This window comes from Thamnophis sirtalis, unplaced genomic scaffold, assembly GCF_051295495.1.
Source record: "Thamnophis sirtalis isolate CommonGarterSnake01/CBP01778 unplaced genomic scaffold, rThaSir2_p1.2 scaffold_1, whole genome shotgun sequence".
Taxonomy (NCBI): Eukaryota; Metazoa; Chordata; class Lepidosauria; order Squamata; family Natricidae; genus Thamnophis; species Thamnophis sirtalis.
The window spans coordinates 69,266,210-69,384,013 of record NW_028261381.1 but is presented as its reverse complement, the minus strand read 5'-3'; the positions used below and the strand labels follow the sequence as shown (position 1 = coordinate 69,384,013).

Below are 117,804 nucleotides of genomic sequence, written 5' to 3'. Positions count from 1 at the left end.
ATCCTTCAGTTTCCATTTCAGTTTCTATTTCAGAATCTTTCAATTCATTGAAATCTACCCACTTTGAAAGTATTTTTTTTAAAAAGAAACCACCATTCTGGGAAAGCTTCATGCAAGGGGAAAGTAAAGTTGAGAATGAGAGAGAAGTAGGAAACTTTGGTGGAATAACAACCTCAGTAGCTTAAAAAAAGAAAACAGTTGTACAAATTCAGTTCACTTTTTCATAGGTAAATTTGACAGTGATATAATTCAACGTTACTATTTACTTCTCACGTCTCAAAATACTGCAAACTTTCATGAAAAAGCAAGATTTCTCAGATTTGGAGCTGCTCAAAAGAAAAACTAAATGCTTCTATTTCTCCCTGAAATCAGTGGAAGTTTAAAACATTGCATCTAACTTTGTTAGTGTACATTCTCATTGTACATGTTTTGCAGAGCAAGGAATAGACTATAATTTTTTTTGCAAAAACAATCAAAATTAGTAAAAAGTCAACAAATCAGCATATTGATTTTTTTTCATTTTTAATAGAAGTCAAGCATGTATATTTCTGATAAACTCGTGTTCTTTCTCCAATATTTTGCAATAAATTGCATTCTATTGCTTTTTATTTTCTTTAAAAAGTTATACGAGTAAATAAACTTAAATGAGTTATAAGTTATCTATTATTTGAACATAATTAAGACACAATAGATTTAATCTGGATTACTACTGTTGCAATTGCTAATTGCCTCATTCCATGGCTGTGCTAAATGCCTACATTTGACTAGGTGGAAGACTATACTGACATGAAACTTATTGCTCCCATAGGTGATCCTTCTTTGACCCCATTGCCTCTTTTGCTTCATGTTCCAAACATGTTTCAGTACTATTAGGCAGATCAGAACTAATGCTACAATAGACTATTTTTATTGGAACATAATAACAGACTCTTACAAGTTAGATTGTGCTTCTCCCTCTCTCTTTATTGTCATGTGAATCAGGGAGAGGCTTGTCCGAGAGATTTTTTAAAGTTTGCTGCTTGTTCAAGCCTCACCTCTCTGACCTTGGCAGCAGCTCTTCCTCCTGCCCTTCAAGGCCATTTCCTGTCCCCTTTCCATCACAGCAGCCACAAAGCCTCCTTCCAATGTACTGCTGACAAAGCCTGCGATTTAAAAAAATATATTTTGATGCTGCCCTCAGTTGTGTTGAAACAAAGGGGAAAACACTACTTTAACTCTGGTATGTGACTTGTAGCTGCTTCATCCTTGGGCTGCCGAACAAGCAGACGTAGCAGAAGGAAGATGATGCCAGAGCAAGTTTTTGCTGTAGCTAAGTGCAAATCAGGAAAAGTCCTGAGACAACACAAAATGGGAGATCCTATTATAGATTTCTATCTGCTTGCTGAGATGACCGAGAAAAATATTTGGCCTACAGAAATGTATTAAGAGACAAATCTTCCCTCATAAGGAATGTTAGTCACTTTCCTGGGAAACAATAAGCATATTTTCTTGATTGGGTAGAGATTTTAAAGAAGATAACCAAACAGAAATTAAATCCTAACATAATTATCAAAGGAGAGATAAGAAAACCCATGTGGAATTAATGGAACGATGGTGCCTCTAACCAGAAAAATGGAAATGTTTTCACTTCAGAGGGGATATGGCTCACAGGAGACATCCAGAGAAACCATACGACTTCCCTGTGGAAATAAGTAATTGTGAGAAATAAAACAATAATAATTAGAAAACATACTTTGAGAAAACTCACTTTTTGATATTTTTAAATAGGTGTCTGGGACAAACTTGGTTATTTTATTAAGGGTTTTCAATAAGGGCTGATTTTTAACCTATTAGAAAAGCTTTCCTGACAAGCCTCACTTGTTTCCAGACTTCCCTCTTTTCTGTTCTCCTTTCCTTTATAAACATCCCATTTGTTACCTTCCAGTGAAAGACAGGTAGGAAAATGGGAGTAAGATACTCAGTAACCATTGCCTGTAAATGTCTCTTATTCAGGGAGGTATTTATTTAATTATACTTCAAACGTTTAAGGTCTCCCAATGCAGAGAGAATGACTATTCCCAGGGATAGTGTGGAAGTCCTGAAGTCAGATTTTCATTCTCAAGACAGAGCAGTGAATTCTCTCAATTCTTTACCAGTACCAAACTATTGTTGGGTTATTGTCTATGAATCACCCATCTGCTGGTGCCACAAAGCAGATTTATAGAAAAGGAAGCTTTGAGAAGATTCATTGTGCATTGAGATTTAGAAACATTAATGATTGATTATATGCCATCAAATTGCTTTTGATTTCTAGGGAACATATAGATTTTCTCCATGATCCCTAAAAAAGACTTTCAGGTCTTCTAGGGATGCATTTATTGCCAATGAAATTGAGTCCATCCAACTTGATGTTGGTTATCCTCTTCTCTTTCCTTCCTTTTCCAGAGAGCTAGATCTTTGCATAATGTGTCCAAAATAGGACAATTTGAACCTGATCATTTGTGTCTCTAGTGAGAACTCAAGGTTGGTTGGGTTGATGAGCCATTGGTTTTGATTTAACAGAGAAGCGTCGTTGAAACTTTATCGGCCAATCGAAGGCGAGGAGGGAGGAAACTTCCTTGCTCGGACTCGCCCAGTCCGCCCTCCCGAAGGTGCTGAAAAGGACAGTGCCAAATTCCCCGAAGCCTCAGTCGCGGGTGGAGATGGCTTCCCAGCAAGGAGAAACCGGGATCAGGCGGAGGAGGGAGGTTGATCCCGCGGCCGATCAGTCCGGTCCTTCGCGGTGGTTTACCTGGGAAGAGATCGGGCTGCGCACTGGCCAGGAAGGTCCGTCACGGGAGCGCTGGCTGGTGATTGACAGGAAAGTCTATGACATCAGCCGGTTCTACAAGAGGCACCCGGGGGGCTCTCGGAGTATCAGCTCCTACGCAGGGCAGGATGCCACGGTAAGGCGCGGGGCAGCTGACGAGGCGAGGACTCGGGTGGCCAGTTTCTTTCGTTTCCGTAAGGTGTCACAGGGATTACCATAGTTTACCCGATTTTAATATATGTAGCTATGGGCACGACATTTAAATGTCTTCTCCAAGGCTTCTGTGGTAGCTTTACTAAGTCCTAGTCAGATTTATTGATTGCTTGTTCCTTTACCGTTCAGGGTTGATTCTATTTGTCATTTTCAGTCTCTTCACTGCCAATGTCATTGTAGGTGATTATAATTAGTTTAGTCTTCTTTATATATTTAATTTGAATCCCATTTTTCCACTCTGCTCCTTGACTTTTATCATTAAACTTGCAGATTTTCTGTATCTTCAAATTCAGGGTAGGGCTATCAGCATAATACAGGCTATTGATGTTTCTTCCCCCAATGTTACAACCAGTTGCCCTTAATATATATTCAGCATATACATTGAATATAAGGGTCAAGTACACAGACTTGTACCCTTTTGCTAACCTGGAGTCAGTCTGTTTTGCTATGTTCTGCCTGTATTGTGGCTTCCTGACTTGTATGTAAGTTTCTCATGAGGACAACGAGATTCTGGGCTTCCCATTTTTCTGAACACTTTTCAAAAGTCTTTCTATACTATATGAAGCACATACTGACTTTCTTTTTGCTAGTATTTGGCTAGTCTTATTTACAAAGCATTCCATTTATTCTGCTCTTTGCTCCGTTTGTGGAGCTACACTTTAAGAAAGGTCCAAAACAGTTGGAACAGGAGCCACAAAGAGAGAGTGAGGTGGTTGTTGAAGGAATTGTTAAACTGAACTGTTGAGCTTAGAGAAGAAAACTCTTAAGTGGGACTGAATAACCAGGGTTAATGTGGAGGAAACAAGTGTTGTGTGAGAATGGAACCACTGATTGAGGGAAAGATGTGGGCTTCCTTTCTGGATGTCTTCAGGCAGAGATGAGGCAGCCTTCCATTAAGGAGGAATCACACATAAGAAGAGAGGTTTGACATGATGGCCTACATGGTCCCTTTTAAAATCCATTATGTTATGAGTCTTTCCCAACTCTGAAGGACTGAGCCAAATGTTACAAATCCCACTGTTAATTTAAATAGAAGTGGGAGAAATAAAACAGGAATCCTACTCACAAAATGGTGCAGTGAAATCAGCACAGAGGTTCTTTCTTTCTCTTTTACATTCACAAGGACATATTATTCCTGATATATGCTATGCCAGTGAGACCTAACATTTTTGTCATCATGTGCCAAAAGCACTCATGTACATGTGCGACAGCATGCCCACACCCATAATACAATGCATGCATGACCCCCCTGCATGTGCCCGACTCCTGTGTATGCATGCGTGACCCCTCATGCTCCCATGCCCCCCCTGTGTATCTGCCCCACACTTCCTGCACCCTGTTTTGGCTCCCATTACATTTTAGGGCCTCATGCAATGCCCTCATGCCCTGTTCCGGCTTCCAGATTGGTGTGAGGCTCCGAAATGCAATGCGAGCACTCCCCCACGCATACACCCCACCCCCTGTGCATGCACACATGTGTCCCCTGCATGCATGGCAGAGACCCGAAGATCAGCTGGCCAGCAGGAGGTGCACTCGCATACACGGTGGAGCTGGGCTGAGGTGACGGCTGGTGTTCTGGCAGAGAGGGCTCTGTGTGCCACCGGTGGTGTGTGTGCCATAGGTTCGCCATCAGGGCACTATGACTTTAGAACAAAAAAAAGAAAGAAAAAGAAACAATTTAAACCAATGATCTATAGGTTAGCTTTTCTTAGAATTGTTGATAAAACATTGCAAAGTTTTGGTTTTACAGTTTTATCAAAAACAAAAGTGAAGCTCTGAACAAGAAAACCCTTCCAACTATATTTAAGTGTAATTTTTAATTCATAACCCACTATTGTGCACTTAAGTAATCAAATTGTAACTTTTTAATTAATCCTACACAACTTTAACAAGGAGAGAGTAGTTCAGCCATACAATACTATCCTCTCTATCTTCCCTTTTGCAAAGAGAGAAACTGGGTCTATATCACATGATTATTTGAAGATACACATACTTATACACCTTTTTGGTCAGTTGGGAAAACCAGTATCTGGCCTCTGTTAATACGGACTGCAAGTAGGAGCTCACAAAACAGAACACCACCACCCCTCTCTCAAACACACAGACACAACAACAACAACCTGGGTGTAGAAAATAAAAAGATAAGATATAAGTTATGTGTCCATGGGGTTGCAATGGGTTGGACATGACTTTGCAACTAATCATAAAAATTGTCATGGAGCCAGTTCGGTGTAGTGATTAAGGCATCAGGATAGATATTGGCAGATTGTGAATTCAAGTGCTGCCTTGCGCATGAACAGAAGTAAAAAATAATAATTTTATCATTATTTAAAAAATAAGACTCCCCTCAGTCACTTTCAAAGCACATTAGCCTATTTTTTCCTGTTACCTTTTACTTACTTTTTAATTTTTAAAATATTTTTTGATAAATATTTCAGAACACTAGTAAAATCAAATGCAAATTAAACTCAGAAAAATAAAAAAGAGAAAGAATTAAAAAAATGGAAGTGAAGGTTGAATCATGGCAACTGGACCAAACTTTGTTAATCTGAGATATTCAGTTGCTCATCCAAGCAACTTCATCAATCAGAGTAAAAATTACCGGTAGTTAGGCAGAGTCAGAGAGTGGTTGGAATGTATCAACTATTGCCGCACGAATTTCAGGTGTTTCTCCCTGAAATGAGTTGCAATATATATGTCAATAAAGGTTTAATTATCCAGGCCAAAAGTGGCTAAAGGTTGAATTATGGAACTGGAACAAACTTTGTTGATCTGCCATGTTAATCTGAGAATTAGATAGTCAAGATTCAAATGAAATGGGTGTGGCAACAGTTGGTATATTCCAATGATTCTCTGCGTAACTCATTTTTACTCTGATGAAAATGCTTGGTTTAGCAATGAAACATCTCAGATTAACAAAGTTTGTTGCAATTCCATGTTCCAGCTCCACCTTTTTAAACACCTTTAGCCTGGATGATTGAGTCTTCATTGACATACATTAAAAATGGAAAGAAAAAATAGAAAAACAAAAGGGAAAGAAGTAGAAGAAATAAAAAGAACTATATTTAAAGAAGTGACTTCCAATCTTCAGTATGCCAAGTAAAAAGAAATTTGATAACTTATTACCTGCTATAAAATTAGAAACAAATGTCTATCTTTTCCAAAACCCATCCTTCTATATGCACAATAGATGATCAACTTTTCAGTCCTGGTGTCAGCAAAAGGCCCATAAAGAGTTACCAGTGATTTATAAAAAGCATATTTTATTTTAATCTTGATCAAACAGAACAACTTTTTATTCCTTTCTTTTACTTTGAACACTCTTGGTGTTTAGAATTAATCATAACCCTTCACAGCTAATTTCTGAAATAGTGCAAGTGTTTCAATATCTTTGGTGAAGCACCTCCTGGGAATTATGTCTTTCATGCTTTGAATGGGAGAGAAGAAAGATAAGAATCAAATATAACCACTCAGCCTAATCATGTTTCTTCCAGGTTGACTTTAAATTGGTTCTTTATTATAATATTTTTTCCTTTTTTATTTTTTTCTTTGTTATGGCTTTAGGATCCTTTTACAGCCTTTCACCTTGACAAGACCCTAGTAAGGAAGCACATGGCATCACTTTTGATTGGGGAATTGGCACCTGATCAGCCCAGCTTTGAACCCACTAAAAATGTAAGTTTGGAGACAGAAAATTGAGGTAGTGACTTATGGTGTTCAACTGCAAACCCTTAATTATCATTGGGTTGATTCAAAGATCACTTTTGTCATTAAAACTGATGTGCTACTAAGGTCAACAGAAGAGATTGTATAAGGTGCTCCTCAATCTTTCTGCATTGTCCTTGTACTTCACCCCAATCTCTTGGCATTTATAAAAACAGTAAAAGTCCATTTCCTTCAGCAGACTTTAAATTATGAAGTGAACTTAATATCTGCCATTTCATTCCCTTCCACTTTCCACCTCATTGCCTTGAAGCCGCACTTGATTCTTCCCAAATATATCTGGAGGATGTCTTCGCTATCACTCACACTTGGCTTCCTCTCATCTCCCTGCTTGCTTCCACTAAGCAAGCAAGACTCTAATCCACAGTGAGAATAACACGGAGATAGCCTTGTTTGCTTCTTTAGCTTCCACAGATTCAAATGGAGTCCAAATAACCCCTCCCCCCATGATGACGCTTCTGTCGTCTCAACAAGACATATCCAGCTAGTGTCCAAGGTAGAGTGAATGTATTCAGTTTTACCCTTTTAATCCTCCATATGTAGAGCAACCTCATTTTATGTCCCATCAGATGATTTTTCATCTGATTCTGCCAAACAGGATCCAAGGTATTTTTAAAAGTGTAGTTGGCTATCAGATTGGGCAAGTAAACTCAGTTCTTTCAGGCTGCCTTCCTCAGCCTCCGCCTAATTAATCCCAGCCTGTCTTCTTAAGATTAACAAGCAGGTGATTGCAATGCAGCCTCAGGGAGTCCGGAGAAAATGGTTTATCTGGATCATTTTCAGTCAGGTTTCAGACGTGGGCAGAGTCCTGAAAGAGCATTGATCATGCTTGGGAATGTCCTGTGACGGGACTTCTGGCCAATAGGCTTCTAATGATGTAACCTGCTGAAAGTTATTGAGTGGGTAGCTGTATAAAGTGATTAAAGTAGGTAAATAGAACCCCATTGAGCTCCATAGATATTTAATCAGAAATAATGATTAATATTAATTCATAATATTAATTACATATTTTATAATGGTAATAAAATACTACATTTAAGTAAATATTAATAAAATTGAAATATAGTACAAATATATTCTATAGATGAATGTAATGTGCCAATAGCTTACAATAAATATGCAAATAAAAATAGTACTGAATAACACAACAGTCAGTGGTTTTTTTTTAAAACTAGTAATTATCCAACCATAGATTAGTATGTGCACTGGAGGAATATATAAATTGCTGCCTTGTGGACACTCAATAAAGCTATACATTACCAAACTATAACAAGCTATACCATAAAATCATATATCTCTCTCCCTCTCTTGCTCCCTATCTCTCCCTCCCTCCCACTTCTTTCTGTTTCCCCATTAGTGCTTTTTGCCAAGATTATTAAATACACATTGACATTGATTTCTAGTGTCCCAAACATGAGCTCTACGTTGTCTAGCAGTCACTAAGTAGAAAAATAGTTTATTTATGCAACCATTTTTCATTTGTTTTCCTCCACATTTAATGTTTTGAAAGAATATTAAAAGTTTGGAAGGAAAAGGATATTTGGAGGGCCATTCCACCAAGAGTTCTTGATGTTAACTGTTGATGCCACTGGCTAGCTATGCTGTATCCATAAAGTCAATACTCCAGCAACATTTCTGAAATTTTTCCCATAGAAATTGTTAATAGAAGATTTTCGGGAACTGCTGTCCACTATTGAAAAGATGGGACTCTTCAAGCCAAACCAATTCTACTTTTTCCTGATGCTTCTGCATATTTTACTAATGGATGCTGCTGGCTGGTTTGTTTTGTGGTATTTTGGGATATCTAAAACATCTTTTCTTATTGCCACAGTGTTGCTGACCTTTGCTCAGGTAATATTCTTGCCTTTATTTTTTAGGTAAAATGGCATTTCCCGCTAGTTTGGCTTCCTACAGCAGACTATCTTTCAACTAAATTAAAATAATTTCTTTATAAAGAAAATAACACATATTCAATTGTCATGTGCCTTCAGAAGATTGCGTTCAATAGTTTGGAGGAATAAAGGTTGAAGGAGACTAAGCAATTCAGCTAGATAAAAAGCCACTTCTGTTTTGCCCAACAGATGATTATGTAGAAAAGAAGAGGCAGCCATTTATCTTAGAAGACCTGCAAGGTCCTTTTAAATTCTATGTTCTATGATGCCATGTCATCTCATATCTCAACCCTCCCATTCTGAAGGACAGTAAGTAATGACACAAGAATAGAGCATTAAAAAGCAACCATGCCTCCTCACTGCCTATCACAAAATATCAGATACGTTTGGGGAAGATATTTGTGGCTATATTGTAGAATTGGTTTCTTGTGCCTATCCTGTTTTGAATGCTTCCCTGGGTCGCTGCCCCTTTTATTGCATAAAAAAATCCTAGAATAAATGAATCTTTATTTTATCTATCCCAGCAGTTCTTGCATAGCTATTGCCATTGGATATAAGTTGTAGGAGTGACACAAAAGATAGTCCTTCTTTGGCTAATCATCCTTTTCTTTTAGTCTCAAGCAGGTTGGCTAGGACATGATTTGGGACATCTTTCAGTCTTCAGTAATCCAAAATGGAACCACCTTTGGCATGAATTTGTAATGTGCCATTTAATGGTAAGTAAGGTACATTATTCTTAGAATGTTCCACGGAATTGAAGGGAAAGAATATGGATTATTGCAAATATACATGAAAAGGTTTCATGAGTAAATATCAAATGTGTTGTGTTATTTATAACAGAGGTGTCACATGGGATTCTCATTTTCGCATTCCTACTCAACGAACACAGACAGTTCTCTTATATTTAATCATACGATATTTGTTCAAAATGGCTGGATCCAGGGAAGGTTTTTTTGAGGAGGGGTCTCACACCACATCCTTTAAGGGGTGCGGGAAGGATCCCTCCCGAAGAGAGGTGTTAATAATCCCCTGGAGCCAACCATATGTCACCTCCCTGCTGGCCAAGTCCAGCCAGGAGGGACACGGATCCAGCAAACAGGTGGAGGCACTCACCGCTCCCATGGCCTTGTCCACTTCCTCAGGAGCGACAGGACCTTCCCCCGGCACCTTGGCTGGTACTGTCCAAGTGGAGTCCAGGTCTGTCAGAATCCAAGCGATTTTATCTGACAGAAACTGGGAAAATTCCTCAGCTCTACCCTGTAGAGGTTCATCCGCATCCCTCCCTTTCAAGAGGGAGCGGGCTATCCTAAACAGGGCGGCTGGGCGCGATTCTGTGGATGGGATAAGAGCGGAAAAATGCTCACATTTTGCCGCCCATATCGTCACTAGATAAGTCCTAACAAAGGCTCTTAATTGTGTTCGGTCAGATTCAGAGTTACTAGCCCTCCATCGTTGCTCTAGGCGTCTCTTTTGGCACTTCATCTCCTGGAGTTCCTCGGTGAACCAAGGAGCCCTCCTGGATCCACTACCGCGGAGAGGCTGTAAAGGCGCAATCCGGTTTAGAGCCTCCGCTGCCGCTATATTCCAAGCAGCGACCAAGGACTCCGCCGGACTGCGGGCCAGAGATTCAGGTATCTCCCCAAGTGCCGTCTGAAATCCCATAGAGTCCATCAGGCGCCTGGGACGGAACCACCTAATTGGTTCCACCTCCCTACAGTGGGGGATTGGTTTCCGGAAGTCAAGCCTCACCAGGAAGTGATCTGACCATGACAGGGGCAAGATCTTAATGCCCCTCAACACAAGATCACATCTCCACTGCCCCGAAAGAAACATGAGGTCGAGCATGTGACCCGCTGTATGAGTCGGACCTTGAATTACTTGGGTCAAGTCCATGGCTGTCATGGAAGCCATGAACTCCCATGCTCCGTCAGAGCGTTCGCCGAGCGACGGCAGGTTGAAATCCCCCAGAACTATAAGCCTGGGGATCTCAACCGCCAGCTCGATCCTGCGAGGAGCTAGAGACTCCCAGATGATGACAGCCACTCCCCCACCCCTTCTCTGATGTCGCGACTGATGGAGCACCCGAAAACCTTCTGGGCACATTTCAGTGAGGGGGACTCCTCCCTCATGGCCCAGCCAGGTTTCAGTAATACATGCCAGGTCTTCCCCCTTGTCTAATATTAGGTCCCGGATGAGGGGAGCTTTACTAATCACAGACCTGGCATTTATCAACAGCAGCCTGAGATCAGGGCCTTGAGAACTCTCGCCATCTGGTCCTGGAGTGGAGCTGGTAGGGCCAGAAGGGAGAATCACTGTAACGTAGCAAACCCTCCTTCCCTGGTAATGGCTAGCCCTATAGCTCCAGTCGAACCTGCCTCTCCCAACAATGACCGGGATGCACCGTCCCGTCCCCGCATCCGTTGGCCCCACTTCCCCCTCATAGCCTCCATTCTCCCCGGCAGGCCATTTAAACCAGACATTCTGGGATGAGAGGCGAATCTTGGCCCCCATCCACTTCTGCTTGTGCACTTAGTGGTGGGGGCTCCAGGCCGCACTCTCAGTCCCGTAATCCATACCGGCCAAGCACTCTACGCATGCATACCCCACTAATTAAAATACAGCAATACAATAAAATGGCTAAGCAAAAATTCATTAAATTAAAACTGTGGGATTATTCAATCAAACACACACATACCACATGCACTCACCATACCAAAAGGAAAATTGCGCAGTTGTTAAAAACAGTGCGAATTCAAATAGAGTTTGTGGGTAGGTTCGCCAAGAGTCCAGTCAGGAGGGTTTCGCGAAGATATAAGGGGAAGTAATTTTCTTCCTTGCGCGGGAGATGATATAAGTGATATTGCAAAAGAGAGGTCCAGAAAGTTCCAGGAGGGCTATGATGGAATGCCTTAAATCCAATGTCCAATGTCCAGTGTCAAACAGGCATGAGTAGAAAGCCAGTTAAAAGAGCCCCGTAGAGTAGGAGCAAACTGAGGACCAGAGAAAAAGTGAAAGGCCGCAGTATAGAGAAGGCCTAGAGGGTATCCTAAGGGGCCAGGTCAATGGCCACAAGGCCAACTGCCAGGTCTTATGTCACCCCATGGCAAACCACAGGACCCTCTATGAGCCAGCCAGCAGAGTCAGTTGTCAAAGGAGATAGGGGTGTAGATGACAAACACGCCAGGAGCAACCAGCAATGCCCTCCGCTGAGATAGAGTAGAGGAGGTGGGGCGCCTAAGGAGACTACGGCAGCTGAGGCATAAGCCAGCTGCCTCATCTCATCCAGGGCAGATTCAAATTACCCACCTCCTTCAGCCACAATAGTTCTCCAATAGTCCTTTAATAGTCTTTTAATAGTCCTTTAATAGTCTCTCTCCAAAGCAGGCAGGCAACCAGGGCTCCTTCCGATCAGCGAGTGAAGTCGAGCTAGCGTTAAGTGAGTGATTAAAGCACCGAAGTGTTAAAAAACGCTGAAAACGCCGAAGGGAAGTCTTCAGCGCAGTGCCGCCATTCCTCTCCCGCCTCGTCGAGCGTTTCAGGTTACCGCGGGGGCAGGGGACGTCTGGGAGTGGCGTCCTTCCAAAAATCATCCAGGGAACTGGCTATTCAGGTCCCCTGAGTCTTATTCGGTTGCAGGGACCACTTTTTCAAATCTCCGAGCCAAAACCGCCGGTTTAATTCGATGTTTTTCTGCTCCGCCAAACGGAGTAGGGAAACCAGCGGCTATCCCCACCTCACACAAAAGAATGTGGGCATTTGTATTCAACTGAGTTTTTTTTAAAAAAAATCTGTCAAAATACTTTATTGTGATTCAGATATTTTGTAGGGCTCCAAGTAAATACACATTAAAAATATTTACAAAATGAATGTATACAGAAATAGCCATTTATAAACAGTGTAAACATAATTTTTGCTAGAAACAATACATTTCAACTCCAAACTCATACTGCAAGCTCAACATTGCACTTTTTAGATACCAGCAGATCTTTAGCATAATCAGTAGTCCCAATTTAAAAAACCTAAAACTTTAAAAGCCATCTAGCCCACTGCTGGATTGCTTATCTGCTCTTTCAAGTCAGCTTAAGAAAAATATTTCAGTGGTTAAAAATGAGAAAAGCATAATTACTCATCCACCACCAGAAATATAATAGTATATCATGATCTTTTGATCAAAGCCCCTTTTACTCAGTTGTAGAGTGAGAATTATATGGTGGTTTTGTGCCAAGAGAAACCTCAACTAAAAGCCATTCTCATTTATCGATGGGGAAAAATGGTTTCATGTATACCAGAGCTGTCTATTTTTGTTCCGGCTGTCATGTTGTGTTTCTGATACAACTGATAAGTTGCTGAATTGGAGAGGGACTGCAGAAAGATTTTATTACTCCAGCCTGAAAATCGTCAGGATTTAGTTTTCCCATCATAACTGTTTTTGTGGTAGTTTGCGCAATTGTAAAAACTGCCATTAATCTTCAGAAACCATCTGTTGACACAGTGTTTATTGCACTGGTTTTTTTTTTTGTAAACAAGTTATTCAAAATTAACTGCCACAATGCAAAGTCAGCTATAGGAATTCCAGTATAAAAATTTTGGAAATGAACTTTTAAAAATGTGTTTGTTTTACAAGGATAGTCATTCTACTGCACTTTGTTAATGAGTTTCATTATCAAAATGAATAGTCACAATAACTGGATACTACATAGTATATTCTCTACATATTGAACAGCAGTTTACTTCTCTAGTTGCGGGGTACTGAAGGCTTCATATACATTAGCAGCAAAGTCTTTCACTTGTTCCATCTTTAATAAGTCCTGAACAAAATGGCTAGGTGTTTCACTGCAGACTGAATGGATCTGTCCATTTATTATGGAGATTATTTTGGCTAGAGGAAGACTGGCACTGGAGAAACTGATCACAGAACCAGTATGGCATATGTCCAGTTCAGTAGGTCTGAAGAATTCCGCCATGTTATCCAGTAATCGACTAAACCCTCTATTTAAGCAACTGCTCAAAACTCTATTAAAATCTGGGCTTTCTAACATATTTCTTGTTTCATTAAGTAACTTAATGGTAGCAACATCTTTTTCTGTAAGCTCATTAGCCTGGAAAGCTAAAGGATTCTCTTCATCCGGCATCATATAATGATACAGCTTAGATTGTGATTCAGTTTCTTCAGATGCAGAATCTTCAGGCTGTTCAATTACATTTCTAATTTCTCTTAGCTTCTGTTCAAGTTCCAAGAGGGAAAGGGCATGCTTGAGAGAAACACTCTCAAACACATTCTGCACAGTCTTCTTAATCACGCTTATTAGCTCAGTCAAGCCATCTCCTAGGAGGTGTTGAATACTTGACAAATATTGTTGTTGAACTTCAGGGGGAGCTAAAAGTGTAGTGCCATTTTTGCAAACTGCTGCATTGTCTAAGTAAATGTATCCACCAATAATATTTAATTGGACTCGGAGAAGAACTACGAGCATGCATGTGCTGTATACTGCTACAATACTCCGTGTAAAACTTATAATCTTCAATTCTTCCCATATTTCTAACTTATTGGCTGGCTTGTTTTTTAGCAGGGAAGTGAGGCTCTCAGAATTCAGCTGATACATCAAAGTGTCTGTTAATGTTGGAAGCATTGATAGTACTGTCATGTTGCAAGTCCTCTGATTACTTTCAAAATGATACTGCCTTCTTGTTTGTGCTATATATTCTGCTGCTTCTCTTTCTTGAATTTCTTTCATTTTTTTTCTGACCATATTTTCCAAGTACATAAACCCCGCCTATGAAAGCGCCCAAGAAGAAGCATTTCTTTTTGTCTGTATTCAACTGAGTTATGTAGTACTCCATAGCTATTTCTCTGTTGTCTAATAACACAAATCAAAAATGATTAAATTTCAATAATTACACTGATTATTAAATATTCATTGAAGTATTAATTAATGCAGACATTAAAAAGCAAGGGTGAAACTGGACATCCATATCTAGTTTCTCTAAATTATAGAAAAGTGGGAGAAAATGTCATTACATTTTACTTTAGTGTTAGGTATAATATTTTTAATCCATTTAATGAATTCCAAGGGATTTTCAAATCTATTTAATACTAGCTGATAACCCGGCATCCTTGGGTATTTATTTACAACCAATATCCCTTACCAGAGGGAGCCCACTTATGCAGTACTGTGAAGCTGTTACCATGGCAACTGCACTGTGCTGTACAGTAGATGCCATTTTAAGGCACAACAGGCTATAACTTAACAGAACTTGAATCCAAAATGCACACTACCACTGTCAAAAATACTGTGATTTGACAATATAGATATAATTCATTCCTTTTCATTTCAGCTGCCCAGGTATTCCAGAGTGATGCTGAAATACACACAAACACACAAGCACACAGAGACACAGACACAGACACAGACACAGACACAGACACACACACACACACACACACACACACACACACACACACACACTGAGGGGGTGTTGGGGTGTCTTACCCTCACAGACTTTCCATAGAGAAAATCATCTGTGTAATAAGTTTGGTTGAAATTGCTAAAGGCATTCCAGAGTTATGCTGGAACATACACAAACAGGCATAAAGATAGATAGATAGATAGATAGATAGATAGATAGATAGATAGATAGATAGATAGATAGATAGATAGATAGACAGACAGACAGACAGACAGACAGACAGACAGACAGACAGAAAGACAGAAAGACAGAAAGACAGAAAGACAGATAATGAATATGAATTGTTTGTGTATTTTATCAAAAGGTTTTCAGCATCTAATAATGAGATTACAAATTGATTTTTTAAAAGTCTATTATAGCTACAGTAAATCCTATATCATCTGTTTTTTTACCCTGCTTGAACATTCTTAATAACAAATTATTTTGCTATAATTTATTTACTAACACTGCTATTAAAATATTTTTTATCAACTATCAGTGAAATTAGATGAGCATGTCAGGTGTTATTTTCACTTGTTTTTGTCTGATTAATGCTAATTTATTGTTTGATAAATGCTAGTGATAAAGTCCAATTAGTGATAAGTCTGATTAAATGCTTCCAGTGATAAAATTCCCTGATCAATAAGCCTGATTAAATGCCAGTGACAAAGGAAGGAAAATAATGGACCCAAAGCTAATAGGGACTGTACTACAGGTGAGTCAAAGAAAAATAAGAATAAAATGGTATGGAAGCAAGAAAAAGCAAGACTCATTAAAAGAGAGACACTGCAGAATAGATGTAGGTCTCTATTTTGCTTTCTGTTTCTCCACACAGGTGAATCTCTCTAAATGCACAAATAGCAGAGTAGCACGTCTTCCAGTGCTTTGACAGGCAGGATTTTGAAAGGTGATAAAACTCATTTGCCACCTACTCAAGTTAATATTAGGGAACTCATTACAGTACTCAAAATCCCCCCCCCCCAAGTTTTGTCCACATATGCAATGAATGCTTGAGATTGTTCAAAGCTAGCAAGTGCACTTAATCTTCAAACTGTTTTGAATCTCTCCAAGATAATTCAGTCTCAGTATATTCAACATCTCAAACTTATTTGAAAATCTGATTCAAAGGTTCAATGGAAGCTCCTCTGTATTACCTCTTCAAAGCAGAGCACTAAATAGTCAAGCAATCTTTTAAAAGAGCCTGAATGCTTTCTTTCATTTTTCCTCTACAGGGGCTTTCAGCTAATTGGTGGTCTTTGCATCATTCCCAGCATCATGCTAAACCCAACTGTTTCGAGAAGGACCCAGATGTTTCATTTCATCCCTTTATATTGTCATTAGGGGAAACTCTCTCTTTGGAAGTAAGAAGCAATTGCTTAGATGACAACAGATTTTACTGAACCCTGGCCATTCTCCTTTCAGATCAGCATTCAGAACACCAACTGTTAAGCCATTTCATTGTCAATTTGTTAGAGTTGAGCACAGTCTAATTCTTCTGGGTTTATTATTTATATTTATCAGCAGTATTTGATCATTGAGATAGTAGATTAGTAGGGTTGGACAAAATGTTCACCCAAGGTGGCCATAACAAAAGTGTATTTTTCTATTTGGACCAAAGGTGGTAGTCAGCCAGTTCTGACAGGTTCTGGAGAACCAACAGTGGAAATTTTGAGAGTGGGGAGGGAATGAGGATTTTGCAGTATCCTTCTCCTGCCATGCCCACAAAGCCATGCCCACAGAACCAGTAGTAAAAAAGTTTGCATCCCACCACTGATAAAGGACCCCTGCTTTCTAAGACTGGGTGGCATTGTCCAAGGAGAAACTAGAACTCACAATCTTGCAGTTTCCATCCTGATGCCTCAAAATTGGTTCTCCTGTGGTGGCCCATAGCTATAGATGAATATTATGAACTGGATTATTGAGGGAATTATCTCACTGGATTGACTGAGCAATCATGTACAAAAGGATTCTGAGGAAAGCAGCAAGTTTTTATGGCCATGTGAGCGCAATCCTAAGAAGGTGTGTTAGGGAGGCAAAGTAACAGATTGTCTTCCTGTCCAAAAATCCTGGCAGCTCAGATAGGAATAGGATAGATTAAAAGATGGAGGGTGGAATGGAGTTTAAGCATCTATTTGTTTGTCCCCTTTTGCTCTTTCTCTGGTTCATGTTATGGATTGGACTGACTATTGTGTGGATTATCTCAGTGGATTGTTTCAGATTTGAAAAGCATTTTTTGCCTTGGCATAAGTGTAGAATTACTTATGCCTCACAAGCAGAAATACTGGTAGAAAATGTTCTATCTCTGATGGTTGTGAGGTTCTGAGGATGTGGCAGTCAGTAAAAATATCAAAATGAAGAAGCTGCCTATTTAGCTGAGATTCTGGATTCCCTTTTTATTGTTAATTCACCCCTACCGAAACCAGTTGGGACATTAATTTTGGCGGCTATAGGATGGTGTGGCTGAAGAGCTGATATTGGGACAATGGAACACTTTGAACCCATCTGATCCATGTCCATCAGGGCTTAATTTTAAAAGCGATCTCGCTCTGTACATCTCACTTTTTTTTCTTTTTTCCTACCCGAGAATTTATTTCACACAGCAGATGAAAAGGATGTTATAGAAATGGAGTTATTGAACTATTGAAAGTTATTTGCTTTTTTCATGCCTTTCTTTTACAGTTGGGTTTGCAGAAAAAGAAATACATGCCTTATAACTATCAGCACAAGTATTTTTCCTTCAGTGAGTATCTTCTCTCCTCCTACCTCCTGTTAAACTCCAAATGAACAGTTTTACATGATGTCTTTTATGAATGAATATATAAACACTTGAAAGCTGGTCTCACTGGATTTACCAGGGCTTTCCTCTAAATAAATCTGAATAGATTAAGATAGTATTGTCCACTTATCACACAGAATAACAGAGCTTCCTTTAGCTCATTCAGGTGTATTTTAGTCAAGTGGTTCTAATAGAGCCAGCACAAATAGTATGAGTGGCACAATTCAGGCAGTGTCTGCCACATACAAGTTTTGGAGTTGATCTATTTTTGATGATGAGATTCTCAAGAACAATTATAATTGTTAAATAAAATGGTAAATACAGATCACTTCTGGAGTGCGGTTGATGCTTCTTTTATGTTCAGAAAGGATACTTAATGGCTATATGCATCTTGTTTCCTTCTACAGCATTGCCACTGGTTGTAATGCCTACTTTTCAAGTTTACTCATTGTTCTTTATATTCCAACGCAAGCTCTGGAGGGTGAGTACACAAATAATCCATACCAAATATTAAATAATACAATACTGAGACACCCCTCCCTCCATGGTATGTTTCTAGGTTTAGAATTTTATTTCCTGAAGAGGATTTGAAAAGACTAAACCATTTTAAGCGCTTATAAAAATTTGCATGGGGATATTATTAATGGGAAAGTCAATGCCACCCAATTCCAAAGTGCTTCCAGATGAACTATTGCTGGCTATCAAACGGCCTTTTATGAAGAAGGCATTCAATTTTTGCCTGGAAAAACAAATGTAGAAGGCAGGATGGGGAAACCTTGGAGACAACTGGACAATAACATTGATTGAACTAAGAATGGAAAAGAATTACAATCCAGTTTTGTCAAGTAGAGATTATGAAGGATTTGATCAAAACATGATTTATGGTGGCTTGAATACAACTATAAAGTTATGGTTCATCTTTCTTTTTAAAAAAGATCTGGAGCCGTGATGGCGAACCTATGGCACATGTGTCAGAGGTGGCATGCAGCACCCTCTCTGATGGCATCCGATCTGTTGCCCCAGTTCAGCTTTGACGCACATGCACCTCCTGTCAGCCTGCTAGTCTTCGGGTCTCTGACGCAGAAGGGGGTTCAGGGTGTGGTGGGGGCCTGTGTACATGCACCAGTAGTGCCCATGCATGTATTGCATTTTGGGGGTATGGGCGCTCACATGGGCATTTGCACTCACATGTGTGCATTTTTGGCTCTCAGTCCAGAAAGGTTAGCCATCACTGATCTAGAAGGATTGGAAATGGGTTTGGACTTATTTTTTTCTGATATAGAAGATGACAGACAAGACTCTTCCAGCCTTGTTTAAAGTGGGAATTTGACATGCACTATTGTCAAGTGCTCTAATTAAAAATGGCTGAAATTTTGTGGGATAATCAAAACTAATACAATCTCTACATCCTCATCTGATATCACATAACATGTCAGTTATTGAAAATAATGCTTTTTATGAGCTCAAACAGATCCACATGCACAGCAACACTGGTGCTTACAACACACCTGGTCTCTTGTATTGATAATCACTATATAAAATGATTGTCTTATCTGATTAATTAAAAAAAACACCTAATAACAACAGGCAAAGAAACTTCTCTCCATCTCTTTCACTTTCTGGAATGATGTGAGCTCAAAATATTGTACTTTAAAAAAAACCACAAGCATAATCAGTCTTTCTAGTGAATTTTTTCTATAGCTCTTTTCAATCAGTTAATCTGTCAATCCCTTAAAAAAGGACCCAGGATAGAACTGGTTCTGTCAAAATGGGCCATAAATAGAGCAGAGTTTCCAGAAGATATACAAGTGGATCTCAGTAAGATTCTATATAGGGTGTCTACTTGGAGCAAGGAAAGATGCTATTCTAATCTCCATTCCTTCTCTTCTCTTCTACAGGAAATGGCATGGACTCTGGCACATTTTATCCGATTCTTTATTGCCTTCAACCCCATATTAGGATTCAAGGGTGTTTTGGGATACTTCCTTCTTTTGAAGTACTGTTCATCATATGTGCTATTTTCTTTGTGTTTCACTATCCCTTCCCAGACCCTGACTATTCTCTAGATTATCCTTTCCCTAACTTCCATATGTGTGGGCTTCAACTCTATCATTGCCATTATAATAGCTATCTGGGATATAGCCAAGCCACTTTGTAGTCTCCATTTGGGATCAGTTTCTGTGGTATCTGGTCAAATTTCCAAATTTGTCCACTACCGCAGAAAGATTGGGGGGGTCCTGATCTTTGGTTTGAATCTGACTCATTGTCACTGAAGGAGTGTTAGAAATGTATTGGTTTCCATAGAAAGGCATCATTAAGTCTAGTAAATGACTTGCATTCTAAGCCTAACAAACAAACGAATAAATTTGTCACACTATTCTACTTCAAAGATTGTTTGTGTAGATATTCACTTTGCCTAATTTGCCTGACTTTGCCTCATTTCTGTCTCTCAGTGTTTTTGAGAGTATTATATTTACATGGATATCACAGTCGAATCATCTTCCTATGCACATCGATCATGATAAAAACATGGATTGGTTCTCTACACAGGTAAGAGAGAACTAAGAGATAAAATTGATGGCTGTATATGATTAAACTTTAGCTTGTCTGCATAATTTTATTATATGAAAATAATTCACAGATCCATAATAATCCAAATACCACAGGATCAATTATAATTTGCACATGTGAAAACTGAATTCCTTTTTGGATGTTATTTTTACCTATTATTATTTCTTTTACCTTGCTTTTCCAATGATAGAAAAGTTTGAAGTGTGTTTAGAAATGCTCTGCCTTTTCTTATAGATTATGATTGCCCTTGCTTTGGTTTGGATTTTATAAAAATGGAAATGAGATTCAATTCCTTTGGCCTCATTTTAAGATAATAGCACTAACTGAAAGAGAAACTGGCCAGTGCAGGAATCAGTTCTCTCTTGTCCATTCCCAGCATCTGGTTTTCATCCAGATCAGGATATTCTTTTTAGAAAAGGAGGCCTGTGAGTTCAAATCATACCAGACAACTTGGTTCTGTCTGGAATAAGTAAGGGGAAGATTAGAAAGTAACTGTAGAAAAGAAATGTTTCACAAAATGAAAAATAAATATATTACTAGAATTATATTTTAATTCTCCATATTTTCAAAACTGTACTCTGGTGACTATCAGATTTGATAACAAATGAGTATTTAAACTCTACTATTAGGATAATATAATTTAAGATTTCCAAAATTCAATATATTTGTCTAAAAATACTAGTTATATACCAATACATACAAACCAACCAACATGAATATAAATATAAATCATGGACAAATATAAATATATATTGTGGACATTTGCTTGATCTTCCTTCATTCACAGTATGTCTGGACTAAAACCTGTCTTTCTCTCTTCTCCCAGCTTCAGTCAACGTGCAATGTGAATCAATCTTTTTTCAATGACTGGGTAACGGGGCACCTGAATTTTCAAATTGAGCACCAGTGAGTACTGATTTAGGGCAATGAGATTTTAAGCTATCAGTAAGAAACTGCTTCATAATTTGAATAAGGCAAAAAGATAGTTAAGTATCACAAGTTCTTTGTCTTCCTTTCTCCCTATAGTCTTTTCCCTACGATGCCTCGGCACAACTTTTGGAAGGTGGCTCCTTTGGTGAAATCCATGTGTGCTAAACATGGTATTGAATATCAGTCAAAACCTCTCTTGACTGGCTTTGCTGACATTGTGTAGTAAGTATCAGACTATCAGGCCAGAAGAGGAGTTGGAGATCTAGGAAACATTCAAGATACAAAGGTTAACCAAACAGATCAATTGAATCAAATCAAATGAAGGATCTGCATGGCTTTGCTCTCAAGAGTTGGGGAAAGGAGAACATGCAATTATATAGACATACTTATATACATGTGAATATGTCAACTGAACAAAAGAGATCTGGTGTGCAAAGTATTAAACTGTTAATGAGAAGAAAGATTTTGGATGTAGATCCTTTAAGAATAAAAATAAGCCTAATAGTAGAAAGAGAGAGATGCTAGTCATTAAGCATGTTGTACTATCACATGCATCTTTTATAAAATTAGTTAGTATTAAATAATTAGTTATCAGTTAACATCAAAGAGCCTTTCATAGGTGGCAGCACCCAGCTGTACTTGGGTGATCTTGAAAAAAGATAAGCAGAATCTAAGTTGGTAATATTTTGATAGAATCCATCAACAAAAGGATGTAAACTAGACTGTTAAGCTGCAAAAATAAACAGGCAATGGCAAACTATTTCCATGTTGCTTGCATGAAAATTACATACCCAGGTGGCCTCCTAAAGATAGGCTGACTATGCAAGCTAGAGATACTGTCAAGACATGTCAAATACCTAAAAGGATAAGTATCACTCCCTGGCAGATTTTTGTGCTACTTTCTCTGTCCTCAATTTACTGCACTTGAATTCACTTCTCTGCTTGAATCAGAGGCAGGCTTTTTCTAAATAGGACTTAACTTCATGGCAATGAAGAGTTACTTTCTGTTATTTTCAGTTCCTTGAAGGTTGCGGGGGAAATCTGGTTCAAAGCATATCATCTTGAACAGAAAACACAAAATCCTAAAATCTTCCTTCAACAAGAGAAGAAGGATGAAGAGACAAGATAGATCTGAGATGGATCTTGAGAGGCTCCAGGCATAGAAGACCTAGAGTAATTTGTGAATGAAACAGAATGCGGGAGAGTCTTTTGGCCTCAGCTCAACTTTTGGCATGTTTCCTAATGAATATAAGCATTGCAAGCAATACCTCCCCCACCCCCTTTCCTGCTTCTGGGTCTTGGATGTATTATAAATAAAGTTTCTTAATACTTTTCATTGAATTGCTTTGTTTCTGCTTTTTACATTTGACCTCTGTTTGGCAATGGTTGTGAAAATAAAGTTAATTGCTATTGCAGTGGATTCTGGATTATGATATGAGATTAAATTGCATCAGCAGATACAAAAAGCAGCTAAGAAATCAATCCATATTTCTTCTATTTTGTTTTCAACATTTGGAGATTCCATATTATTTACTTCCTGTTTCTCTCACCCAGGGCTTCCAATACTGGGATAAATCTACTAATTCTTCCACATTCATTAATAATAAGAGAAATGAAAAGGTATCTTGCACCACCAAACAAATAACATCACTAAGATGACCATGCATGTTTATATTTCTGTCCTTTTCTTCATTCTAGGGGCTTCTTCTTGGACTGTGAGGGTGACAGAGGTGGTATTCAGCAGGTACTGACCAGTTCTGGAGAACTGGTAGCAGAAATTTTGAGTAGTTTGGAGAACTGGTAAATACCACCTCTGACTGGCCCCGACCCCATCTATTCTCTGCCTGCCAAGTTCCAGCTTCCCCACTTCAGGGGAAGGTTACTGCAAAATCCCCATTTCCTCCCCATCAGCCGGGACTCAGGAGGCAGATAATAGATGGGGGTGGGGCCAGTCAGAGGTATTTACCAGTTCTCCAAAGTACTCAAAATTTCTGCTACCGGTTCTCCAGAACTGCTCAGAACCTGCTGAATACCACCTCTGATTAAGGGCCACCTGGAGCTTTATCTGTCTCATCAGGGACACCTGAGTGGTACAAATGGGTATGGAGTCTTATTGGAACTGTTGAAAGGACTGTGTTGTAGATTGGAGATAGATGATGTCATATCCCTCCCCCTCTGTTGAGAGAAGGATGTTCAGTTTTGACATACATGGCCTCTTTGACCCCCTCTTTCAAACCAGTGGTCATCTCTGTTCAAAATGTGGACTTTGCTGTCTTCAAAAGAGTTCCTTTGTCTTTCAAATCCATATGGATTGCTGAATCTAGTTATGATGAGTTTTTTCCCCTACGTTGTGCCCTAACTACTGTTTCACTCAATGATCAAGATTCAGTCCCAATTTTCTTTGTAAGGTGAGGACTGACTAAAATAAAATAAATTTTCAAGGAATATATCTTCAAGTGTGCAAATGACACACTTGCCACACTTGAGAGGTCAGAATTATAGTCACTTGGAACTATTTCAAAATCCTTCAGTTTCCATTTCCGTTTCTATTTCAGAATCTTTCAATTCATTGAAATCTCCCCACTTTGAAAGTATCCTTTTTAAAAAAAATCACCATTCTGGGAAAAGCTTCATGCAAGGGGAAAGTAAAGTTGAGAATGAGAGAGAAGTAGGAAACTTTGGTGGAATAACAACCTCAGTAGCTTATAAAAAGAAAACAGTTGTACAACTTCAGTTCAGTTTTTGATAGGTATGTTTGACAGTGATATAATTCAACGTTACTATTTACTTCTCACGTCTCAAATTACTGCAAACTTTTAACCCTAACCCTAACCCATGTGGAATTAATGGAAAGATGGTGCCTCTAAGCAGAAAAATGGAAATGTTTTCACTTCAGTGGGGATATGGCTCACAGGAGACATCCAGAGAGACCATATGACTTCCATGTGGAAATAAGTAATTATGAGAAAAACAAACTTGGTTATTTCATTAAGGGTTTTCTATAAGAGCTGATTTTTAACCTATTAGAAAAGCTTTACTGACAAACCTCACTTGTTTCCACTTGGCTTATTGCCTATGAATCACCCATCTGCTGGTGCCAAAAAGCAGATTTATAGAGAAGGATGCTTTGAGAAAATCCATTGTACATCGAGACTTAGAAACATTGATGATTGATTATATGCCATCAAATTGCTTTTGATTTCTAGGGAACATATAGATTTTCTCCATGATCCCTAAAAAAGACTTTCAGGTCTTCCAGGGATGCATTTATTGCTAATGAAATTGTGTCCATCCAACTTGATGTTGGTTATCCTCTTCTCTTTCCATCCTTTTCCAGAGAGCTAGGTCTTTGCATAATGTGTCCAAAATAGGATAATTTGAGCCTGATCATTTGTGTCTCTAGTGAGAACTCAAGGTCGGTTGGTTTGATGAGCCATTGGTTAAATATGTAAAATTCTGTCACCAGGCTGTTTTAATTGTATTTGGACTACAGCAAATTTTCCTGGATCCTTCAGCATTTTCTCTTAACGTTTAGAAAAACATTTCTTTCAAGTCCCATTAGCTGAGATCCAGCTGTGATCCACAATTTTCAATCAGTTGTTCTGAAAAGTTTTTTTCTAGGTTTCCAAAGTAAATCTTGGAGCCTGTTGCAATGCGATCACTCCATTAGAATAAATACAGAAGAACTTGCAAGGCCCTAAAGTATTCATAATCCCTGAAATAAATATTTCCCAAGACCGAAACAAATGTGATCTGAGTTTCGGTATTGAGCAACTGCAAGATAAGAATGTAGTGCATTAGTGATAAGCCTTTGCCAGCCTCTCTTCCCCCGCAAGCTGCCAGTAAGATGTGTGTTTTAACCACTATAATGTCTAAGCAACTGAAAGCTGTTTCAGATTATGCCAATCTCCTTTCTGTATAGCCAGTAGAAATCCTCAACCTATGATATTCCAAGGATGGAGAGAAGGCAGAGATGAATCAATAGTGACTCCTTGAATCCCAGCTCAGTTTGTTCTCCAAAATAAACAATTACTGGCACAGCTGGTCTCCGTCCTATCACTATCAGCTGGGGAGGACAACTTTTCAAAACACAATGACTCACACCGGTCGGCATCCTGCTTCTCCTTCGTACTCGAAAAGCCGAACATCTTAGGCTCGCCCGAGTTGCTTTTTCGGGAGTTTCTCAGTTTGCCTTTGTCCCACGAGAGCAGAGTCGTTGAAACTTTATCGGCCAATCGAAGGCGAGGAGGGAGGAAACTCCCTTGCTCGGACTCGCCCTGTCCGCCCTCCCGATGGTGCTGAAAAGGACAGTGCCAAATTCCCCGAAGCCTCAGTCGCGGGGGGATATGGCTTCCCAGGAAGGAGAAACCGGGATCAGGCGGAGGAGGGAGGTTGATCCCGCGGCCGATCAGTCCGGTCCTTCGCGGTGGTTTACCTGGGAAGAGATCGGGCTGCGCACTGGCCAGGAAGGTCCGTCACGGGAGCGCTGGCTGGTGATTGACAGGAAAGTCTATGACATCAGCCGGTTCTACAAGAGGCACCCGGGGGGCTCTCGGACTATCAGCTCGTACGCAGGGCAGGATGCCACGGTAAGGTGCGGGGCAGCTGACGAGGCGAGGACTCAGGTGGCCAGTTTCTTTCGCTTCCTTAAAGTGTCACAGGGAATACCATAGTTTACGCAATTTTAATATTTGTAGCTATGGGCACGGCATTTAAATATCTTTTCCAAGGATTCTGTGATAGGGAAAGATATGGGCTTCCTTTCTGGATGTCTTCAGGCAGAGATGAGGCAGCCTTCCATTAAGGAGAAATCACACATAAGAAGAGAAGTTTGACATGATGGCCTACATGGTCCCTTTTAAAATCCATTATGTTATGAGTCTATGATTTTCCCAACTCTGAAGGACTGAGCGAAATCTTACAAATCCCACTGTTAATTTAAATAGAAGTGGGAGAAATAAAACAGGAATCCTACTCACAAAATGGTGCAGTGAAATCAGCACAGAGGTTCTTTCTTTCTCTTTTACATTCACAAAGACATATTATTCCTGATATACGCTATGCCAGTGATGCCTAACCTTTTTGTCATTGTGTGCCAAAGCAATCAAGTGCATGTGCAACAGCATGCCCACACCCATAATTCAATGCATACACGACCCCCTTGCATGTGCCCGACTCCTGTGTATGTATGTGTGACTCCCCCATGTTCCCATGCCCCCCCCATGTATCTGCCCCACTCTTCCTGCACCCTTTTTTTGCTCCCATTACATTTTGGGGCCTCACGCAATGCCCTCATGCCCTGTTCCGGCTTCCAGATTGATGTAAGGCTCCGAAATTCAATGCGAGCACCCCCCACGGATACACCCCACCCCCTGTGCATGCACACATGTGTCCCCTGCATGCATGGCAGAGACCCGAAGACCAGCTGGCCAGCAGGAGGTGTACCTGCATGCACGGTGGAGCTGGGCGGGATGATGGCTGGTGTTCCGGAAGAGAGGCCTCCGCATGCCACCAGTGGTGTGTGTGCCATAGGTTCGCCATCAGGGCACTATGATTTTAGAACAAAAAGAAAGAAAAAGAAACAATTTAAACCAATGATTTATAGGTTAGCTTTTCTTAGAATTGTTGATAAAACATTGAAATGTTTTCTTTTTACAGTTTTATCAAAAACCAAAGTGAAGCTCTGAACAAGAAAATCCTTCCAACTATATTTAAGTGTAATTATTAATTCATAACCCACTATTGTGGCAATTAAATAATCAAAGTGTAAGTTTTTAATTATTCATACACAACTTTAACAAGGAGCCAGTAGTTCCTCATGCAGTACTATCCTCTCTCTCTTCCTTTTTGCAAAGAGAGAAACTGGATCTATATCACATGATTATTTGAAGATACACATACTTATACACCTTTTTGGTCAGTTGGGAAAACCAGTATCTGGCCTCTGTTAATACAGACTGCAGACTCCCTCTCTCCCTCTCCCTCTCCCTCTCCCTCTCCCTCTCCCTCCCTCCCTCCCTCCCTCCCTCCCTCCCTCCCTCCCTCTCTCTCTAACACACATGCACAACAACAACCTGGGTGTAGAAAATAAAAAGATAAGATATAAGTTATGTTTCCATGGGGTTGCAATGTGTCGGACATTACTTTGTAACTAATCACAAAAATTGTCATGGAGCCAGTTTTGTGTAGTGATTAAGGCATAAGGCTAGATATTGGCAGATTGTGAATTCAAGTGCTGCCTTGCGCATGAACAGAAGTAAAAAATAATAATTTTATCATCATTTAAAAAATAAGACTGCCCTCAGTCGCTATAATCCACTTTCAAAGCACATTAGCCTATTTTTTCCTGTTACCTTTAACTTACTTTTTAATTTTTAAAATATTTTTTGATAAATATTTCAGAACACTAGTAAAATCAAATGCAAATTAAACTCAGAAAAATAAAAACGAGAAAGAATTTTTTAAAAATGGAAGTGTTTAAAGGTTGATTCATGGCAACTGGACCAAACTTTGTTAATCTGAGATATTCAGTTGCTCATCCAAGTAACTTCATCAATCAGAGTAAAAATTACCGGTAGTTAAGCAGAGTCAGAGAGTGGTTGGAATGTATCAACTATTGCCACACCAATTTCAGGTGTTTCTCCCTGAAATGAGTTGCAACATATATCTCAATAAAGGTTTAATTATCCATGCCAAAAGTGACTATAGGTTGAATTATGGAACTGGAACAAACTTTGTTTATCTGCCATGTTAATCTGAGAATTAGATAGTCAAGATTCAAATGAAATGGGTGTGGCAACAGTTGGTATATTCCAATGATTCTCTGCGTAACTCATTTTTACTCTGATGAAAATGCTTGGTTTAGCAATGAAACATCTCAGTTTAACAAAGTTTGTTGCAATTCCATGTTCCAGCTCCACCTTTTTAAACGCCTTTAGCCTGGATGATTGAGTCTTCATTGACATACATTAAAAAATGGAAAGAAAAAATAGAAAAACAAAAGGGAAGGAAGTAGAAGAAATAAAAAGAACTATATTTAAAGAAGTGACTTCCAATCTTCAGTATGCCAAGTAAAAAGAAATTTGATAACTTATTACCTGCTATAAAATTACAAACAAATGTCTATCTTTTCCAAAACCCATCCTTCTATATGCACAACAATAGATGATCAACTTTTCAGTCCTGGTGTCAGCAAAAGGCCCATAAAGAGTTATCAGCAATTTATAAAAAGTATATTTTATTTTAATCTTGATCAAATGGAATAACTTTTTATTCCTTTCTTTTACTTTGAACACACTGGCTTTTTAATTCATTTAGATCTTATCTTTCTTGTTGTATCACAGAGGCTAGTCTTTAGCAGACCTCTTTTTTTAGATCCACTGGAAAGTCATTATCCAAATCATTATTTTGATTTGTTTTTTGTATTTCCCCTTTATTTTTCAAAGCCTTAAGCAGATTCTTCCATTTGTTTACTTCATCTACATATTGTATTTTTGAAAATTTTACATTCTTTAGGTTTATACTTACTATTAATATCTTTAAAAAGAAGTATATATTTTTCTCAACTTTAAAATTAAATAAAAGTTAATGCAGAACTAAACAAATTGTGCATGTTCCATCTATAAATAAATTAAAATGAGAGCAGAAAAGCAGGAATTCTCTTTGCAAAATAAAGCAGTAAAACTAGAAAGAAAGTATTAAACAATTAAATTATGTGGTTTATACATTTTTCTGTCTTTGATATTTTTCTGCAAAACACTGCAGTTTCTTTGTCATCTGTTGCTCCAGACTTTACGTGAAGCCAAAATCATTTTCTCAATAATTATAGTTTAGAATTTATCATAACACTTCAGAGCTAATTTCTGAAATAGTGCAAATGTTTCAATATCTTCGGTAAAGCACCTCCTGGGAATTATGTTTGTCATGCTTTGAATGGGAGAGAATAAAGATAAGAATCAAATATAACCACTCAGCCTAAACATGTTTCTTCCAGGTTGACTTAAAATTGGTTCTTAATTATAATATTTTTTTCCTTTTTTTCCCTTTATGTTTTGGCTTTAGGATCCTTTTACAGCCTTTCACCTTGACAAGACCCTAGTAAGGAAGCACATGGCATCACTTTTGATTGGGGAATTGGCACCTGATCAGCCCAGCTTTGAACCCAGTAAAAATGTAAGTTTGGAGACAGAAAATTGAGGTAGTGACTTATGGTGTTAAACTGCAAACCCTTAATTATCATTTGGTGTATTCAAAGATCGCTTTTGTCATTAAAACTGATCTGCTAGAAAGGTCAACAGAAGAGATTTTATAAGATGCTGCTCAATCTTTCTGCATTGTCCTTGTACTTCACCCCAATCTCTTGGCATTTATAAAAGCAGTAAAAGTCCATTTTTTTTCAGCAGGCTTTAAATTATGAAGTGAACTTAATATCTGCCATGTCATTCCCTTCCACTTTCCACCTCATTGCCTTGAAGCCACACTTGATCCTTTCCAAATATATCTGGAGGTTGTCTTCACTATCACTCACACTTGGCCTCCTCTCATCTCCTTGTCTGCTTCCACTAAGCAAGCAAAACTCTAATCCACAGTGAGAGTAGCATGGAGATAGCCTTGTTTGCTTCTTTAGCTTCCACAGATTCAAATGGAGTCCAAATAACCCCTCCCCCCATGATGACGCTTCTGTCGTCTCAACAAGACATATCCAGCTAGTGTTCCATGTACAGTGAATGTATTCAGTTTTACCCTTTTCATCCTCCAGATGTAGAGCAACCTCATTTTATGTCCCATCAGATAACTTTTCATCTCATTCTGCGAAACAAGATCAAAGGTATTTTTAAAAGTTTAGTTGCCTATCAGATTGGGCAAGTAAACTCAGTTCTTTCAGGCTGCCTTCCTCAGCCTCCGCCCTAATTAATCCCAGCCTGTCTTCTTAAGATTCAAAAGCAGGTGATTGCATTGCAGCCTCAGAGAGTCCGGAGAAAATGGTTTATCTGGATCATTTTCAGTCAGGTTTCAGACGTGGGCAGAGCCCTGAAACACCATTGATCATGCTTGGGAATGTCCTGTGGTGGGACTTCTGGCCAATAGGCTTCTAATGATGTAACCTGCTGAAAGTTATTGAGTGGGCAGCTTTATAAAGTGATTAAAATAGGGAAATAGAGCCCCATCGAGTTCCATAAATATTTAATCAGAAATAATGATTAATATTAATTCATAATATTAATTACATATTTTATAATGGTAATAAAATACTACATTTAAGTAAATATTAATAAAATTGAAATATAGTACAAATATATTCTATAAATGAATGTAATGTGCCAATAGCTTACAATAAATATAAAAAATAAAAATAGTACTCAATAACACAACAGTCAGTGGTTTTTTTTAAACTAGTAATTATCCAACCATAGATTAGTATGTGCACTGGAGGAATATATAAATTGCTGCCTTGTGGACACTCAATAAAGCTATACATTACCAAACTATACCAAGCCATAACATGAAATCATATATATCTCTCCCTCTCTTGCTCCCTCCCTCTCCCTCCCACCCCCTTCTTTCTGTTTCCCCATTATTGCTTTTTGCCAAGATAATTAAATACAGATAAACATTGATTTCTAGTGTCCCAAACATGAGCTCTAAGTTGTCTAGCAGTCACTAAGTAGAAAAATAGTTTATTTATGCAACCATTTTTCATTTGTTTTCCTCCGCATTTAATGTTTTTGAAAGAATATTAAAAGTTTGGAAGGAAAAGGATATTTGGAGGACAATTCCACCAAGAGTTCCTGATGTTAACTGTTTATGCCACTGTCTAGCTATGCTGTATCCATAAAGTCAAAACTCCAGCAAAATATCTGAAATTTTTCCCATAGAAATTATTAATAGAAGATTTTCGGGAACTGCTGTCCACTGTTGAAAAGATGGGACTCTTCAAGCCAAACCAATTCTACTTTTTCCTGATGCTTCTGCATATTTTACTAATGGATTTTGCTGGCTGGTTTGTTTTGTGGTATTTTGGGATATCTAAAACATCTTTTCTTATTGCCACTGTGTTGCTGACCTTTGCTCAGGTAATATTCTTGCCTTTATTTTTTAGGTAAAATGGCATTTTCCGCTAGTTTGGCTTCCTACAGCAGACTGTCTTTCAACCAAATTAAAATAATTTATTTATAAAAAAATAACACATATTCAATTGTCATGTGCCTTCATAAGATTGCATTCAATTATTTGGAGAAATAAAGATTTAAGGAAACTAAGCAATTCAGTTAGATAAAAAGCCACTTCTGTTTTGCCCAACAGATGATTATGTAGAAAAGAAGAGGCAGCCATTTATCTTAGAAGACCTGCAAGGTCCTTTTAAATTCTATGTTCTATGATGCCATGTCATCTCATATCTCAACCCTCCCATTATGAAGGACAGTAAGTAATGACACAAGAATAGAGCATTAAAAAGCAACCATGCCTCCTCACTGCCTATCACAAAATATCAGATACGTTTGGGGAAGATATTTGTGGTTATATTGTCGAATTGGTTTCTTGTGCCTATCCTGTTTGGAATGCTTCTCTGGGTGGCTGCCCCATTTGATTTAATAAAAAAATCCTAGAATGAATGAATATTTTATCTATCCCAGCAGTTCTTGCATAGCTATTACCATTGGATATAAGTTGTAGGAGTGATACAAAAGATAGTCCTTCTGTGGCTAATCACCTTTTTCTTTTAGTCTCAAGCAGGCTTTCTACAACATGATTTGGGACATCTTTCAGTCTTCAGTAATCCAAAATGGAACCACCTTTGGCATGAATTTGTAATGTGCCATTTAAAGGTAAGTAAGGTCAATTATTCTTAGAATGTTCCACGGAATTGAAGGAAAAGAATATGGATTATTGCCAATATACATGAAAAGGTTTCATGAGTAAATATCAAATGTGTTGTGTTATTTATAACAGAGGTGTCACATGGGATTCTCATTTTTACATTCCCACTCAAAGAAGACAGAGAGTTCTCTTATGTTAAATCATACCATTTGTTTGTCTGTCATTATTAACTGCAGACCAAGAGTGGAATTTCATTTATAATAAACAAGATGAATGCGCAAATTAACCAAAAGCCAATCCCAATTTAAGATCCAAAGGTGGCAAAACTTGATTCACATAGGAGATCTGAGATCAAGATCATGTTAGATAAATTCAAGAAAGTTGTGTTTTTGACTCGAATGGGAAAGCATCAAAATGCCTATAACTGTTTCAATCGGGGTACAGAATAAAATGAAAATAACATAGCAGATACCTTTGAGGGTATCAACACCAGCCATGAAATCCTCTTATCTCTGCTACTGGTTTAGAACTGGGAGTGTGCGCTTGCGCACGGCACGTCTGCATATGTGCAGAACCTTCTGTTCATGTGCAGAGCTTCTGTGATGACGTCTAGGCAGGTGGGCGGAACCTCCTTCGCCCAAACTGGGGCGAACTGGCAGAATGCCACCTCTGATCAATACTGCAAAGTTTGGATGAATACGTGGACTGAAAGAGTTCTATAAAATTCTGATATAAATTTTGAAACATTCCTCTTCTATTGTTTTAAGGCAGCAATAATAAGAATGAAAAAAGAGTAGCACAGTCTCTTAGTTGTCCAACCAAGAGCCTATAGAGCAGTCATACTGAAGTAAAACAGAAAACATTCAAATCAAATGTAACTAGAAAAAGCAGGTTCTGTGCTATTGTGACTACTTTTTTTAAAGACTGAAGAATGTTTCTATATGAGAAAGAGAGGCAGAGTTGGGGGAGGCAGAGTCAAGAGGGGAATCATTGTGAAGTTATGTTCCCATAAGCAGCCCAACTCCAACTGTCCTTGAAGTCCATTAAGTCTTGTCCAGTGCCAATTTAGTGTGGACCATGGAGTCAATATGGCATGGAAAAAACAGTGTTTTAAAAATAGACATTCCTTTCCGTAAGTTTATAACTAATGTAACTGTTTTCAGAGGTACCAGAGTTTTGTATATTTAGATCCTAATACTGTCCATCCAACCAAAAGTGCTATATATGTATATTCCTAGGTTGCCTAAATTGGAACATTTGCTCTAATTATTAGCTTTCAGTATTTAATACTTGACTATAGTTAAGCATGATAGTTCCAGATTCTAAAAACCGAATCCTGCCTCATTAATTAGAAATTGGATTTCCTGTAAAGATATTCTCAGAATCAAAGAACTCCATAGAAATGTTGTAAAGAATGAATTTATTTTCTGAAAATATTTTCCCAATGTTTAAACTGGAATTTTTCTCAGAATATAAATTTATCTGGTAATAATATAAATTTTGAGAGCATTCACCTATTCCCCGAAGTTTTAATGATCTCCATCTATTGATATCTGAAGAAACACCCCCAACAATTTTATTTATATTACATGTTGTATCCTTTGGTGTATATACATACATACCTACATACATATGTGTATGTCAAATATTTAATGGATTCAGTGCAAATATGGAATTGATATTTAATGATGAGTAACCCAATTTTTACCTATTAGTGTCAATTCCTATTTGGACAACAGAATATTCTGTTATTTTGCATCAATACTAAAGCAACAGTATGAGATTTAGAAATAAATAGAAGAATGTGGGCATTTGTATTCAACTGAGTTATGTAGTACTCCATAGCTATTTCTCTGTTGTCTAATAACACAAATCAAAAATGATTAAATTTCAATAATTATACTGATTATTAAATATTGATTGAAGTATTAATTAATGCAGACATTAAAAAGCAAGGATGAAACTGGACATCCATGTCTAGTTTCTCTAAGTTATGGAAAAGTGGGAGAAAATGTCATTAAATTTTATTTTAGTAGTAGATATAACATTCTTAATCCATTTAATAAATTCCAAGGGATTTTCAAATGTATTTAATACTAGGTGATAACCCGGCATTCCCTGGGTATTTATTTACAACCAATACCCCTTACCAGAGGGAGCCCCCTTATGCAGTACTGTGAAGCTGTTACCATGGCAACTGCACCGTGCTGTACAGTAGATGCCATTTTAATGCACAACAGGCTATATCTTAACAGAACCTGAATCCAAAATGCACACTACCACTGTCAAAAGTATTTGACACTATAGATACAATTCATTCCTTTTAATTTCAGCAGCCCAGGATTTCCAGAGTGATGCTGAAATATACACACAGACACAAACACACACACACACACACACACACACACACACACACACACACACTGAGGGGGTGTTGGGTTGTCTTACCCCCACAGACTTTCCAGACATAAAGTCATCTGTGGATAGATAGATAGATAGATAGATAGATAGATAGATAGATAGATAGATAGACAGACAGACAGACAGACAGACAGACAATGAATATGAATTGTTTGTGTATTTTATCAAAAGTTTTTCAGCATCTAATAATGAGATTACAAGTTGATCTTTATTTTAAGTCTATTATATCTACAGTAAATCCTATATCATCTGTTTTTTTTTTACCCTGCCTGAACATTCTTAATAACAAATGGTATTACCGTATATACTCGAGTATAGGCCGACCCGAATATAAGCCGAGGCACCTAATTTTACCACAAAAAACTGGAAAAGTTATTGACTCGAGTATAAGCCTAGGGTGGGAAATGCAGCAGCTACCGGTAAATTTCAAAAATAAAAATAGATACCAATAATGTTTTTGAATATTTATTTCAAAGAAAAACAGTAAACTAGCGGTGTATTCAATGAAATACTTCACTCACCTCATGATGCTGATGTCCCGCTGTGATGATGATGTCCCGTGCAGCCGCGGGAGCAATGTCCCGCCTCCTATGACACACGGCACAGTGATTCCTATCATTGGATCACTGTACCAGAGGAGGTGGGACATCGCTATGTGGCTGCTTGCCATAACAAGGAGGAGGTGGGACATCGTTGCAGAGCGGCAGGAGGGGGAGGAAGGGGAATCGTAAGACAGCCCTGCATTACATTAGAATGTGAGGAGGGGGGATGGTGCGGTGCGCGCTGCGCGGCAAACTGACACAGAGGGAGGGGAAACTCACAGGGGCACTGGGCCATTCACGAGTGTCACCCAGCGGCATGGCCCCGCCCCTTTTTCTCCTCCATTTCGGGCAAATTTTTCACTGACTCGAGTATAAGCCGAGGCGGCTTTTTTCAGCCCAAAAAGTGGGCTGAAAAACTAGGCTTATACTCGAGTATATACAGTATTTTGCTATTATTTTTGTCCGAATAAATGCTAGTGATAAAGTCCAATTAGTGATAAGTCTGATTAAATGCCAGTGATAAAATTCCCTGATCAATAAGCCTGATTAAATGCCAGTGACAAAGGAAGGAAAATAATGGACCCAAAGCTAATAGGGACTGTACTACAGGTGAGTCAAAGAAAAGTAAGAATAAAATGATATGGAAGCAAGAAAAAGCAAGACTCATTAAAAGAGAGACAGTGCAGAATAGATGTAGGTCTCTATTTTGTTTTCTGTTTCCCCACACAGGTGAATCTCTCTAAATACACAAATAGCAAAGCGGCACCTATTCCAGTCCTTTGACAGGCAGGATTTTGAAAGGTGATAAAACTCATTTGCAACCTACTCAAATTAATATTAGGGAACTCATTACAGTATTCAAATCCCCCCCCCCAGTTTTGTCCACATATGCAATGAATGCTTGAAATTGTTCAAAGCTAGAAAGTGCACTTAATCTTCAAACTGTTTTGAATCTCTCCAAGATAATTCAGAGTCAGTTTATTCAACATCTCAAACTTATTTGAAAATCTGATTCGAAGGTTCAATGGAAGCTCCTCTGTATTACCTCTTCAAAGCAGAGCACTAAATAGTCAAGCAATCTTTTAAAAGAGCCTGAATGCTTTCTTTCACTCTTCCCCTACAGGGGGCTTCAGCTAATTGGTGGTCTTTGCACCATTCCCAGCATCATGCTAAACCCAACTGTTTCGAGAAGGACCCAGATGTTTCATTTCATCCCTATATTTTGTCATTAGGGGAAACTCTTTCTTTGGAGGTAAGAAGCAACTGCTTAGAAGACAACAGATTTTACGGAACCCTGGCCATTCTCCTTTCAGATCAGCATTCAGAACAGCAACTGTTAAGCCATTTCATTGTCAATTTGTTAGAGTTGAGCACAGTCTAAATCTTCTGGGTTTATTATTTATATTTATTAGCAGCATTTGATAAAACAGATCTCATTGAGATAGTAGATTAGTAGGGTTGGACAAAATGTTCACCCAAGGTGGCCATAACAAAAGTGTATTTCTCTATATGGACCAAAGGTGGTATTCAGCCAGTTCTGACAGGTTCTGGAGAACCGGCAGTGGAAATTTCGAGAGTGGGGAGGGAATGGGGATTTTGCAGTATCCTTTCCCTGCCATGCTCACAAAGCCAAGTCCATAGAACCGGTAGTAAAAAAGTTTGAATCCCACCACTGATAAAGGACCTCTGCTTTCTAAGGCTAGGTGGCATTGTCCAAGGAGAGACTAGAACTCACATTTTGCAGTTTCCAGCCTGATGCCTTAAAACTGGTTCTCCTGTGGTAGCCCATAGCTATAGATGAATATTATGAACTGGATTATTGAGGGAGTTATCTCACTGGATTGACTGAACAATCATGTACAAAAGGATTCTGAGGAAAGCAGCAACATTTATGGCCATGTGAGCGTAATCCTAAGAAGGTGTGTTAGGGAGGCAAAGTAACAGATTGTCCAAAAATCCTGGCAGCTCAGATAGGAATAGGATACATTAAAAGATGGAGGGTGGAAGGAGTTTAAGCATCCTTTCCTGACTAAGTAATCTAAATTTAAGACTGTTCTTTCTGTATTTCTATTGCAGGGCTTAATTTTAAAAGATATCTCGCTCTGTCATGTGTTTCTGCACCTAGAAATTTTGAAAATAAAGACTGCAATCTATTCTAACTACCACAATTACAATTATTGTGACAGCTCACAATACATCTCACTTTTTTTTTTGCTTTTTTTCTGCCCGAGATTTATTTCACACAGCAAGTGAAAAGGATGTTATAGAAATGGAGCCTTAAGTTATAACTACCTATTGAAAGTTATTTGCTTTTTTCATGCCTTTCTTTTACAGTTGGGTTTGCAGAAAAAGAAATACATGCCTTATAACTATCAGCACAAGTATTTTTTCTTCAGTGAGTATCTTTTCTCCCCCTACCTCCTGTTAAACTCCAAATGAATTTTTTCTTCTGTTAAAATCAACAACATCCTCTTTGGCTCTTTGGACTCTTATCTTTTCCACCATGAGCTCATGGGCAGATTATATATATATATATATATATATATATATATATATATATATATATATATATATATATATATATATATATATATATATATATATATATATATATATATATATATATATATATATATATATATATCCGTTCTACTTAATCCCCAGCACAGTTTAGATTAATAACAATTCTTATTAAGATAAATGATCATGATAAGATAAAGAGGAGGAGGGAAGAAGAAGAGCAATAGTAGCAACTACAGAACATTGCAGAGAATGAGGAGGAATTCTTTCCTTTTTCAGACCACACAGATTCCCATGAGTTTAATATACATATTTAAGCTGGAGGGAGACATCCCAATTCTAAGTCCATACCTTCAAAAACAGGCTATGCCTAAACAATGCAAAGAGAGAAATGGCAAGCTGGAGAGGGTACTGCACTTTCTCATGCAGTTGCTCAATTATTTGATGCTCTATAGACACAACTGAGGAGCATCCATAAATCAAGAAAATTGCCATGGAAGAGAGACAGGAACATAATGGAGAATATAGTCCAACCTCTCCACCAGCAGTTGTTTTTGTTTTTGAAACTGCTTTATTCATAAGATCATAAATGGTGCCTGCTGGATCTCACTCCTGGCTCATCAAGTTCAGCAGTCCATTCTTACAATAACCAACCAAGGAAATCTACTGGTCTTCCTTCAGGTGGCCTTCAGAAGCTACCACGCTGCCATCCAAGCTAATAGCCATTGAATCTTATGAATTCCATGAGCTCCATCCGTTCTTGAAGCCAGTCAAGCTGGTGGGCACCACTACTAACTGCTTACAGCAGATCAGAGGGAACCTCTATCATAAGTATTATTTAAACTGTCTTCAATTAGATTGAGTGTTGAGTATGAGTCTCAAGAACCACAAAAGAATTGTTTTTTCTAAAAAAAAACATATCTTCCTATAAGGGTTACAGAGATATTTTATTTTGAAAGAAACCCAAGATATAGCAATAGCAATAGTAGTTAGACTTATATACCGCTTCATAGGGCTTTCAGCCTTCTCTAAGCGGTTTACAGAGTCAGCATATTGCCCCCACAGTCTGGGTCCTCATTTTACCCACTTCGGAAGGATGGAAGGCTGAGTCAACCCTGAGCCAGTGAGATTTGAACTGCCGAACTGCAGCTAACAGTCAGCTGAAGTGGCTGCAGTACTGCACTCTAACCACTGCGCCACCTCGGCTCTATAAAAGCAAAACGTGTAACTTACAGGTGTAAGCGTGTTTTCTATTGCCTCTACTTCATATTTTATTCTATTGCTAGTTCTATATTGTTACATTAATTACAATTATTATAATGATTACAATTATTATAGTCTATTACAATATTGTATTCTGTGGTACTATTATATAATAATATTTTCTTCTTATAAACACTGTTCTCCCTTAATTCCTGTCTCTGGAATATCTTCTCCTTTTCTTCTCTGCTGTTGGTCAGCAAGCAAAGTATTTGCAACTTTCCCTGTTGTGCCTCTGTGCTTCTTTTCCTCTGGACTATTAACCCCTCCCCTCTTTTGAAGGAAAAATGCCTTTTATTCAGGTGATTCCAATAGAAGAGAATATTTGTAGTTGGAGTGGAACTGTGGGGTCCGTAGTGCTCCTTGAGGCCAGTAGTTTTCTTGCAGACGTTTCATTACCCAATTAGGTAACATCATCGGTGCTAGAAGGTAGTGGGGTTTGCTCTCTTTATACATACTAGTATCTTGCCCTGTCTCTAGTTTGAGGTTTTATATTGTTGTAAGTCACCCAGAGTTGTATTTTACAAGATGGGCAGTTTTACATGATGTCTCTTATGAATGAATATATAACACTTGAAAGCTGGTCTCACTGGATTTACCAGGACTTTCCTCTAAATAAATCTGAATAGATTAAGATAGTATTGTCTACTTATCACAAGGAATAACAGAGCTTCCTTTAGCTCATTCAAGTATATTTTAGTCAATTGGTTCTAATAGAGCCAGCACAAATAGTATGAGTGGCACAATTCAGGCAGTCTCTGCCACATACGATTTTTGGTGTTGATTTATTTTTGATGATGAGATTCTCAAGAACAATTATAATTGTTAAATAAAATGGTAAATACAGATCATTTCTGGAGTGCGGTTGATGCTTCTTTTATGTTTAGAAAGGATACTTAATGGCTATATGCATCTTGTTTCCTTCTACAGCATTGCCACTGGTTGTAATACCTACTTTTCAAGTTTACTCATTGTTCTTTATATTCCAACGCAAGCTCTGGAGGGTGAGTACACAAATAATCCATGCCAAATATTAAATAATACAATACTGAGACACCCCTCCCTCCATGGTATATTTCTAGGTTTAGAATTTTATTTCCTGAAGAGGATTTGAAAAGACTAAACCATTTTAAGCGCTTATAAAAATTTGCATGGGGATATTATTAATGGGAAAGTCAATGCCACCCAATTCCAAAGTGCTTCCAGATGAACTATTGCTGGCTATCAAACGGCCTTTTATGAAGAAGGCATTCAATTTTTGCCTGGGAAAACAAATGTAGAAGGCAGGATGGTGAAACCTTGGAGGCAACTGGACAATAACATTGATTGAACTAAGAATGGAAAAGAATTACAATCCAGTTTTGTCAAGTAGAGATTATGAAGGATTTGATCAAAACATGACTTATGGTGGCTTGAATACAACTATAAAGTTATGGTTCATCTTTCTTTTTTAAAAAGATCTGGAGCCGTGATGGCGAACCTATGGCACATGTGTCAGAGGTGGCATGCAGCACCCTCTCTGATGGCATCCGATCTGTTGCCCCAGTTCAGCTTTGACGCACATGCACCTCCTGTCAGCCTGCTAGTCTTCGGGTCTCTGACGCAGAAGGGGGTTCAGGGTGTGGTGGGGGCCTGTGTACATGCACCAGTAGTGCATGTACAGGGCCCATGCATGTATTGCATTTTGGGGGTACGGGCGCTCACATGTGCATTTGCACTCACATGTGTGCATTTTTGGCTCTCAGTCCAGAAAAGGTTAGCCATCACTGATCTAGAAGGATTGGAAATGGGTTTGGACTTATTTTTTTCTGATATAGAAGATGACAGACAAGACTCTTCCAGCCTTGTTTAAAGTGGGAATTTGCCATGCACTATTGTCAAGTGCTCTAATTAAAAATGGCTGAAATTTTGTGGGATAATCAAAACTAATACAATCTCTACATCCTCATCTGATATCACATAACATGTCAGTTATTGAAAATAATGCTTTTTATGAGCTCAAACAGATCCACATGCACAGCAACACTGGTGCTTACAACACACCTGATCTCTTGTATTGATAATCACTATATAAAATGATTGTCTTCTCTGATTAATTAAAAAAAACACCTAATAACAACAGGCAAAGACACTTCTCTCCATCTCTTTCACTTCCTGGAATGATGTGAGCTCAAAATATTGTACTTTAAAAAAAAACACAAGCATAATCAGTCTTTCTAGTGAATTTTTTCTATAGCTCTTTTCAATCAGTTAATCTGTCAATCCCTTAAAAAAGGACCCAGGATAGAACTGGTTCTGTCAAAATGGGCCATAAACAGAGCAGAGTTTCCAGAAGATATACATCTGGATCTCAGTAAGATTCCATGTAGGGTGTCTACTTGGAGCAAGGAAAGATGCTATTCTAATCTCCATTCCTTCTCTTCTCTTCTACAGGAAATGGCATGGACTCTGGCATATTTTATCCGATTCTTTATTGCCTTCAACCCCATATTAGGATTCAAGGGTGTTTTGGGATACTTCCTTCTTTTGAAGTACTGTTCATCATATGTGCTATTTTCTTTGTGTTTCACTATCCCTTCCCAGACCCTGACTATTCTCTAGATTATCCTTTCCCTAACTTCCATATGTGTGGGCTTCAACTCTATCATTGCCATTATAATAGCTATCTGGGATATAGCCAAGCCACTTTGTAGTCTCCATTTGGGATCAGTTTCTGTGTATCTGGTCAAATTTCCAAATTTGTCCACTACCGCAGAAAGATTGGGGGGGTCCTGATCTTTGGTTTGAATCTGACTTATTGTCACTGAAGGAGTGTTAGAAATGTATTGGTTTCCATAGAAAGGCATCATTAAGTCTAGTAAATGACTTGCATTCTAAGCCTAACAAACAAACGAATAAATTTGTCAAACTATTCTACTTCAAAGATTGTTTGTGTAGATATTCACTTTGCCTAATTTGCCTGACTTTGCCTCATTTCTGTCTCTCAGTGTTTTTGAGAGTATTATATTTACATGGATAACACAGTCGAATCATCTTCCTATGCGCATCGATCATGATAAAAACATGGATTGGTTCTCTACACAGGTAAGAGAGAACTAAGAGATAAAATTGATGGCTGTATATGATTAAACTTTAGCTTGTCTGCATAATTTTATTATATGACAATAATTCACAGATCCATAATAATCCAAATACCACAGGATCAATTATAATTTGCACATGTGAAAACTGAATTCCTTTTTGGATGTTATTTTTACCTATTATTATTTCTTTTACCTTGCTTTTCCAATGATAGAAAAGTTTGAAGTGTGTTTAGAAATGCTATGCCTTTTCTTATAGATTATGATTGCCCTTGATTTTATTTGGACTTTATAAAAATGGAAATGAGATTCCATTCCTTTGGCCTCATTTTAAGATAATAGCACTAACTGAAAGAGAAACTGGCCAGTGCAGGAATCAGTTCTCTCTTGTCCATTCCCAGCATCTGGTTTTCATCCAGATCAGGATATTCTTTTTAGAAAAGGAGGCCTGTGAGTTCAAATCATACCAGACAACTTGGTTCAGTCTGGAATAAGTAAGGGGAAGATTTGAAAATAACTGTTGAAAAGAAATGTTTCACAAAATGAAAAATAAGTATATTACTAAAATTATATTTTAATTCTCCATATTTTCAAAACTGTACTCTGGTGACTATCAGATGTGATAACAAATGAGTATTTAAACTCTACTATTAGGGTAATATAATTTAAGATTTCCAAAATTCAATATATTTGTCTAGAAATACTAGTTATATACCAATACATACAAACCAACCAACATGAATATAAATATAAATCATGGGCAAATATAAATATATATTGTGGACATTTGCTTGACCTTCCTTCATTCACGGTATGTCTGGACTAAAACCTGTCTTTCTCTCTTCTCCCAGCTTCAGTCAACGTGCAATGTGAATCAATCTTTTTTCAATGACTGGGTAACGGGGCACCTGAATTTTCAAATTGAGCACCAGTGAGTACTGATTTAGGGCAATGAGATTTTAAGCTATCAGTAAGAAACTGCTTCATAGTTTGAATAAGGCAAAAAGATAGTTAAGTATCACAAGTTCTTTGTCTTCCTTTCTCCCTATAGTCTTTTCCCTACGATGCCTCGTCACAACTTTTGGAAGGTGGCTCCTTTGGTGAAATCCATGTGTGCTAAACATGGTATTGAATATCAGTCAAAACCTCTCTTCACTGGCTTTGCTGACATTGTGTAGTAAGTACCGAACAGATCAAATGAATGAAATCAAATGAAGAATCTGCATGGCCTAGCTCTCAAGAGTCGAGGAAAGGAGAACATGCAATTATATAGACATACTTATATACATGTGAATATGTCAACTGAACAAAAGAGATCTGGTGTGCAAAGTATTAAACTGTTAATGAGAAGAAAGATTTTGGATGTAGATCCTTTAAGAATAAAAATAAGCCTAATAGTAGAAAGAGAGAGATGCTAGTCATTAAGCATGTTGTACTATCACATGCATCTTTTATAAAATTAGTTAGTATTAAATAATTAGTTATCAGTTAACATCAAAGAGCCTTTCATAGGTGGCAGCACCCAGCTGTACTTGGGTAATCTTGAAAAAAGATCAGCAGAATCTAAGTTGGTAATATTTTGATAGAATCCATCAACAAAAGGATGTAAGCTAGACTGTTAAGCTGCAAAAATAAACAGGCAACGGCAAACTATTTCCATGTTGCTTGCATGAAAATTACATACCCAGGTGGCCTCCTAAAGATAGGCAGACTATGCAAGCTAGAGATACTGTCAAGACATGTCAAATTCCTAAAAGGATAAGTATCACTCCCTGACAGATTTTTGTGCTACTTTCTCTGTCCTCAATTTACTGCACTTGAATTCACTTCTTTGCTTGAATCAGAGGCAGGATTTTTCTAACTAGGACTTAACTCTCATGGCAATGAAGAGAAACTTACTTTATGTTATTTTCAGTTCCTTGAAGGTTGCGGGTGAAATCTGGTTCAAAGCATATCATCTTGAACAGAAAACACAAAATCCTAAAATCTGCCTTCAACAAGGGAAGAAGAGTGAAGAGACAAGATAGATCTGAGATGGATCTTGGGAGGCTCCAGGCATAGAAAACCTAGAGTAATTTGTGAATGAAACAGAATGCGGGAGAGTCTTTTGGCCTCAGCTCAACTTTTGGCATGTTTCCTAATGAATATAAGCATTGCAAGCAATACCTCCCCCACCCCCTTTCCTGCTTCTGGGTCTTGGATGTATTATAAATAAAGTTTCTTAATACTTTTCATTGAATTGCTTTGTTTCTGCTTTTTACATTTGACCTCTGTTTGGCAATGGTTGTGAAAATAAACTTAATTGCTATTGCAGTGGATTCTGGATTATGATATGAGATTAAATTTCATCAGCAGATACAAAAAAGCAGCTAAGAAATCAATCCATATTTCTTCTATTTTGTTTTCAACATTTGGAGATTCCATATTATTTACTTCCTGTTTCTCTCACCCAGGGTTTCCAATATTGGGATAAATCTACTAATTCTTCCACATTCATTAATAGTAAGAGAAATGAAAAGGAGAACTGGTAAATACCTCTGACTGGCCCTGACCCCATCTATTCTCTGCCTGCCAAGTCCCAGCTTCCCCACTCCAGGGGAAGGTTACTGCAAAATCCCCATTTCCTCCCCATCAGCTGGGACTCGGGAGGAGGATAATAGATGGGGGCAGGGCCAGTCAGAGGTATTTACCAGTTCTCCAAAGTACTCAAAATTTCTGCTATCGGTTCTCCAGAACTGCTCAGAACCTGCTGGATACCACCTCTGATTAAGGGCCACCTGGAGGTTTATCTGTCTCATTAGGGCCACCTGAGTGGTACAAATGGGTATAGAGCCTTATTGGAACTGTTGAAAGGACTGTGTTATAGATTGGAGATAGATGATGTCATATCCCCCCCCCTCTGTTGAGAGAAGGATGTTCAATTTTGACATACAGGGCCTCTTTCACCCCCTCTTTCAAACCAGCGGTCATCTCTGTTCAAAATGTGGACTTTGCTGTCTTCAAAAGAGTTAATTTCTCTTTCAAATCCATATAGACTGCTGAATCTAGTTATGATGAGTTTTTTTCCCTATGTTGTGCCCTAACTACTGTTTCACTCAATGATCAAGATTCAGTCCCAATTTTGTTTGTAAGGTGAGGACTGCCTAAAATAAAATAATTTTTCAAGGAATATATCTTCAAGTGTGCAAATGCCATACTTGCCACACTTGAGAGGTCAGAATTATAGTCACTTGGAACTATTTCAAAATCCTCCAGTTTCCATTTCAGTTTCTATTTCAGAATCTTTCAATTCATTGAAATCTCCCCACTTTGAAAGTATCCTTTTTTAAAAAAATCACCATTCTGGGAAAGCTTCATGCAAGGGAAAAGTAAAGTTGAGAATGAGGCAGAAATAGGAAACTTTGGTGGAATAACAACCTCAGTAGCTTAAAAAGAGAAAACAGTTGTACAAATTCAGTTCATTTTTTCATAGGTAAATTTGACAGTGATATAATTCAACATTACTATTTACTTCTCACGTCTCAAATTACTGCAAACTTTCATGAAAAAGCAAGATTTCTCAGATTTGGAGCTGCTCAAAAGAAAAACTAAGTGCTTCTATTTCTCCCTGAAATCAGTGGAAGTTTAAAACATTGCATCTCACTTTGTTAATGTACATTCTCATTGTACATGTTTTGCAGAGCAGGGAATAGACTATCACTTTTTTTTGCAAAAACAATCAAAATTAGTAAAAAGTCAACAATTCAGCATATTGATTTTTTCCCCATTTGTAATAGAAGTCAAGCATGTATATTTCTGATAAACTCATGTGTCTACACATATAGTTCTTTCTCCAATAATTTGCAATAAATTGCATTATATTGCTTTTTTTTTCTTTAAAAAGTTATACCAGTAAATAAACTTAAATAAGTTATAAGTTACCTATTATTTGAACATAATTAAGTATATATGTGGCCCAAGATCAATAGGTTTAATGTGGATTATTACTGTTGCAATTGCTAATTGCCTCTTTTCATGATTGTGCTAATTGCCTACATTTGAATAGGTGGAAGACTATACTGACATGAAACTCCCATAGGTGATCCTTCTTTAACCCTATTGCCTCTTTTGCTTCATGTTCCAGACATGTTTCAGTGCTATTAGGCAGATCAGAACTAATGCTACAATAGACTATTTTTATTGGAACATAATCACAGACTCTTACAAGTTAGAATGTGCTTCTCCCTCTCTCTTTATTGTCATGTGAATGAGGGAGAGGCTTGTCCGAGAGATTTTTTTAAAGTTTGCTGCTTGTTCAAGCCTCACCTCTCTGACCTTGGCAGCAGCTCTTCCTCCTGCCCTTCAAGGCCATTTCCTGTCCCCTTTCCATCACAGCAGCCACAAAGCCTCCTTCCAATGTACTGCTGACAAAGCCTGGGATTTTAAAAAATATATTTTGATGCTGCCCTCAGTTGTGTTGAAACATAGGGGAAAACACTACTTTAACTCTGGTATGTGACTTGTAGCTGCTTCATCCTTGGGCTGCAGAACAAGCAGACGTAGCAGAAGGAAGATGATGCCAGAGCAAATTTGTGCTGTAGCTAAGTGCAAATCAGGAAAAGTCCTGAGACAACACAAAATGGGAGATCCTATTATAGGTTTCTATCTGCTTGCTGAGATGACCGAGAAAAATATTTGGCCTACAGAAATTTATTAAGAGACAAATCTTCCCTCAGAAGGAACGTTAGTCACTTTCCTGGGAAACAATATGAGCATATTTTCTTGATTGGGTAGGGATTTTAAAGAAGATAACCAAACAGAAATTAAATCCTAACATAATTATCAAAGGAGAGATAAGAAAACCCATGTGGAATTAATGGAACGATGGTGCCTCTAAGTAGAAAAATGGAAATGTTTTCACTTCAGCAGGGATATGGCTCACAGGAGACATCCAGAGAAACCATACGACTTCCATGTGGAAATAAGTAATTATAAGAAATAAAACAATAATAATTAGAAAACACACTTTGAGAAAACTCACTTTTTGATATTTTTTAAATATGTGTCTGGGAGAAACTTGGTTATTTCATTAAGGGTTTTCTATAAGAGTTGATTTTTAACCTATTAGAAAAGCTTTCCTGACAAGCCTCACTTGTTTCCAGACTTCCCTCTTTTCTGCTCTCTTTTCCTTTATAAACATCCCATTTGTTACCTTCCAGAGAAAGACAGGTAGGAAAATGGGAGTAAGATACTCAGTAACCATTGCCTGTAAATGTCTCTTATTCAGGGAGGTATTTATTTAATTATACTTCAAACGTTTAAGGTCTCCCAATGCAGACAGAATGACTTATTCCCAGGGATAGTGGTACTGTGGAAGTCCTGATGTCAGATTTTCATTCTCAAGACAGAGCAGTGAATTCTCTCAATTCTTTACCAGTACCAAACTTTTTTTTTCTGTGTTCAAAAGTTTTATTTCTTTTAAGACAAACATTTCATCATTCCTCAATCAGTAAGACATCGAAGTACAATTTTTTGTATGTCAAAATAATTCTAGTTTACCACTAAATTCTTGTCTAGCCTAATATATACCCCTCCCTTTTGAGTTGTTCTCAAAAGTTTTTTTCTAGGTTTCCAAAGTAAATCTTGGAGCCTGTTGCAATTCGATCACTCCATTAGAATAAATACAGAAGAGCTGCAAGGCCCTAAAGAATTCATAATCCCTGAAATAAACATTTCCCAAGACCGAAACAAATGTGATCTGAGTTTCGGTATTGAGCAACTGCAAGATAAGAATGTAGTGCATTAGTGATAAGCCTTTGCCAGCCTCTCTTCCCCCGCAAGCTGCCAGAAAGATGTGTGTTTTAACCACTATAATGTCTAAGCAACTGAAAGCTGTTTCAGATTATGCCAATCTCCTTTCTGTATAGCCAGTAGAAATCCTCATCCTGTGATATTCCAAGGATGGAGAGAAGGCAGAGATGAATCAATAGTGACTCGTTGAATCCCAGCTCAGTTTGTTCTCCAAAATAAACAATTACTGGCACAGCTGGTCTCCGTCCTATCACTATCAGCTGGGGAGGACAACTTTTCAAAACACAATGACTCATACCGATCGGGAGCCTGCTTCTCCTTCGTACTCGAAAAGCCGAACATCTTAGGCTCGCCCGAGTTGCTTTTTCGGGAGTTTCTCAGTCTGCGTTTGTCCCAGGAGAGCAGCGTCGTCGAAACTTTGTCGGCCAATCGAACGCGAGGGGGTGGTGGAAACTCCCTTGCTCGGACTCGCCCTGTCCGCCCACCCGATGGTGCTGAAAAGGAGAGCGCCAAGTTCCCCGAAGCCTCAGTCGGGGTGGTGAGATGGCTTCCGAGCAAGGAGAAAACGGGATCAGGCGGAGGAGGGAGGCTGATCCCGCGGCCGATCAGTCCGGCCCTTCGCGGTGGTTTACCTGGGAAGAGATCGGGCTGCGCACTGGCCAGGAAGACCCATAACGGGAGCGCTGGCTGGTGATTGACAGGAAAGTCTATGACATCAGCCGGTTCTACAAGAGGCACCCGGGGGGCTCTCGGACTGTCAGCTCGTACGCAGGGCAGGATGCCACGGTAAGGCGCGGGGCAGCTGACGAGGCGAGGATTCGGGTGGCCAGTTTCTTTCGTTTCCGTAAAGTGTCACAGGGAATACCATAGTTTACGCAATTCTAATATTTGTAGCTATGGGCACGGCATTTAAATATCTTCTCCAAGGCTTCTGTGGTAGCTCTACTAAGTGCTAGTCAGATTTATTGATTGCTTGTTCCTTTACCGTTCAGGGTTGATTCTATTTGTCATTTTCAGTCTCTTCACTCCCATTGTGCGTGATTATAATTAGTTTGGTCTTCTTTATATATTTAATTTTAATTCAATTTTTCCACTCTGCTCCTTGACTATTATCATTAAAACTTGCAGATTTTCTGTATATTCAGCTTCAAGGAAGGGCTATTAGCATAATACAGGCTATTGATGTTTCTTCCCCCAATGTTACAACCAGTTGCCCTTAATATATATTCAGCATATAAATTGAATATAAGGGTCAAGTACACAGCCTTGTACCCTTTTGCTAACCTGGAGTCAGTCTGTTTTGCCATGTTCTGCCTGTATTGTGGCTTCCTGACTTGTATGTAAGTTTCTCATGAGGACAATGAGATTCTGGCTTCCCATTTTTCTGAACACTTTTCAAAAGTCTTTCTATACCATATGAAGCACATATTGACTTTCTTTTTGTTAGTATTTGGCTTTCTCGATTATTTACAAAGCATTCCATTTATTCTGCTCTTTGCTCAGTTTGTGGAGCTACACTTTAAGAAAGGTCCAAAACTGTTGGAACAGGAGCCACAAAGAGAGAGTGAGGTGGTTGTTGAAGGAATTGTTAAACTGAACTGTTGAGCCTAGAGAAGAAAAGTCGTAAGTGGGACTGAGTAACCAGGCTTAATGTGGAGGAAACAAGTGTTGTGTGAGAATGGAACCACTGATTGAGGGAAATATGTGGGCTTCCTTTCTGGATGTCTTCAGGCAGAGATGAGGCAGCCTTCCATTAAGCAGGAATCACACATAAGAAGAGAGGTTTGACATGATGGCCTACATGGTCCCTTTTAAAATCCATTATGTTATGAGTCTATGATTTTCCCAACTCTGAAGGACTGAGCCAAATCTTACAAATCCCATTGTTAATTTAAATAGAAGTGGGAGAAATAAAACAGGAATCCTACCCACAAAATGGTGCAATGAAATCAGCACAGAGGTTCTTTCTTTCTCTTTTACATTCACAAGGACATATTATTCCTGATATACGCTATGCCAGTGAGGCCTAATCTTTTTGTCATCATGTGCCCAAAGCACTCACATGCATGTGCGACAGCATGCCCACACCCATAATTCAATGTATGCACGACCCCCCTGCATGTGCCCCCACTCCTGTGTATGCATGTGTGACCCCCCATGCTCCCATGCTCTCTGCGTATCTGCCCCGCCCTTCCTGCACCCTGTTTTGGCTCCCATTACATTTTTGGGCCTCACACAGTGCCCTCATGCCCTGTTTCGGCTTCCAGATTGGTGCAGGAGGCCTTCCATGCCCAACATCGGGTCAGGGGACCACATGAATCTCTCCTGCGCCCTGTTTTGGGCTTGGAAGGCCTCCTGCACCAATCTGGAAGCCAAAAAAGGGCACGAGGGCACCGTGCGAGGCCCCAAAATGCAATGCGAGCACCCTCCATGCATACACTCCACCCCCTGTGCATCCACTGTGCATCCACACATGTGTCCCCTGCATGCATGGCAGAGTCCTGTAGACCAGGTGGTCAGCAGGAGGTGCACTCGCATACACGATGGAGCTGGTCTGGGGCGACGGCTGGTGTTCTGGCAGAAAGGGCTCTGCGTGCCACCTGTGGTGTGTGCGCCATAGGTTCGCCATCAGGGCTCTATGATTTTAGAACAAAAAGAAAGAAAAAGAAACAATTTAAACCAATTCTCTATAGGTTAGCTTTGCTTAGAATTATTTTGATAAAACATTGCAAAGTTTTGTTTTTATAGTTTTACCAAAAACATAAGTGAAGCTCTGAACAAGAAAACCCTTCCAACTATATTTAAGTGTAATTATTAATTCATAACCCACTATTGTGGCAATTAAGTAATCAAATTGTAAGTTTTTAATTAATCACACACATCTTTAACAAGGAGCCAGTAGTTCAGTCATGCAGTACTATCCTCTCTGTCTTCCCTTTTGCAAAGAGAGAAACTGGATCTATTTCAAATGATTATTTGAAGATACACATACTTATACACCTTTTCGGTCAGTTGGGAAAACCAGTATCTGGCCTCTGTTAATACGAACTGCAAGTTGGAGCTCTCTCTCCATCTCCCTCTCCCTCTCCCTCCCTCTCTCTCTCTCTCTCTCTCTAACACCCACGCACAAGAACAAGCTAGGTGTAGAAAATAAAAAGATAAGATATAAGTTATGTTTCCATGGGGTTGCAATGTGTCGGACATTACTTTGTAACTAATCACAAAAATTGTCATGGAGCCAGTTTGGTGTAGTGATTAAGTCATCAGGCTAGATATTGGCAGATTGTGAATTCAAGTGCTGCCTTGTTCATGAACAGAAGTAAAAAATAATAATTTTATCATCATTTAAAAAATAAGACTGCCCTCAGTCGCTATAATCCACTTTCAAAGCACATTAGCCTATTTCTTCCTGTTACGTTTTACTTACTTTTTAATTTTTAAAATATTTTTGATAAATATTTCAGAACACTAGTAAAATCAAATGCAAATTAAACTCAGAAAAATAAAAAAGAGAAAGAATTAAAAAAAATGGAAGTGAAGGTTGAATCATGGCAACTGGACCAAACTTTGTTAATCTGAGATATTCAGTTGCTCATCCAAGCAACTTCATCAATCAGAGTAAAAATTACTGGTAGTTAGGCAGAGTCAGAGAGTGGTTGGAATGTATCAACTATTGCCGCACCAATTTCAGGTATTTCCCCCTGAAATGAGTTGCAATATATATGTCAATAAAGGTTTAATTATCCAGGCCAAAGGTGATTAAAGGTTGAATTATGGACCTGGAACAAACTTTGTTTATCTGCCATGTTAATCTGAGATTTAGGGAGTCATGATTCAAATGTATTGAGTGTGGAAAGAGTTATTCCAGCTCCACCTTTAAACACCTTTAGCCTGGATGATTGAGTCTTCATTGACATACATTAAAAAATGGAAAGAAAAATAGAAAAACAAGAGGGAAAGAAGTAGAAGACATAAAAAGAACTTTATTTAAAGAAGTGACTTCCAATCTTCAGTATGCCAAGTAAAAAGAAATTTGATAACTTATTACCTGCTATAAAATTACAAACAAATGTCTATCTTTTCCAAAACCCATCCTTCTATATGCACAACAATAGATGATCAACTTTTCAGTCCTGGTGTCAGCAAAAGGCCCATAAAGAGTTACCAGCGATTTATAAAAAATATATTTTATTTTAATCTTGATCAAATGGAATAACTTTTTATTCCTTTCTTTTACTTTGAACACTCTGGCTTTTTAATTCATTTAGATCTTACCTTTCTTGTTGTATCACAGAGGCTAGTCTTTAGCAGACCTCTTTTTTTAGATCCACTGGAAAGTCATTATCCAAATCATTATTTTGATTTGTTTTTTGTATTTCCCCTTTATTTTTCAAAGCCTTAAGGAGATTCTTCCATGTGTTTACTTGGTCTACATATTGTATTTTTGAAAATTTTACATTCTTGAGGTTTATACTTACTATTAATATCTTTAAAAAGAAGTATATATATTTTTCTCAAATTTAAAATAAAATAAAAGTTAATGCAGAACTAAACAAATTGTGCATGTTCCACCTATAAATAAATTAAAATGCAGGAATTCTCTTTGCAAAATAAAGCAGTAAAACTAGAAAGAAAGTATTAAACAATTAAATTATGTGGTTTATACATTTTTCTGTCTTTGATATTTTCTGCAAAACACTGCAGTTTCTTTGTCATCTGTTGCTCCAGACTTTACATGAAGCCAAAATCATTTTCTGAATAATTATTGTTTAGAATTAATCATAACTCTTCAGAGCGAATTTCTGAAATAGTGCGTTTCAATATCTTCGGCAAAGCACCTCCTGGGAATTATGTTTGTCGTGCTTTTAATGGGAGAGAATAAAGATAAGAATCAAATATAACCACCAGCCTAATCATGTTTCTTCCAGGTTGGCTTTAAATTGGTTCTTAATTATAATATTTTTTTCCTTTTTTTTCCTTTATGTTTTGCCTTTAGGATCCTTTTACAGCCTTTCACCTTGACAAGACCCTAGTAAGGAAGCACATGGAATCACTTTTGATTGGGGAATTGGCATCTGATCAGCCCAGCTTTGAACCCACTAAAAATGTAAGTTTGGAGACAGAAAATTGAGGTAGTGACTTATGGTGTTCAACTGCAAATCCTTAATTATCATTTGGTGTATTCAAAGATCACTGTTGTCATTAAAACTGATCTGCTAGAAAGGTCAACAGAAGAGATTTTATAAGATGCTCCTCAATCTTTCTGCATTATCCTTGTACTTCACCCCAATCTCTTGGCATTTATAAAAACAGTAAAAGTCCATTTTTTTTCAGCAGGCTTTAAATTACGAAGTGAACTTAATATCTGCCATTTCATTCCCTTCCACTTTTCACCTCATTGCCTTGAAGCCACACTTGATCCTTCCCAAATATATCTGGAGGATATCTTCACTATCACTCACACTTGACCTCCTCTCATCTCCCTGTCTGCTTCCACTAAGCAAGCAAGACTCTAATCCACAGTGAGAGTAACATGGAGATAGCCTTGTTTGCTTCTTTAGCTTCCACAGATTCAAATGGAGTCCAAATAACCCCTCCCCCCATGATGACGCTTCTGTTGTCTCAACAAGACATATCCAGCTAGTGTCCAATGTAGAGTGAATGTATTCAGTTTTACCCTTTTCATCCTCCATATGTAGAGCAACCTCATTTTATGTCCCATCAGATAACTTCTCATCTCATTCTGCCAAACAAGATCAAAGGTATTTTTAAAAGTTTAGTTGCCTATCAGATTGGGTAAGTAAACTCAGTTCTTTCAGGCTGCCTTCCTCAGCCTCCGCCTAATTAATCCCAGCCTGTCTTCTTAAGATTCAAAAGCAGGTGATTGTAATGCAGCCTCAGAGAGATCATTTTCAGTCAGGTTTCAGGGGTGGGCAGAGCCCTGAAACACCATTGATCATGCTTGGGAATGTCCTGTGAAGGGACTTCTGGCCAATAGGCTTCTAATGATGTAACCTGCTGAAAGTTATTGAGTGGGCAGCTGTATAAAGTGATTAAAGTAGGTAAATAGAGCCCCATTGAGTTCCATAAATATTTAATCATAAATAATAATTAATATTTATTCATAATATTAAATACATATTTTATAATGGTAATAAAATACTACATTTAAGTAAATATTAATGAAATTGAAATATAGTACAAATATATTCTATAAATGAATGTTATGTGCCAATAGTTTACAATAAATATACAGATAAAAATAGTACTGAATAACACAACAGTCAGTGGTTTTTTTTATACTAGTAATTCTCCAACCATAGATTAGTATGTGCATTGGAGGAATATATAAATTGCTGCCTTGTGGACACTCAATAAAGTGGTAATAAACATTACCAAACGATACCAAGGTATACCATGAAATCATATATATCTCTCCCTCTCTTGCTCCCTCCCTCTCCCTCCCTCCCACTTCTTTGTTTCCCCATTAGTGCTTTTTGCCAAGATTATTAAATACAGATAGACATTGATTTTTAGTGTCCCAAGTTGTAGGAGTGACACAAAGGTATTCCTTCTGTGGCTAATCATCCTTTTCTTTTAGTCTCAAGCAGGTTGGCTACAACATGATTTGGGACATCTTTCAGTCCATCCAAAATGGAACCACCTTTTTCATGAATTTGTAATGTGCTATTTAAAGGTAAGTAAGGTCTATTATTCTTAAAATGTTCCACGGAATTGGAGGGAAAGAATATGGATTATTGCAAATATGCATGAAAAAGTTTCATGAGTAAATATCAAATGTGTTCTGTAATTTATAACAGAGGTGTCACATGGGATTCTCATTTTCACATTCCCACTCAAAGAACACCGAGAATTCTCTTATGTTTAATCATACCATTTGTTTGTCTGTCATTATTAAATGCAGACCAAGATTAGAATTTCACTTATAATGAACAAAATGAATGCGCAAATTAACCAAAAGCCAATCCCAATTTAAGATCCAAAGGTGGCAAAACTTGGTTCACATAGGAGATTTGAGATCAAGATCATGTTAGATAAATTCAAGAAAGTTGTGTTTTTGACTCGAATGGGAAAGAATCAAAATGCCTATTACTGTTTCAATCGGGGTGCAGAATAAAATGAAAATAACATAGCAGATACCTTTGAGGGTATCAACCCCAGGCATGAAATCCTCTTACCTCTGCTACTGGTTTAGAACTGGGAGTGTGCGCTTGCGCACGGCACATCTGCATATGTGCAGAACCTTCTGTTCATGCGCAGAGCTTCTGTGATGACGTCTAGGCAGGTGGCCTCCTTTGCCCAAACTGGGTCAGACTGGCAGAATGCCACCTCTGATCAACACTGCAAAGTTTGGATGAATACGTGGACTGAAAGAGTTCTATAGAATTCTGATATAAATTTTGAAATATTCCTCTTGTACTGTTTTAAGGCAGCAATAATAAGAATGAAAAAAGAGTAGCACAGTCTCTTAGTTGTCCAACCAAGAGCCTATAGAGCAGTCATACTGAAGTAAAATAGAAAACATTCAAATCAAATTGAACTAGAAAAAGCAGGTTGTGTGCTATTGTGACTACTTTTTAAAAAAAGACTGAAGAATGTTTCTATATGAGAAAGAGAGGCAGAGTTGGGGGAGGCAGAGTCAAGAGGGGAAACATTGTGAAGTTATGTTCCCATAAGCAATCCAACTCCAGCTGTTCTTGAAGTCCATTAAGTCTTGTCCAGTGCCAATTTAGTGTGGACCATGGGGGTCAATATGGCATGGAAAAAACAGTGTTTTAAAAGTAGACATTCCTTTCCATAAGTTTATAACTAATGTAATTGTTTTCAGAGGTACCAGAGTTTTGTATATTTAGATCCTAATATTGTCCATCCAACCAAAAGTGCTTTATATGTATATTCCAAGGTTGCCTATATTGGAAAATTTGCTCTAATTATTAGCTTTCAGTATTTAATACTTGACTATAGTTAAGCATGATAGTTCTAGATTCTAAAAACCGAATCCTGCCTCATTAATTAGAAATTGGATTTCCTGTAAAGATATTCTCAGAATCAAAGAACTCCATAGAAATGTTGTAAAAAATGAATTTATTTTCTGAAAATATTTTCCTGATGTTTAAACTAGAATTTTTCTCAGAATATAAATGTAACTCTTAATTATATAAATTTTGAGAGCATTCACCTATTCCCCAAAAAGTAAGGTTTAATGATCTCTATCTATTGATATTTGAAGAAATACCCCTCCAACAATTTTATTTTACATGTTGTATTCTTTGGTGTATGTACGTACATACATGCATACATACATACATACATACATACATACATACATACATACATACATACATACCTGGGGTGGGTTTCAACCGGTTTGCGGCGGTCCCCGCGAACCGGTTGGTCAGCGAACCCAGAAGTCAGTAATTTCTGGGAACGGCGAAGGGCCCGCCCGCCCTCCCACTCTTCTTACCCGGTTTTGATGAGTTCTGCGCTTCCATGCATGCGCAGGACGCATACAGCACCTGCATGATCCTCCAGGAGCAGCTGGAGCATCGCACAGACACTAGTACGCATGCGTGCACTGTGCACGTGCACGAGGACACCGCCGGCCCCATTCCAACCGAACCGGTTGGAACGGGGCGAGAAACCCACCCCTGATACATACATACATACATACACACACACACACACACACACACACACACACACACACACACACACACACACATACACCCCATACGTTTATGTCAAATATTTAATGGATTCAGTGCAAATATGGAATTGATATTTAGGGATGGGTAACCCAATTTTTACCTATTAGTATCAATTCTGATTTGGACAATAGAATATTCTATTATTTTGCATCAATACTAAAGCAACAGTATGAGATTTGGAAATAAACAAAAGAATGTGGGCATTTGTATTCAACTGAGTTATGTAGTACTCCATAGATATTTCTCTGTTGTCTAATAACACAAACCAAAAATGATTAAATATCAGTAATTACACTGATTATTAAATATTGATTGAAGTATTAATTAATGCAGATTTTAAGAAGCAAGGGTGAAACTGGACATCCGTGTTTAGTTTCTCTAAATTATGGAAAAGTAGGAGAAAATGTCATTAAATTTTACTTTAATTGTAGATATAATATTTTTAATCCATTTTAGAAATTCCAACGGATTTTCAAATCTATTTAATACTAGCTGATAACCCGGCGTTTACTGGGTATTTATTTACAACCAATATCCCTTACCAGAGAGAGCCCCCTTATGCAATACTGTGAGGCTGTTACCATGGCAACTGCACTATGCTGTACAGTAGATGCCATTTTAAGGCACAACAGCTGTATCTTAACAGAACTTGAATCCAAAATGCACACTACCACTGTCAAAAGTACAGTGACTTGACACTATAGATATAATTCATTCCTTTTCATTTCAGCAGCCCAGGGATTCCAGAGTGATGCTGAAATACACACACAGACACACACAGACACGCAGACACACACAAACACACACCCACACACACACACCCACACACACAGAGGGGGTGTAGTGGTGTCTTACCCTCACAGACTTTCCAGACAGAAAGTCACTGTGTATTAAGTTTGGTTGAAATAGTTAAAGGCATTCCAGAGTTATGCTGGAACATAGACACACAGCCATAAAAGATAGATAGATAGATAGATAGATAGATAGATAGATAGATAGATAGATAGATAGACAGACAGACAGACAGACAGACAGACAGACAGACAGACAGACAGACAGACAGACAGACAGACAGACAGACAGACAAGCAAAGCACAGGTCTGCGACTAAAAAGCTGTTTGATTATTTTCATCTAATTTCCATGTATATTGGTGTGCTGAAAAGAAATAAAATATTGAAAAAAACTCCTAGACATCATGATTTGCCACAACATGCAAAATTGTCTTCAAATTTATCAAAAAAATTAATTTTTGGTTTTTTTAATATTATGGGTTTTTAACCAAATTTAAAGTCCAAATTGCTATCAACTAATTCACATAAGTGCATTTAAGATATAAAATGCCCGAAAAACCTTAAAGGGTTTGTCCGAGTTACGTAAAAAAAATAGCACTGTAAATCTGATGGTCAGCAATATATACATAAGCTAGGCAAGTTTTAAGTCTGTGCTTCTAATGGTAGAAGGGGTTAATCTTTCCTGAAGAATCCAGTGGGAGGGAGACACAGGACAGATAGCTTGTCTGCATAATTTTATTATATGACAATAATTCACAGATCCATAATAATCAATTATCACTTCCACGTGTGAAAACTGAATTACTTTTTGGATGTTATTTTAACCTATTATTTCTTTTACCTTGCTTTTCCTATGATAGAAAAGTTTGAAGGATGTTTAGAAATGCTATGCCTTTTCTTATAGATTATGATTGCCCTTGATTTTGTTTGGACTTTATAAAAGTGGAAATGAGATGAGTAGAACAAATATTCTTTGGCCTCATTTTAAGATAATAGTACTAACTGAAAGAGAAACTGGCCAGTGCAGGAAAACTTTCCATTCCCAGCATCTGGTTTTCATCCAGATCAGGATATTCTCCCCCCAAGTTTTATTTATTTTATTTATATTACATTCAATCCAATATTTATTAAACAGTTGGTTGTCTGGGTGCAATCACATTTAAACAATCATTATAGTCATCTTTGTTGTCACATTTATCTACACTATTACCACATAATAGTAATATTCTAATAACATAGTGATACAATAACAGTAATACTTGGTATCATGTACTTTAACAACCCTTCTCTTTAATACTTCATTTTTTAATATCTCTTCTTTTCTAACTTCTGTCTATCTTATCTAGCAGTTAATAACATCTAAGATTAAGTATATCCTATGTCAGAAAACAAAAAAAAGGAAATAAAAAGAACAAAAGAAAATAGAGAGAGGAGGGAGATATAGGGAAGAGTAACTCAAAAATAACAACGGAGAAGAAAATCATCCCTTCATCACCTCCTTGCCTGCTTCAACTTTATAATTGCTATGCCTTAAAGAAAAGAAAGGAAAAGGAAAGGCAAGTCCAAACAGCAATAAAGAGAAGGAAAAAAAATAATCTAACCATTATCTATTACCCACCTTACTTTAATTGTTATGCTTTTTTTTTTGGCCTGCCTCCCATATTCCTCCCTTATATCTCTAATTTTATCTATATCTACTTCTTGGAAGTTTGGTCTAACTATTCCTGCCATCTCCACCCTTTTCCGCTGCCTAACTTCTTCTTTTTTTATTATAAATTTTTATTTTTATTACACAGACAACACATACATAAAAAAACAAAAACAAAAAAACAACAAAAAAAGAGCACCATCACATACAGCATGTCGTTTGGTTATAGGTGTTTTAACATCCATATTCTCGAATAACATTTACCATTACAGATTTTTCATCTAGTATAACTAAATACCTCACTATCATTGTACAGTATATGTTCAATTACTATTAGTATTTTTCCCCCAATAAATCATAGTTCCCTTACATTCTTGATTATCTATTTGATAACAGTATATCTTTATATAATCCCCAAGTGAAAGAAAAAAAAAATTTTTTTTTACCAACCATTTATATTTATATATCACTATTTTCAATTATGCATAGTTCCACCAATCAACTATCAGGTATGTTTATGTTCATTGTTATCCTTGTACCTCATGCATTCAAACAGAAATCTTATTCCTTCATTTTTCAACAAAATATTCTAAATAGTCGCTACATATATATACAATTTTTAATTATTCCCTTATTAAAATTATTTATCAACAACAAGATATCATTGTAATATGTTCTTAAGTTATACATTATATCACCAATCCTCTATCAAATATACATAAAATCTTTGTTATCCTTCTTCTTTTTAAAGCAAAAAATTCTAAAGTATTCAATTCATAGATGTATCAGTTTTTCATTGTATCGTTGTTAATCTATTTCACAGCATAATTGTGCTATCATTTAACTCCTTCAGTTAAAACATGAGTAAAACATTTTTCATTTCCAAGTTTTTCCCCCCAACCACTGATAAAACAAGTCCCATATCTTATAAAATTGTTCGTCCTCTTGTTCTCTAATTTCAAGTGTCAATTTACTCATTTCAGCACCGTCCATTATTTTTTGAATAACTTCTTCCTGTTTTGGTATTATTTCATTTTTCCAACTTTTTGCAAATACGATTCTGGTTGCTGTTAACACGTTTACAATCAGATATTTTAAGTTTTTATTATAGATTTCTGGTATGATTCCCAATAAAAAGACCTCTGGTTTAAAGTCTATTTGTTTGTATGTCATTTTCTCCAACCACATGTGGATTTTAGTCCAGTATTTTTTAGCTTCAATGCAAGTCCACTACATGTGGTAATATGAGCCTGGTATCTGATGGCATTTCCAACACTTTTCTGATTTATTCTTGGACATTCTTGTAATTCTCGTTGGGGGTAGATGCCACCTGTAAAACATCTTATACAATTTTTCTCTATATGCAGTAGACATTGTCATTTTATAGTTTTGAGACCACAGTTTCTGCCATTTCTCTAAATCAATCCCATACCTAAAGTTTTCCCCCCAAGCTATCATAGTTTCTTTAACTTGTTATTCTTGTAATTTAATCTCCAATAAATATTCGTATAGTTTTTAAATTACTTTTTCATCCGTACCTGTTAAAATTTTGCCTAACTCAGTCATTTTATTGTAAACACCTTTGGATTTTCTATCTTCATTATATCTGGATTTTATCTGTACATATGAATACCAATTCATTTCTATCTTTTCTTGTTTCAACTCATGGATAGATTTGAGTTCACCCTCTGCATTCAATATTTCAACATTTCTAACTGTTTGTTCCTTTTTATATATTATTGGATATGAAAATGCTTCAATCGTTGATATCCAGACTGGAATTTTTAAGTAGTGTAATCTTTTAACCTTTTCCCAGTTTAATAACAAAGCCTCCCTTATATAATGTCTTCTAAAATAGCCATGTGCTTTAGTTCCCTTATTATAGTTCCCTTATAAAAAGTATGCCATCCCAACAGTAAATCATGACCTTCTACATTCAATAGTCTAGAATTTTTTAGTGTAATCCACTCCTTAATCCACATCAAGTTTGTTGCTTGGTAGTATAACTCCCAATCAGGTAAGCCCAATCCTCCTCTAATTCTAGCATCTTGTAACAATTTAAGTTTTATTCTAGCTTTTTTCCCTTGCCAAATAAACTTCAAAACTATTTTGTTTAAGTCTTGAAAAAAGTCCTTACCCAATCTGATTGGGATTGTCTGGAACAGGTATAAAATTCTAGGTAGAATGTTCATTTTAATTGTAGAAATTCTTCCCATCATTGATAGTTGTAAATTTTCCCATTTCATCAAATCAGTCGCTATTTGTTGTTTTAATCTAGTATAATTGTCCTCCTTGAGAGTACTGCATCTAGGTGATAGGTATATCCCCAAATATTTAACCTTGCTTGTAATTTGAATCTGCAAAGTTTCTGACAACTCTTCCTTTTGTGTTGCTGGCATATTCTTTGTCATAATCTTTGTTTTGCCTTTGTTTATTTTCAAGCCTGCTACTTTTCCATATTCCTCTATTCTTTCTAGAGGTTTGGGTGCTGTTTCTAGTGGATCTTCAAGAATAAAAACTAAGTCATCTGCAAACGCTTGTAGCTTATATTCTTCTTTCTTAATTTTCATTCCTCTTATTTCTTCTTCTTCTCTGATCTTTCTATTTAAGACTTCTAATGTTAAGACAAAGAGTAATGGTGATAATGGGCAACCTTGTCTCCTACCTCTCTTTATTTCACTAGGATCTGTTAATTCTCCATTTACCATTATCTTTGCTGTTTGTTTCTGATATATCATTTGTATGGTTTGAGTAAATTTCTTACCAAAGTTCATCTGCTCCAGTTGTCAAAACATACATTGCCAATTCACATTGTCAAAGGCCTTCTGTGCATCAAGAAACATCAAAGCCATTTGTTTTTCGGGGTGGGCCTCATAATATTCCAAAGTATTCAAAATCATTCTCATATTGTCTTTAATTTGTCTCTTAGGTAAAAAGCCATTTTGATCTGAGTGGATGAAGCTATTTAAATATTTTTTAAGTCTCTCTGCTAGTATAGATGCAAATAGCTTATAATCTGAATTTAATAAAAAAAATTGGTCCATAGTTCTTAGTTTGTGTTAAATCGGTCTCTTCCTTGGGTAGCAATATAATATATGCTTCTGACCATGACTTCGGTATTCTACTCTCAGACATCACTTCATTCATGACTTGTAAGAGTGGGAGAATAAAAATTTCTTCAAATATTCTGTAGAATTCCACAGGTAGTCCATCCGGTCCTGGGGCTTTTCCATTATTTTGTTTTTTAAGTGCATCTGTTAGCTCCATCATTGTTATTTTACTTTCTAGCATTGTTCTAGTTTCATCTGATATCTGGGGGAGATTGGCATCCTGTAAGTACTTTTTGACTCCTCCCTCCTCCACCTTCTCTTGTTCATAGAGCTTAGCATAGTAATCTTGTATAATTTTTTCCCCTCAGTATTTCTATACTGAATTTGTCCTTGTTCATCTCTTAATTGGAATATTTTCTTTGTTTCTCTCTCTCTCTTTTCATCTTATATGCCAACCACCTGCCTGGTTTATTTGCATTTTCAAAATAGTTCTGTTTAGCACCTCCAATTTTTTGTGCCAGTTCTTCCTTTTCCAGTAGGTCCATTTTATGTTTAATTATATCCATTTTTATCTTGACATCTTTTTTTGTGGGATCTCTGTAATTCTCTTTCAAGTATTTTGTAATCATTATCAAAAGCTTTATGATTTGTCTTTTCTTTAAGTTTCTCTTCCTTGTATAGTCTATTATCAGACCTCTAGTAACAGCCTTCATTGTATCCCAAAGATTCTGCATAGATGTATCTTATTTCCTATTTTCTTTAAAGAAAAGGACTAGCTCTTTTTCCATTTTTGTACAAAGTCTTTTTCTTTCAATATGGTATTATTTAATGTCCATCTAGATCTTGCCCTTTGGTCTTTCCATTTAATTGAGATTGAGTTGTGGTCCGCCCAAGTGCTTGCTCCAATCTCAATTTCTTGTACATTGCAGATCAATTCTGCTGAAGCCCATATCATATCTATTCTAGAAAATGATGAATGTCTATTTGAATAAAAAGTGTATTGTTCTTTTTGGGCATTTCTTTCTCAACATATATCTTTTAGATTTATTTCATCTATCATCCTAAAGAAGGATTTCAATAGCAATTTTCTAGTTAGCCTTTTTGTTTTGTGTTTTATAGTCCATATTTTGGTTCACAATGCCATTAAAGTCTCCCATCATACAAATATCAACATAGTCTAAGTCCAAGATTCTTTTATGTAATTTTTTATAAAATTCATCTTGTTTTTCATTGGGGGAATAAATTCCAATTAGAAGTGTTTTTTTATATCCATAATTTCCACCATTAAAATTCTTCCCTCTTCAGCTGCATAAATTAGTTTTGCTGGAATATTGTCTTTAATATAGAAGATCACTCCTCTTTTCTTGCAGTTCGCCAATGTTGAAAACATTTTCTCAAGCTTTGGTTGAATTAGTAGATGTTCATATCCCTTTTGGATATGTACTTCTTGTAGGCAAATTATGTCAAGTTTAATTTATGAAATGTTTTCTTTCTTTTAGTTGCTGAATTAAGTCCATTAATATTAATTGTAATCATTTTTCTTTCCTCCATGTTTATACTTTATATACAGGATTTATAACTCTAGTAGATTTGGGTTCTCATTTCTCTCTGCAGCTTACACCCCGCCACCGCACCTTCTTCTTTCTCAATTCCACCTACAGCTCCTTCTACTTTTTCAGTCCCAGTTGTAGGTGACTCCAATAGTTGTGCTACAGAGTCATCTTTCCCAGTTTTCTAAGCCATTTCTCTAAAATATTTTGCATAAAAAGCTTCTGCCTTATCAATTGTATCTATCCTGTGTCTTTGTCCTTGCCATGTACATAGTAGACCTTCCAGTATGAGCCATCTGTAATTGACACCTTTTTTCATCAGAACTTTGGTCAGAAATTGGTATTCTCTTCTCCTCTCTCTTACCTCTCTCGGAATTTGTTTGAGAACTGCGATCTCCTTGCCTTTGTATTCTAATTTTCTATGTCTCATTTTCTGTAAAATTTGTAATTTGGTTGTTTTCTTAGTAAATCTTACATGCACTTCCCTTGGAAGAGCATTTCTCATTGCATATCTTGGAAGACTTCATCTATGGTATCTATCATCTCTTGGAAGACATATCTTGGAAGACTTCGTCTATGGTATCTATCATCTTCTCTTGGGATATCTCTAATACGTTTATCAGGATTTTGGATATTATCTGTACTAAGTTCTCTCCTTTTTCTTCTTCTATGTTTTGAAATCTTAAGAAAAATTCAGACCTATCCATCTCCCATCTTATATTCCACTACCCTCCCTTTCCACATCGTTCAGTCTACTATCTAAGTTCTCAGTTTTTTTCTCTCCTTCTTGGATTTTACCTTCAATTTTTTGAATCCTGTCTTCATATTTCATCATCCAGTTGTGCATACTTTCCATTTTTCCTTCCATTTTATCAACTTTTTGTACTATACTTTGGTTTTGTTGTTCTATTGTTTCCATTCTTTTTTCCATACTGTCAAACTTCTTTACAAGGTTATCTAACTTGTCATCCCTACTATCAAGTCCTACTTGCATTTTCTTTATCGCTTGCATGATTGTCTCAAAGTTTGCTCCTTTCTCTTTTTCTTGCTGAAGCATTAACTGTATTGACCTCTGACCTCCCGCCGGTGAGGAGGCAGGGATTGTTGTTGTAGAGGCAACAGGAGTTACTTTTCTACTCATGCTCAACAAATTTTTGAAGGTGTAAGGTTATAAGTACAATGAGAAAAGGGCACAAGAGAAAAAGAAGGGGGGAGAGCGAAAATCTGACTTAAGAAAGGGGATGAAAAAGAAAGAAAGAGAAGAGAGAAAGAGAGGGAAAGAAGAAACAAAACAAAAACTCTTCAGTCTAATTTGCTCAAAATTTAAGGTGAGCCATCCATTGATGTCCCAATGTCTTCAAAAAGAAAAAAAAATGCAAAAAGAGAACATAGAGTAAGAAAAAAAACAAGGATACTTCAAGCCACAAAAAAAGAAAAAGAAGGTAAGAAGTCAAAAAATCAAAAGGAGAAAAAAAAGAAAAAGGTCAATATCTCCCCAGCAGAATAATATGAAAATAACATAAAAAACTGCCACCAAGCTAAAACAAATAAGTTCAGTCTTCCCCCCCCCCCTAAGATCAAAGTCTTTCCAAGGTCATTCTCAGCTTCCTTTGCTGCTTTGTTATTTAGTCTAAGGCAGAGTTCCAGATAATAAAAAGCTGCAGCTGTATAAATAAAGCCTACTTTTTTTAGTCAAATAGATTACAGGGGAAATTTTGGTAACAATATTTCAAGTCTGCTAGATGGCAGTGTTAGCTTATATTGACTTGTTAACTTGTATCAACTCAGTATTAAGGCTTCCATAACTTTGTTTAGAAAAAAAGAGAAAATAACAAGAGTTACTAAAAAGCAGCCTAAGAGCTAAAAAACAGATCTTCAAAGCACTTTAAATTTAAATTCAATGTCCCCACAAGGTCCAGAGTTAAGAATGTCAGTGGTAAAAAGAAAAACACAGAAAGCCAATTTGAATTGCAGGAAAGTCCAGCCCTGTTTCCAGACATAAAAAGAAAAAAAAAAGAAAAATCCTTCAAATGGCAAAACTTATACCTGCCGCTTTTCTCACTAGTCAGCCTTATTTTAAACTGAATTTCCAAATTTAAAGTGTTCTCTTTCCAATAAAAAAAGGTTTTAAAACTCTCACCAGCACGACATGCTTCTTATCCAGTCTATTCAGGGCTGTCAGCAGTTTCAGTAACCATTTGGCTAATTTGGAAATCGCTGGCAAAGGGGTTTTTTCCTGGTTCACCAGAGACTTTGCGGGTGTCTTTGGTACCACTGGATTTCACCCTACCTTTCACTATCTCTTTGGGACAGCTTGGGTCCAAAAAGAACCATCCAGATGATCTGGTTTAGATGGACATTCAGGAGCAGCCTGAAAGTCCGTCTTCACACTAAGCCCTGCCTTCCATCTTTCCGCTGCTTAACTTCTAAGCTTTCTATCCCAGCCCCTTTCTTCCTTTCAATCATATCATCCAACTTTCCTAATACACCCCCCCCCATTTCATTTCATCCACCACTATTATTTTTATTATCATCTCCTCTTTCTTTTTTCCCTTCTTCATTTTTTTTTATTGGCTTTTCCCTTTCTTTTGTTATCTCCTCATTAAAGAGAGACCCTATTCCCACAGAAAACATTGAGCCATGAAACCTGGGTAGGCTTGCCTGGGGGGGGGGATGTCATGTGACTGGGTGGGAGTGATGTTAAGTTGGCCACACCGACCCAGGTTTTGTGGCTCCCGGTGTTTTCTTTTCTGTGGGAAATGGATCCAAATGGCTCTTTGAGGGTTTAATGCTTCAAGACAAAATTTCATTCATTTGTAATTAGAAATAAATATTTCACAATATATAATTACATATTGTTTTTGTGATTAATCACTATGCTTTAATTATGTTCAATTTATAGCAATAAAAATACATCCTGCATATCAGATATTTACATTACGGTTCATAACAGTAGCAAAATTACAGTTACATAGTAGCAACGAAATTAATTTTATGGTTGGGGGTCACCACAACATGAGGAACTGTATTAAAGGGTCATGGCATTAGGAAGATTGACAGGGAAAGATGTTAAAAGCTGAGATGTAGAATTCTTCTTTTACCTTTTAAGCAACCTCTATTATTCCCCAATTCCAGTTGCTCAATTATACAGCCAGAAGTGCCTGTATCCAATCAAAGAGCTACAGTGTTTACAGCTTACACTATTTCCACTCTTTTTCTTTGTCAACAAATTCCAGGTGCAGGCAATTTATCTAGTGATAGTCTTGCAACACTGTTTCTAATACACTGTTCAGGATTAATTTCTAATCCACACTTTCTTCCCTCTACTTTCTCACACTTTCCCCTCTGGGTTTTGCTCTGGCCAGAAGATGTCGCTGTTGCACTGTTTCTCTTCTACTTCTCTTAGTTTCCTTTGTTTACACCATATTCTTTTAAAGTTCTGGAACCAAATTTTAATCCAAATAAGAGTTTATTAAATCCTTAGATGGCCACTCTGCTTTTCTTCTTTTAGCATTTATAGTATCCAAATAATCAAACAGTTAATATATCTTATTTTGGATCTCTTTCAGCTCTGTCCTTATTGGCTACTGTTTCAGGAGGTGGAGGCTTGACAAAACCACCACCTTCTTTTGCAGCCCCATTGTTGATCAATTTTTTCTAGAAAGGGGCATTTCTGACAGAAGTTTAAAAAAACCCACAAATTTCTCACACAGCCACCACACTGTTCTTCTTTAATATCACTCCTGCACAAATTTTACTGTCCCGTTGCCCCACCTCCGTGACTGCCCAAAAATGGCAGTTGTTCCTACTGTCGTTCAGGAGAGCTTGCTTTGCACCTAATGAGGAAATTGTAAGTTCCTCATGGTCAGCAAAGCGCCTTTCCTTCCTTCACTGTCCCTCCAGAATTTACTGGTTGGATTTCATGGGGCTCAGCAGAGCCTCACTATTTTCCGGGGTTCCACCACAAAACCGCGGTACACTAAAGCGCGCTTGACGAAAGCACGTATGTGACATCATCACAGCGCGACGAAAACAGCACGCTGTGAGCGGTAAACTTAAAATTAACGCGTAAATCTAAACCTAACCCCCCCAAACCTAACCCTAAACCTAACCCTAAGCCTAACCCTTAACCTAATGCTAAACCTAACGTTAACCCTTAACCTAACCCTAAACCTAACCCTAACGCTTAACGTAACCCTAAACCTAACCCTAACCCTTAACCTAACCCTAACCCTAACCCTAAACCCTTACCTTTATGTGAATCGGCTTGCTTTAAAAGTGCTTTTTAAAGCACCCTTTTTTCTCTGCGGTCGTATTTGTCGTGCTGCTAATGATGTCAGGTACGCACTTTAATCGGGCGCGCTTTAGTGGACCGCGGTTTTGACGGGTCACGTTTTCCAGCCGTTCTCACCATGATGTCAACTGTCCCAGGACATTTTTTTTTTTAAAAAAAAGTTCAAATTAGACCAGACAACTTGGTTCAGTCTGGAATAAGTAAGGGGAAAGATTTGAAAGTAACTGTAGAAAAGAAATGTTTCACAAAATGAAAAATAAATATATTACTAGAATTATATTTTAATTCTCCATATTTTCAAAACTGTACTCTGGTGACTATCAGATTTGATAACAAATGAGTATTTAAACTCTACTATTAGGGTAATATAATTTAAGATTTCCAATATTCAATATATATATCAATATATATGAGCCGAGGTGGTGCAGTGGTTAGAGTGCAGTACTGCAGGCCACTTCAGCTGACTGCTCTCTGCAGTTCGGTGGTTCAAATCTCACTGGCTCAAGGTTGACTCAGCCTTCCATCCTTCCAAGTTGGGTGAAATGAGGACCCAGATTGTGGGGGCAATGTGCTGACTCTGTAAACCGCTTAGAGAGGGCTGAAAGCCCTATGAAGTGGTATATAAGTCTAACTGCTATTGTTATTGCTATTGCTATTGCTATTTGTCTAGAAATACAAGTTATATACCATTACATACAAACCAACCAACATGAATATAAATATAAATCATGGACAAATATAAATATGCATTGTGGACATTTGCTTGATCTTCCTTCATTCATGGTATGTCTGGACTAAAACCTGTCTTTCTCTCTTCTCCCAGCTTCAGTCAATGTGCAATGTGAATCAATCTTTTTTCAATGACTGCGTAATGGGGCACCTGAATTTTCAAATTGAGCACCAGTGAGTATTGATTTAGGGCAATGAGATTTTAAGCTATCAGTAAGAAACTGCTTCATAGTTTGAATAAGGCAAAAAGATAGTTAAGTATCACAAGTTCTTTGCCTTCCTTTCTCCCTATAGTCTCTTCCCTACGATGCCTTGGCACAACCTTTGGAAGGTGGCTCCTTTGGTGAAATCCATGTGTGCTAAACATGGTATTGAATATCAGTCAAAACCTCTCTTTGCTGGCTTTGCTGACATTGTGTAGTAAGTATCAGACTATCAGGCCAGAAGAGGAGTTGGGGATCTAGGAAACATTCAAGATACAAAGGTTAGCCAAACAGATCAAATGAATGAAATCAAATGAAGGATCTGCATGGCTTTGCTCTCAAGAGTCGGGGAAAGGAGAACATGCAATTATATAGACATACTTACATACATGTGAATATGTCAACTGAACAAAAGAGATCTGGTGTGCAAAGTATTAAACTGCTAATGAGAAGGAAGATTTTGGTTGTAGATCCTTTAAGAATAAAAATAAGCCTAATAGTAGAAAGAGAGAGATGCTAGTCATTAAGCATGTGTTCTATCACATGCATCTTTTATAAAATTAGTTAGTATTAAATAATTAGTTATCAGTTAACATCAAACAGGCAATGGCAAACTGTTTCTATATTGCTTGCATGAAAATTACACACCCAGATGGCCTCCTAAAGATAGGCAGACTGCTGTCTCCCTATCATCATGACTATGAAATTTGGGTGCTTAGATAAAGTACTACTTTATATAGAGTTCATATAAGTCCATATAAAGCAGTGGTGAAATTCATTTCTTTTACTACCAGTTCTGTGGGCATGGCTTGGTGGGCATGGCAGGGGAAAGATATTTCAAAATCTCCATTCCCACCTCACTCTGGGGTCAGCCAGAGGTTGTATTTTCTGTTTCTCTGAACTATTCAAAATTTCCACTACCAGTCAAGACATGTCAAATACCTAAAAGGGTAAGAATCACTCACTGAGAGATTTTTGTGCTATTCTTTCTGTCCTCAATTTACTGCACTTGAATTCACTTCTTTGCTTGAATCAGAGGCAGGATTTTTCTAAATAGGACTTAACTCTCATGGCAATGAAGAGAAACTTACTTTCTGTTTTTTTCAGTTCCTTGAAGGTTGCGGGTGAAATCTGATTCAAAGCATATCATCTTGAACAGAAAACACAAAATCCTAAAATCTGCCTTCAACAAGGGAAGAAGGGTGAAGAGACAAGATAGATCTGACCTTGAGAGGCTTCAGGCATAGGAAACCTAGAGTAATTTGTGAATGAAACAGAATGCTGGAGAGCCTTTTGGCCTCAGCTCAACTTTTGGCATGTTTCCTAATGAGTATTAGCATTGCAAGCAACACCTCCCCTTTTCCTGCTTCTTGGATGTATCATAAAGAAAGTAAGTTTCTTAATACTTTTCATTGAATCCTTTGTTTCTGCTTTTTACTTTTGACCTCTGTTTTGCAATGGTTGCGAAAATAAACTTAATAGCTATTGCAGTGGATTCTGGATTATGATATGAGATTAAATTGCATCAGCAGATACAAAAAGCACCTAAGAAATCAATCCATATTTCTTCTATTTTGTTTTCAAATTTACTTGATGTTTCTCTCCCCCAGGGCTTCCAATACTGGGATAAATCTACTAATTCTTCCACATTCATTAAAAATAAGAGAAATGAAAAGGTATCTTGCACCACCAAACAAATAACATCACCAAGATGACCATGCATGTTTATATTTCTGTCCTTTTCTTCATTCTAGGGGCTTCTTCTTGGACTGGGAGGGTGACAGAGGTGGTATTCAGCAGGTTCTGAGCAGTTCTGGAGAACCGGTAGCAGAAATTTTGAGTAGTTCGGAGAACTCGTAAATACCACCTCTGACTGGCCCTGACCCCATCTATTCTCTGCCTCCCAAGTCCCAGCTTCCCCACTCCAGGGGAAGGTTACTGCAAAATCCCCATTTCCTCCCCATCAGCTGGGACTCAGGAGGCAGATAATAGATGGGGGTGGGGCCAGTCAGAGGTATTTACCAGTTCTCCAAAGTACTCAAAATTTCTGCTACCGGTTTTCCAGAACTGCTCAGAACCTGCTGCATACCACATCTGATTAAGGGCCACCTGGAGGTTTATCTGTCTCATCAGGGACACGTGAGTGGTACAAATGGGCATGGAGCCTTATTGGAACTGTTGAAAGGACTGTGTTATAGATTGGAGATAGATGATGTCATATCCCTCCCACTCTTTTGAGAGAAGGATGTTCAGTTTTGACATATGTGTACTCTTTGACCCCCACTTTCAAACCAGCGGTCATCTCTGTTCAAATTTGAACTTTGCTTTCTTCAAAAGAGCTCCTTTGTCTTTCAAATCCATATGGATTGCTGAATCTAGTTATGATGAGTTTTCCCCCCTATGTTGTGCCCTAACTACTGTTTCACTCAATGATCAAGATTTACTCCCAATTTTGTTTGTAAGGTGTGGACTGCCTAAAATAAAATAAATTTTCAAGGAATATATCTTCAAGTGTGCAAATGCCATACTTGCCACACTTGAGAGGTCAGAATTATAGTCACTTGGAACTATTTCAAAATCCTCTAGTTTCCATTTCAGTTTCTATTTCAGAATCTTTCAATTCATTGAAATCTCCCCACTTTGAAAGTATCCTTTTTTAAAAAAATCACCATTCTGGGAAAGCTTCATGCAAGGGAAAAGTAAAGTTGAGAATGAGAGAGAAGTAGGAAACTTTGGTGGAATAACAACCTCAGTAGCTTAAAAAAAGAAAAAGTTGTACAAATTCAGTTCACTTTTTCATAGGTATGTTTGACTGTGATATAATTCAACGTTACTATTTACTTCTCACGTCTCAAATTACTGCAAACTTTCATGAAAAAGCAAGATTTCTCAGATTTGGAGCTGCTCAAAAGAAAAACTAAATGCTTCTATTTCTCCCTGAAATCAGTGGAAGTTTAAAACATTGCATCTAACTTTGTTAATGTACATTCTCATTGTACATGTTTTGCAGAGCAAGGAATAGACTATCATTTTTTTTTCAAAAATAATCATAATTAGCAAAAAGTCAACAAATCAGCATTTTGATTTTTTTTCATTTGTAATAGAAGTCAAGCATGTATATTTCTGATAAACTCATGTGTCTACACATATAGTTCTTTCTCCATTAATTTGCAATAAATTGCATTCTATTGCTCTTTATTTTCTTTAAAAAGTTATACCAGTAAATAAACTTAAATGAGTTATAAGTTATCTATTATTTGAACATAATTAAGACGCAATGGATTTAATCTGGATTACTACTGTTGCAATTGCTAATTGCCTCTTTTCATGATTGTGCTAATTGCCTACATTTGAATAGGTGGAAAACTATACTGACATGAAACTCCCATAGGTGATCCTTCTTTAACCCCATTGCCTCTTTTGCTTCATGTTCCAGACATCTTTCAGTACTATTAGGCAGATCAGAACTAATGCTACAATAGACTATTTTTATTGGAACATAATCACAGACTCTTACAAGTTAGAATGTGCTTCTCCCTCTCTCTTTATTGTCATGTGAATCAGGGAGAGGCTTGTCCGAGAGAATTTTGTAAGTTTGCTGCTTGTTCAAGCCTCGCCTCTCTGACCTTGGCAGCAGCTCTTCCTCCTGCCCTTCAAGGCCATTTCCTGTCCCCTTTCCATCACAGCAGCCACAAAGCCTCCTTTCAATGTACTGCTGACAAAGCCGGGGGTTTTTTAAAATATATTTTGATGCTGCCCTCAGTTGTGCTGAAACAAAGGGGAAAACACTACTTTAACTTTGGTATGGTAGCTGCTTCATCCTTGGGCTGCAGAACAAGCAGACTGGCAGAAGGAAGATGATGCCAGAGCAAGTTTTTGCTGTATCTAAGTCCAAATCAGGAAAAGTCCTGAGACAACACAAAATGGGAGATCCTATTATAGATTTCTATCTGCTTGCTGAGATGACCGAGAAAAATATTTGGCCTACAGAAATTTATTAAGAGACAAATCTTCCCTCAGAAGAACGTTAGTCACTTTCCTGGGAAACAATATGGGCATATTTTCTTGATTGGGTAGGGATTTTAAAGAAGATAACAAAACAGAAATTAAATCCTAACATAATTATCAAAGAAGAGATAAGAAAACCCATATGGAATTATTGGAAAGATGGTGCTTCTAAGCAAAAAAATGGAAATATTTTCACTTCAGCAGGGAAATGGCTCACAGGAGACATCCAGAGAAACCAGACAACTTCCATGTGGAAATAAGTAATTATGTGAAATAAAACAGTAATAATTAGAAAACACACTTTGAGAAAACTCACTTTTTGATATTTTTTAAAGAGGTGTCTGGGACAAACTTGGTTATTTTATTAGGGGTTTTCTATAAGAGCTGATTATTAACCTATTAGAAAAGCTTTCCTGATAAACCTCACTTGTTTCCAGACTTCCCTCTTTTCTGCTCTCTTTTCCTTTATAAACATCCCATTTGTTACCTTCCAGTGAAAGACAGGTAGGAAAATGGGAGTAAGATACTCAGTAACCATTGCCCATAAATGTCTCTTATTCAGGGAGGTGTTTATTTAATTATACTTCAAACGTTTAAGGTCTCCCAATGCAGACAGAATGACTTATTCCCAGGGATAGTGGTACTGTGGAAGTCCTGATGTCAGATTTTCATTCTCAAGACAGAGCAGTGAGTTCTCTCAATTCTTTACCAGTACCAAACTATTGTTGGTTTATTGCCTTTGAACCACCCATCTGCTGGTGCCAAAAAGCAGATTTATAGAAAAGGAAGCTTTGAGAAGATTCATTGTGCATTGAGATTTAGAAACATTGATGATTGATTATATGCCATCAAATTGTTTAAATTTCTAGGGAACATATAGATTTTTCTCCATGATTCCTAAAAAAGACTTTTAGGTCTTCCAGGGATGCATTTATTGCTAATGAAATTGAGTCCATCCAACTTGATGTTGGTTATCTTCTTCTCTTTCCTTTCTTTTCCAGAGAGCTAGGTCTTTGCATAATGTGTCCAAAATAGGATAATTTGAGCCTGATCATTTGTGTCTCTAGTGAGAACTCAAGGTTGGTTGGGTTGATGAGCCATTGGTTTTGATTTAACAGATACTTCATTCATTGTTGTATCTTTCCCTCTACCTTGCTGCTGAAACTGTGTATAAAATTTTAGGTTGACCTACTGAAAAACGTTCAACATGTAAAATTCTGTCACCAGGCTGTTTTAATTGTATTTGGACTACAGCAAATTTTCCTGGATCCTTCAGCATTTTCTCTTAAATTTTAGAAAAACATTTCTTTCAAGTCCCATTAGCTGAGATCCAGCTTTGATCTACAATTTTCAATCAGTTGTTATGAAAAGTTTTTTTTTCTAGGTTTCCAAAGTAAACCTTGGAGCCTGTTGCAATGCGATCACTCCGTTAGAATAAATACAGAAGAACTGCAAAGCCCTAAAGTATACATAATCCCTGAAATAAAGATTTGATCTGAGTTTAGGTATTGAGCAACTGCAAGATAAGGATGTCTGTATAGCCAGTAGAAATCCTCAGCCTGTGGTATTCCAGGGATGGAGAGAAGGCAGAAATGAATCAATAGTGACTCGCTGAATCCCAGCTCAGTTTGTTCTCCAAAATAAACAATTACTGTCACAGCTGATCTCCGTCCTATCACTATCAGCTGGGGAGGGCAACTTTTCAAAATACAAAATGCAATACAAAATACACCGGTCGGCAGCCTGCTTCTCCTTCGGACTCGAAAAGCCGAACATCTTAGGCTCGCCCGAGTTGCTTTTTCGGGAGTTTCTCAGTCTGCGTTTGTCCCACGAGAGCAGCATCGTTGAAACTTTATCGGCCAATCGAAGGCGAGGGGGCAGGAAACGCCCTTGCTCTGACTCGCCCAATCCGTCCTCCCGAAGGTGCTGAAAAAGACAGTGTCAAGTTCCCCGAAGCCTCAGTCGGGGGGAGATGGCTTCCCAGCAAGGAGAAACCGGGATCAGGCGGAGGAGGGAGGCTGATCCCGCGGCCGATCAGTCCGGTCCTTCGCGGTGGTTTACCTGGGAAGAGATCGGGCTGCGCACTGGCCAGGAAGGCCCCGCACGGGAGCGCTGGCTGGTGATTGACAGGAAAGTCTATGACATCAGCCGGTTCCACAGGAGGCACCCGGGGGGCTCTCGGACTATCAGCTCGTACGCAGGGCAGGATGCCACGGTAAGGCGCGGGGCAGCTGACGAGGCGAGGACTCGGGTGGCCAGTTTCTTTCGTTTCCGTAAGGTGTCACAGGGATTACCATAGTTTACGCAATTCTAATATTTGTAGCTATGGGCACGGCATTTAAATATCTTCTCCAAGGCCTCTGTGGTAGCTCTACTAAGTCCTAGTCAGATTTATTGATTGCTTGTTCCTTTACCGTTCAGGGTTGATTCTATTTGTCATTTTCAGTCTCTTCACTGCCAATGTCATTGTAGGTGATTATAATTAGTTTGGTCTTCTTTATATATTTAATTTTAATCTCATTTTTCAACTCTGCTCCTTGACTTTTATCATTAAACTTGCAGATTTTCTGTATCTTCACCTTCAGGGTAGGGCTATCAACATAATACAGGCTATTGATGTTTCTTCCCCCAATGTTAAAACCAGTTGCCCTTAATATATATTCAGCATATACATTGAATATAAGGGTCAAGTACACAGACTTGTACCCTTTTGCTCATCTGGAGCCAGGCTGTTTTGCCTGTATTGTGGCTTCCTGACTTGTATGTAAGTTTCTCATGAGGACAATGAGATTCTGGGCTTCCCATTTTTCTGAACACTTTTCAAAAGTCTTTCTATAGTATATGAAGCACATTTTGACTTTCTTTTTGTTAGTATTTGGCTTTCTCGATTATTTACAAAGCATTCCATTTATTCTGCTCTTTACTCAGTTTGTGGAGCTACACTTTAAGAAAGGTCCAAAACAGTTGGAACAGGAGCCACAAAGAGAGAGTGAGGTGGTTGTTGAAGGAATTGTTAAACTGAACTGTTGAGCCTAGAGAAGAAAAGTCTTAAGTGGGACTGAGTAACCAGGGTTAATGTGGAGGAAACAAGTGTTGGTGTATGTGCCATAGGTTTGCCATTAGGGCACTATGATTTTAGAACAAAAAGAAAGAAAAAGAAACAATTTAAACTAATGATTTATAGGTTAGCTTTTTTTAGAATTGTTGATAAAACATTGCAAAGTTTTGTTTTTACAGTTTTACCAAAAACAAAAGTGAAGCTCTGAACAAGAAAACCCTTCCAACTATATTTAAGTGTAATTATTAATTCATAACCCACTATTGTGGCAATTAAATAATCAAAGTGTAAGTTTTTAATTAATCCTACACAACTTTAACAAGGAGCCAGTAGTTCAGTCATGCAGTACTATCCTCTCTGTCTTCCTTTTTGCAAAGAGAGAAACTGGATCTATATCACATGATTATTTGAAGATACATATACTTACACATACTTATAACTGAGCCGAGGTGGCACAGTGGGTAGAGTGCAGTACTGCAGGCCACTTCAGCTGACTATTATCTGCAGTTCAGCGGTTCAAATCTCACCGGCTCAGGGTTGACTCAGCCTTCCATCCATCCGAGGTGGGTAAAATGAGGACCCAGATCGTTGGGGGCGATATGCTGACTCTGTAAACCGCTTAGAGGGGGTGAAAGCCCTATGAAGTGGTATATAAGTCTAACTGCTATTGCTGTTGCTATTTTTTGTCAGTTGGGAAAACCAGTATCTGGCCTCTATTAATACTGACTGCAAGTAGGAGCTCACAAAACAACCCCCCCTCTCTCCCAAACACACACACACAACACAACAACATCAACCTGGATGTAGAAAATAAAAAGATAAGATATAAGTTATGTTTCCATGGGGTTGCAATGTGTCGGACATGAGTTTGCAACTAATCACAAAAATTGTCATGGAGCCAGTTTGGTGTAGTGATTAAGGCATCAGGCTAGATATTGGCAGGTTGTGCATTCAAGTGCTGCCTTGTGCATGAACAGAAGTAAAAAATAATAATTTTATCATTATTTAAAAAATAAGACTGCCCTCAGTCGCTATAATCCACTTTCAAAGCACATTAGCCTATTTTTTCCTGTTACCTTTTACTTACTTTTTAATTTTAAAAATTTTTTTTGATAAATATTTCAGAACACTAGTAAAATCAAAGACAAATTAAACTCAGAAAAATAAAAAAACAGAAAGAATTTTAAAAAATGGAAGTGTCTAAAAGTTGATTCATGGCAACTGGACCAAACTTTGTTAATCTAAGATATTCAGTTGCTCATCCAAGCAACTTCATCAATCAGAGTAAAAATTACCAGTAGTTAAGCAGAGTCAGAGAGTGGTTGGAATGTATCAACTATTGCCGCACCAATTTCAGGTGTTTCTCCCTGAAATGAGTTGCAATATATATGTCAACTAAGGTTTAATTATCCAGGCCAAATGCGACTAAAGGTTGAATTATAGAACTGGAACAAACTTTGTTTATCTGTCATGTTAATCTGAGACTTAGAGAGTCAAGATTCAAATGAAATGGGTGTGGCAACAGTTGGTGCATTCCAATGATTCTCTGTGTAACTCATTTTTACTCTGACTGATGAAGATGCTTGGTTTAGCAATGAATCACCTCAGATTAACAAAGTTTGTTCTAGTTCCATGTTCCAGCTCCACCTTTAAACACCTTTAGCCTGGATGATTGAGTCTTCACTGACATACATTAAAAAATGGAAAGAAAAAATAGAAAAACTAAAGGGAAAGAAGTGGAGGAAATAAAAAGAACTATATTTAAAGAAATGACTACCAATCTTCAATATGCCAAGTAAAAAGAAATTTGATAACTTATTACCTGCTATAAAATTACAAACAAATGTCAATCTTTTCCAAAACCCATCCTTCTATATGCCCAACAATAGATGATCAACTTTTCAGTCCTGGTGTCAGCAAAAGGCCCATAAAGAGTTACCAGCGATTTATAAAAAGCATATTTTATTTTAATCTCAATCAAACAGAACAACTTTTTATTCCTTCCTTTTACTTTGAACACTCGTGGTTTTTAATTCATTCAGATGTTATCTTTCTTGTTGAATCACAGAGGCTTCTTAAGTCTTTAGCAGACCTCTTTTTTAGATCACTGGAAAGTCATTATCCAAATCATTATTTTGATTTGTTTTTTGTATTTCCCCTTTATTTTTCAAAGCCTTAAGCAGATTCTTCCATTTGTTTACTTCATCTACATATTGTATTTTTGAAAATTTTACATTCTTTAGGTTTATACTTACTATTAATGTTTATACTTACTATTAAAAAGAAGTATATATTTTTTTCAACTTTAAAATGAAATAAAAGTTAATGCAGAACTAAGCAAATTGTGCATGTTCCACCTATAAATAAATTAAAATGAGAGCAGAAAAGCAGGAATTCTCTTTGCAGAATAAAGCAGTAAAACTAGAAAGTATTAAACAATTAAATTATAAGGTTTATACATTTTTCTGTCTTTTATACTTTCTGCAAAACACTGCAGTTTCTTTGTTATCTGTTGCTCTAGACTTTACTTGAAGCCAAAATCATTTTCTCAATAATTATAGTTTAGAATTAATCATAACCCTTCAGAGCTAATTTCTGAAATTGTGCAAGTGTTTCAATATCTTTGGTGAAGCACCTCTTGGGAATTATGTCTGTCATGCTTTGAATTGGAGAGAATAAAGATAAGAATCAAATAGAACCACTCAGCCTAAACATGTTTCTTCCAGGTTGACTTTAAATTGGTTCTTTATTACAATATTTTTTCCTTTTTTATTTTTTTTCCTTATGTTTTGGCTTTAGGATCCTTTTACAGCCTTTCACCTTGACAAGACCCTAGTAAGGAAGCACATGGCATCACTTTTGATTGGGGAATTGGCACCTGATCAGCCCAGCTTTGAACCCAGTAAAAATGTAAGTTTGGAGACAGAAAATTGAAGTAGTGACTTATTGTGTTCAACTGCAAACCCTTAATTATCATTGGGTTGATTCAAAGATCGCTTTTGTCATTAAAACTGATCTGCTATTAAGGTCAACAGAAGAGATTTTATAAGGTGCTCCTCAATCTTTCTGCATTGTCCTTGTACTTCACCCCAATCTCTTGGCATTTATAAAAACAGTAAAAGTCCATTTCCTTCAGCAGACTTTAAATTATGAAGTGATCTTAATATCTGCCATTTCATTCCCTTCCACTTTCCACCACATTGCCTTGAAGCCGCACTTGATTCTTCCCAAATATATCTGGAGGTTGTCTTCACTATCACTCACACTTGACCTCCTCTCATCTCCCTGTCTGCTTCCACTAAGCAAGCAAGACTCTAATCCACAGTGAGAGTAACATGGAGATAGCTCTGTTTGCTTCTTTAGCTTCCACAGATTCAAATGGAGTCCAAATAACCCCTCCCCCCCCATGATGACGCTTCTGTCGTCTCAACAAGACATATCCAGCTAGTGTTCAATGTAGAGTGAATGTATTCAGTTTTACCCTTTTCATCCTCCAGATGTAGAGCAACCCCATTTTATGTCCCATCAGATGATTTTTCATCTGATTCTGCCAAACAAGATCCAAGGTATTTTTAAAGTATAGTTGGCTATCAGATTGGGCAAGTAAACTTAGTTCTTTCAGGCTGCCTTCCTCAGCCTCCGCCTAATTAATCCCAGCCTGTCTTTTTAAGATTAACAAGCAGGTGATTGCAATGCAGCCTCAGGGAGTCCGGAGAAAATGGTTTATCTGGATCATTTTCAGTCAGGTTTCAGACGTGGGCAGAGCCCTGAAACAGCATTGATCATGCTTGGGAATGTCCTGTGAAGGGACTTCTGGCCAATAGGCGTCTAATGATGTAACCTGCTGAAAGTTATTGAGTGGGCAGCTGTATAAAGTGATTAAAGTAGGTAAATAGAGCCTCATTGAGCTCCATAGATATTTAATCAGAAATAATAATTAATATTAAATCATAATATTAATTGCATATTTTATAATGGTAATAAAATACTACATTTAAGTAAATATTAATGAAATTGAAATATAGTACAAATATATTCTATAAATGAATGTAATGTGCCAATAGTTTACAATAAATATACAAATAAAAATAGTACTGAATAATACAACAGTCAGTGGTTTGTTTATACTAGTAATTCTCCAACCATAGATTAGTATGTGCATTGGAGGAATATATAAATTGGTGCTGCCTTGTGGACACTCAATAAAGCTGTACACTACCAAACTATACCAAGCTATACCATGAAATCATATATATATCTCCTTCTCTGGCTTCTTCCCCCGCTTTCTGTTTCCACATTAGTGCTTTTTTGCCAAGATTATTAAATACAGACAGACATTGATTTCTAGTTCCCCAAACATGAGCTCTAAGTTGTCTAGCAGTCACTAAGTAGAAAAATAGTTTATTTATGCAACCATTTTTCATTTGTTTTCCTCCGCATTTAATGTTTTTGGAAGAATATTAAAAGTTTGGAAGGAAAAGCATATTTGGAGGGCCATTCCACTACGAGTTCTTGATGTTAACTGTTGATGCCACTGGCTAGCTATGCTGTATCTATAAAGTCAAAACTCCTGCAAATTTTCTGAAATTCTTCCCATAGAAATTATTAATAGAAGATTTTCGGGAACTGCTGTCCACTGTTGAAAAGATGGGACTCTTCAAGCGAAACCAATTCTTCTTTTTCCTGATACTTCTGCATATTTTACTAATGGATTTTGCTGGCTGGTTTGTTTTGTGGTATTTTGGGATATCTAAAATATCTTTTCTTATTGCCACTGTGTTGCTGACCTTTGCTCAGGTAATATTCTTGCCTTTATTTTTTAGGTAAAATGGCATTTTCTGCTAGTTTGGCTTCCTACAGCAGACTGTCTTTCAACTAAATTAAAATAATTTCTTTATAAAGAAAATAACACATATTCAATTGTCATGCGCCTTCAGAAGACTGCATTTAATTATTTGGAGGAATAAGGGTTGAAGGAGACTAAGCAATTCAGCTAGATAAAAAGCCACTTCTGTTTTGCCCAAAAGATGATTATGTAGAAAAGAAGAGGCAGCCAGTTATTTTAGAAGAACTGCACGGTCCTTTTAAATTCTATGTTCTATGATGCCATGTCATCTCATATCTCAACCCTCCCATTCTGAAGGACAGTAAGTAATGAAACAAGAATAGAGCATTAAAAAGCAACCATGTCTCCTCACTGCCTATCACAAAATATCAGATACGTTTGGGGAAGATATTTGTGATTATATTGTAGAATTGGTTTCTTGTGCCTATCCTGTTTGGAATGCTTCTCTGGGTGGCCGCCCCATTTGATTGAATAAAAAAAAATCCTAGAATGAATGAATCTTTATTTTATCTATCCCAGCAGTTCTTGCATAGCTATTGCCATTGGATACAAGTTGTAGGAGTGACACAAAAGGTAGTCCTTCTGTGGCTAATCACCTTTTTTCTTTTAGTCTCAAGCAGGCTTTCTACAACATGATTTAGGACATCTTTCAGTCTTCAGTAATCCAAAATGGAACCACCTTTGGCATGAATTTGTAATGTGCTATTTAAAGGTAAGTAAGGTCAATTATTCTTAGAATGTTCCACGGAATTGAAGGGAAAGAATATGGAATATTGCAAATATACATGAAAAAGTTTCATGAGTAAATATCAAAAGTGTTGTGTTATTTATAACAGAGGTGTCACATGGGGTTCTCATTTTTACATTCCCACTCAAAGAACACAGAGAGTTCTCTTATGTTAAATCATACCATTTGTTTGTCTGTCATTATTAAATGCAGACCAAGAGTGGAATTTCACTTATAATGAACAAGATGAATGCGCAAATTAACCAAAAGCCAATCCCAATTTAAGATCCGAAGGTAGCAAAACCTGATTCATATAGGAGATCTGAGATCAAGATCATGTTAGATAATTCAAGAAAGTTGTGTTTTTGACTCGAATGGGAAAGCATCAAAATGCCTATAACTCTTTCATTTGGGGTACAGAATAAAATGAAAATAACATAGCAGATACCTTTGAGGGTATCAACACCAGGCATTAAATCCTCTTACCTCTGCTACTGGTTTAGAACTGGGAATATGTGCTTTCGCGTGTCATGTCTGCATATGTGCAAAACCTTCTGTTCATGCGCAGAGTTTCTGTGATGACATCTAGGCAGGTGGGCGGAGCCTCCTTCGCCCAAACTGGGGCAAACTGGCAGAATGGCACCTCTGATCAACACTCCAAAGTTTGGATGAATACGTAGACTGAAAGAGTTCTATAGAATTCTGATATAAATTTTGAAATATTCCTCTTGTACTGTTTTAAGGCAGCAATAATAAGAATGAAAAAAGAGTAGCACAGTCTCTTAGTTGTCCAACCAAGAGCCTATAGAGCAGTCATACTGAAGTAAAACAGAAAACATTCAAATCAAATTGAACTAGAAAAAGCAGGTTCTGTGCGATTGTGACTACCTTTTTTAAAGACTGAAGAATGTTTCTATATGAGAAAGAGAAGCAGAGTTGGGGGAGGAAGAGTCAAGAGAGGAATCATCGTGAAGTTATGTTCCCATAAGCAGTCCAACTCCAGCTGTCCTTGAATTCCATTAAGTCTTGTCCAGTGTCAATTTAGTGTGGATCATGGGGTCAATATGGGATGGAAAAAACAGTGTTTTAAAAGTAGACATTCCTTTCCGTAAGTTTATAACTAATGTAATTGTTTTCAGAGGTACCAGAGTTTTGTATATTTAGATCCTAATACTGTCCATCCAACCAAAAGTGCTGTATATGTATATTCCAAGGTTGCCTATATTGGAAAAGTTACTCTAATTATTAGCTTTCAGTATTTAATACTTGACTATAGTTAAGCATGATAGTTCCAGATTCTAAAAACCGAATCCTGCCTCATTAATTAGAAATTGGATTTCCTGTAAAGATATTCTCAGAATCAAAGAACTCCATAGAAAGGTTGTAAAGAATGAATTTATTTTCTGAAAATATTTTCCAGATGTTTAAACTGGAATTTTTCTCAGAATATAAATTTATCTGGTAATAACATACATTTTGAAAGCATTCACCTATTCCCCAAAGCGTAAGGTTTAATGATCTCCATCTATTGATATCTGAAGAAACACCCCTCCAACAATTTTATTTATATTACACGTTGTATCCTTTGGTGTATATACATACATACCTACATACATATGTGTATGTCAAATATTTAATGGATTCAGTGCAAATATGGAATTGATATTTAGTGATGGGTAACCCAATTTTTACCTATTTTACCTATTGGTGTCAATTCCGATTTGGACAACAGAATATTCTGTTATTTTGCATCAATACTAAAGCAACAGTATGAGGTTTAGAAATAAACAGAAGAATGTCGGCATATGTATTCAACTGAGATGTAGTACTCCATAGATATTTCTCTGTTGTCTAATAACACAAACCAAAAATGATTAAATATCAATAATTACATTGACTATTAAATATTGATTGAAGTATTAATTAATGCAGACATTCAAAAGCAAGGGTGAAACTGGACATCCATGTTTAGTTTCTCTAAATTATGGAAAAGTGGGAGAAAATGTCATTAATTTTTACTTTAGTAGCAGATATAATATTCTTAATCTATTTTATGAATTCCAAGGGATTTTCAAATCTATTTAATACTAGCTGATAACCCGGCGTTTACTGGGTATTTATTTACAACCAATACCCCTTACCAGAGGGAGCCCCCTTATGGAATACTGTGAAACTGTTACCATGGCAACTGCACTGTGCTGTTCAGTAGATGCCATTTTAAGGCACAACAGGCTATATCTTCACAGAACTTGAATCCAAAATGCACACTACCATTGTCAAAAGTACTGTGATTTGACACTATAGATATAATTCATTCCTTTTCATTTCAGCAGCCCAGGCGTTCCAGAGTGATGCTGAAATACACACACACACACACACACACACACACACACACACACACACACACACACACTGAGGGGGTGTTGGGGTGTCTTACCCCCACAGACTTTCCAGACAGAAAGTCATCTGTGTAATAAGTTTGGTTGAAATTGCTAAAGGCATTCCAGAGTTATGCTGGAACACACACACACAGCCATAAAAATGATAGATAGATGGATAGATAGATAGATAGATAAATAGATGATAGACAGACAGACAGACAGACAGACAGACAGACAGACAGACAGATAATGAATATGAATTGTTTGTGTATTTTATCAAAAAAGTTTCAGCATCTAATAATGAGATTACAAGTTGATCTTTATTTTAAGTCTATTATATCTACAGTAAATCCTATATCATCTGTTCCATGCCTAGTTTTTTTTTACCCTGCTTGAACATTCTTAATAACAAATGGTATTATAATCTATTTCCTAACACTGCTATTAAAATCTTTGTACCAACATTATCAGTGAAATTAGATGAGCATGTCAGGTGTTATTTTCACCTGCTTTTGTCTGATTAAATGCTAGTGATAAAGCCCAATTAGTGATAAGTCTGATTAAATGCCAGTGATAAAATTTCCTGATCAATAAGCCTGATTAAATGCCAGTGACAAAGGAAGGAAAATACTGGACCCAAAGCTAATAGGGACTGTACTACAGGTGAGTCGAAGAAAAGTAAGAATAAAATGGTATGGAAGCAAGAAAAAGCAAGACTCATTAAAAGAGAGACAGTGCAGAATAGATGTAGGTCTCTATTTTGTTTTCTGTTTCCCCACACAGGTGAATCTCTCTAAATGCACAAGTAGCAGAGTAGCACCTCTTGCAGTGCTTTGACAGGCAGGATTTTGAAAGGTGATAAAACTCATTTGCCACCTACTCAAGTTAATATTAGGGAACTCATTACAGTACTCAAAATCCCCCCCCCCAAGTTTTGTCCACATATGCAATGAATGCTTGAGATTCTTCAAAGCTAGAAAGTGCACTTAATCTTCAAACTGTTTTGAACCTCTCCAAGATAATTCAGAGTCATCTGATTCAACATCTCAAAATTATTTGAAAATCTGATTCAAAGATTCAATGGAATCTCCTCTGTATTACCTCTTCAAAGCAGAGCACTAAATAGTCAAGCAATCTTTTAAAAGAGCCTGAATGCTTTCTTTCACTCTTCCTCTACAGGGGGTTTCAGCTAATTGGTGGTCTTTGCACCATTCCCAGCATCATGCTAAACCCAACTGTTTCGAGAAGGACCCAGATCTTTCAGTTCATCCCTATTTTTTGTCATTAGGGGAAACTCTTTCTTTGGAGGTAAGAAGCAACTGTTTAGATGACAACAGATTTTACTGAACCCTGGCCATTCTCCTTTTTATTGTTAATTCACCCCTACTGAAACCAGTCATTAACCAGGACATTAATTTTGGCCGCTATAGGATGGTGTGGTTGAAGAGCTAATATTGGGACAATGGAACACTTTGAACCCATCAGATCCACCTCCATCAGTAATTCTTTCCTTTGGGGCCTTCTACTAATGGGAAGATTAGTAAAAGTTTATCTAGTGTTTCTGCTACCAAAAGGGACAACTTCCTTTCCTGACTAAGAAATCTAAGTTTAAGACTGTTTTTTTCTGTATTTCTATTGCAGGACTTAATTTTAAAAGCTATCTCGCTCTGCCATGTGTTTCTGCACCTGGAAATTTTGAAAATAAAGACTGCAATCTATTCTAACTACAACAATTACAGTTTATTATTGTGACAGCTATGTACCTCTCACTTTTTTTTTGCTTTTTTCCTGCCTGAGAATTTATTTCACAGAGCAGATGAAAAGGATGTTATAGAAATGGAGCCTTAAGTTATAATTACCTTTTGAAAGTTATTTGCTTTTTTCATGCCTTTTTTTTTACAGTTGGGTTTGCAGAAAAAGAAATACATGCCTTATAACTATCAGCACAAATATTTTTTCTTCAGTGAGTATTTTTTCTCCCCCTACCTCCTGTTAAACTCCAAATGAACCTTTTCTTCTGTTATGCATTCTACTTAATCCCCATCACAGTTTAGATTAATAACAACTCTTATTAAGATAAGGACCACACAGACCACACAAATCAAATTACAGTGGAAGAAAATTGCCATGGAAGAGAGACAGGAACATAATGGAGAATATAGTCCAACCTCTTCACCAGCAGTTGCTTTTGTTTTTGAAACTGCTTTATTCATAAGATCATAAATGGTGCCTGCTGGATGTAACTCCTGGCCCATCAAGTTCAGCAGTCCATTCTTACAATAACCAACCAAGGAAATCTACTGGTCTTCCTTCAGGTGGCCTTCAGAAGCTACTAGCCATTGAATCATGAGCTCCATCATTTCTGGAAGCCAGTCAAGCTGGTGGGCACCACAACTAACTGCTTATAGCAAGTCGGAGGGAACCTCTGTCATAAGTATTTTTTAAACTGTCTTCAATTAAATTGAGTGTTGAGTCTGAGTCTCCAGAACCACAAAAGCATTGGACTCTGAACAAGTTTTTTTTTTAAAAAAACATATCTTCCTATAAGAGTTACAAATATATTTTATTTTGAAAGAAACCCAAGATTTAAAAACAAAACTTGTAACTTATAGGTGTAAACGTATTTTCTGTTGCCTCTACTTCATATTTTATTCTATTGCTAGTTCTGTATTCTTACATTAATTATAATTATTATGAGTACAATTATTCTATTCTATTCCAATATTGTATTCTGTGGTAATATTATATAATAATATTTTCTTCTTACAAACACTGTTCTCCCTTAGTTCCTGTCTCTGGAATATCTTCTCCTTTTCTTCTCTGCTATTGGTCAGCAAGTAAAGCATTTGCAACTTTCCGTGTTGTGCCTCTATGCTTCTTTTCCTCTGGACTATTAACCCCTCCCCACTTTTGAAGGAAAAATGCCTTTTATTCAGGTGATTCCAATAGAAGAGAATATTTGTAGTTTGAGGTGGAACTGTGGGGTCCTTGGTGCTCCTTGAGGCCAGTAGTTTTCTTGCAGACTTTTCATTACCCAATTAGGTAACATCATCGGTGCTAGAAGGTGGTGAGGTGTGCTCTCTTTATATATACTAGTAGCTTGCCCTGTCTCTAGTTTGAGGTTTTATATTGTTGTAATTCACCCAGAGTTGTATTTTACAAGATGGGCAGTTTTACATGATGTCTCTTATGAATGAATATATAAACACTTGAAAGCTGGTCTCACTGGATTTACCAGGGCTTTCCTCTAAACAAATCTGAATAGATTAAGATAGTATTGTCCACTTATCACAAGGAATAACAGAGCTTCCTTTAGCTCATTCAAGTGTATTTTAGTCAAGTGGTTCTAATAGAGCCAGCACAAATAGTATGAGTGGCACAACTCAGGCAGTGTCTGCCATATACAAGTTTTGGAGTTGATTTATTTTTGATGATGAGATTCTCAAGTACAATTATAATTGTTAAATAAAATAGTAAATACAGAACATTTGAGGAGTGCTGTTGATGCTTCTTTTATGTTTAGAAAGGATACTTAATGGCTATATGCATCTTGTTTCCTTCTACAGCATTGCCTCTTATTGTAATCCCTATTTTTCAAGTTTACACATTTTACTTTATATTCCAACGCAAGCTCTGGAGGGTGAGTACACAAATAATCCACGCCAAATATTAAATAATACAATACGGAGACACCCCTCCCTCCATGGTATATTTCTAGGTTTAGAATTTTATTTCCTGAAGAGGATTTGAAAAGACTAAACCATTTTGGGCCTTTATAAAAATTTGCATGGGGATATTATTAATGGGAAAGTCAATGCCACCCAATTTCAAAGTGCTTCCAGATGAATTATTTCTGGCTATCAAAAGGCCTTTTATGAAGAAGGCATTCAATTTTTGCCTGGGAAAACAAATGTAGAAGGCAGGATGGGGAAACCTTGGAGGCAACTGGACAATAACATTGATTGAACTATAAATGGAAAAGAATTACAATCCAGTTTTCTCAAGTAGAGATTATGAAGGATTTGATCAAAAAATGATATATGGTGGCTTGAATACAACTATAAAGTTATGGTTCATCTTTTAAAAAAAAAAAATTAGAGGGATTGGAAATGGGTTTGGACTTATTCTTTTCTAATATAGAAGATGGGAGACAAGACTTTTCCAGCCTTTTTTAAAATGGGAATTTGCCATGTATTATTGTCAGTGCTCTAATTAAAAATGGCTGAAATTTTGTGGGATAATCAAAGCAAATAAAATCTCTACATTCTCACCTGATATCACAAAAACATGTCAGTTATTGAAAATAATGCTTTTTATGAGCTCAAACAGGTAGGTCCACATGCACAGCAACACTGGTGCTTACAACACACCTGGTCTCTTGTATTGATAATCACTATATAAAATGATTGTCTTCCCTGATTAATTAAAAAACACCTAATAACAACATGCAAAGAAACCTCTCTCCATCTCTTTCACTTTCTGGAATGACGTGAACTCAAAATATTGTACTTTAAAAAAAACACAAGCATACTCAGTCTTGTCTAGTGATTTTTTTTCCTATGGCTCTTTTCAGTCAGTTAATCTGTCAATCCATTAAAAAAGAACCCAGGATAGAACTGGTTCTGGCAAAATGGGCCATAAACAGAGCAGAGTTTCCAGAAGATATACATCTGGATCTCAGTAAGATTCCATGTAGGGTGTCTACTTGGAGCAAGGAAAGATGCTATTCTAATCTCCATTCCTTCTCTTCTCTTCTACAGGAAATAGCATGGACTCTGGCATATTTTATCCGATTCTTTATTGCCTTCAACCCCATATTTGGATTCAAGGGTGTTTTGGGATACCTCCTTCTTTTAAAGTACTGTTCATCATATGTGCTATTTTCTTTGTGTTTCACTATTGCTTCACAGACCCTGACTATTCTCTAGATTATCCTTTCCCTAACTTCCATATGTGTGGGCTTCAACTTTATCATTGCCATTATAATAGCTATCTGGGATATAGCCAAGCCACTCCATTTGGGATCAGTCTCCATTTGGGATCAGTTTCCATGGTAGTGGTCAACCTTCCAAATTTGTCCACTACCGCAGAAAGATTGGGGGGTCCTGATCTTTGGTTTGAATCTGACTCATTGTTACTGGAGGAGTGTTAGAAATGTATTGATTTCAATAGAAAGGCATCATTAGGTCTAGTAAATGACTTGCATTCTAAGCCTAACAAACAAACGAATAAATTTGTCAAACTATTCTACTTCAAAGATTGTTTGTGTAGATATTCACTTTGCCTAATTTGCCTGACTTTGCCTCATTTCTGTCTCTCAGTGTTCTTGAGAGTATTATATTTACATGGATATCACAGACGAATCATCTTCCTATGCCCATTGATCATGATAAAAACATGGATTGGTTCTCTACACAGGTAAGAGAGAACTAAGAGATAAAATTGATAGCTGTATATGATTAAACTTTAGCTTCTCTGCGTAATTTTATTATATGAAAATAATTCACAGATCTATAATAATCCAATTACCACAGGATCAATTATCATTTCCACATGGGAAAACTGAATTCCTTTTTGGATGTTATTTTTACCTATTATTATTTCTTTTACCGTGCTTTTTCGATGATAGAAAAGTTTGAAGTGTGTTTAGAAATGCTATGCCTTTTCTTATAGATTATGATTGCCCTTGATTTTGTTTGGACTTTATAAAAATGGAAATGAGATTCCATTCCTTTGGCATCATTTTAAGATAATAGCACTAACTGAAAGAGAAACTGGCCAGTGCAGGAATCAGTTCTCTCTTGTCCATTCCCAGCATCTGGTTTTCATCCAGATCAGGATATTCTTTTTAGAATAGGAGGCCTGTGAGTTCAAATCATATCAGACAACTTGGTTCAGTGTGAAATAAGTAAGGGGAAAGATTTGAAAGTAACTGTAGAAAAGAAATGTTTCACAAAATGAAAAATAAATATATTACTAGAATTATATTTTAATTCTCAATTTTTCAAAACTTTACACTGGTGACTATCAGATTTGATAACAAATGAGTATTTAAACTCTACTATTAGGGTAATATAATTTAAGATTTCCAAAATTCAATATATTTGTCTAGAAATACTAGTTATATACCAATACATACAAACCAAACAACATGAATATAAATATAAATCATGGACAAATATAAATATATATTGTGGACATTTGCTTGATCTTCCTTCATTCACGGTATGTCTGAACTAAAACCTGTCTTTCTCTCTTCTCCCAGCTTCAGTCAACGTGCAATGTGAATCAATCTTTTTTCAATGACTGGGTAACGGGGCACCTGAATTTTCAAATTGAGCACCAGTGAGTACTGATTTAGGGCAATGAGATTTTAAGCTATCAGTAAGAAACTGCTTCATAGTTTGAATAAGGCAAAAAGATAGTTAAGTATCACAAGTTCTTTGTTTTCCTTTCTCCCTATAGTCTTTTCCCTACGATGCCTCGGCACAACTTTTGGAAGGTGGCTCCTTTGGTGAAATCCATGTGTGCTAAACATGGTATTGAATATCAGTCAAAACCTCTCTTCACTGGCTTTGCTGACATTGTGCAGTAAGTATCACACTATCAGGCCAGAAGAGGAGTTGGGGATCTAGGAAACATTCAAGATACAAAGGTTAGCCAAACAGATCAAATGAATCAAATCAAATGAAGGATCTGCATGGCTTTGCTCTCAAGAGTCGGGGAAAGGAGAACATGCAATTATATAGACATACTTACATACATGTGAATATGTCAACTGAACAAAAGAGATCTGGTGTGCAAAGTATTAAACTGCTAATGAGAAGAAAGATTTTAGTTGTAGATCCTTTAAGAATAAAAATAAGCCCAATAGTAGAAAGAGAGAGATGCCAGTCATTAAGCATGTGTTCTATCACATGGATCTTTTATAAAATTAGTTAGTATTAAATAATTAGTTATCAGTTAACATCAAACAGGCAATGGCAAACAATTTCCATATTGCTTGCATGAAAATTGCACAACCAGATGGCCTCCTAAAGATAGGCAGACTCTGCCGTCTCCCTATCATCATGTCTATGAAATTTGGGTGCTTAGATAAAGTACTACTTTATATAGAGTTTATATAAGGCTATATAAAGCAGTGGTGAAATGCATTTTTTTTACTACCAGTTCTGTGGGCATGGCTTGGTGGGCATGGCAGGGGAAAGATATTTCAAAATCTCCGTTCCCACCCCACTCTGGGGTCAGTCAGAGGTTGTATTTTCTTGTTCTCCGAATTAATCAAAATTTCCAAAATAGGACTTAACTCTCATGGCAATGAAGAGAAACTTACTTTCTGTTATTTTCAGTTCCTTGAAGGTTGCGGGTGAAATCTGGTTCAAAGCATATCATCTTGAACAGAAAACACAAACTCCTAAAATCTGCCTTCAACAAGGGAAGAAGGGTGAAGAGACAAGATAGATCTGAGATGGATCTTGAGAGGCTCCAGGCATAGAAAACCTAGAGTAATTTGTGAATGAAACAGAATGCTGGAGAGCCTTTTGGCAACAGCTCAACTTTTGGCATGTTTCCTAATGAATATAAGCATTGCTAGCAACACCTTCCCCTCCTTTCCTGCTTCTGGGTCTTGGATGTATTATGAATAAAGTTTCTTAATACTTTTCATTGAATTGCTTTGTTTCTGCTTTTTACTTTTGACTTCTGTTTTGCAATGGTTGCGAAAATAAACTTAATTGCTATTGCAGTGGATTCTGGATTATGATATGAGATTAAATTGCATCAGCAGATACAAAAAGCAGCTAAGAAATCAATCCATATTTCTTCTATTTTGTTTTCAAATTTACTTGATGTTTCTCTCCCCCAGGGCTTCCAATACTGGGAGAAATCTACTAATTCTTCCACATTCATTAATAATAAGAGAAATGAAAAGGTATCTTGCACCACCAAACAAATAACATCACCAAGATGACCATGCATGTTTATATGTCTGTCCTTTTCTTCATTCTAGGGGCTTCTTCTTGGACTGGGAGGGTGACAGAGCAGTTCTGGAAAACCGGTAGCAGAAATTTTGAGTAGTTTGGAGAACTGGTAAATACCACCTCTGACTGGCCCTGACCCCATCTATTCTCTGCCTGCCAAGTCCCAGCTTCCCCACTCCAGGGGAAGGTTACTGCAAAATCCCCATTTCCTCCCCATCAGCTGGGACTCGGGAGGAGGATAATAGATGGGGGCAGGGCCAGTCAGAGGTATTTACCAGTTCTCCAAAGTACTCAAAATTTCTGCTACCGGTTCTCCAGAACTGCTCAGAACCTGCTGAATACCACCTCTGATTAAGGAACACCTGGAGCTTTATCTGTCTCATCAGGGACACCTGAGTGGTACAAATGGGTATGGAGCCTTATTGGAACTGTTGAAAGGACTGTGTTATAGATTGGAGATAGATGATGTCATATCCCTCCCGCTCTGTTGAGAGAAGGATGTTCAGTTTTGACATACGTGGACTCTTTGACCCCCTCTTTCAAACCAGCAGTCATCTCTGTTCAAAATGTGGACTTTGCTGTCTTCAAAAGAGTTCCTTTGTCTTTCAAATCCATATAGACTGCTGAATCTAGTTATGATGAGTTTTTTTCCCTACGTTGTGCCCTAACTACTGTTTCACTCAATGATCAAGATTCAGTCCCAATATTGTTTGTAAGGTGAGGACTGCCTAAAATAAAATAAATTTTCAAGGAATATATCTTCAAGTGTGCAAATGACACACTTGCCACACTTGAGAGGTCAGAATTATAGTCACTTGGAACTATTTCAAAATCCTTCAGTTTCCATTTCAGTTTCTATTTCAGAATCTTTCAATTCATTGAAATCTCCCCACTTTGAAAGTATAAAAAAAATCACCATTCTGGGAAAGCTTCATGCAAGGGGAAAGTAAAGTTGAGAATGAGACAGAAGTAGGAAACTTTGGTGGAATAACAACCTCAGTAGCTTAAAAAAAGAAAACAGTTGTACAAATTCAGTTCACTTTTTCATAGGTATATTTGACTGTGATATAATTCAATGTTACTATTTACTTCTCACGTCTCAAATTACTGCAAACTTTCATGAAAAAGCAAGATTTCTCAGATTTGGAGCTGCTCAAAAGAAAAACTAAATGCTTCTATTTCTCCCTGAAATCAGTGGAAGTTTAAAACATCGCATCTCACTTTGTTAATGTACATTCTCGTTGTACATGTTTTGCAGAGTAAGGAATAGACTATCATTTTTTTTTGCAAAAACAATCAAAATTAGTAAAAAGTCAACAAATCAGCATATTGATTTTTTCATTTTTAATAGAAGTTAAGCATGTATATTTCTGATAAACTCATGTGTCTACACATATAGTTCTTTCTCCAATAATTTGCAATAATTTGCAATAAATTGCATTCTATTGCTTTTTATTTTCTTTAAAAAGTTATACCAGTAAATAAACTTAAATATGTTATAAGTTACCTATTATTTGAACATAATTAAGTATATATGTGGCCCCAAATCAATAGATTTAATCTGGATTATTACTGTCGCAATTGGTAATTGCCTCTTTCCATGGCTGTGCTGATTGCCTCCATTTGAATAGGTGGAAGACTATACTGACATGAAACTTATTGCTCCCATAGGTGATCCTTCTTTAACCCTATTGCCTCTTTTGCTTCATGTTCCAGACATGTTTCAGTAGTATTAGGCAGATCAGAACTAATGCTACAATAGACTATTTTTATTGGAACATAATAACAGACTCTTACAAGTTAGAATGTGCTTCTCCCTCTCTCTTTATTGTCATGTGAATCAGGGAGAGGCTTGTCCGAGAGATTTTTTAAAGTTTGCTGCTTGTTCAAGCCTCGCCTCTCTGACCTTGGCAGCAGCTCTTCCTCCTGCCCTTCAAGGCCATTTCCTGTCCCCTTTCCATCACAGCGGCCACAAAGCCTCCTTCCAATGTACTGCTGACAAAGCCTGCGATTTTTAAACATATATTTTGATGCTGCCCTCAGTTGTGTTGAAACAAAGGGGGAAACACTACTTTAACTCTGGTATGTGATTTGTAGCTGCTTCATCCTTGGGCTGCAGAACAAGCAGACGTAGCAGAAGGAAGATGATGCCAGAGCAAGTTTGTGCTGTAGCTAAGTGCAAATCAGGAAAAGTCCTGAGACAACACAAAATGGGAGATCCTGTTATAGATTTCTGCTTGCTGAGATGACTAAGAAAAATATTTGGCCTACAGAAATTTATTAAGAGACAAATCTTCCCTCAGAAGGAGCGTTAGTCACTTTCCTGGGAAACAATATGGGCATATTTTCTTGATTGGGTAGGGATTTTAAAGAAGATAACAAAATTTGTATTCCATCTCTCAGGCTGGGGGGTGAAATTATACGCCCCTCAGACAGGGTTCACAATTTGGGAGTCCTCCTGGACCCACAGCTGATGTTAGAACATCATTTGTCAGCTGTGACCAGGGGGACATTTGCCCAGGTTCGCCTAGTGCACCAATTGCGTCCCTACCTGAACCGGAAGGCCCTCAGAACAGTCACTCACACACTTGTGACCTCAAGACTGGACTACTGTAATGCACTCTACATGGGGCAGCCCTTGAAGAGCATTCAGAGGTTTCAGCTTATCCAGAATGCAGCCGCCGAGTGATTGTGGGTGCATCTCAGTACACCCACGTTACACCTATCCTCCGCGAGCTGCACTGGTTGCCTATTGGGCTCCAGATGCGCTTCAAGGTGCTAGTCGTTACTTTTAAAGCCCTACATGGTATCGGACCTGGGTACTTGAGAGACCGCCTCCTGCCAATTACCTCCCTATGACCAATCAGATCCCACAGATTGGGCCTCCTCCGAATACCATCTGCTGGCCAATGTCGACTGTCGACCATTCGGAGGAGGGCCTTCTCTGTGGCTGCTCCGGCCCTCTGGAACGATCTCCCCATGGAGATTCGGACCCTCTCAACCCTTCAGGCTTTCCGCAAGGCTACCAAGACCTGGCTGTTCTGGCAGGCCTGGGGCTGATGAGTTCCCAGCCCCACTTGAATTGTGTGACTGTTGTATTGTTTTTAAGTTGTTTTTTTTGTATTTGTGTTTGTCTTTGTCCATTTTGTACTTCCCCTTCCCCCATCTAGTTTGTTAGCCGCCCTGAGTCCCTCGGGAATATGGCGGCATACAAATATAATAAACTATAACTATAAAACAGAAATTAATTCCTAACATAACTGTCAAAGGAGAGATAAGAAAACCCATGTGGAATTAATGGAAAGATGATGCCTTTAAGTAGAAAAATGGAAATGTTTTCACTTCAGTGGGGATATGGCTCACAGGAGACATCCAGAGAAACCATACGACTTCCATGTGGAAATAAATAATTATGAGAAATAAAACAATAATAATTAGAAAACACACTTTGAGTAAACTCACTTTTTGATATTTTTTAAATAGGTGTCTGAGACAAACTTGGTTATTTTATTAAGGGTTTTCAATAAGGGCTGATTTTTAACCTATTAGAAAAGCTTTCCTGACAAGCCTCACTTGTTTCCAGACTTCCCTCTTTTCTGCTCTCTTTTCCTTTATAAACATCCCATTTGTTACCTTCCAGAGAAAGACAGGTAGGAAAATGGGAGTAAGATACTCAGTAACCATTGCCTGTAAATGTCTCTTATTCAGGGAGGTATTTATTTAATTATACTTCAAACATTTAAGGTCTTTCAATGCAGAGAGAATGACTATTCCCAGGGATAGTGGTACTGTGAAAGTCCTGATGTCAGATTTTCATTCTCAAGACAGAGCAGTGAATTCTCTCAATTCTTTACCAGTACCAACCTATTGTTGGCTTATTGCCTATGAATCACCCATCTGCTGGTGCCAAAAAGCAGATTTTTAAAGAAGGAAGTTTGAGAAAATCCATTGTACATCGAGATTTAGAAACATCGATGATTGATTATATGCCATCAAATTAATTTTGATTTCTAGGGAACATATAGATTTTCTCCATGATCCCTAAAAAAGACTTTCAGGTCTTCCAGGGATGCATTTATTGCTAATGAAATTGAGTCCATCCAACTTGATGTTGGTTATCCTCTTCTCTTTCCTTCCTTTTCCAGAGAGTTTAGAGTTTAATAACATTTATATGCCACCCAATCCCGTAGGACTCCAGGCGGCTTACAATACAGAAATAAAATCAAAAATAAAATACAGGGAAAAAGAAAAGATAGATTTAAAAAACAACACACCATACACTCCATTCTAAATGGGGCTGGACTGTATTTTAGGGTCAACAGCCCCAGACCTGCCAGAACAGCAAGGTTTTAATAGATTTCTGGAAGGCCGAGAGAGTGGGAAGGGTCCAGATCTCTGCGGGTAGATTGTTCCACAGGGTCGGAGCAGCTACAGAGAAAGCCCTCCGCGAGTAGTCGCCAACTGGCACTGGCCGGTCGATGGTACCCGAAGGAGGCCCAGCCTATGAGATCTTATGGGTCGTTGGGAGGTATGTGGCAGGAGGCGGTCCCGCAGATATCCAGGTCCCAAGCCATGTAGGGCTTTAAATGTAATAACCAGCACCTTGAAGCGCGTTCGGAGACCGATGGGAAGCCAGTGCAGCTCGCGGAGGATAGGTGTAACATGGGTGTATCTAGGTACACCCGATATCGCTTGTGCGGCTGCATTCTGGACCAACTGTAGTCTCTGAACACTCTTCAGGGGCAGCCCCATGTAAAGTGCATTGCAGTAATCAAGCCTAGAGGTGACGAGAGCATGAGTGACCGTTTGAAGTGCCTCCCGGTCCAGGTAGGGCCACAACTGGTGCACCAGGCGAACCTGGCCAAAAGCCCCCCTGGTCACAGCCGACAGGTAGTATTCTAATGTCAGCTGCGAATCCAGGAGGACACCCAAGTTGCAGACCCTCTCTGGGGGGTGAAGGGTTTCACCCCCCCCAGGCTGAGTGATGGAATATCTGGTCCATCTGTTGGGGGGCAACATCAATAGCCACTCGGTCTTGTCTGGATTGAGTGCCAGCTTGTTTACTCCCACCCAGACCCTGACAGCCTCCAGGCACTGGCACTTCACTTCAACCGCTTCGCTGAGTTGGCACGGGGTGGACAGATACAACTGGGTATCATCTGCACATTGGTGGTATTTGATCCTGTGCCGGCGAATGATCTCACCCAGCAGCTTCATGTAGATGTTAAATAGGAGGGGGGACAAGACTGAGTCCTGAGGCACCCCATACTTTAGGGGCCTAGGGGTTGACCTTTGTCCTCCAACCAACAATGACTGCGACATATCTGAGAGGTAAGAGGAGAACCACCGTAGACCGGTGCCTCCCACTCCCACCTCTCCCAATCGTCGCCGAAGGATACCATGGTCGATGGTATCGAAGGCCGCTGAGAGGTCAAGAAGCACCAGGATAGAGGAATGTCCTCTATTCCTGGCCTGCCAGAGATCATCGGTCAGCGCAACCCAAGCAGTTTCGGTGGAGTAACCAGGCCTGAAACCCAACTGAAAGGGATCTAGATAATCTGCTTCATCCAAGGTCCGTCGGAGTTGAAAGGCCACCACCTTCTCAACAACCTTCCCTACAAAAGGGAGGTTGGAGACTGGATGATAATTTTTAAGGATGGCTGGATTCAGAGAAGGTTTCTTAAGGAGGGGGTCTTACCACCACGTCCTTTAAGGGCAGCGGGAAAGATCCCTCCTGTAGAGAGGTATTAACAATCCTCTGGAGCCAGCCTCGTGTAACCTCCCTGCTGGTCGAGACCTTGGCCTTGTCCACTTCCTCAGGAGTGACAAGCTGGAACTCGCTCCAAGAAATCCAATCAAGGCCCACTCTCGGCATCTCCGCAGGTACTATCCAAGTGGAGTCCAGGTCTGTCCAAATCTGAGCGACTTTGTCCGACAGAAACTGAACAAATTCCTCAGCTCTTCCCTGTAAGGGTTTGCCCGTGTCCCTCCCTTTCAAGACAGAGTGGGTTATCCTAAACAGGGCGGCTGGGCAGGAATCTGGGGATGCAATAAGAGAGGAAAAATGAGTACATTTTGCCGCCCATATCGCCACTAGATAAGTCCTAATAAAGGCTCTTAATTGTGTTCGGTCAGATTCGGATTAACTGGCCCTCCAGCGTCGCTCTAGATGTCTCTTTTGGTGCTTCATCTCCCGGAGTTCCTTGGTAAACCAAGGGGCCCTCCTGGATCCACTGCCGCAGAGAGGCCGCAAAGGCGCAATCCGATCAAGAGTCCCAGCCACCGCTCTGTTCCAAGCAGCGACCAAGGACTCTGTCAGATTGTGGGCAAGGGAGTCGGGTATCTCCCCAAGCTCCGTCTGAAATCTCAAAGGATCCATCAGGTGCCTGGGGTGGAACCATTTAATCAGTTCCACCTCCCTGCAGTGGGGGAGTAGTTTCTGAAAATCAAGCCTCAGTAGGAAGTGCTCTGACCATGACAAGGGCAAGGTCTCTATGCCCTTCAGTTCCAGATCACATCACTGCCCCGAGAGAAACACAAGGTCGAGAGTGTGTCCCGCTGTGTGAGTCGGACCCTGAATTACCTGGGTCAAGTCCATGGCTATCATGGAAGCCATGAACTCCTGCGCCCCATCAGAGCGTTTGCCAAGAGATGGCAGGTTGAAGTCTCCCAGTACTATCAGTCTGGGGAACTCAACCGCCAGTCTGGCTACTGACTCCAGGAGCGAAGGCAGGGCTGTTGTAACGCAGCTGGGAGGTAGGTACATTAGAAACAAGCCCACTTGACCCCCAAGGTCCAGCTTCACCAGAAGGGACTCACACCCGACCGTCTTCGGAGCAGGGATCCCACGAGGTACTAGTGATTTCCGGATGACAACTGCCACTCCCCCACCCCTTCACTGGTGTCATGGTTGGTGGAGCACCTGAAATCCTTCTGGGCACATTTCTGAGAGGAGGACTCTTCCCTCATGGCCCAGCCATGTTTCAGTAATACATGCCAGATCTGCCCCCTCGTCTAATATTAAGTCCTGGACAAGGGGAGCTTTCTGAATCACAGACCTGGCATTTAGCAGCAGCAACCTGAGACCAGGGCCCTGACATCTCTTGCCACCTGGTCCTTGGGTTGAGTTTTTTGGGCCGGAACGAGGGATCACTGTAACATAGCGAGCCCTCCTTCCCTGGTAATGGCCAGCCCTGAAACTCCCATCGTACCTGCCTCTCCCAAATGTAACTGGGATGCTCCGGCCCATCCCCATTTCCGTAGACCCCTCCTCCCCTCCCACGGCCACCGTTCTCTTCAGCAGGCCATTTACCCCATGCACTCCGGGACGAGAGGCGGGTCCGGGCCCCCATCCACTTCTGCGTCTGCACTCGGTGGAGGGGGCTCCAGGCTGCACTCTTGGTCCCCTCATATATACTAAACAGTCGTTCCCAACATGCATGCCCCACTATAACGCTAAAAGCATAAATTACAATAAAACAAAGCATAAAGTTAAAAATTAGTTTAAAAAGTGGGATCATTCACTAACATACATACAGGAAGCATTCCACATACAAGAGCAGTTTGCGCAGGTCTTAGTAGTTGTGCAAATAGTTCTTAGAGTTTGAAATGGTTAAAATGGTTGAAAACCAGCAATGGTCCACAAGTGGCATACAGGAGGGTGTCTTTCCCCCTCACCTGTAGGCCTGGAAGGTCCAAAAAGTCCAAAAAGTCCGGGGCAGTTGAGGGGTGGTAGAGGGCCTCCCTACACGCTGTGAGTACCCCCACTCTTCCAAAGTCCAAGGCACTGTAATGAGAGGAATTAAACAAGTGCTGTCCGAGATGGTATTCCAGGGGCAGTGGCAGGTGGCAATGATTGATGCGACTGGGGCTGAAACAGCAAGTCCAGGGGCCCTGGAGTTATGGTTGGAGGAGGCTAGATATCTTCAAAGCAGGGCACTAAATAGTCAAGTAATCTTTTAAAAGAGCCTGAATGCTTTCTTTCACTCTTCCCCTACAGGGGGGTTCAGCTAATTGGTGGTCTTTGCACCATTCCCAGCATCATGCTAAACCCAACTGTTTCGAGAAGGACCCAGATGTTTCATTTCATCCCTATATTTTGTCATTAGGGGAAACTCTTTCTTTGGAGGTAAGAAGCAACTGCTTAGATGACAACAGATTTTACTGAACCCTGGCCATTCTCCTTTCAGATCAGCAATCAGAACAGCAACTGTTAAGCCATTTCATTGACAATTTGTTAGAGTTGAGCACAGTCTAATTCTTCTGGGTTTATTATTTATATTTATCAGCAGCATTTTATGAAACAAATCTCATTGAGATAGTAGATTAGTAGGGTTGGGCAGAATGTTCAACCAAGGTGGCCATAACAAAAGTTATATGGACCAAGGGTGATATTCAGCCCACCCTTGGTCCATATAGAATTACTTATGCCTCACAAGTAGAAATACTGGTAGAAAATGTTCGATCTCTGATGGTTGTGAGATTCTGAGGATTTGGCAGTCAGTAAAAATATCAAAATGAAGAAGCTGCCTATTTAGCTGAGATTCTGGTTTCCCTTTTTATTGTTAATTCACCCCTACCGAAACCAGTCAGGACATTAATATTGGCGGCTATAGGATGGTATGGCTGAAGAGCTGATATTGGGACAATGGAACACTTTGAACCCATCAGATCCACATCCATCAGTAATGCTTTCCTTTGGGGCCTTCTACTAATGGGAAGATTAGTAAAGGTTTATCTAGTGTTTCTGCTACCAAAAGGGACAGCTTCCTTTCCTGACTAAGAAATCTAAATTTAAGACTGTTCTTTCTGTATTTCTATTGCAGGGCTTAATTTTAAAAGCTATCTTGCTCTGCCATGTGTTTCTGCACCTGGAAATTTTGAAAATAAAGACTGCAATCTATTCTAACTACCACAATTACAACTTATTCTTGTAACCGCTATGTACATCTCACTTTTTTTTTTGCTTTTTTCCTGCCTGAGAATTTATTTCACAGAGCAGATGAAAAGGATGTTATAGCAATGGAGCCTTAAGTTATAATTACCTTTTGAAAGTTATTTACTTTTTTCATGCCTTTCTTTTACAGTTGGGTTTGCAGAAAAAGAAATACATGCCTTATAACTATCAACATAAGTATTTTTTCTTCAGTGAGTATCTTTTTTCCCCCCAACCTCCTGTTAAACTCCAAATGAACTTTTTCTCCTGTTTAAAAAAAACAACTTTCACATCCTCTTTGGAGTCTTATCTTTTCCACCATGAGCTCATGGGCAGATTCATTCTATCTATCTATCTATCTATCTATCTATCTATCTATCTATCTATCTATCTATCTATCTATCTATCTATCTATCTATCTATCTATCTACCTACCTACCTACCTACCTACCTACCTACCTACCTACCTACCTACCTACCTACCTACCTATATCTATATCTATATCTATATCTATATCTATATCTATATCTATATCTATATCTATATCTATATCTATATCTATATCTATATCTATCTATCTATCTATCTATCTATCTATCTATCTATCTATCTATCTATCTATCTATCTATCTATCTATCTACCCCCATTCTACATTCGACACAACTGAGGAGCATTCATAAATCAAATTACAGTGGAAGAAAATTGCCATGGAAGAGAGACAAGAACATAATGGAGAATATAGTCCAACCTCTTCACCAGCAGTTGTTTTTGTTTTTGAAACTGCTTTATTCATAAGATCATAAATGGTGCCTGCTGGATCTAACTCTTGGCCCATCAAATTCAGCAGTCCATTCTTACAATAACCAACCAAGGAAATCTACTTGTCTTCCTTCAGGTGGCCTTCAGAAGCTACCACACTGCCATCCAAGCTAGTAGCCATTGAATCTTATGAATTCCATGAGCTCCATCCGTTCTTGAAGCCAGTCAAGCTGGTGGGCACCACAACTAACTGCTTACAGCAGGTCAGAGGGAACCTCTGTCATAAGTATTTTTTAAACTGTCTTCAATTAAATTGAGTGTTGAGTCTGAGTCTCAAGAACCACAAAAGCATTGGACTCTGAACAAGGTTTTTTTTAAAAAAAAGCATATCTTCCTATAAGAGTTACAAATATATTTTATTTTGAAAGAAACCCAAGATATAAAAACAAAACTTGTAACTTATAGGTGTAAACGTATTTTCTGTTGCCTCTACTTCATATTTTATTCTATTGCTAGTTCTGTATTCTTACATTAATTATAATTATTATGAGTACAATTATTCTATTCTATTCCAATATTGTATTCTGTGGTAATATTATATAATAATATTTTCTTCTTACAAACACTGTTCTCCCTTAATTCCTGTCTCTGGAATATCTTCTCCTTTTCTTCTCTGCTGTTGGTCAGCAAGCAAAGTATTTGCAACTTTCCCTGTTGTGCCTCTATGCTTCTTTTCCTCTGGACTATTAACCCCTCCCCACTTTTGAAGGAAAAATGCCTTTTATTCAGGTGATTCCAATAGAAGAGAATATTTGTAGTTGGGGTGGAACTGTGGGGTCCTTGGTGCTCCTTGAGGCCAGTAGTTTTCTTGCAGACTTTTCATTACCCAATTAGGTAACATCATCGGTGCTAGAAGGTGGTGAGGTGTGCTCTCTTTATATATACTAGTAGCTTGCCCTGTCTCTAGTTTGAGGTTTTATATTGTTGTAATTCACCCAGAGTTGTATTTTACAAGATGGGCAGTTTTACATGATGTCTCTTATGAATGAATATATAAACACTTGAAAGCTGGTCTCACTGGATTTACCAGGGCTTTCCTCTAAACAAATCTGAATAGATTAAGATAGTATTGTCCACTTATCACAAGGAATAACAGAGCTTCCTTTAGCTCATTCAGGTGTATTTTAGTCAAGTGGTTCTAATAGAGCCAGCACAAATAGTATGAGTGGCACAACTCAGGCAGTGTCTGCCATATACAAGTTTTGGAGTTGATTTATTTTTGATGATGAGATTCTCAAGTACAATTATAATTGTTAAATAAAATAGTAAATACAGAACATTTGAGGAGTGCTGTTGATGCTTCTTTTATGTTTAGAAAGGATACTTAATGGCTATATGCATCTTGTTTCCTTCTACAGCATTGCCTCTTATTGTAATCCCTATTCTTCAAGTTTACACATTTTACTTTATATTCCAACGCAAGCTCTGGAGGGTGAGTACACAAATAATCCACGCCAAATATTAAATAATACAATACTGAGACACCCCTCCCTCCATGGTATATTTCTAGGTTTAGAATTTTATTTCCTGAAGAGGATTTGAAAAGACTAAACCATTTTAGGCCTTTATAAAAATTTGCATGGGGATATTATTAATGGGAAAGTCAATGCCACCCAATTCCAAAGTGCTTCCAGATGAACTATTTCTGGCTATCAAAAGGCCTTTTATGAAGAAGGCATTCAATTTTTGCCTGGGAAAACAAATGTAGAAGGCAGGATGGGGAAACCTTGGAGGCAACTGGACAATAACATTGATTGAACTAAGAATGGAAAAGAATTACAATCCAGTTTTCTCAAATAGAGATTATGAAGGATTTGATCAAAAAATGATTTATGGCGGCTTGAATACAACTATAAAGTTATGGTTCATCTTTCTTTTTTAAAAAGATGGTGAACCTATGGCACATGTGTCAGAGGTGGCACGCAGCACCCTCTCTGATGGTATCCAATCTGTTGCCCCAGTTCAGCTTTGCCGCGCATGCACATGGACCTCCTCTCAGGCTGCTAGTCTTTGGGTCTCTGACGCACATGTGGAGGGGGGTGCGGGGTGTGGGTGGGAGCATATGTACATACACAGGTAGTGCATGTACAGGGCCCATGCATGCATTGCATTTTGGGGGTTCGGGCGCTCACAGGAGCGCAGTGGTTAGGGTGCAGTACTGCAGGCCACTTCAGCTGACTGTTATCTGCAGTTCAGCGGTTCTAATCTCACCCGCTCAAGGTTGACTCAGCCTTCCATCCTTCCGAGGTGGGTGAAATGAGGACCCGGATTTTTGGGGGCGATATGCTGACTCTGTAAACTGCTCAGAGAGGGCTGAAAGCCCTATGAAGCGGTATATAAGTCTAACTGCTATTGCTATTGCTATTGCTATTACATGTGCATTTGCACTCACATGTGTGCATTTTTGGCACTCAGTCCAGAAAATATTAGCCATCACTGATCTAGAAGAATTGGAAATGGGTTTGGACTTATTTTTTTCTGACATAGAAGAGGACAGACAAGACTCTTCCAGCCTTGTTTAAAGTGGGAATTTGCCATGCACTATTGTCAAGTGCTCTAATTAAAAATGGCTGAAATTTTGTGGGATAACCAAAACTAATACAATCTCTACATCCTCATCTGATATCACATAACATGTCAGTTATTGAAAATAATGCTTTTTATGCGCTCAGTTCCACATGCACAGCAACACTGGTGCTTACAACACACCTGGTCTCTTGTATTGATAATCACAATATAAAATGATTGTCTTCCCGATTAATTAAAAAACACCTAATAACAACATGTAAAGAAACTTCTCTCCATCTCTTTCACTTCCTGGAATGATGTAAGCACAAATTATTGTACTTAAAAAAACCCACAAGCATAATAAGTCTTTCTAGTGAATTTTTTCTATAGCTCTTTTCAATCAGTTAATCTGTCAATCTGTTAAAAAAGAACCCAGGATAGAACTGGTTCTGTCAAAATGGTCTGTAAACAGAGCAGAGTTTCCAGAAGATATACAAGTGGATCTCAGTAAGATTCCATGTAGGGTGTCTACTTGGAGCAAGGAAAGATGCTATTCTAATCTCCATTCCTTCTCTTCTCTTCTACAGGAAATAGCATGGACTCTGGCATATTTTATCCGATTCTTTATTGCCTTCAACGCCATATTTGGATTTGGATTCAAGGGTGTTTTGGGATATTTCCTTCTTTTGAGGTAATGTTCATCATATGTGCTATTTTCTTTGTGTTTCACTATCCTTTCCCAGACCCTGACTATTCTAAAGATCAGTGATGGCGAACCTTTTTTGGCTCCCGTGCCATAAGGGGGGGAACGCAGGGGAGGTCGTGCATGGGCGTGGTACACCCATAATGTAATGCAGGACCCCCCCTGTGCGCATGCATGCAAGAGAGGCACTCCCCCCACTTCCAGTTTGCTTGTAGGGTCCTTTTTAGTCCTCTGGAGCCTTTTTGCCCTTCCCAGGTGCCTATAAAGCCTCTGGAGCCTGGGGAGGTCGAAAAATGGCTTTAAAAAAGGCTGAACTCACGTGCCCTGACAAATGACTACGCGTGCCACCTTTGGCATGCATGCCATAGGTCCACCATCCCGGCTCTAGATTATCCTTTTCCTAACTTCCATATGTGTAGGCTTCAATTTACCATTGCCATTATAATAGCTATCTGGGATATAGCCAAGCCACTCCATTTGGGATCAGTTTCCAAGATATCTGCTCAACCTTCCAAATTTGTCCACTACCGCAGAAAGATTGGGGGGGGGGGTGTCCTAATCTTTCATTTGAATCTGACTCATTGTCACTGGAGGAGTGTTAGAAATGTATTGATTTCCATAGAAAGGCATCATTAGGTCTAGTAAATGACTTGCATTCTAAGCCTAACAAACAAACAAACAAATTTGTCACACTATTCTACTTAAAGGCTTCTTTGTGTAGATATAGTTTCACTTTGCCTAATTTGCCTGACTTTGCCTCATTTCTGTCTCTCAGAGTTCTTGAGAGTATTATATTTATATGGATATCACAGACGAATCATCTTCCTATGCCCATTGATCATGATAAAAACATGGATTGGTTCTCTACACAGGTAAGAGAGAACTAAGAGATAAAATTGATGGCTGTATATGATCAAACTTTAGCTTGCCTGCATAATTTTATTATATGACAATAATTCACAGATCCATAATAATCAATTATAATTTGCACATGTGAAAACTGAATTCCTTTTTGGATGTTATTTTTACCTATTATTATTTCTTTTACCATGCTTTTTCTATGATAGAAAAGTTTGAAGTGTCTTTAGAAATGCTATGCCTTTTCTTATAGATTATGATTGCCCTTGCTTTGGTTTGGACTTTATAAAAATGGAAATGAGATTCCATTCCTTTGGCCTCATTTTAAGATAATAGCACTAACTGAAAGATAAATTGGCCAGTGCAGGAATCAGTTTTCTCTTGTCCATTCCCAGCATCTGGTTTTCATCCAGATCAGGATATTCTTTTTAGAATAGGAGGCCTGTGAGTTCAAATCATATCAGACAACTTGGTTCAGTGTGAAATAAGTAAGGGGAAAGATTTGAAAGTAACTGAGAAAAGAAATGTTTCACAAAATGAAAAATAAATATATTACTAGAATTATATTTTATTTCTCCATTTTTCAAAACTGTACACTGGTGACTATCAGATTTGATAACAAATGAGTATTTAAACTCTACTATTAGGGTAATATAATTTAAGATTTCCAAAATTCAATATATTTGTCTAGAAATACTAGTTATATACCAATACATACAAACCAACCAACATGAATATAAATATAAATCATGGACAAATATAAATATGTATTGTGGACATTTGCTTGATCTTCCTTCATTCATGGTATGTCTGGACTAAAACCTGTCTTTCTCTCTTCTCCCAGCTTCAGTCAACGTGCAATGTGAATCAATCTTTTTTCAATGACTGGGTAACGGGGCACCTGAATTTTCAAATTGAGCACCAGTGAGTACTGATTTAGGGCAATGAGATTTTAAGCTATCAGTAAGAAACTGCTTCATAGTTTGAATAAGGCAAAAAGATAGTTAAGTATCACAAGTTCTTTGTCTTCCTTTCTGCCTATAGTCTTTTCCCTACGATGCCTCTGCACAACTTTTGGAAGGTGACTCCTTTGGTGAAATCCATGTGTTCTAAACATGGTATTGAATATCAGTCAAAACCTCTCTTCACTGGCTTTGCTGACATTGTGTAGTAAGTATCAGACTATCAGGCCAGAAGAGGAGTTGGGGATCTAGGAAACGTTCAAGATATAAAGGTTAGCCAAACAGATCAAATGAATCAAATCAAATGAAGGATCTGCATGGCTTTGCTCTCAAGAGTCGGGGAAAGGAGAACATGCAATTAATATAGACATACTTATATACGTGTGAATATTTCAACTGAACAAAAGAGATCTGGGGTGCAAAGTATTAAACTGCTAACGAGAAGAAAGATTTTGGATGTAGATCCTTTAAGAATAAAAATAAGCCTAATAGTAGAAAGAGAGAGATGCTAGTCATTAAGCATGTGTTCTATCACATGCATCTTTTATAAAATTAGTTAGTATTAAATAATTAGTTATCAGTTAACATCAAACAGGCAATGGCAAACGATTTCCATATTGCTTGCATGAAAATTACACACCCAGATGGCCTCCTAAAGATAGGCAGACTCTGCCATCTCCCTATCATCATGTCTATGAAATTTGGGTGCTTAGATAAAGTACTACTTTATATAGAGTTTATATAAGTCCATATAAAGCAGTGGTGAAATGCATTTTTTTTACTACCAGTTCTGTGGGCATGGCTTGGTGGGCATGGCAGGGGAAAGATATTTCAAAATCTCCATTCCCACCCCACTCTGGGGTCAGTCAGAGGTTGTATTTTCTAGTTCTCCGAACTACTCAAGGTTTCCAAAATAGGACTTAACTCTCATGGCAATGAAGAGAAACTTACTTTCTGTTATTTTCAGTTCCTTGAAGGTTGCGGGTGAAATCTGGTTCAAAGCATATCATCTTGAACAGAAAATACAAAATCCTAAAATCTGCCTTCAACAAGGGATGAAGGATGAAGAGACAAGATAGATCTGAGATGGATCTTGACAGGCTTCAGGCATAGAAAACCTAGAGTAATTTGTGAATGAAACAGAATGCGGGAGAGCCTTTTGGCCTCAGATCAACTTTTGGCATATTTCCTAATGAGTATTAGCATTGTAAGCAACACCTCCCCCCCCCTTTCCTGCTTCTGGGTCATGGATGTATCATAAATAAATTTTCTTAATACTTTTCATTGAATTACTTTGATTCTGCTTTTTACATTTGACCTCTGTTTTGTAATATTTGCAAAAATAAACTTAATTGCTATTGCAGTGGATTCTGGATTATGATATGAGATTAAATTGCATCAGCAGATACAAAAAGCAGCTAAGAAATCAATCCATATTTCTTCTATTTTGTTTTCAACATTTGGAGATTCCATATTATTTACTTGATGTTTCTCTCACCCAGGGCTTCCAATACTGGGAGAAATCTACTAATTCTTCCACATTCATTAATAATAAGAGAAATGAAAAGGTATCTTGCACCACCAAACAAATAATATCACCAAGATGACCATGCATGTTTATATTTCTGTCCTTTTCTTCATTCCAGGGGCTTCTTCTTGGAGTGGGAGGGTGAAAGAGGTGGTATTCAGCAGGTTCTGACCAGTTCTGGAGAACCGGTAGCAGAAATTTTGAGTAGTTCGGAGAACTGGTAAATACCACCTCTGACTGACCCCGACCCCATCTATTCCCTGCCTCCCAGGTCTCAGCTTCCCCACTCCAGGGGAAGGTTACTGCAAAATCCCCATTTCCTCCCCATCAGCTGCAACTCGGGAGGCAGATAATAGATGGGGGCGGGGCCAGTCAGAGGTATTTACCAGTTCTCCAAAGTACTCAAAATTTCTGCTACCGGTTCTCCAGAACTGCTCAGAACCTGCTGAATACCACTTCTGATTAAGGACCACCTGGAGGTTTATTTGTCTCATCAGGGACATCTGAGTGTTACAAATTGGTGTGGAGCTTTATTGAAACTGTTGAAATGACTGTGTTATAGATTGGAGATAGATGATGTCATATCCCTCCCCCTCTGTTGAGAGAGGGATGTTCAGTTTTGACATATATGGTCTCTTTGACCCCCTCTTTCAAACCAGAGTACATCTCTGTTCAAAATGTGGATTTTGCTGTCTTCAGAAGACTGCCTTTGCCTTTTAAATGCATATTGTTGTCCCCAGTTTGGGTCTGAGCCTTGTGCCGAAGCCAACAATGGGTGCCAGACACGAGGTGCAGGTTTTCTGATTGCTTTTTATTGGAATACTCCAAGGAAAAGGGTTCCTGGTCAAAAGGCCAAGAACAAAGGATTAAGAAAGCTTTATACATTTTCACTAAAGGAGAAGGTGGGGCAGGGTGAAATAACAAGAAATATCATCTATAAACATTTTAGCAATAATTCTACAATTTGTTCTATTGATCTATGTGTGTCCCATTCCTAAGCCTTGGCTAATGAATGCCCCAGGAGTTATCTAATACACATTTCATTTGCTGCAGATCATCTCCATTGCTAACTCTTGGCTGAGGTCTGCAAGTTGTCTAATCCTTGTTACTTTTTATCAGCTTTCTAGCTACCCATAATTGCTACAAGCTTTACATATGCATATTTCCTGTTGATAAGCATTTTTTGTTCTTACGAGACAGACAGACAGAACACCCCCCGCCAAATTACAGTCTTCCTGATTTACTTTCAAGTCTGTGCCATGACCTTGTTTTAGCAGCCAGCCCATCGTTCCCCCTCTTTGAATCTGAAAATGATCTAATTTTCCAAGATTCACCCAACATCAATATCTGCGTACTGGGAGACCCCATAGTTTGCTTATAGGTGGAAAGGCAAAACAGAAAGCATTGTAATGCACAACAGGTGATTATGAGAACAATCACTATGCCTGCCAGGGTCATTATTAGGTACTTAACCAGTGAAATCAGGCACAACCATCTTGTCAGTCAATGCCACTAGTCTTTCCATTGGTCCATTGGGGGGGGGGGGAGTTGCAGCTATCTTTGTGATGTGTGTAGTTCAGCTGTGGAATTCCTCTGATTTGTCCAGAAGTGCACACAGCATTGTTGTCCAAGTAGTGCCCACACATTTCCTTATGATGCCAATATCATATATAGAGCCATTCTATTCTGAAGTGTCATTGTCCGAATAGTTTCTTGTTCTTTTGCTGCAGCAATAAAAAAACTCCCCATTCTCATTAGCTAGGATTTCCTCCCCTGCTTGTATATGATACAAAACATTATTGAAGGACCAGAGCCCATGGAACAAAATAAAGGGTTGTTATTCTTCAGGTACTTTCTGAATTGTTCAAGATTCCTATGGTTTCCAATCTTTCTTTCAGGTAAAGTGGGCATAATATAGGTGGGTGGGAAGAGCACAGATACATAACAAATCATATGGTCTCATCCTGACAGTTGTTAAGTCTATTTGTCTTAATATCTTAGCCTTGACAGACACAGACGCACCAATCAGCTAGTGGTAATAATTGGGTAACTCCTAATTCTAGTGTGGGTAGCTACAAATACCTTTTGGGGAAATTTTCTAATTGAGAAAACACCTATGGGAGATCGCAGTTCTCCTCTCACTCAACTATGATTCCGGAAGCTTTTATTCCAGAACAATAACTTAAGTTCCAGTTCTGCTACTGAGGATGTCACAGGCTGCGCAGTCCAAGAATCAGGAAGGACAAATTGTGGATATTTCTTCACTTTGGAAGTAATGTATCCAAGATGCCAGGCCTTCCACTTTTAGTACTGTATGGGTGGTCTGAAGCACTTGAAACAGCCCCTTCCACTGCTGTTCCAAGGAGGTTGTTGGTCCCCACGTCTTTACAAGCATCCAGTCTGCAGGTTAAAATGGATGCACTGGATGATCTAGTCTTGCAGATAACGGGAAAGAAAATTCATAGCCCCAGTGAGTTGTCTTGCATATTGGTTCAAGGTCAGTTCTCCTACCAGTGGGATGGATCTCTCCTTTGCCTTTAGGGAGGGATGTGGTCATCCAAAAAGGGCCTCAAAGAGGCTCAAGCCTATTCGCTTTCAAAGTGCAATGTGAAACCCTAACAACCTGAGTGGCAACATTTGCAGTGAGGACAGGTGAGCCTCCTGGTATAGCTTAGCTAGCTGTTTTTTTTTTTAATAAATGTTTTTTAATTTTAATTTAAAACAGGTACAGCATCTTTCTTTACATCTGTAGAAAATGTATCAATCAATTACAGATAAGTTTTGGTACATCTCCTCCACAGTCAACCAACATAACTCATATTAACTCAAGCATTATTATATATCCATTTTCATTTAACTGTAATTATTATTTAAAAATATTAATAAAAGTAATAATCTTGAACAATACCTGCCCTCACCGGTGGGAAAAGAAAGAATAAAAAAAAAAGGGCAAATAAAAAATAAAAATTAAAATAAAAAATAAAAATTAAAAATAATACAAAAAAAGACAAAAACGACAAGGTACAAGGCAGGAAAACAAAACAAAACACAAGTGTCTATTATGAAAAAAAAAAAGTATATCAACTGGTTACAACATGCTTTGGTGCTTCTCTTCCATTAACTCATATTAATTCAAATATCTTAACTCAGATATTTACCATATCAACATCATTATACCTCCAGTTTTAATTACCTATGGTTATTTAAACATCCTTCATCCTTAGCTATGCTAAAGAATTAATCCATAACACATGCTGACAATTCATTTACTTATTTGTAAAATCCTCTATTATCATCAAATCCTCATGTCCTATTTTAGCTGGACATCCATAATATTTAATTATATCATATATCATAACATTTTCCCAGTATTGATTAACATTTGATTATATGTATTTTATTTAGTTTTTTAAATAGTGATAATTATTGTAGTTAATACTCTTTATGTATAATCTAAAGATGTTTTCTCATATCCAATTGTTAGTTATCATATCAACTCCACGTTATATACATTACTATCAATATCAATTATTATTCAACTATATCTGTTACAAAAAAAGCAATTAGGTTTAGCTAGTTTTCAATTGTATTCTTCAATCTATCAGCCAGTTCCAATTTATATATATTACTATCCATATCAGTCATTATTCAGCTATATCTATTACACATTAAGGTAATCAGATTTAGCTAATTTTAAATTACGTTCTTCCATCTGTCAGCCAGTGTCTCTCCAATAGCAAAATCTTCTCAAGCCAATTGCCATGCGTTGGATAAATTTACCAAATGTTTTCATAAGCAAATCCAGACAAAGATATTTTTGCACCTTTGGACTCTGAATGTTAGTGATGAAATAATAATGTTGTCCTGGGTTTGTAAAATTTTCCAAGTTAACTTTAATTCTCAAGGGTGGATTTTCCATTCCTCCTGCACTCTGTCTCTTTAAATGAGTCTTCTTTATAGCTCCCCCCCTCCTTTCTTCCTCTGAGATAGACCAGACACCATTTCTCACATTTTCCATTTGTATTTCAGGAACATTTAAACATTCAACGATCTCAGTTTTTACTTCATATTTTAAAATCAGATGATCCAATTTTCTTTCCAGCCTTTGATAAGAGTCAAAAAGCCCTCTACATGCGGAAAAAAGAATCTGAAATGAAATCTTCGAGGTATTTTGAGACGCCATGATGTGTCGCAGTTAAAAATTGCAAGCTCTTTTTTTTCCCCACAGACTTCGAAGCACTTTTCTTAGTCTCTGCAGACTGTGCAATCTTATCTGATCATAAACAGAGCCAAGTAATAAAGTAATAAAAATGTCGAATCGTGACGGGCTAATTAGTAGAAAATAAATTTTACGATCCACTTAGGGAGAGTCAGAGGGGGGAGGATGTCGAGGAGTTTCTTGAAGCATTTAAGAAGTAAAGTAACCACCAGCCATAAATCCATTAAAAAAAGCCAATTCGCCGCTAAATTTCCCTATTCTTTGGTTTCAGTTAGCTTAAGTTTTTAACGCGAACAGTCTCTCTTGGATAATAAAATCAGCTTACCAGATGACATCACTTCTACCATTCTTAGGGGCAACCTGCAGTTTCAGTTAGCACGCAGCTAATCCAGAAAGGAATTGGCACGAGGAGTTAATACCCCCCCCCCAGAGACTTGCGGGTGTCTCTGAGGTCCTGGGTCTCTCCTCACCTTCACTGTCGTCTCCGGGACAGCTAGAGTTCAAAGAACCCGTCCAAAAATCCTTCGGTATAGAGGAATTTCAGGAGTAGCCTGAAACTCCATCTTCTCACTGCTAAGCCCCGCTTTCTTCAGCTTAGCTAGCTGTTGTTTTTGTAAATCATTACAATTTTTCCATAGGACTACTTGCCAGGTGGTAGGCTGAGTAAAACTTCCAAGTGATGTTTAACTGTTCACACAAACTTAGCTGTGAAATATGGGTCACAATCAAATGATATACTATTTGGCAGCCCAAACCTAGGAACAATTTCTTCCAGTAGGACGTTTACTACTTCATGCTTTTTATTAGTTCTGCAAGCAAAAGCCTCAGACCATCCTGTGAAGGTATATTCTAGTCCCAAAACATACTTAAAACCTTGCTTTCTAGGTAATACAGTGAAATCTATTTCTCAAATTATCCCTTTAAGTTGGATTCATATGGGTGGGTGTCTCTCTACTTTTGGATTATTTCTGGCACAGATCAGAAAAGCTGCTACAACTTGAAAATAGCAGAATAGAGACCCCTGCTTACCACACAGCATGTTATAAAATCTACCAGTGCTTTTGACCCCCAATGTGTGCCAGCATGTATTTCTTATAAAACAATCCTTAGAGGTGTATCTGGTAGAATAAACGTGCTCTCTACCCTCCACCACCCATCATTCCCCTTCTTGCCTCCAATAAACTTGGCCCATGCCCTGTCTCCAGGTGTATAAGAGGGTGGGGAAGTGCGTATGGATGGAGACATCGGAATTAGGGAAGCTGTTCATTCTGAGTGTTGTAGGGCAGCTTCCTTAGCAGCCTATCTGCAGCCCGGTTCCCTTTCATGTAAACGGTGTCTTCCTTAGAATGCTCCTTGACATGTAAGACTGCTACTTCTTTTGGCTGCCAGACTGCTTCCAATAATTTTAAAATTTGTGGGCCATACTTAATAATTCACCCATTTCCATTTAATAATTCTCTTTCCTTCCATAAACCTCCATGGGTGTGCAAGATTCCAAAGGCATATTTGCTATCTGTGTAAATATTTACTGTTAGTCTTACAGCCAGCTGTAAGGCTCTAGTTAAAGCTACCAGCTCAGCCAGTTTAGCAGAAGTGTTTACTGGTAGTGGTTTGGCTTCTATAACTTCCCACAATGTGACCACTGCATATCCTGCCTTTCTCAGACCTTCCATCATAAAGCTGCTACCATCTGTAAACCATTGACAGTCAGCATTTGGGAGAGGTTGATCACTAAGATCGGGTCTACTTGCATATACAGCTATCTTTGCAATAGTACGCAATCATGATGCAATTCAGTATCTACCTGGGGCAAGAGTGGGGCTGGATTGAGGGTATTGCATACCTCTAATTCAGGGATGGGTTTCAGCCGGCATACACCGGTATGCATGTACCCCTTCGTGAAATTTAGGCTGAAAGGCCTTTAGGTAAGCCAGTGTGGGGCCTTGGCGCAGCTCTGCAGCCCCTGCCTTGCTTCATCCTCCACTCCCCACCCCACATCACCTTGCTCTGTTCTTTGCAATGTGCAGCCTCTCAGTAACAAGAATTGCAGGCTATTCCCATGACTGCCTGATTCTCAACCAGTCATCTGCATGGTAGGAGGGAGCTTCCTGTCCACCTGAAAGAGAGGCTGGGTTGCATAAAGGGCTTCTCCCCCAAGACCCTCTCAAGTGCTGGGTTGCAGACTCCACTCCAGGCAGCCTCAATTGGGGCCAAGCTCTTGGCAACTGATTGAGATAAGACTGTTCTTGAAGGAGGCGCGAGGGCTTCCTGCAAAAGCAGCCATGATTCTTGTTGTCTCTTCTCCCCCACTTGCCGGGCATGGCAGGGCTTCCTGCCCCTCACCCCCTTTATGGATGCAACTTGGGGGTGGCAGGTGGGGCAGGGTGGGGTGGGGGAGAAGCAAGACGCACATCTTGCCTGACTTATAGCTCAATTGCATTTCTCACCATTGATGGAACTGGAAGTCAAGTAAAACTCACGTCTCACTTCTCCCCTGCCTTACCTGCCACCCCCAAGTTGTACCCCAAAATAGTAGTACCTCCCTGAAAATAAGGCCAAGTGCTTATTTTGTTTCAGAGCATCACATACCTTTCAGCCACTAAGTCTTACCTGTCCAGGGGCCCTCGTCTCGTAGTCTTTGGTGTCTTCCAATTGAATCCAGGCGTGGGATCCCAGAACGAGCCTCTAGATTGTTGTCCCAATTTGGGTCTGAGCCTGGTGCCGAAGCCAATGATAGATGCCAGACACGAGGTGCAGGTTTTCTGATTGCTTTTTATTCCAAGGAATAAAAAGCTTTGTACTCCATGGAAAAAGGTTCCTGGTCAAAAGGCCAAGAACCAAGAACAAAGGATTAAGAAAGCTTTATACATTTTCACTAAAGGAGAAGGTGGTGAAGCAGGATAAAATGTGAATTAAAATATAAGAATGAGACGTGGCAAAAGGGACAGATAAAAAGCTTGCTTGTAAGAAGACAGGGAAATGTCATCAGCCTTCAACCACAGAAGTCCAGTAAATGTTCCAGCAAATGCTGTTATGTCAAAAGGCCAAAACCACAAGGTTCAGCTAAAGTTCGCATAGAGACACGTAGTCAGTACCTATGGCCCAAGACAAAAGGAGAAGTAAGACCCTATCTACTTATAAGGCTTTTTCCTCAAAGTAACCAATAAGAAATGAGTTAAGTGTTTCTGTGTTGCACCACTTTTGAGAATGTATAAGAATGTGTGCTTCGATAATGAAGGTTGTTCAGAACTTGCAATACTAGCCTTGGGATAGTTTTCTGAACCTGGCTGCCAATAAACTTCTCCTTGCATCTCGAGATGTCTAAGTCTGTCATTTTCTGCAACAATTCTGGCGACCGCAACAAGACTTAGAGCGATACTTTGCTGACGATGGAATGGACCGACCGTTGCTCCATCGAGGCTGTCTCACCCCATCTTCAGGCGCCAATGGAGACCTTTCTCTGGAAGAGGGCAGACGACCACCCTTGAGCATCCAGTGGACCCCGCTGATCCAAGAATCTGACTGGGATCAGGACAAGTCAATAAAATTACACTGGCTGAGAAAGAAGACACCTGCATGAAAGTATTGTGGGAATTGCAGACCCACTCTGTTAAGAGTGGAAGAGGGGGCCTGATCACCCCCTTGAGCCCTGGGATAATGTCCTTTCCTAATGGAACCGGCGTATCCTAATGAGGCTCTAGATTTGTGTGGGTGGTTAAGCCACTGCAGTTCCTGTTGGTGACCATGAGTCTCCAGGGCCGCAGGTCAGTGGAAAGTGTGTTAGAAATAGAACATGGGAGGGGAAGGAAGCGTTCCTCGAACGCCCCTCCAATGCATGTTGAGAAACTTTAAGAGAGTTTTCAGTGGAGATTATGGAGATTGCAAACCCAATCCCGGGGATTTGAAAAGATTCTGTGAGAATGAATGGTCAATATTTAATGTAGGATGGAAACCCGAAGGCACTTTTAATCCAGACATCATTTAAAAAGTACATTAGATCATAACAGATGCTAAAACCGGCCAACCAGATCAGAAAGAACTAAGTTAGATACAGTTAAAGCTTGATTATTAGAGGGGAAATGTTATGCTACAGGATATAGTTAAATAAAGGAGGGATAAGGATAACAAAGTACATATAGGTATGGGTATAACTTAAGGAAACTGGATGTAAATTCTAAACAGTGATTTGGAAAGGAGAATTAGAAAATTTTGTTATTAAATATTATGGATGTTTAGCTAGAATAGGACATAAGGATTCAGTGTCAATGGAGGATTTTAGAAATAGTAAATGAAAGGCCAGTATGTGGTTATGTATTAAATCTTAGTATATTTTATGATGAAGGACATTTAAATAACTATAGCCAAATGAAAATGGAGATATGATGATTGTAATACGTATAAATATTTGAATTAAAATACTTGAGTTAATATGAATTATATTTGTTGACTGTGGAAGAGATGCACAAAAGTCTTTTTGTAACCAACTTTCTACAGCATGTAAAGAAGGATGTTTGCTTTGAAAATTAAAAATAAAATAAAAATTAAAAAAAGAAATAGAACATGGGTGGTGGAGGAAGCATTCCTTGGATGCCTCTTCAATGCATGTTAATAAATTTTAAGAAAGCTTTTAATGGAGATAATGGAAATTGCACGTAAGGTCTTTGAGAATAGAGACGAAGAGGAAGAAGGGGAAGAGGAATGAGGCCCCATGGATTCTAGGGCAGAGGCTGAAGTCGGCTCTAAGAGAGGACAGAAGCTATAGGCTTGGCCGCAGTAGATGAGTGGCCTGCAGACTGAAGGGGACCAGGGTTAAGTCAAGCCCTGACTGGAAGAAATATAGAACACCAGTTCCTCTATATGCCTGAGTGTCCAGTTCCTCTTTTGGATCATGACATCCTATGCAAGATGGGAGCTACCCTGTCCTTTGAGGAAGATAAGATGGCCCTGGTGATGAGGCACCCCCCCCACACACACACACCAATGAAATTCTGTAAAAATGGTGGCCCAAGAGGTTTGAGTCCTTGATACCTGGCAGGAGTTTGAAGTGCACCAGTTATGAGCAGAAGATAATTCTCCAGAACATGCATTTCACCATACACCATTAGTCATTCAAGTCTCTGGCAGAGAAATTATCCTCACCCCCATTGTACAAGCAATTCAAGACCATATTACCAAAGACTTAAGAGCAGGTAATAAAAAAATATATTAGAAAAGAGAAGACACGGAACACTCCAGAACAAAGAAAAAGAAAAAAAGAGTTGTAAGGTGTGTAGTCCTGGGTGGACAGGATACAATACTCTTAGAAAAACCCTGAGATATAGTCAGTTACCAGAATGGGTAACAAGCCTCAAGGATGAAAGAAAAAGAAAAAGAGAGTCTTAATGAAACATTTAGTTCTTGTGTTGTTTTAACTTGCTTGTCCTTGTTGATGTGTTTAAGTGTTTTTGTTTTGTTTTTTAAAAAGAAAGAAAGAAAAAAAGAAAAGGGAGAGAGTCTCTGACATCA

General features: G+C 38.2%; 3 protein-coding genes and 2 pseudogenes across 5 annotated transcripts; 4 read left to right on the top strand and 1 right to left on the bottom strand.

Moving 5' to 3' along the window:
• Positions 1-2,681: 2,681 nt before the first annotated feature.
• Positions 2,682-22,676, top strand: LOC148049530 (acyl-CoA (8-3)-desaturase-like). The gene is made up of 12 exons (XM_087715256.1): positions 2,682-2,924; positions 6,566-6,676; positions 8,378-8,575; positions 9,231-9,332; positions 16,296-16,424; positions 17,743-17,803; positions 18,247-18,320; positions 19,738-19,835; positions 20,293-20,389; positions 21,237-21,316; positions 21,437-21,562; positions 22,358-22,676. The coding sequence occupies exons 1-12, from the start codon at positions 2,682-2,684 to the stop codon at positions 22,467-22,469; spliced, it is 1,431 nt and encodes a 476-aa protein (XP_087571382.1). The 3' UTR covers positions 22,470-22,676.
• LOC148049531 (peroxisomal biogenesis factor 3 pseudogene) lies at positions 13,184-14,420 on the bottom strand (annotated as a pseudogene).
• A 2,995-nt stretch (positions 22,677-25,671) lies between the features above and the next one.
• On the top strand, positions 25,672-44,215 carry LOC148049529 (acyl-CoA (8-3)-desaturase-like). The gene is made up of 12 exons (XM_087715279.1): positions 25,672-25,929; positions 29,402-29,512; positions 31,216-31,413; positions 32,065-32,166; positions 36,245-36,373; positions 37,456-37,516; positions 39,832-39,905; positions 41,335-41,432; positions 41,889-41,985; positions 42,833-42,912; positions 43,033-43,158; positions 43,897-44,215. Exons 1-12 carry the CDS (start codon positions 25,687-25,689, stop codon positions 44,006-44,008), a joined length of 1,431 nt encoding a protein of 476 aa, XP_087571405.1. The 5' UTR covers positions 25,672-25,686; the 3' UTR covers positions 44,009-44,215.
• A 4,099-nt stretch (positions 44,216-48,314) lies between these two features.
• On the top strand, positions 48,315-70,047 carry LOC148049528 (acyl-CoA (8-3)-desaturase-like; annotated as a pseudogene).
• Positions 70,048-74,688: 4,641 nt separating this feature from the next.
• LOC148049527 (acyl-CoA (8-3)-desaturase-like) lies at positions 74,689-107,638 on the top strand. 3 transcript variants are annotated; one of them, XM_087715247.1, is made up of 12 exons: positions 74,689-74,989; positions 78,632-78,742; positions 80,432-80,629; positions 81,289-81,390; positions 84,966-85,094; positions 85,689-85,749; positions 102,880-102,953; positions 104,617-104,720; positions 105,508-105,604; positions 106,435-106,514; positions 106,635-106,760; positions 107,520-107,638. In XM_087715247.1, the coding sequence occupies exons 1-12, from the start codon at positions 74,747-74,749 to the stop codon at positions 107,629-107,631; spliced, it is 1,437 nt and encodes a 478-aa protein (XP_087571373.1). In that variant the 5' UTR covers positions 74,689-74,746; the 3' UTR covers positions 107,632-107,638. The 3 variants fall into 3 exon arrangements, with proteins under 3 accessions (XP_087571373.1, XP_087571360.1, XP_087571366.1); XM_087715234.1 differs by lacking the exons at positions 102,880-102,953; positions 104,617-104,720; positions 105,508-105,604; ... (1 more) ...; positions 106,635-106,760; positions 107,520-107,638 and adding exons at positions 87,353-87,426; positions 88,547-88,644; positions 89,108-89,204; ... (1 more) ...; positions 90,252-90,377; positions 91,136-91,456 and having other exon boundaries at positions 74,694-74,989; XM_087715240.1 differs by lacking the exons at positions 84,966-85,094; positions 85,689-85,749; positions 102,880-102,953; ... (3 more) ...; positions 106,635-106,760; positions 107,520-107,638 and adding exons at positions 88,547-88,644; positions 89,108-89,204; positions 90,052-90,131; positions 90,252-90,377; positions 91,136-91,456 and having other exon boundaries at positions 74,695-74,989.
• The last annotated feature ends 10,166 nt before the right edge of the window (positions 107,639-117,804 follow it).

Excerpts from the sequence above, each read along its gene's own strand:
- LOC148049530 (XM_087715256.1), top strand. The coding sequence starts at position 2,682 with ATGGCTTCCCAGCAAGGAGAAACCGGGATCAGGCGGAGGAGGGAGGTT. Across the intron at positions 19,836-20,292 it reads GGATACTTCCTTCTTTTGAA|TGTTTTTGAGAGTATTATAT; the intron begins GTACTGTTCATC and ends TCTGTCTCTCAG. Across the intron at positions 20,390-21,236 it reads TGGATTGGTTCTCTACACAG|CTTCAGTCAACGTGCAATGT; the intron begins GTAAGAGAGAAC and ends CTCTTCTCCCAG.
- LOC148049529 (XM_087715279.1), top strand. The coding sequence starts at position 25,687 with ATGGCTTCCCAGGAAGGAGAAACCGGGATCAGGCGGAGGAGGGAGGTT. Across the intron at positions 31,414-32,064 it reads TGTTGCTGACCTTTGCTCAG|TCTCAAGCAGGCTTTCTACA; the intron begins GTAATATTCTTG and ends TTTTTCTTTTAG. Across the intron at positions 42,913-43,032 it reads AATTTTCAAATTGAGCACCA|TCTTTTCCCTACGATGCCTC; the intron begins GTGAGTACTGAT and ends TTCTCCCTATAG.
- LOC148049527 (XM_087715247.1), top strand. The coding sequence starts at position 74,747 with ATGGCTTCCCAGCAAGGAGAAACCGGGATCAGGCGGAGGAGGGAGGCT. Across the intron at positions 85,750-102,879 it reads GCACAAATATTTTTTCTTCA|CATTGCCTCTTATTGTAATC; the intron begins GTGAGTATTTTT and ends TTCCTTCTACAG. Across the intron at positions 104,721-105,507 it reads GGATATTTCCTTCTTTTGAG|AGTTCTTGAGAGTATTATAT; the intron begins GTAATGTTCATC and ends TCTGTCTCTCAG.